The sequence below is a fragment of the Equus caballus genome, chromosome 10 (assembly GCF_041296265.1).
Source record: "Equus caballus isolate H_3958 breed thoroughbred chromosome 10, TB-T2T, whole genome shotgun sequence".
NCBI classification, from domain to species: Eukaryota; Metazoa; Chordata; class Mammalia; order Perissodactyla; family Equidae; genus Equus; species Equus caballus.
The window spans coordinates 8104314-8238772 of NC_091693.1; the positions used below are offsets into that span (position 1 = coordinate 8104314).

Consider the following 134459-nt stretch of genomic DNA (forward strand, 5'->3'; position numbering starts at 1 on the left):
GGAAAAGTGAAGAGCAAACAGAAGCACAGAAAACAGAAAGATCAAGATGGGCACGTGTGGATCTGGGATTCCGCAAGGAAAGACGGAGAGAGACTGAGTGTTTCTGAGGCAGTATTTGGAGGTTCCAAGACTGACAATGACCCGAAGCCATTCTTTGGACCGCAAAAGGGGTCACGATCAAAATATCCTATCCAGGACCACAAGAGGAAACGTGCTGAGCACCCACGCAAGGTCTGAGAAGGTTGCAGACAGGGTAAAAAGAAAGAAAAAACAGCGCCTTCCAAGGAGTACCCCTTGCCCCAGAGACCCTCCACCATCACCCCCACCCCAGGGGGCGGGGACCTACTTCCCAGTCACAAGAGTATAAGCCAGAAGATGAAGGGCTGGAAGAGCAAAGAAGACAGCTAACGGGATTGGGTCAGGGATGACTTTCCCATACAGTCTGCAGTTGAGCCTGATCCGAATGTCCCAAAGTGACTTTCCTCTGACTGATCACGTCACTATGGTGAGGGTAGATTTTAGCACTGGTGGAGGAGGGATGGGGAGCCATTAGAGCCACGAGAACCTTCTTGGACATCTTCTGGCACCTTTCCTTCAAGTCTCAAACGAGTTCCTGATCAGGATTTTTGCCGAAAAAAGAAGCACAGTCACACAGCCGAACAGAGTTACAGAGCCACAAAGTCAGCGGGAGGAATGGGGACTGGAGGGAGGCGCAGACCCAGCGGGAAAACCCCATCCCTGCGCCCGCACAGGCGGCTCCTCGGGCTCGGGCTGTAGCTCCAGGCCCTGAGGCACGGAAGTCCCTGAGAGAGCTAAGCTGACAAGAAGCACACGGGCAGCGCCATCTCGGGGTCACAGGGCAGCCCCCTTCCGGGACAGTCCTAGGCACAGTCCCTCAAAGCCGACCTGAGGAACGGATACCACCGCTAGGCTCCTGGTCCTGCCCGCTCAAGCCTGGTCCTGCCAGCCTTCCCCCACTCACAGAAGCTCCAGCCAGCCATCTCCCCATCCTTATTTCCTTGCTTCCTTGTTTCCTTCAGTCCTGCTTTCCTTCCCTTTGTATATGCATCCATCGGTCCTTCCGGCCGGCCGGCCGTCCACCCGCGCATCCATCCATTCATCCGCCACACCCACTGGAGCACCTGTCCCAGCTTGCCACTGCACCTGCGCCAGCCCACCGCCAGGGGGCGCGCCCGCTCCTTCAGAGACCCGCGGACGCGTCGCCTAGCAACCGTGGAGGTCATTGTGAGGTCAGAGGCGCCAGCTCCCCGCACACGCGCCGTGGGAGAGCCAGCTTAGACCAAAGGAAGCTGGGCTCCTGGAGGTGGGGGGCAGAGGAGGCGGGGTGGGAGAGGGAAGGAAGGGGGAAAGGCACGCCTACCTTCCTCTCCTCAAGTTCCCCAGGGCCCAGAGGTCCGGTCACTTCTCTCGCCGCTATCCCCGCCACCCCTAACACCGGTGTGGCGGCCCTAGTTGCCGGTGAGACGTGGGCACGCCAGGCACCTCTGTGGTCCCCCATTTGGACCCGGGTGGCTGGGAACGAGATCAGATGCGGGGGAGGGAAGACATCGGTGAGGCAGGGGCGAGGAGGAGCCCCGAGTCCTGCTCGGAGCCATGGCTGTGGCAACTGAAACCTGTGGACCCTGAGATTGCTGCCTCCCCTAGTCATGGGCAGAGGAGGCCTGTTCCCTGGAGCCACACACACCCGGGAGGCCCCTGCCTCTCCCAGGGCCCTCCAGAAATCTGCTGAAAGCCCCACTCCCGGCCGGTTCCCCTCCACACCCCCACCGCCAAAGTCCAGCCCACCCCCCCCACCCCCCCCACCCCCCGCCTTAGGGTACCTGGGTATGGCCGGCGGGGACCTGGCCGTGGAGGGTACTCCCTGGCCGGCTGAGGCACACCAGTTTCGGGCTCCTTCCTTTTCTGACAGGGCGATGGCACTTCCCACAGCCTTTCAGGAGCCAGGGCCCTTTCCTCAGGAGTTGTCCGGCTGACAGAGTCTTGGCCCCCGGGGCAAGCTCGGCCAGCCTCGCTTTGGGAAATTGGGCGACCCCTGTGTCGCTCCTGGCCCTTCTGCCCGCATCGGGTGCACTAGGGGAGTGGGCCAAGGGAGGGCCTTTCTCGTCCCTCGTGGTGGATCTCTCCAGAGAGGAGGGCCCTAAGAAGCAGGAAGCGGCCAGACCAGGGCGGGGACCCTCTGGAGCAAGAGCCTGCCGGGTGGGGTACCCGTTGCCTCGCTGGCCCGCCGAGCATGGCCACGTTCTGTCCGCAAGTCTTTTTCGGCCTTCCGTCTTGACTCGGTTTTTCCTCCTCCTGGACGGAAAGGTTCAAGTCGTGATGGGAGGCCGTGTTTTGTCTTGTGAGGGAGGAAGCGAGACCCGGGTGGATCCAGCTGGCAGAAGGACAGCCTTGATCTCCTTCCCTAGACCGGAGGTAGCAAACAGGGCCAGAGCGCCACTTACAAGGTGCAGAAGCAAGGACGTGAGCAGAAGAGTTTAAGAGCCGGGGAGACACGGCTGAAGGGAGAGGGAGCCCACGGCCATACAACACGGGCACCCTAGACTAGGAGGAGAGTCGTGGGAAACACGGAAGAGCAAACACAGGCACAGACAACAGAAAGATCAAGTCGGAACGTGGGGATCTGGGATCTGGCAAGGAAGGATGCAGAGAGAGTGTGTTCCTGAGGCAGTCTTTGGAGATTCCAAGGCTGACAATGTCCCGGAGCCATGCTTTGGGCTGCAAGAAGATCCCATCTGGGCCCACAAGAGGAAGCGTGCTCTGTGCCAACCTGGGGTCTGAGAAGCCAGCAGGCAGAGCGAAGGGAAAGAAGAGAACGGAGAGATGGAGACACAGACCGAGAAAGTGAGAGGGCGCTTTCCAAGGAGCGACCCTGGCCCCACCCCAAGCCCCCCGGGACAACTCCCAGTCCAAAGGGTGGAAGACGGAAGAGGAAGTGCCGGCAGGCCAAACCGGACAGCTCCACTGGAAGGGGAGAAGCCATGAACTGGCCATACCGTGTGCAGTTGAGTCCATGCTATCGTGGTCCCAGAGTGACTTTGCTCTTCCTGACCATGGCACCTGACTCTGGTGAGGTCCGATTTGAGCGCTGGGGGAAGAGGGCTAGGGGAGTGCAGGAGAGCCACGAGTCCCTGCTTCGGCCTCTTTGGGGACCTTTCCTCCAACTCGAAGACAAGTTTCTGATCTAGGACATTTTAGGTTCTGGGGTTTGGCAAGCTGTCTCTCGGGACAGAGAGGGGCTGCTTCCAAGTGCCTGTCCCAAGCCATGGCTGGGTCAGGCGTACCTTCAGAAATGCCAGGAAAGCCGATAAGGAACAACAGAGTATCACACTCTGTCATACAGCCGAACACAGGCACACGGCCACAAAATCAGCTGGAGGAATGGGGACTGCACGGAGGCCCGGGCCCAGCGGGAAAACCCCTTCCCTCCACCCACACGGGCTCAGACTGTAGCTCCAGGCCCTGAGGCATGGAAGTCCCTGAGACAGCTAAGCTGACAAGAAGCACACGGGCAGCGCCATCTCGGGGTCACAAGGCAGGCCCCTTCCGGGACAGTCCCAGGCACAGTCCCTCAAAGCCGACCTGATGAACAGATACCACCGCTAGGCTCCTGGTCCTGCCCGCTCAGCCTGGCCCGCTCAGCCTGGCCCTCTCAGCCTCCCCCCACTCACGGAAGCCCCAACCAGCCAGCCATCTCCCCATCCTTATTTCCTTGCTTCCTTCTTTCCTTCAGTCCTGCTTTCCTTCCCTTTGTATATGCATCCATCGGTCCTTCCGGCCGGCCGGCCGTCCACCCGCGCATCCATCCATTCATCCGCCACACCCACTGGAGCACCTGTCCCAGCTTGCCACTGCACCTGCGCCAGCCCACCGCCAGGGGGCGCGCCCGCTCCCTCAGAGACCCGCGGACGCGTCGCCTAGCAACCGTGGAGGTCATTGTGAGGTCAGAGGCGCCAGCTGCCCGCAGACGCGCCGTGGGAGAGCCAGCTTAGACCAAAGGAAGCTGGGCTCTTGCAGGTGGGGGGCAGAGGAGGCGGGGTGGGAGAGGGAAGGAAGGGGTGAAAGGCACGCCTACCTTCCTCTCCTCAGGTACCCGAGACCCCAGATGTCTGAGTCTCTGCTGCCGCCACCGCCGCTACCCCCGCCACCCCTAACACCGGTGTGGCGGCCCTAGTTGCCGGTGAGACGTGGGCACGCCAGGCACCTCTGTGGTCCCCCATTTGGACCCGGGTGGCTGGGAACGAGATCAGATGCGGGGGAGGGAAGACATCGGTGAGGCAGGGGCGAGGAGGAGCCCCGAGTCCTGCTCGGAGCCATGGCTGTGGCAACTGAAACCTGTGGACCCTGAGATTGCTGCCTCCCCTAGTCATGGGCAGAGGAGGCCTGTTCCCTGGCGACGCACCCCAGGGGCCCCTGCCTCTCTCTATTCCTTCCAGCAGTCTGTTGAATGCCCCCACCCCCACTAGTCCCCCTCCACCTATTGCCTCCAAACAACCAACCTCTTTAAGGTACCTGGGCAATGCCCTCGCGGACAAGGCTGTGGTTGGAGAGCGCTTCTTTCTCAGCCTACCTGTTGCCTGGCACCTTCCTCCTCAGACAGGGGGTTGACACTTCTCAGAAGACTTCCAGGACCAGAGGCTCTTTCCTTACTAGTCGTCTCGCTTACAATGTCTCGGTCCAGGTGGCGGGGACAGCTAGCCTCCCTTTGACAAAGCACACAAGCCATATGGTATTCCTTTCCTCCGCCCAGACATCTGTGTCCTCATAGTCAGGGCCATGGAATACCTTCCTTTGATGTGGGTAGAGCAGGCTCTTTCTAGCTGCACATTTTAGGGGATTCTGTCCCTTTCTGGAAACATTGATACTTTCTCCTCTTGTCCACGGGCCTGTCCAAGTTGAGCCTGGACACGGAGGGCCTACCTGAATTGTGGGCACCAGTTTGGCAGGCACTTTCCTTTTTTTTCCAGGGTGTATTCTATGTCCAAGGAGCTCGTGTAGCCAGGGCTCTTTTTCTATTACTGGCCATTTTTAGAGTCTATCTCCAGGTAACTGTAACCCTGAGTGCCTTTTTAGAAAAGACCCGGAAAAGAGAAAGGACAGATGTTGCTAATATTCCTGTTATTTGCATGTGTTTACATCATGAGTTGCCTATGTTCTGACTTTCTCTTAAATGGTTCTTAGCAACCTCGGTAGTCTCCTAAGGCTTTTCTGTCTCAGCTTTTCAGAATTTCTCCATGAGAAATGTCCTTGGCATCAGGAAGAATGGCTGCCACCTACATAAAGGGCACATTCCAGGGTGCTGGAATTTAAGGAAGGCAGTTCCGCATGCTGTTTTGTTTTCTCTGGCTTTCTTGTTTTTCTCCCTGACCTGTGCTTTCCTTCTCCATGCACATGCTGCCTGATAGAGTTGATATGTCTTACATTTCACTGGTTTGTGGGGTGGATGGCAGTGAAGAAGGATTGGTGAAGCCAGACCCTTCCCACTGCCTCTTTCCCTCCTACCTACTGTTTACCTGTTCATTCAGCAAGTCTTGACATGTCTGTGTTTAGTGGAGTTTCTTTGCAGGAAATATTAAAATCTTTATTTTTATATATGATCTTTTACAGAAGAATTAGGTTCAGAAGTAGATTCCATATATATACTTGATCTTGAAAGATGTATTTTCAAAACAGGCAAAGTAGAAGCTATTTATTCTAGTCATTTAGTGGGGAGAACTTACATGAAGAGAATATCAGAGTTGAGGGGCCAGTCTGGTGGCAGAGCAGTTAAGTGCGCACGTTCTGCTTCGGCGGCCTGGGGTTCACCGCTTGGGATCCCGGGTGCGGACATGGCACTGCTTGGTAAGCCATGCTGTGGTAGGCGTCCCACAGATAAAATAGAGGAAGATGGGCATGGATTTATTGAACCTAAGGGTGATGTTAGGACTCCCAAACTTGCAATTGTTGGTAGAACTTAAAGTGGTCTTGTGGTCCATTCCCTAAATTCACAGTTGGCTAACATCGCAGTTGGCATCAGAAATGGGATTCGTTAGAAGCCCCCTGACTTACTAAAACATGTGGTTTGAGAAGAGGAAAGAGAAGGAGGTTGACTTATGATGACGTATTTTAAGGTATTTTTAATTTTTTAATTGTGGCAAAATACACATAGAATTACCATTTTAGCCATGTTTAGTGTACAATTCAGTGGCAATAAGTCCTTCACAATGTTGTGCAACCATCACCACTATCCATTTCCAGAACTTTTTCATCATCCCACGAGAAATTCTGCATCCATCGAACATGAACTTTCCTTTGTCCCCTCCCCACAGTCCCCAGTAATCTCTATTCTACTTTCTATCTCAACAGAATTTCTCTAGAACACTCATCTAAGTGGAAGCATACAATATTTGTCCTTTTGCATCTGGCTTATTTCACTTAGCATAATATTTTTAAGGTTCATTCATGTTGTAGCATGTGTCAGAATTTCATTCCCTTTTAAGGCCAAATAAATGCCATTATATGTATATACTACATTTACTTTATCCATTCATCTGTTGTTGGACACTTGGGTTGTTTTCACCTTGTGGCTATTGTGAATGATGCTGTTATGAACATTGGTGTATACGTATCTCTTTGAGTCCTTGCTTTCAATTCTTTTGGGTATACACCTAGGAGTGCAATTACTCTATCATATATAATAATTCTATGTTTAACTTTTTGGGGAACCACTCAACTGTTTTCCACAGCAGTTGCACCATTTTCCACTCCCATTAATGCATGGAGGCTCTGATTTCTCCACATCCTCCTCAACATTTATTTTATTGGGGTTTTTTAAATGATAGCAATCCTAATGGATATGAAGTGAAGTGGTATCTCATTGTTATTTTTGTTACTAACAAAAAGCTGAGGAATTAATACTTCTGTTATTCTCTTAAGAGGTGAATATGGATGGCTTTAAATGTCTAACACTGAGGGCAGCTGGTTTTGCACATCTTTCGGATACTCCTGGGAAACACAAATGCTAAAGAATGTGGCTACAAGCCAAAAACTATTCGGGATTATCCACCTTTCCCTTGGAAAAAACCTACATAGGGCTTTAAAGAGAAGAGCTCAGAGGGAGAAAAAAAATGCAGGCTCACTGGGGAGGTGTGAACCACCCCAGGCCCAGTTAGCAAGTGTGGCCTGACAGCTGAGTGGCAGCTGACCAGACTCTCTGCTGCCCCAGAGCTCCCTGCAAATGTCTCTTGATGCTGGCAATTGTTCTCCCTCGTATCTTCAGCTCTTAGCGTAGTGCATGGCACACAGTAGGAATTCTATAAGAATCTGTTAATTGAACAAATACGTTCCACCAATGGGTCTGTCATATTCTCTGTGGGCTTCGCCTAGAGACTATAGCATGTAGTGGGAGCTCAATAAATAGCAACTGCTATGGACAGGGGACAGTGTAGTGGTTAAGTCTCTGGCATTCGGAATAAAAAATCCTGAGTCAATTGCAGTGAGTCCACTTATGTGTGAGTCTCAGCAGGTCACATCATCTCTCTGAGACTCAGTTTCCTCATATGTAGGATGAGAACTTACATCACAGGGGCCTGTGGGGATCAAAGAAGCTAATCCATGAAAAGAGTCTGGCACATGCTGACTGCTCAACAAGTTATAGCTATTGAAATTAATACTATTAACATGTTAAGTAACCCTGGTAAACGCTCCTGTTTCCATTCCACCATTTGCAAAATGAGAACGATTGACCACATCATCTCTGCATCTCTTCCACACTACAATTCCAGGAATTAGAAATGGGGCGGGGGGTGGGGGGGGCTTCTTCCTCTTCTTTTTTTTGGTGGATGTAGAATAACCCTTAGCAGAGGAAAAGGTAAATTGACAAACTGTCATAGATAAGTTTGGAAAAGAGAGTTTTAAAAAGCTGTAGAAAGTTGGGAGGCCCAGAAGATGGCCCACATGTGCTGGGTCTTCCCAGCAGGTGAGGTTAGATGAAGCCCCCTTAACAAGAACCCAGACACCCAAGAGCCCACATCCCTATCAGCTAATGGAGGACGACCCCCTCCGTCTCCCCAGGCCTCCCTAGGTGCTTAGTGATCTTTGGGTCCTGTGGACTCGGAGGCACATCTCCCGTGTTCTGCTCCTTCTGTCTCTGTGTCCAGCTAAGAGCACGTCCTCCCATTGCCCTCAAGCCACCCGTGCTCAGGATGCCAGAGTAGTAGAGGGCTCGGTGCCAGGTACAGACAAGGCGCTCTCCCCAGCTCTGAGCCGCACAGCAGAGGCTTGGCCCACATGTCTCTGTGACATCAAGTCCTTGCACTTCTAGGTCTGACCCTCTGCTCTGAGGCTAGTTCCCGAGCATGTGGCTCAGCAGGGACACACAGCATGCCCTCCCTCTGCTCTTCTCCACACTCCTCTGCCTTTCCTCACGCCCCTGAGCAAAAGCACTCTTCTGCCAAAATAATTCAGAATAAACCCGTCTTCTCCCATGTCCTTGTCTGCAGTGGAGATTCCAGGAGGATCCACGTCACGGAGTTGTGAGGGGTGACTGAGAGAAGTCGTGGAGAGCGTGAAGCACAGGAACGGGCACACAGTAAGTGCCCAAGAAATGGAAGCATTATACCGTCGTTGTCAACGAGAAAAGCAAAAAGCCCACTTTTCCTGCAAAAAGAAATCGTATATTTATACAAATCCTATTGTTATACTTATTGTTTATGGTCACTTTTAAAGACATAAAACATTACAGTATTGGTGTCAAACGTGAATTTTATTTCTATGTCTTTATTAAAATACAAACAAAAATAAATGCATTTGTCAGCTGAGAAAGGGGGATGTTTGATAGTCAGTGGGCTGCACAAGGCCCTTGTTTTATTTTATATTACCATGGTCTCAGAGTAACCTCAGCTGATGTGATATTTTGTGAGATTGTTTATGTCCAACAGGAGAGCATGGCCCAGCAGTGAACACGAGACCTGTTTCCAAATATTAGGGGATTTTCTTTCTCAGGCCTCATCATTCACACACATTCACTCAACAAACACTTAATGAGCACCTACTGGGTGCCAGGCCCTGCTGCAGTTGCTGGGAATTCTCCATCTGTACATGTGCACTTTCTAATGTGACGAACAAGACAGATGTGCTCCCTGCCCCTCGGATCCCCTAGCCTGCAGGGGAAGCAGAGACAGAAGGAGAGTTAGAAAAGGGGAGGTGCAGTTACAGCTGTCTGGAGGGCCAGAGTGGCCCTGAAGAAGAGACAGTCATATGGAGCAGGACAGGCATCAGCCAGTGAGGAGGTGGGGGCCGCTCGCGTAGAAAGGCTCCTAACACAAAGGGGTGGTTTTGAGAAATGACGCTGCAGAGCTGGGGAATGGCTGAAACTCTAGTCTGGTAGGCTCTGTCAACGCTTCCCAAGGTGTGTGGTTTACAAGAGCAAACAAATAAAAAAAAAAAAGAAAAGAAAAAGGCAAGTGTTCAATAATTTTTAGTACAAACAATGCTATACTATGCAGGTCTTAAAAAGGATGCTGCAGGTGGGCATATATATTGATGTGGCAATATGTCTGCAGTATATACATTTTTTTAAAAGTAGGTTTCTGAAGGTTATGTACAAGATATTACAATTTAAAGGTATGAATATGTACATCACAAATGCCCAAATACAAGGTGACTCTAAATCTAAGGCAATTCTTCCTTGCTGCAATAAAAAATATTTCACAGTCAGCCAATAAAGTTTTGTGGGGTTGTCTTGATTATATGAACTTTTATGGAAATGAAATGTATATTTATAAGAGTTATTAGTTTAGATGTAATTATATATTTAAATTATATGAGTAATATATTTTGATCTTTTCCAATTTCATGTTTTGAAAAACTTTTTTACACAAATTCTGTACAAGTATCTCTAACAGCAGTGTTTTTCTCATCCCCAAAGCGATTTTTGAGGCTTCTAAGCCAGTTTCCCAGGGCCCGTCATCTTCTAAGTAGAATGAGAAGTGGAATCTGGATGTTACTGACAAACTAAAATCATACATTCACGTGACATTAGCACATTTTCCAATTCATCCTGTAGGTATATTTTTTCACCACCACAATCCAATATAGCTTCCCTTTTAAATAAATATTAAAATATTTGTTTGCAACACCATCCAATCCACGCAAATGTACAGTCCTCTTCCCAGGAATAAGTGCTAAATCTGAGTTAAGCTTTTCTGCCATTTATTTGACTGATTCATAGGGTGATCTCTTTAGGCCTCCAAAGCTCAATAAAGATCCTTTAGCGGCCGGCCCCGTGGCCGAGTAGTTAAGTTCGCGCACTCTGCTGCAGGCGGCCCAGGGTTTCGCTGGGTTGGATCCTGGGGGCGGACATGGCACGGCTCATTAAGCCATGCTGAGGCGGCATCCCACATGCCACAACTAGAAGGACCCACGACTAAAAATATACAACTACGTACCATGGGGCTTTGGGGAGAAAAAGGAAAAACTTTTTAAAAAATCTTTAAAAACAATTAAACAATAAAGATCCTTTAAGGCCAATGAATCTTCTCCAAACGTCCTTTGTTCTTCAAAATGAACTCCTTCGGATAACTGCACCTCCCTCCCCCCATGAGAGACCCGTTAAGGATCACATGTAAGGCTCCCCGCTCTTTACTGTGGGATAATGCTGGGGGGTGGGGGGGCGGGGAGGGGAAGGACTCACCTAGAAATAAGAATGGAAGAACACGCCCAAATGAAAATGGTCAGGGTCCTTGGTGAAGGCATTATACAGATGGTTCTTATTTTCTCCATTCTGTACATGTGCACTTTCTAATTTTTCTACCATGAACATGGATTACTCATAATAAGGAACAAAACAAGCAATAATAGTTGTAGGTGACTTGTTTTCAAATATAAGGAAATCATTCAGTCTGAGGCCCCAGGCCCTCAGGCTCAGGCTGAGCCTCAGAATCCCTCACTCCAGGCGGCAAGCGCTTCCCACCCCAGGAGCAGATGCTCTCCAGCTGCAGTAGGGGTCAAGGTCTCCTCCTCACGCAGTAGGAAAAGGGGAGAGGGGAGAGGCCAGCTCCAGGACCTCCAGTGTCCAGGACTCCAGGACACTTGAAAATCCCCGGGCTGAGAGCCTGTGGGGAAGCCCGCGGGAGGCCTCCACCTCCCGGGCTTTTTTCTTGGCAGCCTTAAATAGAGAGAGAAAATTCCAACTCTACAAATTCAATTTCAGTTTCCAAATGTCAAGAGAGCAGGGAGGACCCGTAAGGAGGCTGGCTACTGAGCGCAGGCAGCCCAGGCAAGGGAGCAACGTGCTGCAGGGAAGACGCCCCAGCCCTCTCCCCCTCTCCACTCTCCTTCCCCCTCTCTAGACTGTTAGTTTTCTGGAGAAAGGTTAAAAGGTGCCCTCTTCAAAAAAAGAAGGTTTATTCTAAGGGCAGCCTGGTCCTGCAGAGATGGAGCTTCCCAGGACCTGGATGAGACCCCCGCAGACTGGCTGGGCTCCCTCCTGGAGCTGTGGATCAGTGTTTCCATGATGAGTAGGTTTTGGGACCAAGTCAGCGTGCTGAAGGTGGTGGAAGCGAGCATTTGGGGACCTAGGGGATTTGAAGCCAGCTCTGGCCCTTTGGGGATGCGAGACCTTAGCGGGGGTGGTATGCTTCATCTCTTTAAGCCTCAGACTCCTCCTTAAAACTTGTTTGTTATTGGGGGGTAAATAAATTGCCATCATCATCGTTTTTATATTGGGCATCCAGCTCTCTGAGTCCTAAGGAGTCTGGTGAAATATGAATAGCAGGTCTTTATAATAATTGTACTTTTTGTGTCTGGTTTAAATACTTCTTTACCTCCAAAGTGATAAGGATATTCTCTTACATTTTTCTTCTAAAATGTCACTTGCTAGTTATGTTGGAAACTACCTAGCAATTATGTAAAATCAGAGGGACATATAAGGGCTGACGTTGGCATTCAACACCTATTTTATACCATGGTTTCTCCTGGGAAAATAACAACTTGTAATTCAACTTTCAAGATGTCATGCTAAATCAAAACTGTCTTAAGGACAAGTCTAGATTTTTTTCATTCTGCCAGAATGAAAATAATATTAACTTAAGTAAATCAGGCTTTACCTGGAGGTAAAAATGGCTGCCACATGTGAAGCTGAAAAGGAAGGTCGCACAGCTTTAAAAGATCTTTAAAAGCAGAAACCAAAGATTAGGGAGGTGCTATTAGCAAAGAATGAGCTTAGAAGCACAAGTTTGAGAAAGTCAAGCCCCTGCAGGTGTCTAGAGAGATAGGACTTTGTCCTCTAGGCCCTGACACGCCCACGTGTCTGAACTTCACAGTGTTTCCTTTACAGCACCAGCAACTTGTCTCCTTCTGCCGAGGGTACATCAGCACCTTCGCTTTCTGAATCCAAAAGCAACAACGGAAATTCCTACGACAGACGGGGCACATATTCGCTCAAGGATGGGTTTGCAGGTGCTCAAAATTTTAACATATATTCCAAATACAGTGCTCTTATCGATCCAATGTGCTGTGTTTCAACAGAAAATATTCCATTTATGGTCATGTGAGTACCCATATCTTGAAGCCCCCACGCCCACCTTTATGGGTATATCTTATATTTGAGACTATTTGTCAAAATAAGAAAAAAATTATTTTATCTTTCTTTTTGCTTTCTCAATGATCTCTATTTCTAAAAGTTGAAACACCCTTAGAATAACTATCTCCAAATATTTTGAGAAGAATTGAAAATGTCTAAACCAAAGGATGTGTGAAGTTAAAGACCTTATTTTGATAAATATTGGTAAACAAGAACTAGCCATGAGGACACATCTTCATTATATTTCTTTGCCTGTTAAGAGTAGGAGGTGCATTGTACATATTGCACATAATTCAACATTTATTTCTGCCTTTCTCAACCCTGTTATGCACTATTTTTTCTTAAGTTTTTTTTTTCCTTGAGGAAGATTAGCCCTGAGCTAACTACTGCCAATCCTCCTCTTTTTACTGAGAAAGACTGGCCCTAGCTAACATCCACGCCCATCTTCCTCTACTTTATATGTGGGATGCCTACCACAGCATGGGTTTTGCCAAGCAGTGCCACGTCTGCACCTGGGATCTGAACTGGTGAACCCTGGGCCGCCGAGAAGCAGAATGTGCAAACTTAACTGCTGTGCCACTGGGCCAGCCTCTATTTTTTCTGAAGTATATCTAGTTATCCTGGTTTCATCTATCCATACTGGGGTGAGATTGCTGTATTTTTCTAGAGTTGAATGTGCTGATTCCCTTTGATTTCCTGCCATGAGTGCCCTGGAGAGTCTTCTAGGACTGATAACTTTTGCAAGGACATCTCTTGCTGTACTTAATCCCTGCCACCATCTGACATCCACATTCTCCCTTTTTCTACTATTCTGTCTGCTCAAGTCAAAAAACCTAGCACCTAAATTAAGGTTACTTAGTATAGGGGAGGAAGACATTTTCTCTACTCGCTCTGGGTCCTTCTGGCCGGAGAACGAATTAAATTCACACAAGACAGAATAGCAGGAGAAAATTAAACAAAGCTTTATAACACGTATACATGGGAGAGGCTAAGGCAAACTGAGCAACTCACCAAAATGGCTGAAGCCCCCACCTTAAATATCATCTTCAGCTAAAGACAAAGGAGGATGTTGGGGGAGGTTACCAGACAAATACAGTAAACAAGAGTAAGATTATTATGCAGATTTAAGTCCTTGCCTTCCACATTGATTAAGAGTTTCTAGAGATAAACCCCATTGATTATGAGTTTCTAGAGATAAGGTCATCTCCCCTTCTTCCTGGTACAGAGAGGGAGACACTTTTACAGATGGAGATTTCCTTTACAAATGTAAATGTCTCTTAACAAAGGGTAAGTAAATTCTACTTTTTAGAGTTTCTTTCTTGTCTGCAGTTTTTAAAAGTAACCAGCCCAAAATAATCCTTATGCCAAAGAGGCATATCTTGGGGTGGCCAATTCCAGTCCCCCACATTAGGAATTAGTAGGAGATCTGAAGTCAAAATTGCTTTAAGTTTTTTTTAATGAGACAAGTAAAACAATTATAGTCACAGAAATATGGGAAAATACAGAAAATTACAAAATGAATGGCATTACTTATAGGTAAGCACTATTAACATTTTGGTCTATAATGGTAGCATTTAAAATATTTATAAATAACTGTAAAACATTTCTTACATATGTATCCATAAAAAATTTATTTCTGAAGTGATTATAAACTTCTGTTTCCAGCCAAAATAGAGCAAGATCCTTACAAATGATCTCTCTTGCAGGCAGATTACAAATAAAACACTCTAGAGAAGTGAAAAAGCAAACAATGCCATACAAATGGGGACAGAAGTAAAAATGTGAATAACCACCTGTAAGGGGCGATTACAGTGGCTGCTTTTCTGCCTTCATCTCCTTGCTGTCACCCGAGGGTGAGTGGAATCCTGCGACTGCACAGCAGGCTCTGGAAGCAAACCACTGGGAGAAGCCCCCCATTTCTAGCCAGACGGCAGGGAGGGGATGCCTCTGTGTGTCAGGGAGTGGGGCCTACCCCTGTTTCATTTCATTTTGTTTTACTCTCTTGGCCCACCCCAAAGACCATACCGGTTATGATGGGTACTGCAGTTTCAGCAGGGGCACAGGCACCTGAGCGATTACGTGGCTCTCTGGCCAAGGAAGAGGTGAAGGGCCTCCCATTGTCTGAAGAGTGTGGGGGAAATCCCCAGTGATTTTGCCTCTTTTCTCTGGCTAACTCTGTCACCTCAAAGGCCGACCTGGTCACAACCGCATGACAGCACAAAGGGTTAAACCCTTAGAGAAACATGTAAAAGAGGCCCTTGCAAGTTTGAGAATGGAGATAAATCCTGAAGAGGCGAGAACTGGAAAATGGCATCACTTATACCTGTGTATAAACTAACCGGAGTCCCAGGCTCACGGGGAGCAGCACATGCACAGAAGAGGTCCACACAAGCAGAGCCAAGTCTCTGAGAAGTGAACCACAACATAAACCTCCACTCGAGCCCCAGATTAACCCCTGAGTGATGTGTGTGAGATGTGGACACAAACAGCAGAGCCAAGTCTTGAAAACTGCACCGAGACTGGAACAACCGCCAACAGAAGGCAAGCAAAACACACAGACTAAGCATAACGGCGTCGACTGCTTCCAAAAACAATCAAATAAAATATCATTCTGCACAGTTTTACAACATTACATGCAAAATGTCTAGGATACCACCCCAAACTACTCAAAATAACATACCAGGAACTAGGGAAGTCTAATCAATTCTCAAAGGACAAGACAATCAATAGATCCAACTTCAAAATCACCCAGATATGAAATTATCAAGCAAAGCAGCTATTATAACCATGCTCAATGAGGTAAAGGTAAATATTCTTGAAATGAATGAAAAGATAGAGGTTCTCAGCAGAGAAATAGAAATTATGAAAAAGAAGCAAATGGAGACTATAAAAAATAAAATATTAAAAGTGAAATCTTCACTGATGAGCTCAATGACTGAATGGAGAAGGGAGAAGAGTCAGTGAACTTGAAGACAGATCAATAGAAATAATACAAGTTGAAGAACAGATAGAAAAATATATTCAACAAAAATTAACAGCCACATAAGTATGAACTCCCATTTATCTTAATGTAGATACAGATTGTTAGATAGAAAAATATTTATAGATATGTGGGGGCCGGTCCGGTGGTGCAGCGGTTAAGTTCTCACTTTCTGCTCCGGCAGCCCGGGATTTGCTGGTTTGGATCATCGGTGCAGGCATGGCACCGCTTGGCAAGCCATGCTGTGGCAGGTGTCCCACATAGAAAGTACAGGAAGAGGGGCATGGATGTTAGCTCAGGGTCAGTCTTCCTCAGCAAAAAGACAAGGATTGGCAGCAGATGTTAGCTCAGGGCTAATCTTCCTCAAAAAAAAAATTTATAGATATGTGTATACACATGTGTTAATATACACACATATATCTCCTTGCTCTGTCCACTGAGAGAACCTAGAAGCAACATTCCCCCAGTAACAGTGAGCACCCCAGCAACCAGACCTTGGTTCCTAAGAGTGTTTTTCAAGGAAAGCTCCTTAGATAAATGACTGATTCTAGGAATGGGGCAGGGCATACACAAGATGAGGCTGGAGCCACTTCTAAGGCCAAAAAGGGCTCAAAACCACCCCCGCCCCCAAACTTGAGAGGATGGGGATATGTCAAAGAGATACAGAGCAAACTTAGAAGGGCTCCTAGTTGCCAAAGGTGCAACAACTTTAGTAACAAAATAAAGTATCATTGGATTATAACCCATAGTATAAAATAAATATTCATGAGTCCATACTGACATAAATGACTGAATAAATAAATAAATAAACAGGAAAAAAGAAATCTACCATGCAGATGGATTCCAAATAATTTATATAAATACTATGCCCTTAGAGAGTGGAACATAATTCCCCACTCTTTAAGTGCGAGCTGTGCATAATGACATTCTTCCAAAGAGTACAGTATGGAAATAGTGAAAAAAGGTGTAACTTTCCACTGGAGAAAATTTATAAACACTACCTCAAGCCAAATGATCAAGGTCAATGTCAACAGTGATGTCATGTTAATAGCATACTCTTGACACAGTATGATGATAATGGCACTTTACCTCTGCGGTCTTCCTCCCAAAAGCATATTATCTAAGTCTTCTGCGAAAAACCTCAGATAAATTCCAATAGAGACACTCTACAAAATGTCTGACAGTAATATTCCAAAGTTTCTAGGTCACCAAAAACAAGACAAGTGTCACACCAAGAGGAGCCTAAGGACACACGATTCCTAAACATAATGTGGTGTCATGGGTGCAAGTCTGGAGCACAAAAAGGATATTAGGGGAAAAATGATGAAATCTGAATAAAGTCTGGGCTTTAGTTAATAACAATATGTCAATATTGATTCCTTAATTGTGACAAATGTACCACACCAATGTAAGACATTTATAACATGTGAAACTAGGCGTGGGGTATATGGGAACTCTCTGTACAATCTTTACGATAGATGTTTAAATCTAAAACTTTTCCAAAATAAAATGTTTATACACAACACACATACTCTTAACAAAGTGTCCGAGACCTGTGGGATAATATCAGAAGCTTTAAGATTCATTTCATTGGAGTTCCAGAAAGAGGGGAGACAATTTGATGCAGAAAAAAATAATTGAGGAAAAATGGCTGAAAACTTCCCAATTTGGTGAAAGAAAGATTCAGGAAGCTCAGAAAATGTCATAACACATCATATTCAAATTGCTGAAAAACAAAGATGAAGAAAAATTCTTGAAGGCAATTAGAAAAAAATATATAGATACACAGACAGACAGCCAAAGAGAGAGAACAATTTGAAGAATTTAGGATTACTCGTCAGAATCCATAGAGGCCAGGAGTGGAGCAACATCATTAAAATCCTGAAACAAAAGAATTATCAACCTTAGAGTTCTATATTCAGCAAAAATATCCTTAATGAATGAAAGAAAAATAAAGGTAGATGCAGATAAAGGAACACTAAGAGAATTCACTACCAGCCATCCTCGAAAAAGATGAGAAAGGAGCTTTTTCCGGCTGAAGGCAAATGATGCAAGAAGGAAAGCTTGAAACTTCAGGAATAAAGGAAGAGTAATAGTAACAGTAAATATTTGCATAAATACAATAGCCTACTTCTCTCCTCTTAAATTCTTTAAATGTTAATATGACTTTGAAAGCAAAAATTATACCACTGTGTGTGGGGGAGGGTTCAATGCATATAGATGTAATACATAAGACAACTATCATATAAAAAATGAAGGGTAAAGAATCTATATGGTTTTACAGATTCTACATTTCACCTGAAATGGTAAAATACTAACTCTAATTAGACTTTGAAAAGTTTGATATACAAATTGTTATCCTTGGAGTACCACAAATAAACACACTCACACGCACATATACTCACTCAAGAAAATACGTATACCCTGCATAGCCTTTTATCTAAGAAATATGAATAAAGCAGCTAAAATCTTTCACATGGAGATTCTGCAATGACCACAAATTTTCATTTCTCCTGAGTAAATACCCAGTAGGACTGCTGGGTCACAGTGTGAGTACATCTCTTACAGCCTAGCACCACGAACCCCACTCACAAACAGGATCGGGATGGCGCCTCTACTCCTGTTCTGAGCAGCTCCCTCCTCCAGTATCCCCAGGGGAAAGGACAGATGGACACACAATTGCTGATCTCAAAGCTGCCACCTCTGGCCAGCACCAAAGATCCTGAGCCCGACTCCCCAGTGGTCCCCGCTCTGCAGCCTCAAGAACCCCTGTCCTGCACAATCCCCCTGGGGCACTGGGACCGAGTGGAGGAGGAGCCCCTGCCCCTCCCAATAAGCCCGTCTCCCTTCAGCAGCAGGAGGCACAGAAGAGTCAGAGGGCACAGGGAAGCTGAGTCTCGCCTTGGGGGGTATTTCCCTGAGCATTCTGCGCATGTGCACCCTTCCCCCGTGCACTTCGATCACCCTTCTTGTCTTTGCTCGCACGTTCCAAATATGCACCTTCAGCAACACGCCAAGCAGAGCAAGCTTTGCCTCTGGCCCAGTGGGAAGCTCAGGAAGAACTCTCCTGCCCTGTGATATTACAGAACTGCTAGTCATGAGACCTTACCTGGGCAAGCTTCTGTCCTTGCCACCGCTCCACCCCCTGGGACACACAGGTCCCACACAGGGGCCTCAGCTCTGCCCTGGTCCACTGAGTTCATCTGTCTGCCTCTGCCCCAGAACACTGTCAGACGGTGCTGCCAGCATCCAGTAACTACATCCCGTTAGATGCTGCAGACCCCGTGTTCCTTTCTGGGGTCTTTGCTTCAGTGTCCTGACACAGAAATCAGAGGAAGTGGGTGCTGTCTGCTCAAAACTCCACGACGCCCTGCAGCTCAGTTGCCTGGGGGCAAACTGACTCTCTGTTTGGAATAGGAGGAGGTAGTCCCCTGATGCCCCCTGGAACATCCAGTCATGCCCTAGACCCTTGCGCAGAGGAGATGATATTGAGGGACCTCAGAGAGAGTGGGAAAGGAATAGTGAAACAGGAGGAATACCCCGCAGACAGGGAGAAGCGGGACAATCCGAGAAGGGGCCCCCCCACAGCGCTGGGAGTCTACAGTCTGTATTTAGGCCCCCCATGGTCAGTGCAGGCCTCTCTGGCTTTGAGCCCAGGCCTAGGCCATTGAAGAGAAACCTCTATTCTAGGAGCTCAGCAGACACTTCCATTAAGAAATCCCATATTTTTCTTAGGACCTCATGCACCAAATGAAAGGCTACTACGAACTCATACAGCTCCACTCGAGGTTTCCCACCACTGCAGAGGAGAAGGGTCCAGCCACCTCGCACCCCTTGCTGCCTGAGAGGTCCACACAGGAAGGAGGGCCATGGGTCCAGGTCCTCAGATTCAGTGGGATCACAGAGGAGATCCAGAGTGTAAAGGTTTCAGATGCCACCTCAGGGCAGAAACGAACACCAGGAACTGTAGACCAGACAGTTCTATATCCAATAAATGCAAAATTCCTCTGCTGCCACTTAGGTGACACCCCCTCCCCCCACTTGCCCCAGCTAGGTGGACCAGGACTTGGAGAAGGAAGCAGCCTGCCAGCGCATCAGCAATGGCCTGGGGAGGAGACTGAGGCCGTCTGCACTGCAGTGCCTTGCAGCCTTCCCTTTCCCCGTCCGTTGTCTGATGGAGGACCGCTCCTCCGTCAGCTTCCCCTCTTTTGCACCCCAACACCTCGGACACAGCTGCAGCCGATTCCAGTTCCACCTTCCCCCTGTCCCCGGCACCTCAATCCTCCTGTGAATCTTGTTACACAGAGCAAAGTCCTCTATAAGCACGTGTGTGGATTCTCCTGTCTCCTTCTCACAGACCCCTCCCTCTCCAGCTACTGATCCTAGTGCTCCTCTCCCCAGTGGCCTGCTAGCTGCTGTTTCTGAAGTCAGTTCCAGCCCCTCAGCTAGCAAATCTGCAGGCTCGGCTCCCAGCCTGCTTGTGACCTTCAGGCCACACCTAGGGCCATCCCTCCACCTTCCCACACTCTCCTCTTGGGGCTTCCCGCTGGCTCCAGTGTGAGCTTCTTTCCATCTGACCAGGCCCGACAGACACCCTCTAGTGGCCATGCTGCCTCAGCCACAGAAACCACCACCCTGCATGGAGCGTCTCAGGCCCCATCCCAACATTTCAGCTTTCCCTGGGCTCTGGAGCCGCACCCCACTCAGCCCACAGTTGGAGCCCCTGATGGGCAGTAGCACCAATCTACCACCTTGGACAGCTCCTCCCAGTTTGGAGACCTCACAGCTCCAGCTCTAGTCCCAGCCTCCACCTCTACTCCAGGCCAGCCAGTTTGGCCAGCACCACACAGTCAGCTTTTGAGGGTTCATCAGCCGCAACTTCCACCTAGGGCACCCATGCCAGCAGACAGCTAGCCTTTAGTGGCCCCCAAACTGTTTTCCCCTCTGACATGATGGACAGTGCCGCTGGCTTTACAGCTGCCACCTACACACCTGGTGGTGTGAGCAATGTTAGGCCCAACATTTGGCAGCACTGCTCATCATCTGGCAGCACAGCTCCACCCCTCAGGCTGGGAGATTCAGCAGCACCGATGGGCTTGGGGAGCAGAGAGGCTGCCCCACGTCTGAGCTCCACCACTGGAGCACTCAGCTTTGGAGCAGAAACGATAGAGGCCTCCAGTGCCACAGTCAAGGGGGAAGTCTGGGCCTGAACACCTGGGGCGCCCAAGCCAGAGTCCCTCTATGTTGATCAGGAAGCCCAGCCCCCCTAAGGATAATCCTGTGTCTGAAAGCACTAACGTCCCTACCTTCAGTCAGAGCCCAGGGCCCATCCAGCGGAGGTTCTTGCTGCCAGTGGAAGGCCCTGCACCACGGAGAGCGAGGCTGTGCTTAGATGCGCATCCATGGCAGCCTTTATGCCCAGAACCCTGGCTCTGGCGCAGGCAAAGCAAGCAGCCGCCTTGCCTCTGGGGTTCCCTCATCACCTCATCAGGGCTTTGTTGGGGCAGAACTGTTGGGCCATCAACCAGTTCACTCTCCTCTGGATCAGGATCCAAGTTCCCAGGCTCTAGGAAATGAACGCTGGTCTGAGAGAACAGCTGCCTCTAGAAACAGCCACGTCCACTTGTCCACCAGGCCCACCTGATTGGTCATGCGAATCTGTCCCGGATCTCTGCATTCCCCTAGCAAGCTGGAGCTCCAAGACCTCTAAGCATTGGGGCAAAAAGGCAGAATGAGACCAGATGAAAGTCCGCTCGCGGCCGTGAAAGAGTTCCACTGTGGGGCCTGGAGAGAGGCGTGCACACACCACCAACCTGCCTACCCTGCACTGATCTGTTTCCAGTGCAAGCCCAGGTAGAGCTTGCCTCGTGGCTTTCCCTGGAGGTGACCTGCTGGAGGGCAGGTAAGACATCATTCTCCTCCTGGCATCTTTGCAAGGGGCTGGGGGATCAGCCTCCCTAATCCTTTGTCTTGCCCAGTCTGGTTGTAAGAGGAGGTTGCATTCCTGGGGCCCTCAGGTTTTGGCGCGTGTTCCTCACTGGTACCTTTGAGGAGGACTGTGGGAGATCGCGCAACCAGCCTTCCCTGGGGAACTGCCCCTGAGGGAGGATACACTCAGGGACCCACTCCCCCCACCAAGTCAGTCAGCTCTCTCTCCAGAGGGACAACATTCTATTCCCATCCCCTTCCCAGAAGACCTGCCCCCACGCTTGGGTGGCTGGAGGCTGTTAGCCCGGCAGACTCGCAGTCAGAGAGGCCTCAGCCCAGGAGGAGGAGGCCCTCGGCCCATTTCCCACCAGTCACAGCAGCTGCGATGCCCACTGCTGCCTACATTTGCCTCCTCCCCTTCCCCATTTTCCTCCTGAAACCCTTGTCTGTCTTCTATGTGTCTCATAAGTAAAGCCTTGTCATTGTTTCTTTACATAAGTCTCATGTGTCTTTGTTCTGTAAATCACATGTGGAAAAAACAGTGACTTGTATGAACGGTAACATGCGAAGAGAGATTTAACCGTTTAAAGGTCCTGTGTGTCAGCTAATGGGGTCTGGAAAGTAGCTCAACTTGATGGCCACAAGTGACCATTCAAACTGCGTCCTGAGTGTAGGGAACGGTGGCCCAGGATGCAGTTGGCCAGTGGGGGGAGGGAGGGCAGGTGACGCGGCCCTGCCTGGTGGAGCTGCCGCTTCTCACCCGCCTCTCTGACCTCGGAGTTGCTGGGTCATCCCTGGTGCACACTAGGAATCCAGACTCTACACAATGAGTCTTTTTTAATGTGGCAAGTTCTTTTTTGACTTTTCTCTTTTAATTTAGACCTAGGCAAATTACTTACTCACACTCACTCACTGGAGAGTATGGAGTCAGCAGCATCCAGGTTCCTGAGCCGGGGCAAGTGAGGGAAGACGGCACACATCTACACATATACCAATGACAATTATAGACCTAGGATGTGACATATTACTGAGCAATTCTTGTCATTCTGTTTTAAAAAAGCACAAGGACCCCTCAGTACATGTCTTCCTTTTACAGGAATAGGGATGGAGAGTTACTATTTGGGGAAAAAGTGCTAAAATTAGTTAACTATAAAGAAAACTAAAAATTTGATGGGCCGGCCTGGTGGCACAGTGGTTAAATGCGCACGTTCCGCTTTGGCGGCCTGAGGTTTGCCGGGTTGGATCCTGGGTGCAGACAGGGCACTTGCTTGGCAAGCCATGCTGTGGTAGGCATCCCACATATAAAAACACAGAGGAAGACGGGCACGGATTTAGCTCAGGGCCAGTCTTCCTCAGCAAAAAGAGGAAGATTGGCAGATGTTAGCTCAGGGCTAATCTTCCTCAAAATAAATAAATAATAAAGAAAACAAAAAATTTGACAACTGCCCAATGATGTATGTATATTTATTATCCTCACTTTGGCAGATGAAGAATAGGCACAACGTTCTCAACTAATTTGCCTGAAGTCACCAAATTAGTGACCAATGCCAGATCCTAGATATGTGTAAGTCTGGTTCTAGTCTCAACCACTGCAAATACCAAACCACAAGAGTTCCAATTCTCCCCAAGCTGAGCTGACCCCAGAGTTCATGCTGTGTCTCTGCCACCTCCAAGTCGCTGAAAATGTAATCCTCTTAAAGCATTTCAGCAGCCAGGAGAGTCATCTTACAGATGGAGGAAAGAGGCCGGCAGTAGGCACTGACCTCTGCTCTTCACATAATATTTTACTAAAACATTTAGTGAATGATGACTGCACGCTAGACCCCGCACTAGGCCGTGGGCATGTGGAGGTGAAAGACAATTCTTTCTGGAGGAGTTTACAATACACTAGGAAAGACAGATGAAGACGGAACAATTACATCCTAAGGAGTAAGTGTTAAGGTTGCAGAGAAGGTAAGAGGGGCATCTAGCTACAGCTGGGGACACGAGACTGCAGCTGAGACCTGAAGAAGGAGGAGAAGCACCAGGTGGCAAAGGACTATTTTAGGCCAAAGAAATAGCACGTGACAGGCAGGCAAGGGAGAGGGTGTGAGTCAGTGGAACAGTGACATCCAAGGTGTGGATGGAGTGTAAACAAGGAATGTCAACCTACACACCACGCGGCATTTAGACATTAGCTTGAAAATAACGGAGAGCCATGAGAAGATTCGAAGCAAAAAAGTGACAGTGATATGTAGCTATAGAGATATTTCTAATCTCTGTGGCTGTTGTGTAAAGAAAGAATTGAATGGGGTCCAGCCAGAGACAGAGGAGCCTTGGCAGGATCATGCAAACACTGCCCATTGAGCTCTGCTCTAGTAGAGTTAAACGTGGGGTGGCGAGGACGTAACTGCAGCACGATGAGGCCCATCCTAACTTTCTGACTTAGATGTATGAATTCTTAAAAATCTTGGAAAAACATTAAGTTCAACTCCGAATACTATGAGATGCCTGTGTCACAGGCAGTTGATTCAGTCAGTTATTCACTGACCGTATTTACTGAGGCCTTGTTAAGGCACTGTTCTATGTGCCAGAACCAAGAGAAAACATCAGGCAAAATTCAAACCCATACAGAACCTATGTTCTTTTGTGGGGGAAGAAAATAAGCAACAAACATAATAAGTAAATTTTCTAGTATGTTAGAAGGTAACAATGCTATGGAGACAAAAGCAGGATATGGGGGTTGAAAGCAGCATGAGTTCGATTTACCTGGGTGGGAAGGGTGGGCCTCATCTGAAGGTGGCGTATGAGCAAAAGCCTGAAAGAGGTGATGGAGAGAGCGATGCAGATAGCCGAGGGAAGAGCATCTGGACAGAAGGAACGGCTACATGCGATGCAGGATGTCCAGAGTCTTCAGAGAACAGCTCTTAAGCTAATGCCCCTGGAATGGAGTCAGCAAGGGGAGCACCGGAGACGAGGAGAGAGTGGAGAGGAGGGCACAGGTTGTGGAAGGCCTCGTAGGCCGTGGTAAGAGCTTCGAATTTTGCTGTGAGTAAGCTAAACATGGATTGGGGGAGTCTGAGCAAAGAGTAAAGTGAGACCTAATCTGACTTGGGTTTTAACAGGACCATCCTGGCTGCGGGACGGGAAGAGAACACAAGAGTGAGCAGGGCAGCAGGTCCAGGTGGGAGTCCACAGCGGCTTGGAAAGGGTGGTGGGCGTGAAAGATGGTTTGGTTTTGTATATATTTGTGTACGTGTACATATGTGTGTGTGGCTGTGTCTTTGACAGTTTATGCTGGATTGAACGTCGGGTGTGAGAGAGGAAGAGGAGTCAACGGAGTTGTCAGACCGGGCTACAGGGATTTTGTTATCATCTAAATATATTTGATTTTTGAAACCATGGAAACATATCAATGATAGTGCATAGAATGAGATTCCTAACAGAAAAACATCAATAAATTGGACTCCATCAAAATTAAAAACTTTTTCTCTTTGAAAGACCATTAAAAGCATGGGAAGAAAAGTGAAAGACTTGGAGAACATATTTGCAAACCACAGATATAACAAATAACTCTTACCTACTATATACATAAAGACATCTCAAAACTCAACAGTAATAAGGGGCCGGCCCTGTGGCCAAGTGGTTAAGTTCACGCACTCCGCTTTGGTGGCCCAGGGTTTCACTGGTTTGGATCATGGGCGTGGACATGGCACCACTCATCAAGCCATGCCGAGGCGGCGTCCCACATAGCACAACCAGAAGGATTTGCAACTAAAAATATACAACTATGTACCGGGGGGACTTTGGGGAGAAGAGGAAGAAGGAAAAAAAGAGGAAAAAAAGAAGACTGGCAACAGATATTAGCTCAGGTACCAATCTTTAAAAAAAAAACAAAACACAACAGTAATAAAACAAACAATCTAATTAGAAAACAGGCTAATGATATAAACAGATATTTCACTGAAAATAATATGGATAGAAAATAAACATGAGATGTTCCACATAATTAGCCATCAGAGAAATGTAAATTAATACAATAAGATACTACTACAAACCTATTAGAACTAAAAGATAATGACAATAACAAATACAAGATTAATATACAAAAGTCAATTGTTTTCCTCTACACCAGCAAAGAACTATTGGAATTTGGAATTAAAAATACAATATCATTTATAATAGCATCCAAAAAAAGGAAATACTTAGAGATAAATCTAACAAAATATGTACACAACATATATGAAGAAAACTACAAACCTCTGAAGAAATCAAAGAATATTTAAATAAATATTTTATGTTAATAGATTGAAAGCCACAAGACTGTTAAAATGTTAATTCTTCCCAACTTGATCTATAGATTCCGCCCAATCCCAAAATCTCAGTAAGCTATTTTGTAGACATTGACATACTGATTCTAAAGTTTATATGGAAAGGCAAAGGACCTAGACCAGCCAACACAAAACTGAAGAACAAAGTTGGAGGACTCACACTTCCCAATTTCAAGACTTACGACAAAGCTTTGTATTACAAAGCTGTAAAGTGACCAAGACAGCTAGGTATTGGTGAAAATACAGGCACATAGATCAATGGAACTCAATAGAGAGCCCAGAAACAGATCCACACAAATAGAGTCAACTGAGCTTTGACAAAGGAGCAAAAACAATTAAATATAGAAAGAATAAGCATTTCAACAAATGGTGGTGGAAGAATCTGACATCCATATGCAAAACAATGAATCCAGACACAGACTTTATACTTTTCACAAAAATTAATTCAAAATGAATCATAGACCTAAAGGCAAAACACAAAACTATAAAACTCCTAGAAGAAAACGCAGGAGAAAATCTAGGCGGTCTTAGGTTTGGTGATGTTTTTTTAGATACACCACCAAAAGTATGACCATGAAAGAAAAAATTAACGAGTCGTATTTTACATTAAAATGTAAAACTTCTGCTCGAAAGAAGACACAGTTAAGAGAATAAAAAGCCACAGAATGGGAGAAAATACTTGCAAAACACCCATCTGTTAATGAACTCCTGTGCAAAATATAAAAAGGATACTTAAAACTCAACAGTAGGAAGACTATCCAATTTAAAAAGAGGAAGAAGCTGTGAACAGACAGCTCAGCAAAGAAGATACACAGACGGCCAATAAACATCTGCAGACACGCTCGCCATCATTTACCATCAGGAAACTGCAAATGAAAACAACAGTGAGCTGCTACTACACACCTATTAATATGGTAAAACATCCCCAAACTGAAAATTCCAATTACTGGTGGGGATAAAGGGCAACAGGAATTGTCATTCATTGCTGGTGAGGATATAAAATGGTACAGACATTTTGGAAGATAGTTTGGCAGTTTCTTACAAATCTTAGCATAGTCTTACTACATGATCTAGCAAACACACTCCTAAGTTTATATTCAAAAGATTTGAAAATTTATGTCCACAAACTTAACACAAATGTTTATATCAGCTTTGTTTATAATTGCTAAAAACTAGAAGCAATCATGCCCTTCAATAGGTAAATGGATAAACAAACCATAGTGTGTCCTATAATGGAATATTACTCACCAATTAAAAGAAATGAGCTATTAAGCCACGAAAAGACATGGATGAACCTTAAATGCATATTACTAAGTAAAAGAAACCAGTCTGAAAAGGCTACATACTGTATAACTCCAATCATATGACATTTTGGAAAAGGCAAAATTGAAAAAAAAAGTAAAAACACTAGTGGTTGCCAAGGGTTTGGGGAGGGAGAAAGGGTCGAATAGAGGAAGCACAGCCGATACTTTAGAGCGGTGAAATCATTCTGTATGATGCTGCAATTACGGATACATGATACTGTGCATTTGTCAAACCCAAGGAACTTTACAGCACAAACTGTAAACCTTAATGCATGCTAATTAACAAAAAATCACTTAGGAGATCAGCGGAATCCCAGGATGGAATGCAGAATGTGACAAAGCGATAATATATAGTAATTGTATTACAAATGTATGAAACATCTCAATGAAACAGTTGGGGGGAAAGTTGTTGATCAACGTAACTTCAGAAATGAGTTGAGTCTGTAAAACTAAAGGCAACAGAAACTGTCCATAAGCACTGTACTCTAGTTGATAAAGCTGCTTCACAGTGGGGACAGGGTGACAATACTGATACTACTAGAAATGTACACTGGAATTAGGCAATTAACTGAATGAATGGCAAATGAGATGAACGAGATTTCTCACTGTTGGGGTAGGAGTTTACAGATAAGCCAGGGAGGAAGATAGAAGGATCTATGTGATAATGTGTTAGATGTGGGATCAGAATGAACTCATGTTCACTTTTCAAAGTACCCTGGAGGGCGATACATGAAGTGGTCAGCTGCCAGAAGAGGGAGGCTTTGGAGACAACACACAGCCATGGGGGGCCACCCAGATCCCTCAGCAGCCCCTCCCTCCCTTCCCGTGAGCAAAGAACATCCAGGTGGGGGTGAGACAGACCAGGGAAGAAGCCTAGACAATCAGCAAATGCCTGCAGTCCCATCTGGAAGATGAAATGGAGATCAAGGGGACAGGAGGCCTCAGTGGACAGCAGTGTTTCTCCCTTCAAGAGCCAGGTGGAACAGCGAATGGTCAGCAGCCAGCACACACGGGTGGATTATTGGATCTTCTCTATGGTGGCATCTGAGTGCGTGGAATCTTACTTCCCTGAAGGAATGGAGCAACAAGACCAATCTTGATATCATCAAACCTGATGGCTCCATCTGGACCTTGTAAGAGAAGACTGATGCAGCTGGAGGGCCTTGAGTGGTGGGTCATTCACTAAAGTTCCAGGGTCAGAACCGGTGGAATTGATGCAGACTCAGAGACCTGCAGAGCAAGGACTGTGATACCATCATGCTCATTAAAAGGGACTGACAAGGGCCCGTAAGTCCTCAGGGGTAGCCAGGCCCAGGCTAACCATGATCTAGACTCCTGATGGTCCTGCTTCTCCCTCCCACCCCTGTCTATCCAGACTATTGTGATCTTTCTGAAACTTACATATGAAAATACCCTCGCCCTGCTTAAATTCCTGTAATGGCTCCTCACTACCTACAGAATAAAGTTCAAGTTCCTGTGCTTGGCATTCAAGGTCCTTGACAATCTAGCCCTTGCTTACACCTCTAGTTCCCTTCACCACTCTCAAAACACATCCTACACTTTAGTCATACCCAAACACTTTCAGTTCCCCAAATGCTGAATGCTAGGTCACAGCTCCGTGACATTGAGTCAACAACTATGTCCCCTTATGTTTTTATCTTTCAACACCCAAAACTCTTAAGTCATTGGTTCCCAAGTATGAACCCCAGATCAGGAGAATCAGCATCACCTGGAAACATTTAGAGCTGGCCTGGTGGTGCAGCGGTTAAGTGCGCACGTTCGTTTCGGCGGCCTGGGGTTCACCAGTTCGGATCCGGGGTGCGGACAGGTCACTGCTTGGCAAGCTACGCTGTGGTAGGCGTCCCACATAGAAATTAGAGGAAGATGGGCATGGATGTTAGCTCAGGGCCAGTCTTCCTCAGCAAAAAGAGGAGGATTGGCAGCAGATGTTAGCTCAGGGCTAATCTTCCTCAAAAAAAAGAAAAGAAAAGAAAAGAAAAGAAATGAAATGAAAAATTGCTAGCTCCTAAAGTAGACCTACTGAATCAGATTGTTGGCAGGGCCTGGAAATCTAATGTTTAACAAACTTTCCAAATGGTTCTGATGCATGCTCAAGGCTGACAACCACTGCTGCAGGAAATCTTTTGGACCTGACTCCCATAAGCCTTATATGGCTGACTAAGTAATTCTCTGAGCCCAGATCCCAGAACCAGTTCAGACTTCTATGAGGGCACCCGGGACTCTCCTTATGTTCCTTCGTTGGATCATGTTTTCCTGGTTTAATTAGACTTGGCAGGAATGGTGGCTTATTTATTGTGTCCCCATGGCCTGGCATCATGCCTGCCCAGAGCAAATGCTTGGCACATGGATGTGGAATAAATAAACAAACCAAAGAATGGTTTTGAATCTTTAATTATTATCTTCTTAAGAGTCTCAGCCCAATGCTGATTTGAGTAGACATTGTTTGGGGTGCTCCCCTCCCTCAGCCTATGTCTCATTCTTTTAATTACCCACACTAACCTGCCATACTGAAGTAGAAGGCCTGGTTGGCCATGCTTATATTTGACCTCAGCTTATTGGAACAAAAGTGATCATCCAACCCAGGATAGAATCCATTTTTTGGCAGGACTTAGACAATCGGATTTGAGTCTCGGGGAGGGCAAACTACAACAGTGAGCTCCTTGTAAATTTGAATTGTTTCAGTTCCTGATATATTTTGGATATTGATCTCATCAGATGTATGGTTTGCAAATATTTTCTCCCATTCTACAGGTTTTCTCTTCCTTCTATATATTGTTTCCTTTGCTATGCAGAAGCTGTTTAGTTTTATGCAATCTCATTTGTCTATTTTTGGTTTTGTTGCCTGTGTTTTGGGGTCATAGCCAAAAATTCATTGCCTATACCAATGTCAAGGACCTTTTTCTTTATGTTTTCTTCTAATAGTTTTACAGTTTCAGGTCTTATGTTTGTGTTTAATCCATTTGAGTTAATTCCTGTATATGGTGTGAGATAAGAGTCCAATTTCATCCTTCTACATGTGGATATGCAGTTTTCCTAAAATCATTTATCGAAGAGACTATCCTTTCTCCACTGTTTGTTCTTAGCATCTTTGTCAAAGAGGAGTTGACCGTAAGTCCGTGGATTTATTTCTGGGCTCTCTATTCTCTTCTACTGGTCTATGTGTCTGTTTTTATGCCAGCACGATACTGTTTTGTTTGCTATAGCTTTGTAATATAGTTTGAAATCAGGAAGTATGATGCCTCTAGCTTTGTTCTTTCTCAGGATTGTTTTGGGTATTCAGGGTCTTTTGTGGTTCCATATGAATTTTAGGATTGTTTTTTCTACGCTTGTGAAAAATGCCATTGGAATTTTTATAAGGATTGTATTGAAACTGTAGATAGCTTTGGGTAGTATTGACATTTTAACAATATTAATTCTTCTAATCCATGAACACGAATATCTTTCCATTTACGTCTTCTTCAATTTTGTTCATCAATATCTTACAGTTTTCAGTGTATAGATCTTTCACTTCATTGGTTAAATTTCTTCCTATGTATTTCCCTCTTTTCAATGCTGTTGTAAATGGGATTGTTTTCTTAATTTCTTTTGTGGATAGTTCATCGTTAGTACAGAAATACAACTGATTTTTATACGTTGATTTTGTGTCCTGCAACTTTACTGAATTTGTTCATTAGTTCTAACAGTTTTTTGGTGGAGTCTTTAGGGTTTTCAATATATAATATTGTGTGCTCTGCAAAGAAAGATAATTTTACTTCTTCCTTTCAGATTTGGGTGACTTTTATTTCCCTTTTTGTCTAACTCTTCTGGCTAGGACTTTCAGTACTATGTTGAACAGAAGTAGCAAGAGTGGGCATCCTTGTCTTGTTCCTCATCTTAAAAGAAAAGCTTTCAGCTTTTCACCACTGCATATGATATTAGCTGTGGGCCTGTCATATATGGCCTTTATTATGTTGAGGTACATACCTTTAAACCTAATTTGTTGAGAGTTTTTATGATGAAAGGGTGTTTAATTTTGTCAAATGCCTTTTCTACATCTAGTGAGACGACATATGATTTTTATCCCTCATTTTGTTAATGCGTGTATCACACTTATTGTATTGCATATGTTGAACCATCTTTGCATCCCAGGGACAATTCTTACTTGATCATAGTGTATGATTGTTTTTATGTGCTGCTGAATTTGGTTTGCTAGTATTTTTTTAAATTGAGTTCATAATAGTTTACATCATTGTGAAATTTCAGTTGTACATTATTTCTTGTCCGTCACCATATAAGTGACCCCCTTCACCCCCTGTGCCCACCCCCCAGCTCCCTTCCCCTGGTAACCACTGAACTGTTCTCTTTGTCCGTATGTTTGTTTATCTTCCACATATGAGTGAAATCATATGGTGTTTGTCTTTCTCGGTCTGGCTAATTTTACTTAACACAATACCCTCCAGGTCCATCCACGTTGTTGCAAATGAGATGATTGTGTCTTTTTTATGGCTGAGTAGTATTCCATTGTATATATATATACCACATCTTCTTTATGCAATCATCGGTCGATGGGCACTTGGATTGCTTCCATGTCTTGGCTATTGTGAATAGTGATGCAATGACATAGGGGTACATAGGTCACTTTGGATTGCAGGTTTCAAATTGTTTGGGTAGATACCCAGTAATGGGATAGCTGGGTCATATGGTAGTTCTATTTTTAGTTTTTTGAGGAATCTCCATACTGTTTTCCATAGTGGCTGCACCAGTTTGCATTCCCACCAGCAGCGTATGAGGGTTCCCTTCTTTCCACACCATCTCCAACATTTGTTATTTTTAGTCTTAGTGATTATAGCCATTTTAAAAGGTGTAAGGTGGTATCTTAGTGTAGTTTTGATTTGTATTTCCCTGATGATTAGTGATGTTGAACATCTTTTCATATGCTTACTGGCCATATGTATATCTTCTTTGGAAAAATGTCTGTTCACATCCTCTGCCCATTTTTCGATCGGGCTGTTTGTCTTTTTGTTGTTCAGTTGTGTGAGTTCTTTATATATTACGGAGATTAACCCCTTGTCGGATATATGACTTGCAAATATTTTCTCCCAATTGGTGGGTTGTCTTTTTGTTTTGATCCTAGCTTCCTTTGCCTTGCAGACGGCCTTTAGTCTGATGAAGTCCCACTTGTTTATTTTTTCCTTTGTTTCCCTTGTCTGAGAAGACATGGTATTCGAAAAGATCCTTTTAAGTTCAATGTCAAAGACAGTTACTACTGTAGGGGCATTATCCAGCATGCCCCTCCCTTTTTTTTTTTTGAGGAAGATTAGCCCTGAGCTAACATCTGCTGCCAATCCTCCTCTTTTTGCTGAGGAAGACTGGCCCTGAGCTAATAGCCGTGCCTATCTTCTTCTGCTTTTTATGTGGGAAGCCTACCACAGCATGGCTTGCCAAGCGGTGCCATGTCCGCACCCGTGATCTGAACTGGTGAACCCCCGGCCGCTGAAGCAGAACGTGCACACTTAACTGCTGTGCCACCAGGCCAGTCCCCCAGAGTGCCCCTTTAAAAACCATGTGTCCTTGAGTCTCCTGTCTGAGCTGTGCACCAGCATTCACGATGATAACAGTCCTGGGCTTGGCCAACAACTCAGGTGCTTTCTCATGGGAGAGTTAGCACCAAGACCCTCGCAGTCTGAGGGAACATGGAGGCCCTCTGGGGGGCTTTGGTCCTTGCAATGCAGGTCATACAGGGATGATACTTCTTGGCAAGCTCACAGCCTTTGTTCCTCTGCCTACTTAAGCAAGCTTCTCTTAGAGGGTTGTAGTGGGTGGATGTTGCTGTCCAGTTGGCTGCCACTGGACCTTCCCTGTAAGTAACTCCCAGTAAACCCATATGTCTCGTTTGCTGTTTCTGGGTCTTTTCTTTGGTCTCTCGGCAACCTATCCCACACTGCTCACCCAGATAGGCATGTGGGGGAACAACTGCCTATATATTCTTCCAGAAATTTTATGGTTTCAGGTCTTACCTTCAAGTCTTTGATCCATTTTAGTTTTTTGTGTATGGCATGAGATAATTGTCTACTTTGATTCTTTTGCAAGTGTTTGTCCAGATTTCCCAGCACCATTTATTGAAGAGACTATCTTTCCTCCATTGTATGTTCTTGGCCCCTTACTCAAAGATTAGCTGTCCAGAGATGTGCAGTTTTATTTCTGGGCTTTCAGTTCTGTTCCATTGATCTGTGTGCCTGTTTTTGTACCAGTACCATGCTGTTTGATCACTATGGCTTTGTAGTACATTTTGAAGTCAGGGATTGTGATGCCTCCAGCTTTTTTTTTTTTTTTAATTAGGTTTGCTTTAGCTATTCAGGGTCTTTGGTTGCCGCATATGAATTTTAGGATTCTTTGTTCTATTTCTGTGAAGAATGTCATTGGGATTCTGATTGGGACTGCACTGAGTCTGTAGATTGCATTGGGTAATATGGACATTTTCACTATGTTTATTCTTCTGATCCGTGTGCATGCAATATCCTTCCATTTCTTTAGGTCGTCATCTATTTCTTTCAATGGTGTCTTATAGTTTTCATTGTATAAGCCCTTCACCTTCTTGGTTAAATTTATTCCTAGATATTTTATTCTTTTTGTTGCGATTGTAAATGGGATGGTATTCTTGAGTTCTCTTTCTGTAAGTTCATTATTGGAGTATAGAAAGATAAACTGATTTTGTAAGTTGATTTTGTGCCCTGCAACTTTACTGTAGTTGTTGATTATTTCTAATAGTTTTCTGATGGATTCTTTAGGGTTTTCTATATATAAGATCATGTCATCTGCAAATAGCAAGAATTTCACTTCTTCATGTCCTATTTTGATTCCTTTTATTCCTTCTCTTGGCTAATTGCTCTGGCCAAAACCTCCAGTACTATGTTGAATAAGAGAGGTGATAGTGGGCATACTTGTCCCTGTTCTCAGAGGGATGGCGATCAGTTTTTTCCCATTGAGTATGATGTTGGCTGTGGGTTTGTCATATATGGCCTTTATTCTGTTGAGGTAATTTCCTTCTACCCCCATTTCATTAAGAGTTTTTCTCGTAAATGGCTGTTGGATCTTGTCAAATGCTTTCTCTGCATCTATTGAGATGATCATGTGGTTTTTATTCCACATTTTGTTAATGTGGTGCATCACACCGCTTGATTTGTGGATCTTGAACCATCCCTGTGTCCCTTGTATAAATCCCACTTGATCATGATGTATGATCTTTTTGATGTATTGTTGTATTTAGGTTGCCAAAATCTTGTTGAGGATTTTTGCATCTATGTTCATCAGGGATATTGGCCTGTAGTTTTCCTTTTTCACGTTGTCCTTGTCAGGCTTTGGTATCAGAGTGATGCTGACATTGTACAATGTGTTACAAAGTGTTCTGTCTTCCCTAATTTTTTGGAATAGCTTGAGGATAGGTATTAAGTCCTCCCTGAAAGTTTGGCAGAATTCTCCAGGGAAGCTGTCTGGTCCTGGACTTTTATTTTTTGGGAGGTTTTTGATTACTGTTTCAATCTCTTTACTTGTGATTGCTCTATTCAGATTATCTATTCCTTCTTTATTCAGTTTTGGAAGGTTGTAAGAGTCTAAGAATTTATCCATTTCTTCTAGTTGTCCATTTTGTTGGCATATAGCTTTTCATAGTATTTTCTTATAATCTGTTGTATTTCTGTGGTGTCTGTTGTAATTTCTCCTCTTCCATTTCTAATTTTATTTATCTGAGCTTTCTCTCTTTTTTTCTTTGTAAGTCTGGCTAGGGGTTTGTCAATTTTATTTCTCTTCTCAAAGAACCAGCTCGTGGTTTCATTGATCCTTTCTACTCCCATTTTTGTTTCAATAGCATTTATTTCTGCTCTGATTTTTATTATTTCTCTTCTGCTGACTTTGGGCTTTGTTTGTTCTTCTTTTTCTAATTCAGTTAGGTGTAATTTGAGATTGCTTATTTGGGATTTTTCTTGTTTGTTAAGGTGAGACTGTGTTGCAATGAATTTCCCTCTTAGAACCACTTTTGCTGCGTCCCATATGAGTTGATATGTATGTTTTCATTTTCACTTGTCTTTAGATATTTTTTGATTTCTCCTTTAATTTCGTCAGTGATCCATTGGTTGTTCAATAGCCTGTTGTTTAGTCTCCACATCTTTGTCCCTTTCTCAGCATTTTTCTTGAAATTAATTTCTACCTTCATAGCATTGTGATTGGAAAAGATGCTTATTATTTCAACCTTCTTAAATTTATAGAGGCTTGCCTTGTTTCCCGACATATGGTCTATCCTGGAGAATGTTCCATGTGTACTTGAGAAGATTGCATATTCTGCTGTTTTTGGATGAGTGTTCTACATATGCCTATTACATCCAACTGGTCTAGCTTTTCATTTAATTCTACTGTTTCCTTGTTGGCTTTCTGTCTGGATGATCTATCCACTGATGTGAGTGTTATTATTGATGTTATTGTGTTATTATTAATATCTCCTTTTAGGTTTGTTAATAGTTGCTTTATGAAATTTGGTTCTTCTGTGTTGGGTACACAGATTTTTCAGGTTTTTTTTGAGGAAGACTGGCCCTGAGCTCACATCCATGCCCATCTTCCTCTACTTTATATGTGGGACGCCTACCACACCATGGTTTGCTAAGCAGTGCATGTCCACACCCAGGATCCAAACCAGTGAATCCCAGACCACTGAAGCGGAATATGTGCACTTAACTGCTGTGCCACCGGGCCGGCCCTGGGTACATAGATATTTTTAAGTGTTACGTCATCTTGGTGGAGTGTCCCTGTGATCATTATATACTGCCCCTCTTTGTCTCTCTTTACATATCTTATCTTGAAGTCTGCTTTGTTTGATATAAGTATTGTGACACCTGCTGTCTTGTGTTTGCCATTAGCTTGGAGTATCGTCTTCCATCCCTTCACTCCGACCCTGTGTCTGTTGTTGGAGCTGAGATGTGTTTCCTGGAGGCAGAATATTGTTGGCTCTTGTTCTTTAATCCATCTTGCTACTCTGTGTCTTTTGATTGGAGAATTCGATCCATTTACATTTAGGGTGATTATTTACATATGAGGGCTTAATGCTGACATTTTATCACTCTTTTTCTGGTTATCCTGCATTTCCTTTGTTTCGTGCCCCGTGTATTTTGGCCTACCAATTGGTTATGTAGCTTTTTATGCTGGGTTTCTTAGGTTTCTCCTCATTTATTATTTGTGTCTTTGTTCTGCTTTTCTGTTGAGTGGTTACCATGAGGTTTGTATGCAAAATCTCATAGAAAATCGAGGCCATTTTCTGATGGCCTCTTATTTCCTTAGACTAAACTGATTAATTCCCTTTCCTTCTTCCCTCCTATGTTGTTTTTGTCACATCTTATGCCATCTTGCGTTGTGTGTTTGTGGTTGAAATGACAAGATTATCTTTGGTTTTGGTATTTTCCTTCCCTTTATCTTTTTAATTTTTTTCAGTAGATTAACTTTTTTTTTTTAAAGATTGGTACCTGAGCTAACATCTGTTGCCAGTCTGATTTTTTTCTTCTTCCTCCTCCCAAAGCCCCCCAGTACATAGTTGTATATTCTAGTTGTGGGTCCTTCTAGTTGTGGCATGTGGGACACTGCCTCAGCATGGCTTGATGAGTGGTGCCATGTCTGCGCCCAGGATCCAAACTGGTGAAACCCTGGGCTGCCAAAGTGGAGCATGCAAACTTAAACACTCAGCCATGGGGCTGGCCCATCCTTCCCTTTATCTTTAATGTTATACTTGAGTATTTGCTAGCTTGTTCTGATGTATAGCTACAATTTTCTTATTTTGTCTGCCTATTTATCTCCTTACTCTAGGCTTTGTATCCCCTTTTTACCTTTTTTTTTTTTTGGTAAGATGTGACAGCCTTCTTTAGGAATTCTTATTGTATGGGTCTTGTGGCTACAAACTCTCTTAGCTTTTGTTTATCCGGGAAAGGTTGTATTTCTCCATCTTACCTGAATTATATTTTCACTGGATAGAGTATTCTTGGCTGAAACGTTTTGTCTTTCAAAGATTTGAATATACCATTCCAGTCTCTCCTAGCCTGTAAGGTTTCTGCTGAGAAATCTGCTGACAGCCTGACAGGGGTTCCTTTGTAAGTCATTTTTTTCTGCCTTGCTGCCCTTAGTATTTTTTCTTTGTCATTTACTTTTGCCAGTTTCACTCCTATATGCCTTGCAGCAGGTCTTTTTACATTGACATATTTATGAGGTGTGATAGGCTCTTTTACTTGGATTTCCATCTCCTTCCCCAGGTTTGGGAAGTTCTCCACTATTATTTCTCTGAACAAGTTTTCTGCTCCATCTTCCTTCTCTTCTTCCTCTGGAATACCTATAATCCTTGTGTTGCATTTCCTAGTTGAGTCGGGTATTTCTTGGAGACTTTCTTCATTTCTTTTTAGTCTTAGTTATCTCTCCTCCTATCTGCAGCATTTCAGTATGTCTGTCCTCAATATGCTGATTTGTTCCTTGATGATATCAGTGCTAACGTTCAAGGAATCCATATTTTGTTTTATCTCATCCATTGTGTCTTTCATCTCCAATATTTCTGATTGGTTCCTTATAGTTTCAACCCCTCCTCCTTTCTTTCCCTCTCAATGGCCGCGCACAATCCCCAGATTTCAGTCTTTTGAGGAGGGAGTAAATCTTTCTCTTACCCCATTCCACCTCCTCTGAAGGGGACTCCAGCACCTCCACCTTCTGATGTATGGTTGCATAGGTCTCTCAAACATATTTTGTGTTGTGTGGATGTCCTCTGTTGGAATATGAATGTCCTTTTCATTGTATAATGGACGGGACCTTTCACCAGGAGAGCTCCCTCCCCCATGATACTGACATCCCACATTGGTTTGCTAGTATTTTGTTGAGGATTTTTGTATCTATGTTCACCAGGGATATTAGTTTGTTGTTTTCTTTCTTGTAGTGTCTTTGTCAGGCTTTGGTATTATGGTAATGCTGGCCTCATACAATGAGTTTGGAATTTTTCACTCCTCTTTAATTTTTTGGAATAATTTGAGAGGGACTGGCATTAATTCTTTCAATGTTTGATAGAATTCACCAGTGAAGCCATCTGGTCCTGAGCTTGTCTTTGCTGGGAGGGTTTTGTTCACTAATTCAATCTGTTTACTCATTATTTATCTGTTCAGATATTCCATTTCTTTACGATTCAGTATTGGTAGGTTGTATGTTTCTAGGAATTTGTCCATTTTGTAGGTTATTCAATTTATTGACATATAATTGTTCATAGTAGCCCCTTATGGTCCTTTATATTTCTGTGGTATCAGTTGTAATGTCTCCTCTTTCTTTTATAATTTTGAGACTTCTCTCTTTTTTTCTTAGTCTAGCTAGAGGTTTGTCAATTTTATTTTTCTTTAAATCAAATTTTAGTTTTTTTCATCTTTTCTATTGTTTTTCTAGTCTCTATTTTTCCACTCTAAGCTTTCTTATTTCCTTCTGTCTGCTAACTTTTGGTTTAGTTTGTTCTTTTTCTCAAATAAGACCCCTGTAGAGCTTACCAAAATCCCACTCTTTTTCATTTGAATTGACCGACTCAGCCTTAGCCTGGGAACACCAAAGCATTCCACACATGGACCCTAATAAAGGGATGTCCCTTAGGTCCTATCTCTTTCTCTGCCTTCATCCTGCCTTGACTTCCCCATATGGTCCCTTCAGACTTACTGTGTACTTCCTCCAGGACCTGTGATTAATAAACTCTCTCTTTCATTTTCTCTTATGGTCTTTTGTTCAACTACGGCTCACAATCTGGCATGCTGTGCTTCACTTAACAAACAGTAATTTAAAAAAAGCCTAACAGTGATGTATTACATGGATGGTCAAACCATCCTTGAATTCCAAGAATAAATCTTACTTGGTCATGGTGTGCAATTCTTTAAACAGGCTGTTGAAGCCTGTTTGCTAGGTTTCTGTTTATTGAAATATTAATGATCATACCAAAATTATAAGTTATATATCAAAGAGGCAGTCAGCCCCATGAAACAGACATGTAAGTTTTCTGACAACATGGAAGGTATCCTATTTTCTAGCAGCTACTGATGCCCAGCCTATGTAGTAACTAGATAAGAAACAGTACCTTAGGAAGGAAAGAAAGGAGAGAATCACCTGATGCTCCAGGGCTTACCTGCTGGATCCTGCTGACAGAGCTGGTCCTCCTGATAACTCCCCAAGCACAGAACTGTCTAGAAGGGCTAGAAGGCCACTCATCTCTGTTGGTCTCTGTAAAGATCTTTTATTTCTACTACTTGTTGACTGTTTAAATGCTCTGCTGAAACTTACTATTGTCCAGAGTTGAAATTTATATTGCTTTAGAAAATTTCTTGAGCTCTTCTACCATTTACCTTTCAAAAAACAAATAAAGACCAGTCCTTACAACTCTGTAAAAAAAGAACATTATCTTACAAATTTCTGTTGATTTTAAAACATGATTGTTTTAAAAAATGCACTCCAGAAGAAAGAGTTTTATGAAAAGTAGATGATTATTAACCAAATCATAAAATTCATGTAATGTCCAACACTCCCAGCATCAGTATAATAATCTTTTCAATCCATGCAGGGCATACCCAGAACAGAGTTCATCATTCTGTTCAATGATTCTATATTGGAGGAAAACTGACGTGGTTAGCAAGACACATGGAACGCAACCTCAGTTCCATCAGAGTCCAATGCTCCCAGCAATCATACAATTCCTAGTGACACATCCATCTGCAAAGTTAATATATTATGCAAAAATATGGAGATTCCTGCAGGATGTTTAACAGAATGGAAGGTTAATTACTTACCTTGTGCAAAAGGAGCACAAGGAGTGCTTCTCTCCCACTGTTTTCAGTGATTATGGCATCAAATTTGGGATTGACAGAGGAAGAGGAATATTCTCAGGTCACAAGAGAAATATAGATCTCATCATAACACAGGTCATTATTCACTGCTTGCCCAAATCCTTGCTAAAACTTGCTCTGGAGTGCCATCCACTTCATCATGTCTGCAGAAGAAGAGCAAGAGTTACAGAAGAACAACCAGAAGGATCTACAACTAGAATATACAACTATTGTATATTTGGGTTTGAGGGTGGAGGGAGAGGAGGAGGAGGGTGGAGGAGGAGGAGGAGAAAAAGAAGATTGGCAAGAGATGTTAGCTCAGGTGCCAATCTTTAAAGAAAAAAGAGTTATGCTAGAACAATACTGAAGTGAAAGCTTTACTTTCACAAATGAAAAGCTGAAATCAGGAATAACAGATGGCATGGATTTCTGTCTACTGTCCTAAAAAGCAGCCAAACTGCAAATCCAAATTTACTTTAGCAGCATGTATGCAGAGAAAAACTGAAAAAAGTGACAGGGAGAGAATTCAAAGAAATGAAAATTTCCAGGTTGGCCAAGTAGTGCAGTGGTTAAGTTCACACATTCTACTTAAGTGGCCCAGGGTTTGCCAGTTCAGATCCCAGGTGTGGACCTATGCACTGCTTGTCAGGCCATGCTGTGGCAGGCGTCCCACATACAAAGTAGAAGAAGATAGGCATGGATGTTAGCTCAGGGTCAGTCTTCCTCAGCAAAGAAAAGGATTGGTGGTGGGTGTTAGCTCAGGGCTAATCCTCATAAGAAAAACAAAGAAAGAAAAATTTCCTAATTCCAGATCTGGAAACAATTTATCAGTTTTAATTTCAAGACAAAGATCAAGGGAAAGAATTAAGAAAAATTAGTCTTTTAGGGCTAAGAACTTAAAGATAATCTACAGCAACCCTCTCCTTTTATAGCTAAGAAAACCCAAAGTTAAACGATCTAGTAGCTTTGAAGCTGAAGAAAGCCTGAACACAACTTATAGCTTTGTGCCTTTTTTATCAGCCCACCAAGGTAATTTTTCACTTTTTAAACATTTTTTACACATCAGCACTTTGTTGTCTTGGAAGTGCCTGCTCACCAGAGAGTTTTCACAAGATGAACTACAAGTAGTGGTGAATTCAAAAGAAATACAAGTAACCATCTTTGTTTTCAAGAACCACAACTTTCCTTCTAAGACACATGTAATAATTGGAGCAACTCAGTACCAAACTGTCAGGTACTGAGTGCTACAAGGTCAGAAACAGGAAAAATCTGTCTCAGCTAATATGAGTCAACAGCCAGATGGTAGAAAACAGCAGCAAGTATTTAAGCAGGAAGCAATGTGATGACAGTGGTGTTTAGGATGATAATAAGTCTGGCAGTGGCAAATCAGATGGATTAGAAAGGAAGAAACTAAATCCAGGTGCTGGGCTAAGAAACTGTGACAGTAAACCAGGCCTGAGAAAGGTCTGGACTTGTTATGGAGGTAGCAGTTGGACAGAGGAAAGGACAAATTCAGGGGCTATTCTGAAGGGGAAAAAATAAAACCAGGATGACTTTTGATGTTAGAGCTCAACATTCACTAGAACCACTTCCCTAGTAAACATGGGATCTGGGCGAGGGGGAGTGACACGGAGATGGTGTTCCTGGGTTTCCTCCTGGATCTTTTCAAACTTCAAATTCTAGTAGGTTGTCCAATAGATAGGTGCAGTGAAAGCCTTGTGTTTTAGGATCACTAGTCCCCATTCTGATAAAGTTTTCTAGAATCCAGCTGAAGTGACATCAGCATCATGGTGGAGTGAACTTTCTCGATGATCTCACCCCTCTAACATACAATGATAAAACAAACATACTCCAACAGAGGACATCCAAGCACAACACAAATAATGATGGACAGACACATGCAGCCATATGATGGAGGGCAGAGAAGCTAGAGCCCCCCTCAGAGGAAGAGGAATAGAGTAAGAGAAAACTTCACTCCCTCCCCTAAAGACTGCAATCAGGACAGCAGGAGGCCTCCGAGAGGGAAGGGGTGGGGGATGGGACATTCACACATGGGAACAGCAAGGATCCCGGAGGGCCCATGAAGCCTAGAGGGAAGACCTTTACTGGGGGGAGAGCTTTCACAAGGGGTGACCTCATTAAACCAACATGCCAGGAGAGTAGACAGTGAGAGCAGAGTGAGAAAACCCTGAGAGCACGCAGGAGAAAGCACCCTTCCCCCAACCCACTGAGCGCAGCTCCACCACCTAGGATCTTGGCTGAAGGCAGAGGGCTCAGAAAATATGACTTCTGATCCCCACCCACTGGTGATAGGAAGTAAATGCAACCAAATAATAACAGGATGCATAAAAACAGAGCCATCCCCTCTAGCAATATCAACATTATATCAAATCTCCAGACCAAAGAGAAAATGACAAGTATTCAGAATTCAGCCCTGAGGACACAGAAATATGTAATCTAAATGACAATGAATTCAAAATAGCTATCATCAAACTCAAAGAGGTAAAAGAGCATGTAAAGAAACAATTCAACAAGTTCAGGAGCTACTTCACAAAAGAGATTGAAACTATAAAGAAGAATCAATCAGAAATATTAGACATGAAAGATACAATGGAAGAAATAAAACAAAACACACATTCCTTGAATGCTCAAGCGGACAGCATAGAGGAGATATCAGCATAACCGAAGATAGACATGTTGAAATGCCAGACAGAGGAGGAGAGAGAACTAAGACTAAAAAGAAATGAAGAAAGTCTCCGAGAAATATCCAATTCAATTAGGAAATGCAACATAAGGATTATAGGTATTCCAAAAGGAGAAGAGAAGGAGAATGTAGCAGAATGCTTGCTCAAAGAAATAACAGGAGAGGGGCTGGCACCATGCCCGAGTGGTAGGTGCACGCTCTGCTTCACCAGCCCAGGGTTTTGCAGGTTCAGATCCTGGGTGCAGACATGGTGCCGTTCGTCAGGCCGTGCTGAGGCAGCATCCACATAGCAAAACCAGAAGGACCACAACTACATATACAACTATGTACTGAGGAGCTTAGAGGAAAAGAAGAAGAAGAAAAGAAAAGAAAAATAAATAAAAAATAAAAGATTGGCAACAGATGTTGAACTAACATCTCTTGCCAATCTTTAAAAAAGAAAAAAAAGTGAAGAAGAAATAATAGGAGAGAACTTCCCCAACCTAGGGAAACAGATGGAAATCCATGTGGAAGAGGCTCCAGATTTCCTAGATTTGTCAATGTAAAAAGACCTACTGCAAGGCATATAGTAGTAAAACTGGCAGAAATTAATGACAAAGAAAGAATACTCAGGGCAGCAAGGCAGAAGAAAATAACTTACAAAGGAATCCCTATCTGGCTTTCAGCAGATTTCTCTGCAGAAACATTAAAGGCTAGGAGAGAATGGAATGGCATATTCAAATCTTTGAAAGACAAAAATTTTCAGCCAAGAATACTCTATCTAGCAAAAATATCCTTCAGATATGATGGAGACATAAAAACTCCCAGACAAACAAAAGCTCAGGGAGTTTGTAGCCATGAGACGATCCCCCTACAAGAAATCCTCACGGCCCTCATATTTGGAAAAAAAAAAAAAACAACAGGGAGAAAAGGGTTACAAAGCACAGAGTAAGGAGATAAATAGGTAGACAGAATCAGAATAAGATAGCAAATAATTCAAGCATGGCATTAAAGATAAAGGTAAAGATAAAGAAAACACGAAAAACAAAGATAATCTTGTCATTTTAATCATAAACTCACAACACAAGATGGAATAATATGTGAGAAAAACAACTTAGGAGGAGAAGAGGAAAGGGACTGAATCAGTTTAGACTAAGGAAACCAGAGGCCATCAGAAAATGGACTATCTTATACATGAGATTCTCAATACAAACCTCATGGTAACCAGTAAACAAAAAAGTGGAACAGAGACACAATAAACAAGGAGAAAACAAAGAAATGCATCATAAAAAACTACATAATTCATGGGTAGACCAAAACACTCAGGACAAGAAACAAAGGAAATGTAGGAGAACCAGACAACAAGTGAAAAATGGCAGCTTTAAGCCCTCATATTTCGATAATCACCCTAAACCTAAATGGATTGAATTCTCCAATAAAAAGACACAGAGTGGCAAGATGGATTAAAGAACAAGACCCAACAATATGCTGCCTCCAGGAAACACACCTTAGCTCCAATGACAAATACAGGCTCAGAGTGAAGGGGTGGAAGAGGATACTCCAAGCTAATGGCAAAGAAAAAAAAAGCAGTTGTCTCAATACTTATATCAGACAAAGTGGACTTCAACATAAGACAAAGACAGACAAAGAAGGGCAGTATATAATGATGAAAGGGACACTCCATCCAGAAGAAATAACACTTATAAATGTCTATGCACCAACAGGAGCATCAAAGTTCATAAAGCAACTATTAACAAACCTAACATAAGATATCAGTAATAACACAATAATAGTAGGGGACCTCAACACTCCATTTACATCAATGAACAGATCATCCAGACAGAAAATCATCAAGGAAACAGTGGAATTAAATGAAAAGTTAGACCAGTTGGACTTAATAGACATATATAGAAAACTCCATCCACAAACAGGAGAATATACGTTCTTCTCAAGCACGCATGGAACATTCTCCAGATAGACCATATGTTGGGAAACAAGGCAAGCCTGAATAAATTTAAGAAAATTGAAATAATAACAAGTATCTTTTCTGATCACAATGCTAATAATAAAAAGACAAATAATCCAATTAAAAAATGGGTAAAGGAGCTGACTAGATATTTCCTCAAAATGATGTAACTGGCCAACCAGCATATGAATGTCAGCCATCAGGAAAATGCAACCAGGGGCCGGCCCCATGGCCCAGTGGTTGAGTTTGTGCGCTCCGCTTTGGTGGCCCAGGGTTTCGAAGACAGGGCACCGCTCATCAAGCCATGCTGAGGTGGCATCCCACATGCCACAACTAGAAGGACCCACAACTAAAAATATACAACTATGTACCAAGGGGCTTTGGGGAGAAAAAGGAAAAATAAAATCTTAAAAAAAAACAAAGAAAATGCAACCAAAACCACAATGAGATATCACTTCACACACAATAGGAAAGCTACACTCAAAAAGACAAGTATTAGTAACAATATGGAGAAATTGGAACCCTCATACAGTATGGTGGAATGAGGTGTAGCTGCTTTGGAAAACAGTTTGGCAGTTCCCCAAAAGGTCAAACAGAGTTACCACATGACCCAGCAATTCAACTCTAGGTAGATACTCAAATGAAATAAAAACATAAGTCCATGCAAAAACTTGTACATGAATGTTCATAGCAGCATTACTCATAATAGCCAAAAGTAGAAACAGCTCGAACGCTAGTCAACTGGATGAATGGATAAAATGTGGTATATCCGTACAATGGAATGTTATTTGGTAATAAAAAGGAATGAAGTTGGGGGCCAGCTCCGTGGCCGAGTGGTTAAGTTCGCGTGCTCTGCTGCAGCGGCCCAGGGTTCAGATCTCGGGCGCGGACATGGCACTGCTCGTCAGGCCACGTTGAGGCGGTGACCCACATCCCACAACTAGAAGGATCTGCAACTAAAATATACGACTATGCACCCGGGGCGGGGTTTGGGAAATAAAGCAGAAAAAAAAAAAAAAGATTGGGAACAGTTGTTAGCCCAGGTGCCAAGCCTTAAAAAAAAAAAGGAAGATTGGAAACAATTGTTAGCCCAGGTGCCAATCTTTAAGAAAAAAAAAAAGGATTGAAGTAGAAATACATGCTACCACATGGATGAACCCTGAAAACATTATGCTAAGTCAAAAAGCCAGTCACAAAAGACCACCTATTGCATGATTCAGCTTACGTGAAATTGCCAAAACTGGTAACTCCATAGAGGTAGAAAGTAAACTGGTGGTTGCCTAGGGAAGAAGGATTTGGAGGGAAAAGGTGAGAATTCATGGGCTTGAGGTTTCTTTTGGGGAGATGATTAAAGTATTCTGAAACTGATTATGGTAATGGCCATACAACTCTGTGAATATACTAAAAACCACTAACCTGTACACTTTGAGTGAGTTTTACAACATGTGAATTACATCTCAAAGAGCTGTTATATTAATTTTAAAAACCCTGTATTATGCATCACAGAAATCCAAACTAAGCTCTCAGAAAGGACAGCATATTATTCACTGACTTTAAGGTTCCGAACAGGGACATGAAAACCAAAAGAGATGTTATTATGTAACACTGTAGGCACTAGGTTATACTGAAAGTTTCTTAAGGGTTTTCATATTTTAATACAGAAAAGGTCTCTCTTCAGTTTAAAAAATATATGTTCACAACTGTCAGAAGGAATTTTCATAAGTCAGGGAGAGAGTAACACATGATGGTCACCAAATGAAAAATTCAAGTGTAAAAGTTTTGATCACATTGTTTTATATCCTGAATATTATAGAGAGTAACACATGATGGTCACCAAATGAAAAATTCAAGTGTAAAAGTTTTGATCACATTGTTTTATATCCTGAATATCCAAATTTATTATTGCCCCACTCCCCCAAAAAAGGAGTCAAAGGTTCAGCAGCCCAATTAACAATATGTATTTCTAAAGCACCAGTTGTGACAAATGAAAACATTAAGAAATATTTGCAGGGGCCAGCCCCATGGCCGAGTGGCTAAGTTCGCTCGCTCCAGTTCGGCAGCCCAGGGTCTCGCCAGTTCAGATCCTGGGCGCAGACATAGCACTGCTCATCAGGCCATGCTGAGGCAGAATCTCACACGCCACAACTAGAAGGACCCACAACTAAAAAAAACCCACACAACTACGTACCGGGAGGCTTTGGGGAGAAAAAGAAAATCTTAAAACAAAAAAAGAAATATTTGCAATCATTATGAAATGAAGTTTCCACATTCCCAGTTATATAACTAAGAACTGATCATTCATCTTTCTGAACATTCTATTCCATAGGCGTTAGAACAACTCTTCTGATGGTTAGCGTGGATCACATGAAGGATGCATGAAGCATAACATTTAAATTTTCAAAATCCAACAATGTTTTAAAAAAAGGCTATTTGCCTACCCTGAACCTTCTAAACTCCATATAAAGTAATAGACATAAATGCTGATTACAGTAATCTGCAGGCAAAGTAACAAAAGATCAATACTGGGTCTGCAGTGATATGTGAGCGGCACCTATCAGTGAAGAAAATTTTATCTAAATTCATCAGGCTCTACTGTTCCTTCCACAAGTAATTAAAAACAAGTACAAAATACATTCTGGATTTGTCAAAAAGGCGACCTTTATACCACTCTTGGTCAATCCTCAGTATAAATGCCTCACCCACTACAAAATGCTGCACTTTGGGGCCCAACATACAACATAACTCTCCTTGTTAATTCATTTCTTTCTATTTATTTATGCAGTCTCTCAGATCTAACGTTACTATAAGGTTTCATATCCAAACGTTATGACCATGACAAGACAAAACAAAAAATACTCAGTTTCTTTAAATGCCTCTTAAATATACAAAATCAAGTTCAAAATAGAGTTTTCCCATTTCTTTGGTTTCACAGGAAATGTAGAAAGTGATTAATATTAAACAGATATCTATTAGCCTTCAAAATCGAACAGACGGTACAAAACAACTGTTTATATTTAATCATGTCTCTGCTATTCTAGCAGGCCCTGGTGTCAAGAGTTCTGCCAGATAAGAACAAGATGCAATATTGTATAGAGTGACTAACAGACAGCAGAGCGGCGGTACCTGATTTACTACCACCTCCTCCAAGTCTCCTCCGCCCCAGGACAGCGCCAACCGCCGAGACTGAGCACCGCGCGGGGGAGGGGCGTTGGCAGTCGCTGGCCCCGCCCCTGCGCCCCGGCCCCGCCTCTGTGCCTCGCCGCGTCCAATCAGGGCCGCCAAGCTGGGGCTGCTTACCACGTAATCCTGTCTGCGGCTTCTCAGAGCCCCACCAACTGCCCATCTAAACGCTTCAACCTTCAAGCCCCGCCCCGAGTTCTCAAATCCCCCTCCTCTGGTTTCTGAAGCTCCGCCCCCGCACCCTTCACCTCTCACCCCTGCCTCTGGGGACTTGCAATGGTCTAGCCCTCCCTCCACTTCCCATGCTGGGCCACGTGCACGTAACCTCCGCAGGTACACAAGGAGGGTCTGTGTTTGACCCCCTTTCACAGATGAGGATACAGAAGTTCCAGGACCCCTCCCTTCCTTTCCCAGCCTAAAAGGCTCATCTTTGGTTAAGAAACTCGGCTGACCAGGCCTGAAAGTCAGGGCACCCGGGTGTGGGTTCCGGTTCCAGTCAGATGGTGTGACTGAGCAATTCTGTGCCCAAATTTCCTAATCTTTAGCATGAGCTTTAGCATCCGGAACTTGGCCTATCAATAGTCAGAGTCCCTTTCAGCTCCAAAATAACCTAGATTTGGGGATGCCGACTTCTCAACAGCAACAGTGGAAGCCAGAAGGTAGCAGTATATCTTTTTTGTTTTGAGGAAGATTAGCTCTGAGCTAACATCTGCTGCCAATCCTCCTCTTTTTGCTGAAGAAGACTGGCCCTGAGCTAACATCGGTGCCCATCTTCCTCTACTTTATACGTGGGACACCTACCACAGCATGGTGTGCCAAGCGGTGCCATGTCCGCACCCGGGATCCTAATGAGTGAACCCCGGGCCACTGAAGCGGAACCTGGGAACTTAACTGCTGTGCCACTGGGCTGGCCCCAACAGCAGAATATCTTTAAAGGGATGAAGTAATAACCCAGAATTTGGCCTCTAGGAAATATATCTTTCAAGAATGATGATAAAATTAAAATATTACAAATAATACAGAGTTAACCACCAATAGACCTCACTAAATGAACCTCAAAAGGATGCACTTCAGCAAGAATGAAAATGATCCCAGAAGACAACTTAATGTGCAACAAAGAATGGTGAGCAAACAATGGGACACATGTATGTGAATGCAAATGAACACCTACAAATATTTATTATCACAATACTATCTAATTTGTAATATTAAGAAAAAATGGGAGTGGACTTGCACTCCAACCATGGAGTGACAGGGACCAGGTTTACCTTTGCTGCCTTCAAAGAATAAAAAGCTGGAAAAAATAAATAAAATCACCTTTGAAAACAGGCAAAGCAGCAGAAGAAGCCCTGAGCGAAGACAGAGGTGAGTCCTGTGATTGCCCTAGTGTCCTGCCTGCAGAGACTTTTCAGCCCACAGCACAGGAAAGGGAAACCATACAGCCTCTTGAATTAAAAAGACAGAGTTGAGAACTCAGGAAAGCCAAAGTGGCTAAAATTCCAAGAAATTATTCAGCTGATAGAATTCATAGAAAAGGTTGTTAAATAAGCTATTACAAACAGGACTTCTATTTTCAAGCAAATAGAAGATGCTGCAAAACGTGCAAGGAAGCCTCCTGAAAGGAGAGGACTGGTGGGAGGGTGCTAGTGAAACTCTCTGGAAGGTTAGTCCATTGGCTGCCCCAGCTGCCTGTGAGTGCTGTAAAATCTACTGCTGTCACAGGAAATTATGTGACACTGGGTGTTGTCCGCAGCCACAAAGGGCAAGGAATGACAGGTACCACCAAGGCTACTTGGTTGTTTAAGCAATCAGAGTTTACTGATAAAGGCGAACAGAACAAGGAGCGGGGAAGCAAACAACAAACCGGTACTTACAACATCCACACCACAATCAGCCGGGGAAGTCCCAATAGTCTGTATGGCGGGTGGGAGTGCTGATTGTCTGGGTCTGAGGCAAAGCATCCTTTCCTCAGTGAGACTCCCAATTGTTCTATGCCTGCGACTCCCTTTTATCCTAAGGTTTCTCTAGCCTCTGACTCAGGATTTTAGACATTTGGATACTTTGAGTTATTTCTTCTTATTCCCATGGACGGGGTGCTTCTATCTTTTTTGTTCCCACAGATGGGATATTTCTAAAGTCTAGTCAGGTGCCTGTTGGGGTGGCCAGCCCAGACAAGGAATATGACACAGGACATATTCTTTGTAACTTGTGCCTTAGAGTCAGGGCCAAAGTGGCCATCTTTGGCCCCAAGCCCAGAAACATTCCTTCAGGCCCAGTGTCCTTGGAAGGTGCGGAGGTCAATGAACTCTTTGCACCTGGTACCCTGCAAGCCACTGGCTGTAGCTCACCATCAGAGTAAGAATGGAAAAGTGAGAGACATAATGGAATACTACTCAGCCATATGAAATGATGAAATCCAGCCATTTGTGAAAACGTGGATGGACCTTGAGGGTATTACGCTAAGTGAAATAAGTCAGAGGGAGAAAGACAAATACCGTATGATCTCACTCATAAGTAGAAGATAAAAATAACAACAAACACATAGAAACAGCATTTGGATTGGTGGTTACCAGAGGGGTAGGGGAGGTGAAAGGGGTGATTAGGCACATGTGTATAGTGATGTATGGTAATTAATCTTTGAGTGGTGAACATGATGTAATCTACACAGAAATCAAAATATATAACAACGTACACCTGAAATTTATATAAGCTTATAAACCAATGTTACCACAATTTTAAAAAGTGATTATCTTATACCACTTTTAGGAAGATGACTTAAGTTTCTTTTACGATTATCAGAGGCATTTACAAGAAATAACCTAAGGGGGCTGGCCCCGTGGCCGAGTGGTTAAGTTCACACGCTCCGCTGCAGGCAGCCCAGTGTTTCGTTGGTTTGAATCCTGGGCGCGGACATGGCACTGCTCATCAAACCACACTGAGGCAGCGTCCCACATGCCACAACTAGGACCCACAAGAAATAATATACAACTATGTACTGGGAGGCTTTGGGGAGAAAAAGGAAAAAAATAAAATCTTTAAAAAAAAAAAGAAAGAACCTAAGTTTTGCTTATGTTCATGAAATAAACTAGTTTTGCTTTAAAAAAAAAAAAGAATGGAAAAGTGTTTCAGAACCAGGAAGAAAAGCCCCTTCTTCATGCAGCCTCTCTCTGATCCCACCTACTGAAAAGCTTAATATTGACCCAGCAGTCAACAGAGAAATGTTTACAGGGCTCAGCTCCAATATCACAAAGCAGGTCAAAGGATTTGGAGTTGTGGGCAAATAAATTGATAACTGGTACAAGGAGTGTTCAAAACATCTAAATCTTATGATTTCCACCTCTGACAGAGAAATTCAACTTGAGAGTTCACCAATGAAAACAGAGATCTCTATTAGCATCAATAAAAGGACAATGCAAATATAGCTGACCAATAAGAGCCCAACCCCCTTCAGATTTTACCAGTAAAATGTCACATTTCCATTCTTCTGTTTTTCCAAACTTAATTTCTAGACTTATAAATATCATAACTGTGAAATTTTAGTAAAATATATATTGTCTAGTCCAAACTACCCAGGCATTCTTTCATTATATGCACAAAATTGCTTATTTATAAGTATGTATACACATACTTAACTTTATCAGTTACCGAAGAAATACAAATTGAAGCAACAATTAAGAAAGCATTTTCACCCATCAAGTTGACAAAAATAATTAGCATCCAATACAAGAGAGAGTTCAGGAAAAGAGGGTGAAATTCAAGCCTGATGGCGAAAGCAAGAAATGTAGGTCATTTTTTTTTCGTTTTACATCTTGGTACAGTTTTCAAGATTAGAATAAATAAATGTTACCTTTGTGATTTTGGAAGAATTTTATAAAAGTAAAATTTTAAATTATGCAAGAAAAGAACTCTCAAAGTTCAAAAACAAACAATCCAATTAGAAAACATGCATAAGACACAAAGAGACATTTAACCAAGGATATACACATGGTAAATAAACACACAAAAAGAAGTTCAGTATCATCAGCCATGAGAAAAATGCAAAGTAAAACCACAATATCACTACATGCTTATTAGAATGGCTAAAATAAAAAACAGTGACAACACCAAATGCTGGCAAGAATGACGAGAAACTGGATCACTCACAGGTTGCTAGTGGCAATGTCAAATAGTACAGCCTTTAGTATTACCATAAGTTTGGCAGTTTCTGAAAAATTAACCATGCAACTACTGTGTGACCCAGCAATTAAACTCTTTGGGTGTTTCCTCCAGAGAAATGCAAACTTATGTTCACATAAAAATCTGTCCATGAATATTTACAACAGCTTTATTTGTAATAGCCAAATTCCAGAAACAACTCAGATTCCTTCAAAGAGTAAACTAACTGTGGCCCATCCATATCATGGAATGCTACTCAGCTATACATTCAAAAAAACTATTTGATACACACAACCACCTGATAAGTATCCTGAGAATCATGCTGAGTGAAAAAAAAAGAGGCAATCCCGAAAGATTGCATTCTGTAGAATTCCATTTATGTAACGTTCTTGAAATGACAAAAGTATAGAAATGGTGAACAGATTAGTGGTTGCCAATATTAAAGAGGAAGTGGGGGCAGAAGGGAAGTGGGTGTGGCTATAAAAGGGCAAAATATGTGATCCTTGTATGATGGAAGTGTTCAGTATCTTGACTGGATCAGTGTCAATACCTGGGTTGTGATATTTTATTATGGGGTTTGCAAGATGTTACCATTGGGGGAAATCAGATAAATGGTACATGGGATTTCTCTATATGAATTCTAACAACTGTATAATTTCTTGGAATTCTAGCCACTTTGGCTTTCCTGAGTTCTCAACTCTATCTTTTTCAATACAAGGAGACTGGTTTTCCCTTTCCTGTGCTCTGGCCTGAAAAGTCTCTGCAGGCAGGACACTAGGGCAATCACAGGACTCACCTCTTTTCTCCTTCTCTCAGGGCTTCTTCTGCTGCTTTGCCTGTTTTTGAATGTTGTTGTATTTACTTTTTCCAGTTTTTAATTCTAGGAAGGCAGCAAAGGTAAACCTGGTCCCTGTTATTCCATCATGGTTGGAGGGGAAGTCCATTTCTATTTTTTTAAAAACTACCAGTTAGGTAGTATTTTTTTTTTTTTGTAGTTTTTTTGTTTGTTTTTGTTTTTGCTTTTTTTTTTTTTTTGAGGAAGATTAGCCCTGAGCTAACATCTGCTGCCAATCCTCCTCTTTTTTGCTGAGGAAGACTGGCCCTGAGCTAACATCCACGCTCATCATCCTCTACTTTATATGTGGGATGCCTACCACAGCATGGCTTTGCCAAGAGGTGCCATGTCCGCACCCAGGATCTGAACCGGCGAACCCTGGGCTGCCGAAGCAGAATGTGTGAACTTAACTGCTGCACCACCAGGCCAGCGCCCCAATTAAGTAGTATTATGATAATTAATATTTTTAAGAAGTGTTTGTTTGCCTTCACATACATTTTTCCCATTGTTTGCTCACCATTCTTTGTTGCACATTAGGTTGTCCTTCTGGGATGATTTTCATTCTCCCTGAAATGCATTCTTTTGAGATTTACTTAATGAGGTCACTTAGTGTGAACTCTTGTTTTTATTTGCAAATATTTTCATTTTATCATGATTCTTAAAAGATACATTTCCTGCATGCCAAATTCTGGATTTTTAACCTCAACCCTTTATAAGTATTATTCTGCTGCCTCTGGCTTCCATTGTTGCTGTTGAGAAGTCTGCTGTTTTTCAAATTGCCATAATTTTGTAGGTGTTCTCTTGTCTCTGTAGGTGCTTTTTATTTTGTCTTTTGCATTCTTAGGTTGTTGTGGGTTTTTAAAAATACTATGTTTAAGCGTGGACTTTTTAAATTTAATTTATTCCACCCAGGATATATTGTGCTTCCTGGATTTGTGGGTTCATATTTTTCTTCAATTCTGGAAATTTTGCATCCATTATCTCTTTAGATACTACCTTTTCGCCATTCTTTATATTTTTGCCTTTTGACCCTCCAGTGAGAGCCATGTTAGACCTTTTCATTCTATTCTCTCTTTTTTTTTTTTTTTTGCTGGTCCCCCCCAGTTTTATTGAGGTATAATTGACAATTAAAATTGTATATATTTAAGGTATACAACTTGGTGGTTTGATGTACACGTACATAGTGAAATAGTTACCACAATCAAGCTAATTCATGTGTCCATTCTATATACTAGCCCTCTGTTGAATATGTGCTTTACAAATAGTTTCTCCTAGTCTATACCTCATCTTTTCATCCTCTTAATGGGGACTTTCACAGAGCAAAGGTCTTTACTTTTAATGGATTCCAATATTTCTGTTTTTCCTTTTATTGATCATGCTTTTGATATCAGGTCTAAGATTTCTGCCAGCCCCAGAGTCTAAAGACTTTCTCCTATGTCTCCTCCTAAAAGTTTTATAGTTTAACTCCATGATCTATTTTGAGTTAATCTTTACATAAGGTGTGAAACTTTGGTCAAGGTTCATTTTTTTTTTATCTTTGCTCCTTAATATTTTATTCCTTCTGATTGCTTTGTGTTTATATTGCTCTTCTTTCCCTAGGTTCCTGAAGTGAGAGTTTACTAGATTATTGATTTGAGACTTTTCTTCTTTTCTAATGTATTCATTTAGTGTTATAAAGTTCCCCCTCAGCACGCCTTTAGCTGTGTCCCACAAAATTTGGTATGTTGTGTTTTCATTCAGTTTAATGTAGTTTTTTTATTTCCCTTGGGCCTTCCTCTTTGACCCATGACTTATTTAGAAGAGTATTGTTTGGTTTCTAAGTGTTTGGAGATTTTCCTGGTATCTTTCTGTTATTGATTTTTAGTTTGATTCCATTGTGGCCAGGAAACATACTCTGTATAATTCCAAGTCTTTTAAATGTGTTGAAGTTCATTTTATGACCATGAACATGGTCTATCTTGCTATATGCTCCATGAACATTTGAAATGTGTTTTCTGCTGCTGTTGGGTCAAATGTTCTATAAATGTCAATTAGATCCTCTTGGTTGATGGTACTGATAAGTTCTATATTCTTGCTGACTTTCTGTCTAGTTACTCTATAATTGTGAATTCTTCTGTTTCTTCTTTAACTTCTATCAGTTTTTGTTTCACATATTTTGCAGCTTTTTTGTTTGGTGCATACTCATTTAGGATTGCTATGTCTTCCTGGTGGATTGACTTTTTTTTATCATTATATAATAGCACTCTCTGATAATTTTCTGAGCTCTTAAGTATACTTTATCTGATATTAACATAGCCTCTCCTTTTTTTAAAAAAAATGCTTCTGTGATATATCTTTTTTCATCCTTTTTACTTTCAACCTACCTATATTGTTATATTTTAAGTTTCCTATAGACAGTATATAGTAGTATGTTTTCTAATGCACTATTCCAAGCTGTCTTTTAATTGGTATTTAGACCTATTACATTTAATGTAATTAGTTGTGTTAGAGCTTAAGTCTTCCATTTTATCTTTGTGTTTTCTGCTTGTTCTGTTTTTAATTTCTCTGTTATTTCCCCCCAGATTTCTGGTGGGTTACTTGAACAGATTTGAGAATTCCATTTTGATTTATTTATAGTGGTTTTGAGTGTATCTCCTTGTGTAGCTTCTTTTTTAGTGGATGACCTAGGCGTGACCTTATGTAAACATCACTTATCACAGCCTATTGGTGTCATCATGCTACCTTTCAAGTGAAGTGAAATGTAGAAGCCTTACCTCCTTTTACACTCCTTTACCCTCTCCATGAACAATATAACTATATTGAATATTTCCTCTATACACATGTGGAACCATATCAGTGTTGTTAAGTTTTGCTTCAACCATAAAACAGAATTTAGAAAATTCAAGAGCAAAAGGAAAGTCTATTGTATTTACCCATATTTTTGTTTATCATGTTCTTTCTTCCTTCCTGATATTCCAGGACTCCTTCTTTTGTCATTTTCCTTTTGTGTAGAGAATTTTGTTTTGCTGTCTTTTTAGGGCAGATGTGCTGGTGAAAAATTGTCTTAGTTGTCCTTAAAGTGTCTTGATTTCTCCTTCATTCCTTAAGGATATTTTCTTTGGATATAGGATTCTGGTTGACAGTTATTTCAGGACTAAAAAGTGTTGTGACTTTTTTTTACTGGTCTCTATGGTTCTGATAAGAAATCTACTGTCATTCAAATTGTTTTTCCACTATAGGTAAGGTGTTGTTTTTATTGCTACTTTCAAGATTTTTTGTGTGTTTTTTATTTTCAGAAGTTTGATTATGGTGTGTCTTGGTGTGGATTTATTTATCCTATTTGGGGTTTTCTCACCTTCTTGAGTTTGCAGGTTTATGTCCTTTTTATCAAGTTTAGGACATTTTCAGCTATTATTACTGTGAGTACATTTTCAGCCCCTCCCTTTTCTCTTCCCTTCCAAGACACTGCAGATAAGAATGTCAGATCTTTTATTATAGTCTCACAGTTCCAGAATTTCTGTTATTTTTCTTCAGTTTGTTTTCTCTCTGTTGTCCAGATTGAGTATTCTCTATTGTTCTGTATTCAAGTTCATTGATTTTCCCCCTTCCCTATCTCCTCCATTCTGCTGTTGAGCCCATCCATTGAGTTTCTAAATTTGGTGATTGCATTTTTCAGTTCTAAAATTTCCATTGGGTTCTTCTTTATAGCTTCTTCTTCTTTTTTTTTTTTTTTGAGGAAGATTAGCCCTGAGGTAACATCTGCTGCCAATCCTCCTCTTTTTATTGAGGAAGACTGGCCCTGAGCTAACATCCAGGCCCACCTTTCTCTACTTTCTATGTGGGACACCTGCCACAGCATGGCTTGTGACGCGGTGCCATGCCTGCACCCGGGATCCAAACCAGTGAACCCTGGGCTGCCAAAGTGGAAGTGTGAAGTTAACCACTGCACCACCAGGCTGGCCCCTATATCTTCTATTTCTTTACTGAGACTTTCTGTTTTTTTTCTTTGTTTCAAGTTTGTTTCTCTGTGCTCACTAAAGCATTTTTATGATGGCTGCTTTAAAATCCTTGTGAGATAATTCTAACATCTTTATTATTTCAGTTTGGGCATTTGGGCATCTATTGACTGTCTTTTTTTCATTTAACAGTTTTTAGTATACCCATAAAGTTGAGTAAGCATCACCACAATCTTTTTTTTTTTTTTTTTAGGAATATTAGCCCTGAGCTAACTCCTGCCAATCCTCCTCTTTTTGCTGAGGAAGACTGGCCCTGAGCTAACATCCATGCCCATCTTCCTCTACTTTATATATGGGATGCCTACCACAGCATGGCTTTTGCCAAGCAGTGCCATGTCCACACCCGGGATCCGAACCAGTGAACCCTGGGCCGCCGAGAAGTGGAATGTGCGAACTTAACGGCTGCACCACGGGGCTGGCCCACCACAATCTAATTTTAGAACTTTTTCAACACCCAATGAAGAAACGCCATACACATTATAATCATTCTCTTTTCCTGCTCCTCCTATCTAACTCTAGCCCCAGACAACCACTAATTTTCTTTCTGACTCTATGGATTTGCCTGTTCTGTACATTTCACATAAATGGAATCACAGATCATGAAATCTTTCATGATTGGCTTCTTTCACTTAGGACATTTCCAGGGCTTATCCATGTTGTAGCACATATCAGTACTTCATTCTTCTTTTTTTTTTTTTTTGAGGAAGATTATCCCTGAGCTAATATCTGCTGCCAATCCTCCTCTTTTTGCTGAGGAAGCCTGGCCCCGAGCTAACATCCATGCCCATCTTTCTCTCCTTTATATGTGGGACGCCTGCCACAGCATGGCTTGCCAAGCAGTGCCATGTCTGCACCCGGGATCCGAACTGGCGAACCCCGGGCCGCTGCAGTGGAACGTGTGCACTTAACCGCTATCCACTGGGACGGCCCCCAAAAGAAAAAATAATAATGATAACCTTACTGTTGGTGCACCAGGTTCGTTTTTGCCTGCCGCCTGGAAAGCCAAACACCAAGAGGACGAGATGGCAGCAAAGAGAGGGTTTTAATCACAATGCATCCATGTGAGGAAGTGAGAGAATGAGTCTTAAAGCTGCTTCCCCAAAAATGGGAACTCAGGGATATTTATGGGGTAGGAGGCAAGGTGGTCTAATATGTGGAGAGGTGACTGGAGGTGCGGAGAGGTGAGGGAATTGATGATCTGTGCAAGCGTAGTCAGGCTTCACGCCTCTTCACAGGACGCATGTTCACAAAATGGCAGTGTTAGCATGATCTGAGGGTGGAGTTTTTAGCCTCTTGGTGCCAAAAGGTCACTTATCAGACATCTGCCTGGGCCCAGTTGATGGGCTGGTGGTCTCAACCAGCCTGAAGGAGACAAAGGGTTCTAATTCCTGAAAAATAGTTCAAATATCCATTACCATGGTGACCCAGGCTCCAGGGACATGTTATCTATAGGAACCTAGTGGGAGTCAGACAGCATATTGCCTAAACAGCACAGTTAACAATGTTAAATGTTAAAGTTAACAAGTAAAAGCTAAAATCAGTGTTTGCAAAAAGGAAAAAAAACTTTAATTACTAGCTACTTAATCATCAATAGCTAACTGTTCGCTGGTTTCAATCTTTCCTATTCTTAGGTCATTCCTCATTCCTGAGGGATTCAGGGCGACTACCGATCTAGCTACTCCCTGTTGAATTGGGGCATAGATCTGGGTTAGAGGAACGAACCTGTTTAGTTCTCATTTGGAAATATTCTTTTGTTCCTGGTTTCAGGTTGACATTTTGTATTATTAGAATATTTGTACTTTGCTCAACAGTTTTGGAACAACATTGAAAGGCACATTTCATAATCAAGTATCCGACCAGAAGGATAAGAAGTATAGACAACCCAAATTTTAAGTCCCTGAAAAATAAATCTAATCCCAGTGGGGCCTCCATCTCATCTCCAGGTGGGGCAGACATCTGGTCCCAGTTCCTGATAGTCTTTTGTTTTACTGGATACGCATCAGAGACTAGAGCAACGCCCTACACCCTGATCTTTCAGTTGTCATTGATGATGTCTGTCAGCACAGACTCTCTGCCCGGGGGTCATCACATTCCTAAGGAACTCAAGAGAACAAAGTTATCAAGTTATGGCAGCTGGGAGGGGCCATAAAATCTACAGAGCATGTCTGGGTTAGTTAATCAGAGGTCATTAAAAGTTACAATATGGTTTCTTTGCTACAACATGGCTTCCCTTATGTCAACCTTGTATTGAGCCTGTATCATCAGCACCACCTCCTTTCTAACGTTTTTTTGTGCCCGAAGTATTTTACTCACCTGCCGTAGCACCACATTCCCGAGAGCGCACTGAATGGCCAAGGTGCGGAAAATCAAAATCCCAACACCCAGTAACACAGTGCCCATGCAAAGCAAGAACCAGAAGTGCCGGCCTATCAAAACCATCCCAGAAATAACACACAACAAGGCTGCAGGGGAGGAAAAACTTTACCTGTATCCATCTTAAAAGTTCTCAGCTGGGGCTCCTGAGTAAAAAAACAGATTAACAGGAGAAATACAATTTATTAACCTATGTTTGCATGTCATATGGGAGAAACGCTAAGAAGAGTAACTCAAAACGATGGCTTACAACTCCAGGTTATATTGCAACTTCAACAAAGGAACAATAAATTTGTAGAGAAATGATACAGTAAAGAAAAGCAGTTTTAGGTTTCCAAAGGTGACAAACCGTGGGAGGAAGCTAATGGACTAACATTTATTTGCAGATTCCTTAGGTGCCACCCACAAGCTAAAGAATCTAGAGTTGTCTCTGATGCGGGCTCGGCGAGCTGAGGAGTGGAAAGAAAGATTTCTTGGACTCTCAAGGTCTAGCAGTAGTGCTCTTTTATTCAGAGAATAGCCTGGAGTAGCATGGGGACAGGACCCATGGGTACTGAAGAGCTGTAGGCATGGGGACAGAACCCATGGGCAGTGAAGAGCTGCAGACTTGGGTTGAGGGTAGGGCTAAATTTAAGGCATAGGCATGCGAGTTATCTCTTTAAAAGACAATGGAAAGATTATGTAAAAAAGTCATTAAAATGATATCAGTGCCCGTGGGGTCTTGTTATTGGGTGGTCCTATAACTTTAGATAAGGATCAGGTCAGGACATCTTATGCTTCCCAGAGGATGATATAGATCGGTATGTAGGGCAGGTCACCTTGGGCTTCTCTTCCTGGGGCAGCCTTGATCCTCATCGGTCTCCAGTAAAGGAGAATTTATATCCTGCCTTTAGTCAAAAGTGGAGGAGGGTACAGAGAGCTTTTCCTGCCTTTGACACTTCTGTGGGGGATCAGACTTGGCCACCCCAAAATGTCTCTTTGACTGGATTATTTTCAAGAACAAAAGACTGAAAGAAACTTTGACCTCCCCCACAACTGCCTAAAAGAATTTAAAATAGAATGGCCTGCTCCAGGAAGGAGTTAATACCGTAACTGTAATGTCATGTACAACGTGTCTCTCATGTCACATTGTCTGAAGTTGGCTTATTTACATTTCCATCTCCGTGTGAATTGCCTTCCTCCCCTTTGAAGCTCCAAACCACTCAGCCCAACACCCTCCCCTCTCTTCAGCTGAAGACAGTATTTAAGGGAACAGCCTCTGCCATTCTGGCAAGTTACTCAGCTTTCCTGGGTTTCTCCCACATAGACATGTTATAAAGCTTTGATTTTTTCCTGTTATTTTGTCTCATGTCAATTTAAACCGTAGCCCAGCCAGAAGGACTTAGTTTGTGTAGAGGAATTGTCTTTCTCCTCTACACTTCTAAATTGCCTTCAGCTCAGAATTTTTGTCAGAGGCATATTTCGCGGTGACATATCTGGTTTCCTTCAAGGCACAGCCACCTTCACAGATACAATCTCAGCCACTTTACAAAGGAAGCCACAAACCAGAGACCCCTGATCCTGGCGTCAGAGTCGGACATAATCCCCCTCAACCTTCTCCCTGGCGCCACCCCAGTCCCGCACCCAGAGAATGGCACACAGGCAGCAAACAGCTCAACGCACGGAAACACGAGCCCGGACGCCATCACACACTGGCACACGGGGCATCACGCCAGGTCCTCAGCAAACGCCACACAGACCACGCTCGCGGCACTGGGGTATCACGGGGCCACGGTCACAAGCTTAAAGATCCGGACACCAGGGCCAACCCGGGCTCCCGGCTCCAACCTCTTCCTACAGGCCCTGCTTTCCCCTCCCCACCGCCCAGCCTTCCGCGGACACGGCCCCCAGCGCCCCCTCCGCCCGCTGAAGAGCCGGGGGCTCGCCTCCGATCCGCGCGCCTGCGCACTCCGGGCAGAAAGAGCAACTCCCAGGAGCCTCAGTGCTCGGCTTCTGGGGGCGGGGCTCGCTGCCTAAACGCAGAGCCAAGAACCCAATGAGAAAGTCGCATACACAGCTGTTGTGATTTTGGACTATAGTTCCAACAGAGGAGCAGGCCCGGATTGTCCTCGATAGCACCGGTCACTCACGGGGTCGCCTTCGCAGGCCTCAGGAACTGGACACCTCCCGGCCCTTCCGGAACCCTGCGTCTCTGCTCGGTGGGCCGGCCGGAATCAGGCCCCACCGCCCCTCAGAACCCTTCCAGAGGAGCCGAGGCACTTGCCCCCGCCCCCTGCACGCCTGCGTACTCGGGACCGCGGCGGGCGCTCTCCGGAACCCCGGCGCCGCGGACCTTAGGAGTGGGGGGCGGTTTTCGGAGCAAGGCGCGGTCTGAGTGCGGTGAGCCTGGTTCGGTTGTGGTTGCTGCTTTTCCGAAGGAAACGAGCGCAGGGCGAGCCAGGTTCTGCAGACCGGCCCGGGGGTGGGTCTTGGGACCTCAGGCCGCTATGCGCTGCTCCCGGAGGGAGGGTTTGCAGTCCGTGGGCGCAGACCGCGCGGTCTTCGGCTTGGGCGCGGCCTGTTCTGCGGGACGAGAGCCTGAGGTCCGGCGGCCCTCCGCCCTCACCTCCACCTCCGAGGCCCGGCTTTAGAGAGAGGCCTGAGGGGGGAAGTCGGAGGTGGAGGCCCAGCATGAAGGTCCCCTGCAGAGCCCTGGGCCTCCATTCGGGGACACCCGCTGGACAGAAGACGACGCGGTGGGCCGCCCCGGGGGTGGGCAGTTGCGGACCCAAAACAGCGAACGCGGACTTGGGTGACCGCTCCCGTCTCTCTCTCGGTTTTATTTGTGCAGGCCTGTGGTGGGTAGCGAGGGGCAAGGGGGCGTGGAGGATGGGTTCTGACAGAGTCGAGAGAAGCCTGGGGTGTACTGAACCCTGTTTCCTTCCCCAGCGCCGCCGGTCTGCGGAGAAGGCCGTTGAAGGGAAGCGAGTCGCCGCTGCGCCTCTGAAGGCCGCGTCCTCTGTGAGTTTGTGCTGCTGCTTTGTTTCTGTGAAATGCGTTTGATTTTCACGACGCCAGACTTTTTTTCTTTTCTTCCCTTCGAATGCCCTGCTTAAGAATGGTCTACTCACTGACTTGGGCTTTAGGATTTCCCTACCTAGTAAATGGCGGGGGACCTAGTTAATAGATTCCCGTTCTAGCGCCGACTGAATGCAGTTCTGCAGTTCATCGTGTGCTACTGCGTGTGCAGTTGCTCTGTGAGCGCTGGTTTTCCTGAGGATTCTGATGACGGAAGTAGTCCTGCTGGAAGTTCATGTTCATGCCTTGTTTTCCACCGCGATTTGTTAAGGAGTAGTTTAGGCTTTAGATATCTTTACTGGTTCCAGAGTAGGAGTGGGGATTTTTTTCCAACGGAACCCATGAGTAGAGATTTTGGGTGCCAGCCAGATGTGGTTAGAGGTTTGGTAGCCTGAGTTTTTGTTTTTGACAAAGAAAAAGTTGTTTATGTTTAAGGTCTACAACATGATGTTTTGATATATGTATACAGTGAGGAATGGAGTGATTACCACAATCAGACTAATTAACATATCCATCACCTCCCATAGTTACCCTTTTTTTTGTGGTGAGAATACTTAAATCTACTTTCTTAGCAAATTTCAAATATATAATACATTGTTATTATCTATAGTAACCATGTTGTACGTTAGGTCTTCAGAACTATATTCATTCTTATAACTGCAAGTTTGTAGGATGAGTTTGTTTGAGGTATGTCTTTGGATAGACCGAGAGAGGTGTATGTAGTGGTTAAGAATTTTGAATCTAGATTAGGGTTGGAATACTGACTGCCACTTAAGTCTGAGTGAGTTTGGGCAATCTTTCTGTCACAGTTTCTTTGTCTGTAAAATCAGAGTTATAATAGTATATTCCGCACAGGTTGTTTTAATTAATATCTGTAAGCTGTTAGAAGAGTACCTGGCACATTAAAGAAGTGCTTAATTAACATTAGCCATTGCTGTTAAATGATGGCTCTGATTCCCTGTCAGCTTTCCATATTCCCAAGGGTAATGAAAATGTGAAGGTAATTATGATGCGTGCTTGCAGGCAGGAAAATGAATCAGACGCTCAAGTGGACCAGAAGAGGGATTCTTAGCATGAAGTCTTTGGACTCTGTTTATGGATTTTCAGGAAAACAAATCTTTTAAGATTATATACAGAATTGTTGTATATATTTGTCAATGGGTAATTTGAGGGGGAGGAACTCTATCATTTCATGATATTATCAGTTAGGTAAGACCCAACAAGATTGATTCTGACTGGTCTAGAATGAAAGTCTGGAATAACTGCAAATGACTTTTGGGACAATCTTTTACAAAATTAGTATCCAGCAATATGGAAATGGTTAAGTAACTCACACTCCATCCATGTGATGGAATGTTATACGATAATAAAAATTACGTTTATAAAGAATTAGTCATAACAAAAAAGTAGTATATAATGTAAAATTGAGAAGTGTTGTGAATAAAGATTTTTAAGAAATTGTTACATATTTATCTTGAACACTAAGATAAGGATTTATTAGATATTTTGCAAGGATTTAATAGTTGGCTGTTCATTGGAGCTTAGAAGGGGTAAGCTCAAAGTTTTGAGCAGCTGCTGTGAAATAAGGATTTCTTTTCTGTCTGCTGTTCATGCTGTCTCTTAAGCACTTTGCAAATGCTGTGAACCAGCCTTGTGATCCTTCACAGAAGGATCTTGGGGGCTGATGAGATATGGTATTCAAGAAGTGATAGGAATTATGTTTTCAGTCACATTGATTTCCCTGTTGTTACCACATATGCAGGTCTATTTAATCATAATTTTCTTGATGACTGTAAGGTACCCCATTCTCCCAACTCATTAAAAAAATCTTTTTAATGGCAATAGCTTTTTGTAAAAATATTTTTCATGATGGAGTTAATTCAGGCTTGTGAAATATTTAGAAACCCAAGAAAGAAGAAAATTAAAATTATGCATGGTCCCAACATTCAGAAATAATCACTATTAGTATTTAGAGCATATTTTCCCAAAATATTGCTACAAGGATATGTGGGAATTTTTTTTGAGTTTTTTTAAGATTTTAGGGGCTGGCCCAGTGGCACAGCGGTTAAGTGCGCACGTTCTGCTTCTCGGTGGCCCTGGGTTCGCTGGTTCGGATCCCGGGTGCGGACATGGCACCGTTTGGCAAGCCATGCTGTGGTAGGCGTCCTACATATAAAGTATAGGAAGATGGGCACGGATGTTGGCTCAGGGCTGCTCTTCCTCAAAAAAAAAAAAAAGATTTTATTTTTTCCTTTTTCTCCCCAAAGTCCCCCAGTACATAGTTGTGTATTTTTAGTTGTGGCATGTGGGATGCCTGCTCAGCATGGCTTGATGAGCGGTGCCCTGTCCGCGCCCGGGATCCGAACCCGGGAAACCCTGGGCCACTGAAGTGGAGCATGCAAACTTAACCTCTCAGCCACTGGGCCGGCCCCAAGGATATGTGTTTTTGTATATGGTTTTATTTCTGAATAATAGGATAACACTAATTGAGAATTTAAAAGAAATCAAGACCTCTGCTTCTTAGATTAAAAGAGGAATTCGTGCTATCATCGATTTTATCATATCTGCATGAATGTATGGAGAAAAATGAAGTCTCAGCGGTCCCCTTCTGGTTTGAGAAATCTTCGAGTATTTATAATTCTTAAGACAGAGATGGCAATTAAATTGAGAGACTTAATTATAATTTAAAATTAATTTTAAAAATCTCAATTGAAATATTAAGAGATTTTTTCATCTATTCATGTCTGTTTCGCTTTGTGATTTTAAAAATCTAATCGTATTACATATTTTGTAAACTTTTTTTTCTTTCAGTATATCTTGAATATTTTCCATTTTAACTGTTTTCTGAAACTTAGCATTTAATGATTACTTTAGTATTCCATTTTATAGATGTTTTATAAATTATTTAAGAAATAGTTACTGGGCAGTGATGTTCAAAACTGCCTAAGCAATTCCTTCGACAGGCTTTCTAGGTCCTGTTATTTAACCAGCTTTTCACTTCAGGGTCTTGTGGGATTTCAGAGATAGGAATTTTTAGGAATACAGCATTGACTTTTGTCAGCTGGGGTACAGGTGACACTGAAGTATTTGGCTGAATTTCTGAAGGATGCCTAGAGAATGAAATAGATAGCTCTGCTCTTTTATGCCAGAAGCTTCATCCTCCTGATCTTTCATTTGAGTGGGAGTTTGAGAAATGAATTAGTGATAATTTCCTAGAAAACTAAGCTTACAAAAAGCAAAATTATTTTAACCTCAGAGAAGAAGACAGCTTGTGCAAGGAAGGCAAAATAATCTGAGGATACTACATAGCTCAGTTGGTAATGGTATTTACATGGTCATAATAACAGAAACTGAATATTCATGTCCCCTGAAATAGAAGAAATCCATATTGGAAGGATAGAGAGACTGCAACTATGCGTATGTGGGGTGGGAGGCGGGTGGGTAAAAGATAGCTAAAACTATGCCTTCTGTTGTAGGAAGTCAATAGATAATGAAACTAAAAATTCAGAAGCAGCAATGTTAGCATGTTTTTTAAATGTATGGAGTTTAAATACCAAAAGAAGTAGCTAAAAGAGGTAAAATTTGTTGCATCTAGATTTGGAAAATGGGGGAAAAGGTAACAGGGATGGAACTGTTGGGGCTTTTAGTGATAATCCTTGCAGATCAGTTTTTAATTTATGTCCAAGTATAAGTGATACAAATTTAAAATTTTTTATTTTATTTTATTGAGGTGATAATAGTTTATAACATAGCTGGGTCATATGGTATTTCTCTTTTTAATAGTTTTGAGAAATCATCATCCTGTTTTCCATAGAGGCTTTACCAGCTTGCATTCCCACCAGCAGTGGATGAGGGTTCCCTTTTCTCCACATCTTCTCCAACATTTGTTGTTTTTTTGTCTTGGTGATTATAGCCATTCTAACAGATGTGAGGTGATATCTTAGGGTAGTTTTGATTTGCATTTCCTTGATGATTAGTGATGTTGAACGTCTTTTCATGTGCCTCTTGCTCATCTGTGTATCCTCTTTGGAAAAATGCCTGTTGAGATCCTCTGCCCATTTTTTGATTGGGTTGTTTGTTTTTTTGTTGTTGAGTTGTGTGAGTTCTTTATATGTTTTGGAGATCAACCCCTTGTTGGATATATGATTTGCAAATATTTTCTCCCAGTTGGTGGGTTGTCTTTGTTTTCTTCCTGGTTTCCTTTGCCTTGCAGAAGCTTTTTAGTCTGATGAAGTCCCACTTGTTTATTTTTTCTTTTGTTTCCCTTGTCTGAGTAGACATGGTATTTGAAGATCTTCCTAAAACTGATGTCAAAGAGTGTACTGCCTATATTTTCTTCTAGGAGTTTTATGGTTTCACATCTTACCTTCAAGTCTTTAATCCATTTTGAGTTAATTTTTATGTATGGCTAAAGATAATGGTCTATTTTCATTCTTTTGCATGTGGCTGTTCAGTTTTCCCATCACCATTTATCGAAGAGACTTTCCTTTCTCCATTGTATATTCTTGGCTCCTTTGTTGAAGATCAGCTATCCATAGATGTGTGGTTTTATTTCTGGGCTTTCAGTTCTCTTCCATTGATCTGTGTGGCTGTTTTTGTACCCCTACCATGCTGTTTTATTTCCTATAGTTTTGTAGTCTATTTTGAAGTCAGGGATTGTGATGCCTCCAGCTTTGTTCTTTGTTCTCAGGATTGCTTTAGCTATTCAGGGTGTCTTGTTGCCCCATATGAATTTTAGGATTCTTTGTTGTATTTCCGTGAAGAATGTCATTGGGATTCTGATTGGGATTGCATTGAATCTGTAGATTGCTTTAGGTAGTATGGAAATTTTAACTATTATTTACTCTTCCTATCCATGTGCATGGAATATCTTTCCATGTTTTTATGTCATCATCTATTTCTTTCAATAATGTCTTACAGTTTTCATTGTACAGGTCTTTCACCTCCTTGGTAAAATTTATTCTAGATATTTTATTCTTTGTTGCAGTTGTAAATAGGATCATATTCTTGAATTCTCTTTCTGTTAGTTCATTATTAGAGTATAGAAATGCAACTGATTTTTGTAAGTAAGTTGATTTTGTACCCTGCAACTTTACTGTAGTTGTTGATTATTTCTATTAGTTTTCCAATGGATCCTTTAGGGTTTTTTATGTATAAAATCACATCATCTGCAAACAGTGAGAGTTTCACTTCTTCATTGCATGTTTGGATTTCTTTTTTTTCTTTTTCTTGCCTTATTGCAAAACCTCCAGTACTAGTTGCATAAGAGTGGTGATAGTGGGCACACTAGTTTTGTTCCTGTTCTCAGAGGGATGGCTTTCAGTTTTCCCCATTGAGTATGATGTTGGCTGTGGGTTTGTCATATATGTCATATTTATTCTGTTGAGGTACTTCCCTCTATACCCATTTTATTGAGTTTTTTATCATAAATGGATGTTCGTTTGTCAAATGCTTTCTCTGCATCTATTGAGATGATCATGTGGTTTTTATTCCTCATTTTGTTAGTGTAGTGTATCACATTGATTGATACAAACTTTTAAATTTCTAATTAAAGAAGAAAGAGACTCCAGAGAAGAACAAAATAAAGATCACCAGGGATACCATCAAGTAGAGATAACAACAAAACTTTATTCCAAGCCCATTCACAGCCTATTTTATGCAAATACATATACATGTATGCACATGTATGTAGTTTTCCTGCCAAAAATACAATCATACTACAATACTATTTTCTAACCTGTCTTCTCCCAACAATATATAGTGACCATCTCTCCATGACATCAGATAAGAATTTCACCTTCTTTTTTAGTGGAGCTTTAGTTTTCCATTGTATGAATGCACAATAATGTATTTAACTTTGTTGTAGGCTATTTAGTTTTGTTTTTAAAGCACACCTTTTTTGTGTGTGTTGAAGATTGGCCCTGAGCTAACATCTGTTGCCAGTCTTCCTCTTATTTTTCTTTTTCCTCTCCACAGTTTCAGTACATAGTTGTATATCCTAGTTGTAAGTCATTCTAGTTCTTCTGTGTGGGATGCCGCCACAGTTCCAACCTGGCGAACCCTGGGCCACCAAAGTAGAGTGTGCGAACTTAACCACTGAGCCACAGGGCTGGCCCCAGATATTTAGTGTTTTTCTGGCTTTTTTGTTCCATTCTAAACACATTTCACACATCTTTTCATTTTTTTCTGCATCATACCATGAGTGTCCAGTTCCCCACAATCTTAGTAATACGAGGTTTGTCAATTTTTCAAATCTGCTAATCCAGTTCCTTTAATATGCAACTCCTTGGTTACTACATAGTTTTAACTAGGGAGTTATTTTTTACTTTCTAGAGAATTATCCATGCTCAAGTTTCCCAAATTCTCTTTTCCTCTGCCTGGGTACCAAGAGTGATGTGTTGGTAAATGAGACCATGCAGGTAATATTGATGATTCTAAACAGGAAAATGGTGAATGGTGAGCTCTGACAATTCTGGGAATGGTAGTTCAGCCTACAGGAAGGGATCCCAGTGTGCAAGAATGGTTTTGCCATGATAAAGACCACTGGGCATGGTCTATGCAAGTGGTCTGACTTTGTGGCATTTGGACCAGCAGCATGAGTATCTTGGGAATAGAAATGCAACTTCTCAAGCCCAACCCCAAACCTACTAAGTGCCAAACTCTAGGACTGGGACCCTGCAAACTGTGTTTTAATAAGCCCTCCAGGTGATTCTGGTGCATATAGTTTGATTACCAAACTTGGTTCCCTGTTATGATCACCTGGGGTAGGTTTTCTAAAATCTGAGGTTTTAAAAAATTCCTATTCTGAGGTCACATGCTATACTAATTAAATCAGAATATTTAGGGCATGGGAGCCAGGCATCAGTTATATTTTAAAGATCTGCAGGTGATCCTAATGTGCAGCAAGGTTTGGGAATTTCTTGCCTATACTGTTTTCTGTCTTCAGGTTGAGGGAGGCCGGCCAGGTTCCTGAGTTTTAGAAGGAAGTTCTAGTTTAGATGATGTAGCCACTTTCTCAGCTGTGAAGGTGGGAATGGAGGGAGATGGATCTGCTCAGGACGGGTCTGGACAGCCCATTCAGCCCATTCTCAGATTCAGATCAGCCTCCCTGGGCTGGGGGACTGACTGGAAGCCCTCCTGCTAAAGTGTCTGGACATGTGCTTCCATGCAGGAGAGTCTCTGCTCTGTGTCCATCCTTATACAACTGATTTCCCTGTGGTTTGGGGGAAGACATGTATTTGTCTGAACTACCTCTTATCTCTCATAACTAGTCTTTGTGTTGGGGGATGGAGGGGTGTTGCGTGTAGGAATGGAGAAGTAGTGTGAGTTTTTAAAATTTGGGAGCTCTGAGGCCATTTTATTCTCATGGCTTCACTTTCTTCCCCCAGCTCTGGCTTCTGTGGACTCTGTTTCTCCAGTAAATGACTCGAGGAAAACTGACCAATTCTTATAACTCTAAAATCATGGCTCACGTAAGTTGGTGTTTCTCTCTATTTGAAATGCTGTAATGTTTTTCGGGTGATGTGAACGTTCTCATTCGTTATCCTGAAACTTCCTAACAGCCCCATCTGACAGCGTCTTGCCAGTCTCTCCCATGCTAGTAAGGGATGGAGCCAGGCATCCTGGGCCCATCCTGTGTGCCCCTCTCTTCTCCATCTGTGTCCATATGTGAATTGACCAAATTATTCAGTGTCTCCTCTGTGTTCAGTCTTTGTCTAGAGTAGAAATAAAGCAGAAATGAAGTCTTTAAAGGGAGATAGTAGATTTGAGACTCTCAGGACTGGAGAACACGTTTTGAGCAGCACTGTCCAAAAGAATTATAATGCGAGCTCCATATGTAGTTCTACGTTTTCTGGTAGTCACATAAAAAGTATTGAATTATTGCCTTCTTAGTAGGCAGCATGTCAGTCTCATAAAAAGTATAGAATTATATGCAAGGCAATTGTAATCTTAAACTTTTTAGTAGTCACATTAAAAAAATGCAATTAATTTTAATGTTTTGTTTAACCCAGTATAGCCAAAATATTATCATTTCCGTGTAATCAATAAAAAATTATTGAGATATTTTATATTCTTTTTTTCTTTCTAAAGTCTTCAATATGTGCTGCATATTTTATACTTACAGCACATCTAAATTTAGATTAGCCACGATTCAAATGGTCAATAACTACATGTGTCTAAGCTAGCATATTGGACGTTGTAGCTTTAGAGATTTTGTGTAACCTAAATTCTAAATATAATTAAAAATATTTTTAAAAATGTATTTAAAATAAGTTTATTAATAAGTTAATATTAAATTTAATATATTTAAAATGTATATTAAGTGTATTTTAATATAATTAAAATATATTTTAAATGTCTAAGTATAATCACTATTAAGTCTAACAAATCTATAAAATGGACTATTGTATAGTGAATTAAAAATATTCACTGAAAGGATTTGGTTATTATAAGGAAAAATGCTAATGATACAACATAATGTTGAAGTTGGGTCTGGAAGAAACTAATTTTGTGCAAACTCTACTTTTTTTTTTTGAGGAAGATTAACCCTGAGCTAACTGCTGCCAATTCTCCTCTTTTTGCTGAGGAAGACTGGTCCTCAGCTAACATCCATGCCCATCTTCCTCTACTTTATATGTGGGACGCCTACCACAGCATGGCTTTTTGCCAAGCGGTGCCATGTCCACACCTGGGATCCGAACCAACAAACCCCGGGCCGCCAAAGTGGAACATGCGCACTTAACCACTGCGCCGCTGGGTGGCCCCAAACTCTGCTTTTTAAAAATAGAAGTTTTATGGTTCATTTGGGGGAAAAATTCCATCAATTATTTTTTTTCAAATCCTTAAAGGAAAAGAAGGTAGAGTAAATCACATTTATTAAGAGTTTTTTTTACCCTTATTGCAAGCAGTGTTCTTATGAACACTATTCAGTTAATTGAGAAATTCTGATTAATTACTTGAATGTATCTGGAAATAAAATTAGGTATCCCACAGTACATAGGAAGTTTTGTCTGTAGCAGTGGTGGGCAAACTACAGATTGTGAGCCAGATTTGACCCATTGCCTGTTTTTGTATAGTCTATGAACTAATTATGTTTTGAAAGAATTGTTTAAAAAAGGAAGGGAAAGGGGAAGGATATGCAACAGAGACCATATGTGGCATGCAAAGCCCTAAAATATTGACCCTGTATGGAAATAAATAATTTTACAAATAATAGATGGATTTGTCCTTTCAGGGTTTGGTGATGTTCAGAGATGTAGCTGTAGACTTTTCTCAGGAAGAGTGGGAATGCCTGAAACCGTATCAGAGGAATTTGTACAGAGATGTGATATTAGAAAACTATAACAACTTGGTGTCACTGGGTAAGCTTGTTTGTGTCAAATAATTTAGAAATTCACAGGACTGAATTTCAGGACTGTCTTTCTACAGACTAGCTGAATATCTATCTGCGTTGTAGTTTGGGAATAGGCACCTTCATCTTTTAAGGTGTTGAATTGTCCCTTCAGCTTCCCCCATAATTCAGTGACTTTTACATCTTCCTTTGCCTTTTCTGTAATCATTTCTCTTAAACGACAGCTGGATATAAATTCTTAGACAATCATAGGAAAACTGTTGTCAGAGAAATCTGGTTTCATACTGCTGTAGATGGTCTCCTATCTGTTAACTCACCTGCATTGTGAGTAGGAAGACCAAGGTGTCTAGCTCTACATACAAACTTATACAATGTATGTGATACTGGGTTGAATCAACAGTTCATTAAAACTCAGGAGGGCACATTCAATTTACTACAACAGACATATTAATCTTTTAATTGATTTATGATTAAATGTTGAAAATACATGAACTTTGCATTTAGCATTGGATGAACATCCTGGCAAGAAACTATTTTCCTCTTAGAAAAATATTTTTAAAATACTACCTAATTAACATGTATAGTTCTTACTAGGTACTAGGCATTCATTTGAGCACTTAGATTTGTTACATCAAACCTCACTGCAATCCTGTGGGTAGATATTTTTATTATCCCCTTTTCACAACTGAGAAAACTGAGGCCTTAGTAACCCGAGGGACAGAGGCAGGGTTTGAAACCAGTGCTCTCAATCATTTCTTCCTCTCAAGAGACAGAGCCTGTATGAGTTTAAGTGAAAATAAAATGATGTTTCTACCTCTCTGTTCTTGTTATTACTTGTGATCCTAAAGTAATTCTAATATGAATGTTTGTCAATCCCATTACTTTTCTTTGTTCTGAAGGCTTAATCAAGTAGGTTCTTTCTTTATTATGTTCCATTATGTTTTTTCAAGCAGGATGGTCCAGTTCTAAGCCAGATGTGATTACCCTCTTAGAGCAAGGGAAAGAACCCTGGATGGTTCTGAGGGATGAGGAGAAAAGATGGAGTCTAGGTGAGTAAGTGCCAGTCAGGCAGAGGTAAGCTGTTATGGCATGGTGCCGCTCTGCTGGTTGGGAAGGAAACACACCCATTGGAAGAAAAGACCTAAAAGCTGGGAAGAAAACTTGGATTTCAGCCTGAGCCACCCAAGAAATTTCCTCTATACTTCCACCAATCGCTTGTTTCTTCACTCTCATATTTCCCTCTCATTTCAGTGAAGGAAAGCTTTCTTCCCTAATGACAACCATTTTCTTTGTATGTTGGATCTAATTCTTTTCTAGTTCATCTTTCATATTTTGCCTATTATGTATATATTTCTTCATTGCCATTTTTTCATGGATTTCACTTGGTAGTAGAGAAGTCATACAGTAACAAACAAAACAAATGGACTACCAAATGTCATGAAGTAGATGAGTATTATGAAGAAAAGTGAGTAGAGTAAGAATATGGAGAATTATGATAGGTGAATGGGGTAAGTTTAGATAGGGTGGTCAGGAAAGAGGAACCATTTGGAAAAGGCTCCAGCTGGTCAAAGATGGAACCATTTGAGCATCTATACACATAACTGCAATGTGTTGCAACACATAAAATATGCTTAATTTCATAAATTCTTAATGAAACTGCTAGCAAATTGTTCACCATTGGAAACTACTAGAGAACTTATTGTGAAAACATAAATTTAAAAGAAAAAGAGGCGTTGATCCTGCCTTCCTTATAAGAACTGTACCAATAGGTAGTAGATGGAGGAGTGATTTTTCTTAATAAAATAAAAAATAAAAATTTATTCAGTGAATAAATGAAGAATGATAGAATTAGAATATTACCATTTTGGAACCCATAATGGACCATTGGATCTAGACATTGAACATTAATGCTGATTGCATCAAAGAAATGGAGACAGTCAGACAATCTCTTTCTTCTAATGAAAGGGCACAATATCACCTATGAAGTAACTTTGCCAACAAAATTGGTCCTGAGTCCTAAAATCAAGCTTCTAAAGCCAATTACCAGTTTATGGGAAGAAGATAGAGGAACATGTTCTTCTACACCTTGGGAATCTAGTCAGGAAAATTCAGAATATGGGAAGTGCTACAGGGTCAAAAATAGTTTCTTCAACAAATAAATTGCAAGGGAAATTAAAAGCAAGAGAACCTATATATTAAAAGAGATGTAAGAGACATGTCAACTGGTTGTACTCCATGGACTTTGGATCAATTGCTATTTTTAAATTGTTTAAGATTTTACATATGAGACAAGTGCGAACACTGATTTTTGATGATCTTAAATAATTTTCATTTTTTAGGTTTGGCTAACGGTATTATGATTGTTTTCTAAAAATACTTCTAGAGATAAATCCTGAAATAACTACAAAAAATAATATATGGGATTTGTTTCAAATAATGTGAGGAGAGTGAATTAGAATGTGCATAGGCCAGGATTGGGCATAGGTTGATAGTTGTTGAGGCCAGGTCATAGAAATATGGACATTTATTATACTGTTTTGTTTTTGTGTATGTTAGAAATGCTCTGTAATAAAGTTTTGTTTCACTTTAAAGTTATTGGGAGATAAAAAGAAAATAACAGTTGAAGCAGTGGTGAAAATAAGTATACACAACTCTTTGGAGGGATTTTTTCATAAAAACACACAGGTACAAAGAATGTATTTTAAGTGTGAGGTATTAGAACATGTTTATAGGCTGAAGGGAATGATTTCAACGAGAGGAAAATTGATGGAGTAGAGAGAGGATAATTTTGTAAACAATGATTTTCAGTAGATGGGAAGGAGTAGGAGCCAATTTATGAAGGAAAGTCATGCGTATGATAAGGATTCGGCTACAGGTTGGTGGGATAATAGGGTGAAGGGGAGAATACATATTTCTCTTTCAACTGGTTCTGATTTCTTGGGGAAATAAGCAGTAAGACTATCAGCAGAATATGAGGATTATTCAGTATTTCATTGGAATTCAGTATGGATTATTCTGTATTTGATTAGTATTGATTCTTGGAAGTACAATTCTGTGGTCATAGGGTTTTAACATTTGTAGATCTCTTGATATGTTAACCCTGATGTTAATGTGAGTAAAACTGCCTGTCATATTCTGTATCCCATATCACCTTATATTGGCAAAAAAAAGGTGATGAAAGACATCATACCTCAGGAAATAAATTAATTTTATGACAAGTAATTTGCTCGTTTCCTTTTTAAAGCTGATACCCTGTAAATAGAAATAACGTTTCTCCTTTTATATTGATCTAAAATCGGCTAATGTTTTGCTTTCATATTAGCATTGTTTACTAGAGTAAAGCCCTTTGATTCAGTAGAATCCAAACTAGTATTTGGTTTATTAATTTTAAATAGTTAAATATTTTACATATATATTAAAAGTTGAAACATTAAAATTTCCTACCATACGCCAGTCTTTTGATGTTTAGTTTTGGCCTTTTGTTTCAGTGTAGGTCCAGCAAATTCTTTCTTGATTAAATTGCCCATATAATTGCATTGGCTATTATTTCCAGTTTTAATTTATTTAAAATAGAAAAGAACCTAAAGATACCTAAAGTAAACTGATTGAAATATAAATATATACAAAAGCAATCTGAGTACAGAAGCCTTGAATTTTTATGTTTCCCATCAGTCTTTACTATTTTCTCACCCATACCTACTTCGACAACAGTTCACTGTGCATCTATAACCAGTACTTGCAAAACAATCAACTTAGTTTTCATAGAATGGTTGTCTTTCAGTTGTTTGCAGGGATAAGAACTGGTATAAACAAATTTGGGAACATGTGGTTAGCTTTTTGTTTACAGAAATTGTAAGGTTACAGCTCGACTGTTTATGCTACAGAGTAGTCTAGATGAGAATGTTCAACACGCCATGGTCTGTCTTAATCTGGCGTGTCGCTTAAGTGGGGGGGCCATATATAAGAGTCTCAAGTTCACTGTGTCTACCCTGGGAATGTTTTGTTTGTTTTTTAATGGAAACCTTCAAAATTTATTGAATAAGTTTCAGAACTTGTTCTACTTAGCTTTTTGTGTGTGAATAATGGACATTTTGTCCTAAGTTTGTTTACACTTATAGTTTGTGCATTGTCTGCTCATTTCCTGTATTCCATTACTTTTTCCATGGTTTAATGTTTCTTATGCCAAGTTATGTGGGCTTTTATGCTTTGAACACTTGTTCTCATTTTTCTTACAAATGTTTTGGCCTTTTATTTTGATATTTGAGTTTCCTTTTAGATTACTGGTTTTTAATTTTTAATTTGCAAGTAACTCCTTTGAAATTACCATCTTATAACATTTGTCATACCTTTATAGCTGGCTACTTATTTACTACTGTTATGACTATGTAGCTAATAACCAGTCATTTTATATATCATTGATATTTTTGTTTTTCTTAATGAGGCCTTAAATTGACTTTTTCCCAAAAATTCTTATGAAATTGCCATAGTTTTGTATTGCTTTCTTGAGTGAGGAGATAGAGACAGACAGACAGACAGACAGGGAGAGAGGGAGGGAGGAAGACACACACAGATTTCTTAGCACTATTTTCGGTGCCATTCATTTACCTGTCTGTGCTTACATTTTACCCACACTGTTTAAATCATTGTTGCCTTTTTGTCTCCTCCTGAAAGTCCCAGTACATAGTTGTATATTCATTCTAGTTGTAAGTCCTTCTAGTTCTTCTGTGTGAGCTACCACCACAGCATGGCTACCGACAGACGAGTTATGTGGTTCTGAGCCCAGGTACTGAACTCTGTCCGCTGAAGTGGAACCCGCCAAACATTTTTTTTTTTAAAGATTTTATTTTTCCTTTTTCTCCCAAAGCCCCCCAGTCCATAGTTGTGTATTTTTAGTTGTGGGTCCTTTTAGTTGTGGCATGTGGGATGCCACCTCAGCATGGCTTGATGACTGGTGCCATGTCCATGCCCAGGATTCAAACTGGTGAAACCCTGGGCCACCGAAACAGAGTGTGCAAACTCAACCACTTGGCCACGGGTCCGGGTTGAACCCGTCAAACCTGCCAATAGGCCATCAGGGCTGGCCCTCATTGTAGTCTTTCAATGTCTTTTTAGTGTCTTGTTTTTAAAGTAAACTTATTGAAATATAAATGTATACAAAAGATATAGAAATCACAAATATGCAGCTCTCAGAATTTTCAAAAACTGATCACACACATCTAATCACACAGATTCAGAAATAGAGCTTTACTGGGCTATCAGAATCTCCCTCCTAACTCCTTCCTGTCATTCCTCACCACCAAAGTTAACCACTGTCCTGATTTTTAACAACTGGATAGATTGGTTTTACTGTTTTCAAGCTTTATAAAGAGGGAATCATACAGTATATGTTGTTTTATGTCTGGCTTTGTTTACCCACTGTTATGTTGGTAAAATTGATCCATGTTGTTGCATGTACTTGTAGATTATTAATTTTCATTGCTATGCAGTATTGTGTTGTATCAATATATCATAATTTACTTAGCCATTTTTCTGTTGATGAACACTTGGATTCTTTCCAGTTTGGGCATATTAAAAATAATGTTGCTGTATTACAGGTTTTTAAAAATACCTTTTTTTGGGAAAAGTATTGAACTATTGCAAAAATGTTGATAAAATATGCATTGAGAAAAACATCTCTTCTCAGAATTTTATTAGAATGTTACTATGGTATAAACCTGTTGTTATGCCTGAAAAATTACTATAAGTACTCTCTAGGAAGTACCCAAATGGCATCAGCTCTGAGGACTTTCGAGAGAATATAGGAAAGAGTATGAAGGAATAAAACAGGTTGAGTATTTGTAACGTAGATGTGTATAGTGCTATAAACTCAAATGAAAATAAATAAGTAGAATCTCTCATTACCTTAGTTGTGAAAACAAAGTTTACTCATGACTGTGCAAAGTAGAAAATGAGCTGTAGTGGAGATATCTGCAAGTGAAAATAGGCAATTGGAAAGGTGATCAGATGTAAAGAAATCACCATTTTTTCATTTACACATTTGACTGAGATAGCTTAGATGTGCTTTTGTTTCCCATCTCTACAGGAAGCGATGAAAAAGTGACACAAAATCAATGTAGTAAGGTATAAGACTGGAGGCAAGGCAACGTGCAATACCTGTTAACTAATTATGGGAATTTAATAACTAACAGTTACTATATGCTATGGGTTTGTTATTCAATAATCAGTGAAAGATTGTTTCTTCTCTTGGGGTGATTTAAGGTAAGAAAATAAAGAGAATAAAACCTGGGAAAAATTAATGAATATGTAACAACAAAATTGAAAACAGTGTTAAACAAGAAACAAGTTACTGGGATAGAAAATAAAGGATATAAATTAGATGAAGTCAGCATGGATAGTTTTTCTGATACTTAACGTACCTAAAGGGTGAAAGAATCCAACAGTGTGGAAAACCCGAGTCAGCATTCCTGGGAGATTTAATAGCCAGTGAAGAGCTCTAAGAAATGGAAAGATTGTGACATATGCCAGGAGCTGAAAGAGGAAACTCAGGGATATAGGGAGCAAAGGGGATAGTGGCTTGAGATGATAACTTATGGTAAATAAAGGCCACATTATTCATGGTAAGGTGTTTGTGCTTTATTCTAATTGAAAAGAGAAACCATTAAAAAAATTTAAGTAGAGATTCTCAAACTTTGATCTGCAGCCGAATATCTGGTTTTAACTCATCGTTTTCTTTTCCCCCTTAGCTTTTTCAAATTACTTGATTATTTTAGAGTTTTTTAGTCCATTTTCTTCAACTGGGCTTTATAGTCTATTGTGTTTTTTTCTTATTATAAAGTAATTTGATTGTTTACTTTTTGAACAATAAGAAAATAGCATGTGTTTACTTTATTTTTCAGATTTGGACTCCAGATATGACACTAAAAAGTGTGAAATGAATTTATCTCAGTGGGACATAATGGAAAGAATTCGAAGTTGCGGCCTTAAAGACTCCTTTTTCAGAAAGGATTGTGAATATAGAAAGTTTGAGGGACAAGAGAGTCCTCAAAAGGGATATTTCAGGCAAGTGAAAAAAACCAACTCTGAAAAAATGCCCACTTACAGAAAACTCACATCACTTACTTTATATCAGAGAATTCATAATAAAGAGAAACCCCATGAATGTGGGGACTGTGGGAAGGCTTTTAGAGTACGCCAACAACTTACTTTCCATCAGAGAATTCATACTGGTGAGAAACCGTATGAATGTAAAGATTGTGGAAAAGCCTTTAGACAGTGTGCCCACCTTAGTCGACATCAGAGAATTCATACTTCTGACAAACTCCTTGAATGTAAAAAATGTGGAAAGGTCTTTACATGTGGCGCAGATCTTCGTGTACATCAGAGAATTCATGTAGGTGAGAAGCCCTATGGATGTAAGGAATGTGGGAAGGCCTTTAGAGTGCGAGGACAACTTAATCTCCATCAAAGGATTCATACTGGTGAGAAACCCTACGAATGTAAGGAATGTGGGAAGACCTTTAGACAGTATGCACACCTTACTCGACATCAGAGACTTAATATTGCCGAGAAGTGCTATGAATGTAAGGAATGTGGGCAGGCTTTTCTGTGTAGTACAGGCCTTAGAGTACATCACAAACTTCATACTGGTGAAAAACCCTATGAATGTAAGGAATGTGGGAAGGCCTTTAGAGTGCGGCAACAACTTACTCTCCATCAGAGAATTCATACTGGTGAGAAACCCTATGATTGTAAGGAATGTGGGAAGACCTTTAGTCGTGGCTATCATCTAACTCTCCATCAGAGAATTCATACTGGTGAGAAACCTTATGAATGTAAGGAATGTCAGAAGTTCTTTCGGCGTTACTCAGAACTTATTTCACATAAGGGTATTCATATTGGAGAGAAACCCTATGATTGTAAGGAATGTGGGAAGGCCTTTAGATTGTTCTCACAACTTACTCAACATCAGAGTATTCATTTTGGTGAGAAACCTTATAAATGTAAGGAATGTGAGAAGACTTTTAGGCTATTCTCACAACTTACTCAACATCAGAGTATTCATACTGGTGAGAAACCCTATGACTGTAAGGAATGTGGAAAGGCCTTTAGACTTCATTCATCACTTATTCAGCATCAGAGAATTCATTCTGGTGAAAAACCATACACATGTAAGGAATGTCAGAAGGCCTTTAGACAACATTCACACCTTACTTACCATCAACGAGTTCATAATGTAACTAAATAAGAAAGCCTTCCACTGTGAATTTTGTATTAATGAGCATTAGAAAATAAATTCTAGTGGAAAAGTTTTTGAATGTAGGAATCTCTCTTGCTTCATGCTCACAACTAATTTAACATAAGATATTTTATTTAAAAGAAAGAATATGTTAATTTAATGAGTATGTAGAAGCCTTTCATCACCATTCAAGTCGTGTTAAACTTGAGGAAATTCATCTAGGAAGAAACTTACAGGGGTGAGTGTGGAAAAGCTTGTGATCTTACCTGTTACCATCTCTACTGTCTGTTTGGTATACCTATGAAGGTTGCCAGGGCCCTAACTCTGAAAATTGATACATAAAAGAAAAGAAAAGATATTTAGCCTGCATTTCCTGTATAAACTGTATTTCAGGGCAACTAGAAGTCAATGGAGTAAAATTCTCTATTAGAGAATTTTGCAGTGCATAATGAAATAGTGGATCTAGGCATGATTCTCAGTAGATTTTAAGACCATTAACTGAAAGGCTGATAAGACCATAGTGAATAGTCAGGTCAACAGCATCTGAACTCTGGTCAGTTTTAACCTCATCAAAAATAGGACAAACATTTTGTGCCTCCTTAACGAAATACAATGATATACACATCTTGCAAAAAATATTGAACCTGGATCAAATCAAGCATCAAGATCTAACTTCCAGTTTAGAGAAAATTCAGGGGACAGAAGAACAAATTACATGACACAAGAAGAAGCAATTAAATCTAAAATATGAGTAATTATACTAGGAATAACCCTTCTTCTCAACCAATAAAATGGCCTTGAAAAAAGGGAGGTGGAACTCTTAGAGACGTAGCAAGCAAATGCAATGAATGAGTGGTTCACAAGTTGAACAAATGTAAAAAAGACATTTTCGTGACAATACTGACAGTATTAGATAATATTAAGAAGCTATGTTTTTGACTAATTTGAAAAGATACTGGCACCCCTATGTTCGTTGCAGCATTATGTATAATAGCCAAGACTTGGAAGCAACCTAAGTGCTCATCAGTGGATGACGGGATAAAGAAGATATGGTGTGTGTGTGTGTATCACACACACACACACACATAATGGAATACTACTCAGCCATTAAGAAAGACGATGTCTTGCCATTTGCAACAACATGGATGGACTTTGAGGGTATCATGCTAAGCAAAATAGGTCAGATGGAGAAAGACACTGATTTCACTCGTGGAATATAAACACATAAATGTGGAGAACAGATTGATGGTTACCAGAGGGGAAGAGGGTGGGGGGAGGGTAAAAGGGGTAAAGGGGCACATGTGTATGGTGACGGATGGCAACTAGACTCTTGGTGGTGAACACAATGTAGTCTATATAGAAGTTGAAAATGTGTACAACTGAAATTTATATAATGTTATAAACCAAAGTTACCTCAATAAAAAATTTTTTTCACTTGTTTTTCTTAGGTGTGATAATAGCATTGTAGTTACGTAAAAATGTCTGTTAAAGATAAATTATGTTTATACACATAAGATGATATGATATCTGGAATTTCCTTTAAAATGCTCATGTAAAAGAAAAGTGAAGATGAATAACTTAAGTTTGTCAAAATGATAGTAAGGTCAGTCTTGGGTAGATAGTTTTTGTTTATTTTGTTTTTGCTTTTTCCTCTACTTTTATGTGTTTGACATTTTCCCTAATGTTCTTTTAAAGGTGAAATTAACTGGAGTTATATTATAACCAGTTTGAACCAAATGATTTTTAAAAATGGCTAGATATCAAAACTTGTGGATGTTGCCAAAGCTTACACACTGGGATATTAAATATGCTATAATGTACTTGGGAAATTAAGATTGAGGGTCTAGATTTTATCTAGTTCACCGATTCCAAGATCTATTATAGTATCTGGCTCATTGTACTTAATATTTTTAAAGAATGAGTAAAAACAATTGTTAAACTAAATGTGGAAGTTAATAGAATAGGCCTGCATTGTCTAAGATCATTGCTGACCACCTGTTGAGTACTCAGTATTGAGCTATTGAGAATTGAAATATGGCTAGTTCAAATTAAAATGGTGTAAATTGTGAGGTTTTCGAAGACAGTTCTAACAAAAGAAGAGTGTATCTCAATTTCTCACAGCGTTTCTGTGCTGTGTTTGGGAAGCTGTGATGTTCAGTGGATTACATCATTACAAAGTGCAGAACCCAATGTGAGTGTTTCTACTGAAGACTTCTTATTTCTACCCTGAGTTATGCTGTTTCTTTTTCCTTCGTAAAAAGTACCCTGTGTTTTCAGCTGAGTAATTTTCTCAGACTGTTTTTAGCCTGTAGATGTTTTGGGATCCAAAGGCGCTTTTTTACTTTATACTGTTTGTGTCTCATTAAGTTCAAACCTGCAGTCCTTCAGGGGGTATAATTCTCTTAAAAACAGTATTTTCTGTGAATTTTATTAGGGTTCACTCAAGTAGACCAAAGATCAACAGACTCTTCTCTATGTTGAGTTCCCTATGAGGCTGCTGTGGAAATATGACTTTAATATTCTTAGCAGCCATGCTGTTTCACAGGATAAAAGTTGGCTTCATCTTTACCCTAAGGCCACATTTTCATAACAGCACCACATTTTTATTTTTTTTCTTCTCAGGACTTTTATAACTTTGAGAACCCTTTGCTACCTGGAAACACTGTCATGGAACCCTTTATATGTCCTTGAAATGCTACTTAAAAATATGCACCAGTTGATATAAATGTGATTTTTCTTTTTTACTCTGTTAATGTGGATTACCTTCATGGATTTTCAAATATTAATCAAGCCTTACATCACCAGAAGAAACTCCCATTTGTTTGTAGTGTATACTTTAAACAAAATATTGCTATATTTGCTATGATTTGCTAATATTTTGTTGAGGGTTTTTGTTTCTGTTCAGAAGGGATACCAGTCTATAGTTTCTTTTGTTCTATTGCCTTTGTCTTATTTTGGTGTCAGTGATGCTGGCCTCATAAAATGAGTTTGGGGGGCTAGCCCCATGGCCGACTGGGTAAGTTTGCACGCTCCACTTCGGGGCCCCAGGGTTTTGCCAGTTGGGATCCTGGGTGTGGACGTGGCACCACTTATCAGGTCATGTTGAGGTGGCATCCCATATAGCACAACCAGAGGCTCACAACTAGAATATACAGGTATGTAGCAGAGGGCCTTGGGAAGAAGAAGAAAAAGATTGGCAACAGATGTTAGCACAGGTGCCAATCTTTCAAAAAAATATTTTTAAAAATGAGTTTGGGAGTGTTGTCTCCTTTTAATTTCCAGAAGAGGTAGTATAGAGTTGCTCTTAATTATTTTTCAAGTGTTTGGTAGAACTCTCCAGTGAAACCATTTGGGCCTTGAAGTGGACTGCATGTTGCTTTTTGAAATTCATGTATTGACATCCGAAGCACCAATGCGATGGTATTAGGAAGTGGGGCCTCTCAGAGGTAATTAGATCATGAGGATGGAGCCCTCCTGAATGGAATTAGTGCCCCTATAAAAAGGGACCCCAGAGAGCTCTCACCCTCTTCTGCCATGTGAGGAAACGAGACGACGACAGTCTTCAGAAGAGGAGTCTCATCAGAAACTGATCATCCTGGCACACTGATGTCAGACTTCAGCCTCCAGAATTGTGAGAAATAACGTTTCTGTTGTTTATAAACCAGCCAGTCTATGGTTATAGCAGCCTGAACTGAGTAAGACAAAAATTAGTGCCAGAAGTGGGTGCTAATGTAACAAATGTATAAAAATATGGAAACAGCTTTGGAATTAAATAATGAGTATGGGCTTGAGATGCATCCAGAAAATATGGATGTTAAGGGTGATTCCGGTGAGGTCTCAGAAAAGAGGAGAACCAAAGAGAGAACCTGAATCTTAGATAATAATCACAAACAGAATGTTAGTAGTACTATGCATGGTAAAGGCCATTCTGATGAGCACTCGTACCAAAATGAGGAACATGTTATTGGAAACAGAAGGAAACGTTCTTAGAAAGTGGCAAAGAACTTGGCTAAATTGTGATCTAATGTTTCATGGAAAGTAGAACTTGTGAGCAATGAAATTGAAGGTGTGGCTTGCCTCCTGGCTGATTCTAGTAAAGTGCAAGAAGAGAGAAACGACCAAAAGAGAATTTTTGAAGCAAAAGTTAAACATTTGGGAATTTTTCAGCTGAATACTTAAACAATGTTAGAATACTGTTGAAGTGAGGGCATCAATGGGCAAAGAAGGGATCTCATAAGTCGGTGTGGGGTCATGTGGGAAAACCCTGGGGGGAGCTGAGGACATGGAGCTCCTAAATTCTGAGCCTTTACCAGTGGAAGCCACCTCCCCACCCTCAACAGAAGTAGCCTTTACACCCCTGGTTGCTGTGGCATCCCCGCCCACAGTGGCATCAGCCTCTCCTCCCTCTGAGAGAATTAAGCCTGCATTGCCTGAAGAAACTGAAATGACTTGTGAGGCAGTGGCCATGCAAGTCAGTGCTGATTCTCTTCAGAAGCTACTCCCACCACCTCTCTGTTTCTAGACCTGTCACTAGACTCATGTTCCAGCCCCTCTTAAAAGTGTAGTACGCAGTTTGACCATGAGGAGGTGTGCTACAGCCCAAAAGAACTACTTGAATTTTCTACTTTATACAGACAGAAATCCAGGGAACGACTGGGAATGGATACTAAGGGTGTGGGATAATGGTGGAAGGAATGTGATTGGAAATTTGGTGACGGTAAAATCTGGGGAAGAGATGTGCATAGATCTGAATGGGTAAAAAATTTGAAGATATTTGTGTCCCATGTGAATTACTAAAGGGTGATCTCAGCAAAAGGAGGAGTTTAATAAGTGGATAGGATGGCCTGTTCTGTGGATAACAGCTTCTTTCCCCAGCCACCCTATTGTTGTTCAATGGTCTCAAAAGCAAAGTGGCCATGGTTGCAGGGATGGAGGTTATGCATGGGCTCAGCTATGTGGACTTCCACTCACCAGGGCTGACCTGACTACTGCTGTTGCTGGGTGCTCAGTCTGCCAGCAGCGGAGACAAACACTAAACCTCTGATATGGCACCATTCCCTGAGGTGTTCAGCCAGCTGTCTTGTGGCAGGTTGATTACCTTGGACCACTTCCATCATGAAAGGGGCAGCGTTTTGTCCTTCCTAGAATAGAAGCTTACTCTGGATATGGATTTTCCTTCCTTGCACAAAATGTTTCTGCCAAAACTACCATCAGTGGACCTACAGAATGCCTTACTCACTGTCATGGTATTCCACACAGCATTGCTTCTGATCAAGGAACTTCACAGCAAAATAAGTGCAGCAGGGGCTGGCCCCGTGGCCGAGTGGTTAAGTTCGTGCGCTCCGCTGCAGGCGGCCCAGTGTTTCATTGGTTCGAATCCTGGGCGCGGACATGACACTGCTCATCAGACCACGCTGAGGCAGCGTCCCACATGCCACAACTAGAAGGACCCACGACGAAGAATATACAACTATGTACCGGGGGGCTTTGGGGAGAAAAAGGAAAAATAAAATCTTTAAAAAAAAAAAAAAAAGTGCAGCAATGGGTCCATGCTTGTGGAATTCACTGGTCTTGCTATGTTCCCCGCTATCCTGAAGCAGCTGGCTTGATAGAATGGTGGAATGACCTTTTGAAGATTCAGTTACAGCACCAGCTCAGTGGCAGTTACCTTGCAGGCTAAGGTAAGGTTCTCCAGAAGGCTGTATATGCTCTCAGAGTCCAATATATGGTTGTTTCTCCAATAGTCAGGATTCATAGATAAAGTAGTCAAGGGGTAGTGTGAGATAATAGTGATAAGACAATACGAGCATCTCTTGTTCTAATATTTGGTCTTTGACCTGATTCCTGACACAGGGCTCTTGCAACCCTTGTAATTTCCTGGGTGATAAAGGTATCGTTTCTTCTAATGGGGCAACTCTGAGTGGGTTCCTGGATGGCTCCTGGATGAGGGCTGGTGACTGGAAAGATGAAGTAGTGATCAGAAGCTTGGAATTTTCAGCCCTGCCCCAGCTTCTCTTGAGAAGGGAGAGGGGCTGAAAATGGAGTTAATGATCCATCATGCCTGTATGATGAAGCCTCCATAAACATCCCAAAAGTACAGGGTTTGGAGAGCTTACAGGTTGGCTAACACATCCACACCAGGAGGGTGACATCCCAACTCCACAGGGACAGAAGCTCCTGTACCCTGGACCCTCCCACACCTCACCTTATATATCTCTTCATCTGGCTATTTATCTGTATCCTTTATCATATCTAATAAACTGGTTAAACGTGTTTCCCTGTTTTCTATGAGCCACTCTAGCAAATGAATCAGACCTGAGGAGGGGGTTATGGGAACCTCCGATTTGTAGCTAAGTTGTTAAGAAGTTGCGAGTAACCTGGGGACCTCCTACTTGGAATTGGCATCTGAAGTGTGGAGCAGTCATGTGGGACTGAGCCCTTAGCCTGGGTATCTGACACTATCTTCAGGCAGATAGTGTTAAAATTGAGTTAAATTGGACAGCCAGCTGGTGTCGCAGAGAGTTACTTCTTGTGGGTAAGCCCCCACACACATTTGGTGACCAGAAGTGTTGGAAGTTTTGTTCTGTGTGAGTAGTAATGAAGACACACAGGGAGCAAGCACACAGAAGGAAAGAACTGTAGGTTTGCCTTAACAGGTGGAAATGGGAGTGGTACTATTCATTATTACCCCTAGTGACCCACTAGCAAAATTTTTGCTCCCTGTTCCCATGACTCTGTGCCCTGATGACCTGGAGGTCTTAGATCTAGAGAGTGAACTGCTTCCACTAGGAGGCACAACACTGACTCCAGTGAACTGGAAGTTTAAGACTGCCACCCAGCCACTTTGGCCTCCTTGAACCTCTCAATCAGCAGGCAAAGAAAAGAGTTACACTGTTCGCTGAGGTGATTGAGTCTGACTACTAAAGGGGAAATTGAGCTACTACTCCACAATGGAGGAAAGGAAGAGTATTTCTGAAATACTGGCGATTCCTTAGGGCATCTTCTAGTGTTATTGTGGCCCTGTGATTATGCTCACTGGAAAACAACAACCCAATCCAGGCAGGACTACTAATAACCCAGACTCTTCAGGAATGAAGTTGTGTCACTCCAATGAGATGAGATAACTGTGATCACGTGACCAGTTACAGAAATGAGGACTGTTATCGTTATGAGTGTTCCTCCTTATTTTGTTATGAACGTGTGTGTACTTATCCTTGTATCCTTCCCTTTCTTCTTCCCTTGTCATGTAAACTTACAGCATAGTATTCAGGAATTGAGTTTATATCATAGTATTCAAGTATTGTTACTTTTCTTTTCTATCAGCATTTAAGTTACAGGGTATCCAGAAGAAAAGTAAAGATTACCCAAGTACTTTGCATCCTCTTCTGGGGAAAGGGTTAGTGAGTTTTTGGTTGTATGCAGGCCAGCGTCATGTTAGGTGAAATTAGGACCTTGTTATTGTTTTTTTTGGAGATTAAGTATGGTTTAAGGAGATTGGTATGAGTGCCAAGTTGACAAGGGGTAGATTTGTGACAGTTAAATTTATGTTTCAACTTGAGTGGATCAGGGGATGCCCAGATATTTGGTTAAACGTTATTTCTGGGTGTGTCTCTGAGGGTATTTCAGGATGAGCTCAGCATTTGAATCAGTGGACTCAGTAAAGTAGTTTGCCCTCCCCAGTGTGGGTGGGCATCTTTCAGCCCACTGAGAGCCTGAATAGAAGGATAAGGTGGAGAAAGGAAGAATTCTCCCCTCCCCTGTTTTCTACCTCATTGCTTGAGATGGGACATCTCACATTCTGCCCTCAAACTGGCTTCTCTGATTCCCAGGCCTTTGGACTCAGACTGAATTACATCACTGGCTTTCCTGGGTCTCCAGCTTGCAGGTGGCAGATCATGGGATTTCTCAGCCTCTACAATCACATGAGCCAATTCCTCATAGTAAATCTCCTTTTATATCCTATTGATTCTGGTTCTGTGGAGAACCCTGAGTAATACAGGCATGGAGATTTCTTCTGAGGATTATGTTATGGATTTAATTACTTTAATAGTTATCAGACTATTCATCTTGGATGAGCTTTGGTAGTTTAAAATCCATGTCAGATAATTTCAATATCTGTCTGTAAGGCCGCAAGCCCAGCTAAGCTAGGGCGGCAGGGTATCGTGCCAAGAGACTGAAGAAACAACCCGGAGATTGCAAACAAGACTTATAGGTTTATTGGGACTGACTTACAGGGAGAGTGTCCAGTGGCGCCGGCTGGTCATAGATTTGCGCATTGCTACCGCCCCCTGGGAGAAGCTTGCTTAAGTAGGCAGAGGAACAAAGGCTGCATGCTTGCCACCGGGCATCATCCCAGTATGACCTGCATTCCAAGGACCAGAGTCCACACCCCCCGCCTCCCCCTCAAGACCTTGAGGGTCTTGGTGCCGATTATCTCATGAGAAAGCAGCTGGGTTGGCCAAGCCCAGGACTGCTATCATTGTGAGTGTTGGCGAGTAGCCTAGATAAGAAGCCTCAAGGACACATGGCCATTAAAGGGTTAAAGGGGCATACTGGCTAATGCCCCTACACTGTGTCATCTTCCTGTTGGGGTCTGTTGATTATGTTTTGTCATTCACTTTGAGATTTTCCCTGGTTTTGTTATGTTTTCTTTTATTCTAGATATTTTGGGTTTTATTTTCTGAGTCTCTGATTCCCATTTCAATCAAGTTCTGTGCTACTGTGAGATCAGGGTGGTAGACAGCCTCCATGCACACACAGCATCTGACGTTTCCCACCAGCTGGGGGGAAAATATAGGCAGGTTATTCCTGGAGCAGATTGGTAGTCAGGGTTCTGTTCAAAACACACAGCTTTAGTAGATTCCCACTGATTGGGGGGTGGAGTTGCCTCGTTATTGCTGGGGCAGGATGATGACAGTTTTAGCTCTCAGGCACAGCCTCCACAGATGCTAGCATCTGCTTATATCATAGAAAGTGCAAAGGTCTTTATCTTGTATATTGTGATTCTTTTGGCTAGGGATGGAGACTCAGAATTTCAATTTTATCAATATACTAAGATCTCTAAACTAGCGTAATCCAATGTTGTAGTGATGGGAACCAAAAATCATGATGACACTGAGACTATCTAGCCTGGCTTCCATCTACCCTTGGTTCCTGAACCTGCACATGTATATACATATATAAGGTTATTGGAGAAACAGTACCATGAACTGATCTCTGGTTCAGAATAAATACATATTTTGTAGGATAGTATCACGACGTCACAGGGTATTCTTAGCTGACAACATAACTGCTTATTCAATAGTCCTTTTCACCATTGTACAATGTCAGTTGTTTCTGGGAGATGTTTACCTAAACTTAGTGAATGCATGGATATTAGCCCATTGATTCACTTCTTTTGCTGTATAATGAGTTCAATGGTCAAAATCAAAGTTGAGTGGGATAATATGAGGGACAAGACATTCAGTATTGTGGAATTATAGTCAGACAAGGCAAACTCATTTCAAGAATAAGTGCCCACTCCACTTCTTTGAAGGCTGTTTTTACCTACTATAGAATTCTGGTTTGACATTTATTTTCTTTCAGCATGCTGAAGAGATCACTTAATTGTAATGGCTTTAGTTTTGTTGTTTCAGAGAAGTCACCTCTCAGTCTTATTGTTGCTTCTCATTTCTTTTCATAATTTCCTTTTTCTTTGATTTTCAGCACAGTTTTCTTTATATTTATTCTTCTTGGGTTTTTGAGAACTTCTTGGAACCATGGCCTGATGGCTTTAGTTTATGATTTTTTCGGCTAAAATTTTTTCAAATATTCTTCTGCCCCATTCTCTTTCTTTTCTCCCTCTGGGTCTTCAATAGCATATGTGTAAAACCTGTATATTGTATTTTTATGATACTTAACCCTAAATTATTATTTCCATTTTAAAGTAAGATGAGGAAACTGGCCCCAGAAAAGTAACTTGTCCAAGAACACATGGTTAGTTATTCTGATAGCTGAGATTCACATCTGGGAAGTTTAACAAAGCCCATTTAAAAAATTCTGATTGACTCTTACTTCCCAATGTTATGCATTTTTTTAAATGTCTTCTATCCCAGTAATTCATCAGGAATATTGTTCCTCAACAATTCTGTGGAATGTATCACTATTATTATTATTATTTCTTGGTGAGAAAGATTGTCCCTGAGCTAACATCTGTGCCAATCTTCCTCTATTTTATACGTGGGATGCTGCCACAGCTTGATGAATGGTATGTGGGTCTGTGCTGGGATCCGAACCTGTGAACCCCAGGCCACTGAAGCAGAGCATGTGAACTCAACCACTATGCAACTGGACCAGCCTCCATGTCATTATTATTTTTTTTTTTGAGATTGGCACCAGAGCCAACATCTGTTGCCAATGTTTTTTTTTTTCTTCTCCGCAAAGCCCCCCAGTACATAGTTGTATATTCTAGTTATAGGTCCTTCTGGTTGTGCTCTGTGGGATGCCACCTCAGCATGGCTTGATGAGTGGTGCCATGTCGGTGCCCAGGATCCGAACCAGTGAAACCCCAGGCCGCCAAAGTGGAGCACGCGAACCCAACACTTAGCCACGGGGCTGGTCGCTCCCCCCATGTCATTATTTTTGACGGCATAATATATCACCTTATTGGTGACCATAATTTATTTACTCTTTTATTAAGCATTAGGTTTCTAACTTTTGCTTATGATATATTATTCTTTTTACATCCTTATGTGTATACCATCATGTATTTATAGCTCTTTCCTAATGATAATCTCCTGGAAGTTCGATTTCTGAATAATTATCAGGCGTTTAGCAATTGCTCACAGTATGCCAGACTCTGTGCTACTGTATGAGAGATACTAGCATTAAAAATGTTGCTTGTTAGGGGCAGCCTGGTGGCATAGTGGTTAAGTTCATGCTCTCTGCTTCGGCAGCTCAAGGTTCACAGATTTGGATCCTGGGCACAGACCTACATATTGCTTATCAAGTCATGCTGCAGTGGTGTCCCACATATGAAAGCCAGAGGAAGACTGGCACAGATGTTAGCTCAGGGACCATCTTCCTCAAGCAAAAAGAGGAAGATGGGGAGCAGATGTTAGCTTAGGTCCAATTTTCCTCACCAAAAAAAGAAAGAAAGAAAATGGAAAAAAAAAATGTAGTTGCTATCCTTTGGAGTTTTATAATTGAGACAGAAAGATATAATCTTTACAGGGATAAATTTAAAGTAGGGTGTAATAAAGGCCTTTAGAAAAATTTAGATGATATACCCCTGAAGACACAGATGGAAGACATTTTGGCAAGCTGCAAATTATTTTAAACTCATGGGATCTCTGCAAGTGAAGGGATTCATTCTGTAAGCTACATGTCTTACACAAACCTAACCACTGTGCCACCTGGCTGGCCCCAATAAAGCTGTTTTTTAAAAAGGCATAAAACTTCTCCACTGAAAATTTAAAAGCATTGCTGAGAGAAATTAATGAAGACCTAAAGAAATGGAGAGATATACCATATTTGTGAACTGGAAGACAAGAATATCAATTCATCCTATATTTATAGAATCAAAGAAAATCCCGTTAAATCCCTCTAGATTTCTTTGTGTAAATCAGCCAGCTGGTTCTTGAAATATATATGGAATCACACAGGACCTAGAATAGCCAATACAATCAAAAACAATAAAGTTTAAAACTTATACTATGATATTTCAATACTTACTCTAAAGACAGTTTGGTATTAGTGCAAGAATAGCTAAATATACCAATGACCCAGAATAGAGTACAGAAGTAGACCCACACATATAAGATCACATGACTTATTACAAAGGCACCACTGCAATTCAATAAATAGTGCTGGATGGAGCAACTGGTTACCACATGGAAAAAATAAAGCTCTTGACCTTCACCTCAAAAGAAACAAACAAAAGAATTAATTTGAGGTGGATTCTAGCTCTAAATGTGGAGGATGAAGCAATAATGCCTCTAGAAGAAAAACAGAACATCTTCATGTCCTTATGGTAGGCAAAGCTTTTAAATATAATGACATCAACTATAAATAAAAGATTAATAAATTGGACTTCATTCAAATTAAGAGCATTTGTTCTTCAAAAGACTTCATTAGCAGATGAAAAGATAAACCATAGCCTGGGAAAGTTATCTACAATACATACATCCTACAAGGGCCTCATATCCCAGTATATACAAATATCTATAGATAAATAGAAAAAACCTGCAAACCGATTTCAATAAAATGGTCATGAGTTGAACAGACAATTCAACATACAGGTTATCCCAATGGCCATCATGTGAAAGGATGCTAAAGTCAGTATTCATCAGGGAAATGAAAATTAAAATCACACAGAGATACCACTACCCTCCTACTAGTATTGTAACAACTAAAATGACTGACAACACCAAGTGTTCAAGAAGAGATGGAGCAAGTGGAACCCTTGACACGACAACTTTGGAAAATGGTTTGGCAGTATCTCCACAGATAAATATAAACCTACTTTATGATCTAGCTATTCCACTCTTAGATTCCCAGTAGAAATTATTGCTATCTCTACCAAAAAAAATAATTTAAGATTGATCACAGCAGATTTGTGCATAATAAGAAAAAAATGGAAATCACACAAATGTCTATCAATATAGAATGAACAAATTGTACCATGAGTTGGAAAACTGCAGCATGCAGACAAAATACAACCTGTCACCTGTTTTTGTATAGCCAATGACCTAGGAAAGGTTTTACAGGTTAAATGGTTGAAAAAAATAAAAATAAGAATAGTATTTTGTGACATATAAAAATTACATGAAATTCAAATTTTAGTGTCCATAAATCAAGTTTTATTGGAATACAGCCACACTCATTTGTTTACATGTTGTCTATGGCTGCTTTCATGCTACAGTGGCAGAGTTGAGTAGCTGTGACAGAGAACGTTTGGCACACAAAACCTAAAATATTTACTAGATGGCTAAAGGAATTATTGCTACACTCAATAACACGGATTCATCTCAGAGTTGACATATGTTAATTGACAATAATGTTGACAAAAACATGCCAGACACATATCATTACATTAATTGCACTTCTAGATGGAGTTAGAGTTGACTAGGATGGGGCACAAGTGAACATTCTGGTATCTTGGAAACGTTCTTCATCTTGATCTGTGTTTGGTGGTTGCCTGTGTATGTAAAATATCACTGAGGTGTAAATGTGGTATTTGTGGACTTTATGTGAATTATTCCTCTAAAAAGAAAAAAACAAAGACTAAGGCTGAATTTGCCTTTTTTTTTTTTAGGAAGATTAGGCCTGAGCTAACTACTGCCAATCCTCCTCTTTTTGCTGAGGAAGACTGGCCCTGAGCTGACATCCATGCCCATCTTCCTCCACTTTATATGTGGGGCGCCTACCACAGGATGGCTTTTGCCAAGCAGAGCCATGTCTGCACCCGGGATCGGAACCAGTGAACCCCAGGCCACCAAGAAGCAGATGTGCGAACTTAACTATTGTGCCGCTGGGTGGGCCCTGAATTTGCATTGTTTTACCTCTGTTTCAATTTAAAACTCATCTTTCAAATTATTTGCTAGATGAAATTAAGTGTCTCTTCCTCCAAATTTTGCAGGCAAATTGATGCTCCAGGCTGTGCTGTCCAATTTAGCTAGCCACATATACCTGTTTAAATTTAAATTTATTAAAATTAAACAAAATTTAAAATTCAGTTCCTCAGTCAAACTAGCCATGTTTCAGGTGCTCAAGAGCCATATGTGGCCAGTGCTCTGGTATTGGACAGCACAGATATACAACACCGAATCCAATTTTGCAGAAATTTTTTTTGGACAGTGGTGCTTCAAAACGTTACACAAATGTTAACTTCCTTTCACAGATGAGGAAACTGCAGCTTAGAGATACTCTTACATACAATCATATCCATTCTCACATTACTGTGCCTACACACTTCTTTTCCCACATTCACCACTACAGGTGAACTCTCAACACAGCATCCGTTTAACACTTCTATAATTCCACAGGAATGTATTCTAAATTCATACCCATGGAAATAAAGAAAAAGCATTTTCTTACGAGTTATAAAATACTTAGTCGCAGACTGTCTGATTAATCCCAGACATCACCCTTAAAGCTATAATCACACTGTCCCTGAGACACTCCCACACAATCCCAAATGGATCAGATGCTTATCCACTAACATCCCTCTCAGTCTCCAGCACAATCTGACTCACATCACACTCCCCACAGTCCTCCCTTCCCCTGCAGAGGACACTTGGACACGGACACACGACCGTGAAGTAAGCGTCACACTCCTGAACTCTCTTGAGCATCAGCCAGGTTGTCACGGCCACTGCGTTCGGGCCAGAGCTCTGTCTAACAAATCTGGACCCCACCTCCTGGCCTTCAGAGCCTTTTCAACCCTGGACTACATTTCTCGGAAGGCATCACTGCAAGACTCAACCTCTGGTAACCTCTTTGGGATCTTCTGGAACCTCTGGGGACTCACTTGAGTAAACCGAAATAAGTCAGCTTACACGGTAGTAGCGTGAGACCCAAGGTTCAAGCAAGGGAGCCCCAGGGCTCGCCCAATTCCAGAGCGCAGGTCGTGGCCACTGTCTAGGGATTCTGTTCGATCAGTCCGGTTCATGCTTTTAAACTACATTTCCCAGAGGCCACCGCGTCCCTGCGCCATTTCGTACCCTTACTCCGTTACGCTCGCTGCAAGCATCCAGTCTGCAGCGGCCAGGTGAGTGGACGGCCTCACTGGGAGCCGCACCTGCATTTGGGTTGGAGAATCCAGCAAGAAGTTCCCATATGGTGCTGGGAATAGCGGTGTCCCGGCTGGGGCTCGGTGCTGACAGGGGTCCGGAGGATCCCGGCTCTGCACTGCATTTCTCCAGATTAATTCCTCACGGAAGTCGGCCTTGCCGCTGCGGAGTGGCTGTGCCCTTCGCCGCTGGCAAAATTGGCACCGTCACTTCGGTGTCGAGCGGCGGGGAGGTGGAGCTCTATGTGTGTTCCTCCGCACCGGAAGCGTGAGTGTGCACCTGCTGCGTCTCTCCGCCGGCGAAATCGGGGCCGTGACTTTGGTTCCGGGCTGACGGGAGCGGGGAGACATTACCGTTATCGTTCCGCCGCGCTGGCTGTGTGTGCGCGCGCGCGCTGCTGTGGCCGCGTGGCCGGCTCCCCTGCCGCCTTCTGACCGTCTTGGCTGCTGGGCCCTTCCTCGCTGTGTACTCTACCCCTGCGTAGCGGAGACAGGGTTGAGAATCGCGCGGTTCGGGCTGCCGCAGTTCCTTCACTTGACTGTACAGAGACCGAGGCTGTTTGGAAGCTGCCCCTGTGATCAGGCTTTACGCCTGCACGTGCCCCACGGAGGGAGAAGACCGCCAGACTAGGATGCCCCCTTCTAATGGGAGCCCTGTGGGGAACGCTAATCTCTGTCTCTCTGGCCTGAAGCTGTTGTGGGACATGGTCCTAAATTGTTTTGTCGGCTCTGAGAAAGGCTTGATATCCTATGATTATTTTTTCTCCGTTCTCCGTTTTCCAACAGAGGCACACAGAGCAAAGGAAAAGAATATTGCGCATCTAAAAGGCGTGCTTAAAATAAGTTGCCGTTTTCTTTCTTCCCTCAAGTTTCTTCCTTTTCAAGATATTGCTACCTCGTTCAATGACTGGTCCTTAGGCACTGCTGTCCCCGTAAATGCTGGCTCTCCAGGGATGGGCTCACTGGTCTCGCTCCACTCCCCAACTACGCTACGCCTGTCCTTTCCACCCAATGACACATCAGTCTTCTCTGGTCTAAGATTTTTGATGAAAGATAACCATACTTTCTGGAGAAAATTTGAAGACTTTTAATTTGATTTTATTATGGAAATTTTCAAGCAGGGTAGAAAATAATACAAATCCCAATGAGCCCAACACCTAGCTATGGTTTAAAACATTTGTAAATATCCTTATATCTGTCCTTTTTTTCTATAGTATTTCAAGATTATATTATTTTATCCATATGTATGCATATATAACCAAAAAGGACATCATTTTAATTTCTATTTTTTTTTTTTAGTTCATGATAGTTTACATCATTGTGAGACTTCAGTTGTACATTCTTTCTTTTTTTTTTGAGGAAGATTAGCCCTGAGCTAGCATCTGCTGCCAATCCTCCTCTTTTTGCTGAGGAAGACTGGCCCTGGGCTAACATCCGTGCCCATCTTCCTCTACTTTGTATGTGGGACGCCTTCCACAGCATGGCTTGCCAAGTGGTGCCATGTCCACACCGGGGACGCAAGCTTGTGAACCCTGGGCTGCCAAAGCGAAACATGTGAACTTAACTGCTGTGCCACCGGACTGGCCCTTGTACATTATTTTTTAACTGTCACCACATAAGTGCTGCCGTTCAGCCCCTGTGCCTACCCCCCCACCCCCTTACCCTGGTAACCACTGAACTGTTTGCTTTGTGCCAGTGTTTGTTCATATTCCACATATGAGTGAAATCATCTAGTGTTTGCCTTTCTCAGTCTGTCTTATTTCAATTAGCATAATTCCCTCCAGGTCCTTCCATGTTGTTGCAAATGGGATGATTTTGTCTTTTTTTATGGCTGAGTAGTATTCCATTGTCTATATACACCACATCCTCTTTGTCTAATCAGAAGTCACTGGGCACTTGCGTTGTTTCCATGTCTTGGCTGTTGTGAACAGTGCTGCAATGAACATAGGGGTGCATATCTTACTTTGGATTGTTGATTTCAAATTGCTTGGGTAGATACCCAGTAGTGGGATAGCTGGGTCCTATGGTAGTTCTATTTTTAGTTTTTTGAGGAATCTCCATACTGTTTTCCACAGTGGTTGTACCAGTTTGCATTCCCACCAGCTGTGTGTGAGGATTCTCTTCTCTCCACACCTTCTCCAACATTTGCTATTTTCAGTCTTAGTGATTATAGCCATTTTAACAGGTGTAAGGTGGTATCTTACTGTAGTTTTGATTTGTATTTCCCTGATGATTAGTGATGTTGAACATCTTTTCATGTGTTTATTGGCCATCTGTATGTTTTCTTTGGAAAAATGTCTGTTCATCTCCTCTGCCCATTTTTTGATTGGGTTGTTTGTTTTTTGATTATTCAGTTGTGTGAGTTCCTTGTATATTATGGAGATTAACCTCTTATCAGACATATGATTTGCAAATATTTTCTCCCAGTTGGTGGATTGTCTCTTTGTTTTGATCCTGGTTTCTTTTGCATTGCAGAAGCTCTTTAGTCTGATGAACTCCCACTTGTTTATTTTTTCTTTTGTTTCCGTTGTCTGAGAAGACACGGTATTTGAAAAGATCCTTTTAGTTCAGTGTCAAAGAGTGTACGATCTATATTATCTTCCAGGAGTTTTATGGTTTCAGGACTTATCTTCAAGTCTTTGATCCGTTTTGAGTTTATTTTTGTGTATGGTGTGAGATAATGGTCTACCTTCATTCTTTTGCATGTGGCTGTCCAGTTTTCACAACACTATTTATTGAAGAGACTATCTTTTCTCCCTTGTATGTTCTTGGCACCTTTCTCGAAGAATAGCTGTCCGTAAATGTGTGGTTTTATTTCTGGGCTTTCAGTTCTGTTCCATTGATCTGTGTGTCTGTTTTTGTACCAGTACCATGCCGTTTTGACCACTATGGCTTTGTAGTATATTTTGAAGTAAGAGATTATGATACCTCCAGCTTTGTTCTTTTTTCTCAGGATTGCCTTAGCAATTCAAGGTCTTTGGTTGCCCCATATGAATTTTAGGATTCTTTGATCTATTTCCCTAAATAATGTCATTGGGATTCTGATTGGGATTGCATTGAATCTGTAGATTGCTTTGGGTAGTATGGACATTTTAACTATATTTATTCTTCCAATCCATGTCTTTCCATCTCTTTATGTCATTGTCAGTTTCTTTCAGTAATGCCTTATAGTTTTCACTGTATAAGTCCTTCACATCCTTGGTTAAATTTATTCCTGGGGACTTTATTCTTTTAGTTGCAATTGTAAATGGAATTGTATTCTTGAGTTCTCTTTCTGTAAGTTCGTTATTAGAGTATAGAAAAGCAACTGATTTTTGTAAGGTGATTTTGTACCCTGCAACTTACTGTAGTTGTTAATTATTTCTATTAGTTTCCTGATGGATCCTTTGGGGTTTTCTATATATAAGATCATGCCATCTGCAAACAGTCAGAGTTTCACTTCTTCATTTCCTATTTGGATTCCTTTTATTCCTTCTCTTGGCTAATTGCTCTGGCCAAAACCACCAGTACTATGTTGAATAAGAGTGGTGGTAGTGGGCATCCTTGTCTTGTTGCTGTTCTCAGGGGGATGGCACTCATTTTTTGCCCATTGAGTATGATGTTGGCTGTGGGTTTGTCATATATGGCCTTTATTCTGTTGAGGTAGTTTCATTCTATCCCCATTTTGTTAAGAGTTTTTCTTATAAATGGCAGTTGGGTCTTGTCAAATGCTTTCTCTGCATCTGTTGAGATGATCATGTGGTTTTGATTCCTCAGTTTGTTGATGTGGTGTATCACGTTGATTGACTTGCAGATGTTGAACCATCCTTGTGTCCCTGGTATGAATCCCACTTGATCGTGATGTATGATCCTTTTGATGTATTGCTGAATTTGGTCTGCCAAAATTTTATGAGGATTTTTGCATCTATGTTCATCAGCGATATTGGCCTGTAGTGTTCCTTTTTTGTGTTGTCCTTGTCAGGCTTTGGTATCAGAGTGATGTTGGCCTCGTAGAATGTGTTAGGAAGTGTTCCATCTTCCCTAATTTTTTGGAATAGCTTGAGAAGGATAGGTATTAAGTGCTCTCTGAAAGTTTGGTAGAATTCACCCGGAAAGCCATCTGGTCCTGGGCTTTTATTCTTTGGGATGCTTTTGATTACTGTTTCAGTCTCTTTCCCTGTAATTGTAATAGATTCTCTATTTCTTCTTGATTCAGCTTTGGGAGGTTGTAAGAGTCTAAGAATTTATCCATTTCCTCTAGGTTATCCATTTTGTTGGCATATAGTTTTTCGTAGTATTCTCTTATGATCCATTGTATTTCTGTGGAGTCTTGTTATTTCTCCTCTTTCATTTCTGATTTTGTTTATTTGAGCTTTCTCTCTTTTTTTCCTTGTAAGTCTGGCTAGGGGTTTGTCAATTTTATTTATCTTCTCAAAGAACCAGCTCTTGGTTTCATTGATCCTTTCTACTGCCTTTTTTGGTTCAATAGCATTTATATCTGCTCTGAATTTTATTATTTCTCTCCTTCTGCTGACTTTGGGCTTTGTTCTTTTTTAAATTCAGTTAGGTGTAATTTGAAATTGCTTATTTGGGATTTTTCTTATTTGTTAAGGTGAGCCTGTTTTGTGATGAATTTCCCTCTTATACTGCTTTTGCTGCATCCCATATGAGTTGGTATGCTATGTTTTCATTTTCATTTGTCTCCAGATAGTTTTTTGATTTCTCCTTTTATTTCTTCAGTGATCCATTGCTTCTTCAATAGCCTGTTGTTTAGTCTCCACGTCTTTGTCCCTTTCTCACCTTTTTTCTTGTAATTAATTTCTAGCGTTATAAGATTATGATTGGAAAAGATGCATGTTATTATTTCAATCTTGTTAAATTTATTGAGGTTGCCTTGTTTCCAAACATTTGGTCTGTCCTTGAGAATGTTTCATGTGCACTTGAGAAGAATGTGTATTCGGCTGTTTTTGGGTGGAGCAGTCTATTAAGTCCAACTGGTTTAGGCTTTCATTTAATTCCACTCTTTCCTTGTTGATTTTCTGTCTGGATGATCTATCCATCGATGTTAGTGGGGTGTTGAGGTCCCCTGTTATTATAGTATTATTATTAATATCTTCTTTTATGTTTGTTACTAGTTACTTTATGAACTTTGGTGCTCCTGTGTTGGGTGCATCGATATTTATAAGTGTTATCTCTTCTTGATGGAGTGTCCCTTTGATCATTACATACAGCTCTTCTTTGTCTCTCTTTACCTGTCTTATCTGGAAGTCTGCTTTGTCTGATCTAAGTATGGCAACATCTGCTTTCTTTTGTTTGCCATTAGCTTAGAGTATTGTCTTCCATCCCTTCACTCTGAGCCTGTGTTTGTTGTTGGAGCTGAGGTGTGTTTCCTGGAGGCAGAAAATTGTTGGATCTTGTTCTTTAATCCATCTTGCCACTCTGTGTCTTTTTATTGGATAATTCAACCCATTTACATTTAGGGTGATTATTGATGTAGGAGGGCTTAATTCTCTCATTATATCACTTGTTTTTTGGTTTTCCTGCATTTCCTTTATTTCACGTCCTGTGTGTTTTGGTCTACCCATTGAATTGTATAGTTTTTAATTATGTATTTCTTTGTTTTTTCCTTATTTATTTTTTGTATCTCTGTTCTGCTTTTTAGTTTATTGGCTACCTTGAAGTTTGTATTCAGAATCTCATGTATAAGATAGTCCATTTTCTGAGGGCCTCTTATTTTCTTAGTCTAAATAGATTCAGTCCCTTTCTTCCTCCCCTCTAAGTTGTTTTTCTCATATCTTATTCCGTCTTGTGTTGTGAGTTTGTGGTTAAAATGACAAGATTATCTTTGTTTTTGGTGTTTTCCTTCCCTTTAGCTTAATGCTATACTTGAGTATTTGCTATCTTATTCCTTTTTGTTTTTTAAAGATTGGCACATGAGCTAACAACTGTTGCCCATCTTCTTTTTTTTTCTGCTTTTTCTCCCCAAATCCCACCAGTACATATTTGCATATTTTAGTTGTGGGTCTTCTAGTTGTGGCATGTGGGATGCCACCTCAGCATGGCCAGATGAGTGGTTCCACGTCCATGCCCAGGATCCGAATCAGTGCAGCCCTGGGCTACTGAAGCGGAGACTGTGAACACAACCACTCAGCCACGGGGCTGGCCCATGCTATTCTATTCTGATTCTGTTTACCAATTTATCTCCTTACTCTGTGTTTTGTGACCCCTTTCTCTCCTCTGTCTTTTTTTTATAGGTATGAGAGACTTTGAGGATTTCTTGGGGGCAGGGTCTTGTGGCTACGAAGTCCCTTAACTTTAGTTTGTCTGTGAAAGTTTTTATTTCTCCTTCATATCTGAAAGATATTTTTGCTGGATAGAGTATTCTTGGTTGAAGATTTTTGTCTTTTAAAGGTTTGGATATGTCATTCCATTCTCTCCTAGCTTGTAAGGTTTCTGCAGAGAAATCTGCTGAAAGCCTGATAGGGGTTCCTTTGTAGGTTATTTTCTTCTGCCTTGCTGCCCTGAGGATTCTTTCTTTGTCATCCATTTTTTCCAGTTTTACTGCTATATGCCTTGCAGTAGGTCTATTACATTGACAAATCTAGGAGATCTGAAAGCTTCCACCACACAGATTTCCCTCTTTTTCCTTGGGTTTGGGAAGTTCTCTGCTATTATTTCTTTGAACACACTTTCTGCTCCATTCTCCTTCTTGAATACCTATAATTCTTATTTTGAGTCGGATATTTCTTGGAGACTTTCTTCATTTCTTCTTAGTCTTACTTCTCTCTCCTCCTCTGTCTGGAGCATTTCAACATGTCTGTCTTTGATTATGCTAATATGCTCCTCTATGATGTCCACTCGAGCATTCAGGGAATCCATATTTTGTTCTCTCTCTTCCATTGTGTCTTTCATCTCTAATATTTCTGATTGATTCTTCTTTATAGTTTCAATCTTTTTTGTGAAGGAGCTTCTGTACTTGTTGAATTGTTTCTCTACATGCTCTTTTACCTCATAGAGTTTTTTGATGATAGCTGTTTTGAATTCATTGTCATTTAGATTACATATTTCTGTGTCCTCAGGACTGAATTCTGGGTACTTGTCGTTTTCCCTCTGTTCTGGAGATTTGATGTAGTGTCTGATATTGCTAGAGGAGGTGCGTCGGATCTTATGCATTCTGCATTCTGATATTATTTGGTTGCAGTTACCACCTATTGCCACTGGGTTTGGGGTCGAGAGCCACATATTCTGAGCCCTCTGCCTTCAGCCAAGATCCCAGGCCGTGGAGCGGGCGTTGGCCAAGTGGAGGGTGGGGCACCTTCTCCTGCATGCAGTCTAGGCTTTCTCACTCTGCTGTTGCTAACTGGTCTCCTGGGGTGTTGGCTTGATGAGGTCACCCCCTGTGAAAGCTTTTGCCCCAGGAGAGGGCTTCCCTCTGGGCTGAAAGGGCCCTAGGGAGTCCTTGATGTTCCCACGAACGAGTGTCTCCTCCCCCATTGCTTCCCTCAAGGAACCTCCCCTGGTCGCACATTGCAGTCTTTAGGGGAGGGAGCCAAGTTCTCTCTTACCCTGTTCTGGCTCCTCTGAGGGGGGCTCCAGCCTCTCTGCCCTCTGTCGTATGGCTGCATGTCTCTGTGACATTTTTGTGTTGTGTTAGGATGTCCTCTGTTACAGTATGGTTGCCCCTTTCTGTTGTATGTTGGAGGGGAGAGAGTCCCGGGCACATGCACTCCACCATGATGATCTACTGTGGTTTTCTCCATCATATTTTTAAATAACCACCACGATGTTATCTCAACTTTAAAAACTAACAATAATTCCATAATATGACATACCCAGTACATATTCTAATTTCCCCAGTTCTTTCAAAGAAAGATTTTTACAATTGGTTTGTTCTAATCGTGATCCAGATAAAATCCACACATTGCATTTAGTTGTTAAACCTCTTAAGTTTCTTTAACCCATAACAGTTTCCTGCCTCTTTTTTGCTTTTGTTTTATTTGAATTGGTGCCATTGATTTGTAAAAGAATTAGGTTATTTGTTTTTTGTACATTCTTTAGCTATTTGCTTCCTTGTGGTGTCATATAATTTGTTTCCCTATGCCCCATATTTCTGTAAATGGATAGTTAGATCTAGAGGCTTGATCAGATTCAAATTATATTTTGCCTAAATCACATTTTCAGGCAAAAATAGTTCATAGCTGGTGCTGTGTACTTCATATTACATCACATCCTGAGGCTCTTAAAGTCTGGTGTCCTACCTCTGGTGATGCCATATTGATCAGTGTTCAAGTGCTGTCCCCTTAATCCTTCCTTTATAAAGTTCTCCCTCTTTCACCTGAAGCATACATTCTCAATGGTGGAATGAGGGATATCGCCCCAGGGGGGTGAAACTTGGTTCTTGGCAGAGAGGGGGACAAAACTCTTAGATATTACAATGGCCCTCCAAGGGCCACAGTATGTAAACACATACAGTATATCCATGGTATTAGAATTTCATGGGTCCATGGTGGCAGTTATGAAAAATGGTGTCTAAAAAGGTTCTTTGGGAGCTAATAATGAAAAAAAAAAAGTTAAGAAACACTGACCAGAAGGGTGTAACATCCATTTATCACTGATGCTATTTCATTAAGGGTTACATATAGAGATGTTTTTTTTTTAAAGATTGGCACCTGAGGTAACAACTCCTGCCAATCTTTTTTTTCTGCTTTCTCACCCCAAATCCCCCCAGTACATAGTTGTGTGTTTTAGTTGTGGATCCTTCTAGTTGTGGCATGTGGGACGGTACCTCAACATGGTCAGATGAGTGGTGCTATGTGCACGCCCAGGATCAGAACTAGCGAAACCCCAGGCCGCCAAAGCAGAGACCGTGAACTCAACCACTCGGCCGCGGGGCTGGCCCCACATATAATGATTTTAAGAAATTCTCTCAATTCCTTCTACATTTCTTACCTAGAGTTCAGTAAGAACTTTTTTTCATCAACTGTTTGGTTATCCTAAAACTCAGTTCATATGGAAGGGCAAGATAATAAATTTGATTCTTTCCCTTTACACATTAGTTTTCAGAGAAATGAATTGGTGCCCTACAGCATCTTAAACAGTCCTGAAAGTGAGTGAACGAGTTTATTTGAGTAACACGTGACTCATGGGTTTTTAAAAATACATTTGATAGGTTTCAAACAATTGTAATCATTTTTCGTTTTTTTTTTAAGATCTTATTTTTCCTTCTTCTCCTCAAAGCCCCCAAGTACATAGTTGTATATAGTTTTTAGTTGTGGGTCCTTCTGGTTGTGCTATGTGGGACGCCACCTCAGCATGGCTTGATGAGCGGTGCCATGTCTGTGCCCAGGATCTGAACCAGCGAAACCCTGGGCTGCTGAAGCGGAGCGCATAATCCCAACCACTCAGCCATGGGGCCGGCCCTTCATTATTCTTTTTTAATTTAAAACTGCCCTCTCTCTAGTCATTGGGAGCCCTTTCCAGTTGGCTCCTGGGTCTTTCTGAGATGATTTTATTAGAATTGATAGTTATTTGCTTTCTAGAACAACAAGCTGTCCCAACTTCACCTTGTACATTTCCTGTGCAAGACTGGAAATGAGCCATTTCTCTAAGGAGTTCTGGTTCCTCTTATGGGGCATGGTGTATACAGACCACAGTCTGGATATTAGGGGTATTTATTGCCATAGGGCTCTCATTTCTTTTAGGCCTTTTCAGTGTACAAAGCTAATAAAAACTTGTTTTGAAAGTATAAACCATAAATCATGAATTCATAATCATATTTCCATTAAGACCAAAGATAACAGGGTTTTTAGTTGATTTTATACTTGTATCTCTCTCCTTTTTTTTTTTTAAAGATTTTATTTTTTTTCCTTTTTCTCCCCAAAGCCCCCCAGTACATAGTTGTACATTCTTTGTTGTGGGTCTTTCTAGTTGTGGCATGTGGGATGCTGCCTCAGTGTGGTTTGATGAGCAGTGCCATGTCCGCACCCAGGATTTGAACCAACGAAACACGGGGCTGCCTGCAGCGGAGTGCACGAACTTAACCACTCAGCCACGGGGCCAGCCCCATCTCTCTCCTTTTATACTAACAATCTCAGTTGCTAACAACATTCATATAATTCATTTGCTTTACCCTAAAATAGTTACAATGGTTTCAAAACAACAGTAACAACACTACTACTAACTATCAGGACAGGGAATGTATTTTACATTTCTTTGGTTATCATATTTTCTAGATTGAAGGTTCATATGTTGCATTTGGTCATGTCTCTGTAGTCTCTTAATCAAGAATACATGTTCTCATACAACTGATTTTTTTTAAATTTTGTTTTGGTATAATATCACACTTACAGAAAAGTTGCCCCCACAATAGTAGAAAGAGCTCTCATATGCTCTTATAGATTTACCAATTATTAACATTTTACTTTTTTGTTTGCTCTTTCTCTTTACATACGTACTTTTTTCTGAACTGTTTAGTAGTAATTTTCAGACATCATGTTCCTTTATCCATAAACACATGAGTGTAGTTTCTAAGTACAAGGGTTATCACTGGAGTTTATTTATTAAAATCAGGAAATGTCACATGGATATAATAATGACCTAATTCAGAGTTCTTAGAAGAATTTCACCAGCTGTCCCAGTACTGTCCTTTATAGCCTTCTTTCCCCTGATCTGGGATCCATTCCAGAATCAAGTGTAGGATAAAACATTTCATTTAGTTATCACATCTCTTTAGTCTCCTTTAACCTGAAACAATTCCTGGGCCTTTGATCCTTCGTGATCTCGACATTTTTGACGAGTACAGGCCAGTTATTTTGCAGACTGTCCCTCAATCTGTGTGTGTTTGATGTTGCCTCCTGATTTGATTCAAATTCTGCACTTTGGCAGGAGTATTGCTTCAGTTGCTTGCCCACTACCTTCAGTGAGCTGCTTTTTGTATTCTGTCCAGATTCAATAGCACTTCCTGTAGGGAGCTTAGTCCAGTAGGATCTTAAGCATCGTTGGAATTGGAAGTCTTCTCAGTTTAGTTTCAATTTGGATTTCTCTTATTTAAATGAGGTTGAACATCTTTCAAATGTTTAATGGCCCATTGGCTTTTCTCTTTTTATGGATTGTCTTTTTTTTGTCTTGTCCATTTTTAATAATGATTTTTTTTATCTTTCTCTTGATTTTTAAAATAAAGCCCTTTTGATCTTAGGAAGAGTTACCCTGTTTTATTTAAGTTGCAAATATTTTCTCCCAATTTGTTGTCTGTGTTTGTATTCTTTTCTCCATGCAATTTTTAAATGTATCCATTTGACTGTAAGACATAGTTAGAAAGGCCTTTCCCCTCTCAAGTTAAAAGGAACTCGGCCACTTTTTTTCTGTAATTGCTGTGGTCTGAATGTCTGTCCCCTCACAAAAAAATCATATATTGAAACCCTAATGCTCCAAGTGATGATATTAGGAGGTGGGGGCCTTTGGGAGGTAATTAGATCATGAGGGCAGATCTCTCATGAAGGAGATTAATGCACTTATTATAAAAGAAGCCCAAGAGAGTTCCCTTGCCCCTCCACTCTGTGAGGAGACAATGAGAAGTCTGTGACCCAGGAAAGGTCCCTCCTCACTCAGCCACGCTGGCACACTTATCTCAGACGTCCAGCCTCCAGAGCTGTGAGAAATAAATTTCTCTTGTTAACAAGCTGCCTCGTCTATGAGATTTTGTTCTAGGAGCCCGAACAAACTAAGACAAGCATTTTTACGATTGCATTTTATAATATTTAGATCTCTTATCCATTTGGAGTTAATCCTGGTATGTAGTATAAAACATAAATCCAATTTACCTTTTTCTAATACCTTTTATTAAACAACCCATCTTTCCCCAGGGATCAGAAATTCTATTGTTCCATTAATCTGTATGTCTCTTCATGTACCAGTGTCTACTATTTTAATGATAGGGACTTTATAGTATCTTTTAAATCTCTGCTTTCTTTTTTTTTCAGGAATTTTTCTGGCTGTTCTTTTTTTATTTTCTTGCTTGTTGAATTTAAATTTAATGTGTCTGCTTCCATACTTGCTAGCATTTTTATTGGTATCGTATTTAATTTATATATCAAATATCCTATCCACTCGCAGAGAATTAACCTCCTTATAATATATCATTTTAGCCCATGTATTCTCAATGAGGGTGATACTGCTTCCAAGGGGGTGAAATTGGTTTCAGGGAGGGTGCAAAATCTTAGATACTACAATGGTTTGTGGCTCTCCAAAGCTCAATTTTACCCAACACAATCTTATTCTTCATTATTTACTCTCTCATTGGCATTTCTTGGGTATCCACGAGCAGCATTGACACTGAGGGCGTGGAAGATATATGTTTGCAAGATTAGTGCTACCAGAAAAGATCAGTGCCATAAAACTATGGCAAATAGGTGGCTGTGAAGGGAGGACTTTCAGTCGATTGCTCAACTTGAGGTCCTATCACAAGAGGTAGCCTGCCATGTGCCCATTGGCTGCCTTATGGATGCTGTTTATATGTGATTGTGCTTTTGTGTCTGACTTGGACTTTGAGAATTAAATAAAAACTGTTTTATTATTCTGCAAAAGTTATTCAACGTGTTGATAAAAAACAAATTTGGACTTATGTAAGGAGAGACTTTATCCAAAGGATCACTGCAGTGAAGGAAGAGAGACTAGTTGGGAGAACACTGATGACCATGAGATCTGCAAGCATCTCAAAGGTCAGATAGCAAAGAATTTTCTTTTATAGGGAAGGTAAACAGAACAGAAAGAAGTGGATGTGGGAGTGGCATGAGTGGGTGAACTGTTGTGTAGATGTTCTCTGTGGTCAGCTGGGGAGGGGCTGGAGTCATTGTTAAGAATGTTCTACATTCCTCTGCTGGCCCAGGATCAAGGGTAGGCCAAAGTTCAAGGGCCTGGGAGAAGGAGGGAAGCCTGACTAAAGTATGGTCAAGTGAGGTTATCAGACATTTTCTCCAGATTGGTCAATGGGGTCAAACAGCTCAGCTAATCATTGATGAGACAAGGAATGGCAACTTGGAGGGTCTGTCTGTCCTTGTCATAGGTTAAAAAAAAGGGGGTCGTCCTCCAGTCTTAGAAAATAAGTTACATGGGGAAGGGAGGTTCTTTGCATTCAGCTGTTCTCCAGTACACAAAGGGCGAGGGGATCCCTCTCATCCTGGCTAGTTCTCAGGATTATAGGGCTTGGGTAAAGTTAACCATTGTCAAACCCATCAATTATGTCAGGTGCTGAAAAGTAAAGATGTCCGCAATATCTAAATGAAGATCAAGCAACTAGTTCAAAGTTTCTCCTATCTAGCAAAAGTTAAGTTCACTAAAAATAATTTTTAAGAAATTAATTTTTCAATCATTTTACTTTTTGCTGGAAAAGAACAGTTCTGAATGATATTTAAAAAATTTGATTACATTGTGTATATTATGTACTTATATAAAGTGCTAATTTCCGTATGTATTATAATGTTACAATTTATTTAAGTAAATTACATTAAAAGTTACTTAGCAAATAGTTATAAAGTTAGGGTAAATGTTAATAGCTTTTTAATTTTGTCAATGAAAATAATCCATAACCAATTTATAAATGAAAATTTGGCTGAGTTTATTCTGAGCTGAAATCTGAGGACCATGGCCCTGGGCCTTTCTTCCCGAAGGAAGAAAGGGCACCAAAGAAATGAGATGTACAGAGTGGTTATATACCCCCAAAGAGGGTGCTTTACATATGATTAAAATGTCCCTCCCACAATAGTCACAAGATTGCCCTGTCCGCACAGCACTTGATGGACACAGCAGGTAGTGGGTCTGCTATCTTGGTGGGCCTAGCAGGAGGCAAGTCTATTGTCTTGAGCTGGGCGGTCACAGGTGAGCGCAGCACTCAGTTTCTAGCCTAAGGAAAGATGCTTAATCCTTAAGGAGACGCCAAAGTTGGGAGGGGGAGGGAGGTTGCACCTTTATCTCAAGGGTCTTTGCTCTTGCCAGAGGGAATCTCTAAAGCAGATATACAATGCATGCTCAATGGCCTTGGTCAGGCCCTTTTGGAAAGACAAGGTCAGGCCGAATTAGGTTTATACCACATGGCTTCCTCATATTCTCCAATATATCCTATTGCTTGCCATTTTTACCTGTCAATTTAATTAATTTATTATTTTTTTGCTGAGGAAGATTTGCCTTGAGCTAACATCTGTGCGAGTCTTCCTGTGTTTTGTATGTGGGTCGCCATCAGAGCATGACCACTGACAAGAGGTGTAGGTCTGTGCCGGGGAACTGAACCCTGGCTGCCAAAGTGGACAGCACTGATCTTAACCACTAGGCCATGGGGTGGGCCTAATAGCTTTCTTATTTTAATTTAGCTTTTTACTTAAAATTTTTATTACTCATTCTTAACCTGTATTGAATAAAATGAGTGAGCACTATTCTTATTCTTTTTATTTATAAAGCTCTGATATACATACAGTACATAAAAAATGTATACAGTATATCTGTCCTATTGAAATTTCCTATTCGGGGGGGGTGATTAAGAAAAAAACAAGTTTAAAAAGGCGCCTCAGAGGGGCAATAATGAAAAAGCTGTTGATAAGCATTGTTCTAGCCATTTGTTCAAATCTATTTTTATGTCTTTCAGGAGTATTTCAAATGTTTCCTCTTACAGGTTTTATGCATTTCTTGTTAAGCTTATGCCTAGGTGTTTTATCTTTTTTGTGGCTTGTAGCTTTTCTTTTGTTTTATTTTCTATGTAGTTATTGTTTTATATATAAAGGTCATTTCTTTTAATGCTAATCTTCTATCCTGCTGCTTTACCAAGTTCTCTTATTTTTTGTTGTAGCTTTTTTCTTTCGTTGAATCTCATGGGTTTTCAGGCATGCTGTCATATCTCAGACAGAGGGCGTTCTGCCTGTTCTTTTCCTGTTCTTGTTGCTCTTGAGTTCTCTTGTCTTTCTCATTGGCTAATACATCTAATACGATGAGAAATGATAGTGAAAGTAGTGGGTATTCTTGTCTTTTTTCTATCATATCAAACCAGCTTTTTAATGCTGAGAAAATCCCACTTAATCATAGCTATTTTTTTAATGTGCTGTTGGATTTATATTTGCTGGTATTTTATTTCAGATTTTGCATTAATATTTCTGATAAAATACGAAATATATTTGGTTTTTGTCCCTGGTTCCTGGCACAGAGCTCCTAACACCCTTGGAATTTTCTGAGTGATAGGAGTGTCTTTTGTCACTCATAATGATCACGCCCGAATTTGTGTTAATGAGGTGCTTGGGTTGGGGCCCTTAGATTGCCTCACTTTCTGGGCTGGTCACCAGAAAGACCAAGTGATTAGAAGGTTGGAACTTTCCAACCCACCCACTGACCTCCAGGAAAGGGGTGGGTGGGACTGGAGGTTAAGCTCTATAAAAACTTTTGAACTAGGAGATACCATGAGCTTCTGGGTTGGTGAACACATTGAGGTGCTTTGCGGCAGCACATGCAGAGAAGGCATTGGAAGTTCCAGGCACCCTCCCTCCCCCATACCTTGCCCTATGCATCTTTTCCATTTGGCTGTTCCTGAGTTGTATCCTTTATAATAAATTGGTAAATGTGAGTAAAGTGTCTTCCTGAGTTCTGTGAGCCATCCTAGCAAACTATCGAACTCCTTAGGAGGGGATTGTTGGAGCCCCCACTTTCTAGCTGGTAGGTTAGGAGCACGCATGCCCTGGAATTTGCGATTGGCTTCTGAAGTCAGGCGTAGTCTTGTGGGACTGAGCCCTAAGCTGTGGGATCAAAGCATCTCGCTTAGTGTGTGGGGCCTGGGGGAGCTGTGTGCTCCCCAGGCTTCCCTGGGCAGGCCCCTATCCTAGAGATGAAATATGCCCTGGAAAACTAGCACCCTCTAGGATCCTGCTCAGCAGCATGGGGATTAAGGAAAAGGCTGGCCTGAATTTCTTCGGGCTGAATCCATTGCTGTAGCTGAATTCCATTGGATTTGTAGGAGGGCTGAAATTTTTCCAAAGCTCTTCACAGAGGGGAAGTAAAAGTGGTTTCAAGATGCTCTCATTTCGTGGGCCCTGAGGCAAGCCTGATCTCATGGCTTCTTTTTCCTTCTCCAGCCCTGCCGTCTCTGGACTCTGTACATCTCCAGGAGAGGAACCCAGAGAATTGATCAGTTCTGACAGTTCTAAAAACCATGCCCCACGTGAGTTGCTCTTTCTTCTTTCCTTCCTGAAGTGTAGTTGTTTTGTCGTGTGGTGTGACCACCAGATTTATTTATCCCCAAAGTTTCTGCCTTGCATAGTCCCCTAAGGGAACTGCTCCCAATTTTCCCACGTTCCAGTGAGTGATCATAGCAAAGAGCTCCATTCTTCTCTAAATGTTTTCCCTGACCAAACAGTGTTTAGATGTTTATTTAGATCATTCTACATTTTTTACATGCAAAGTCTTCTGCCAGGAGCCCTAAGGAAGCAGAATAGCTCCCCTTAGGAGCAATGTTAGTACAATGGTTTGATGAGGCGGTTAAATGGGACACATGGCAAACCTTGATCTCCTCTGCAAACCTAGGTTTTCCACTTGGAAGTGACAGCATTTCTGCTGGATGTTCTCAGTCTCAGTGTGGCAAGATTTTTCTGTGAAACTTTTAAGATTGGGCGGGGAACTGAGAGGGAAGAGATCTTGCCCGTTGTATCATTTCTTCTTGCTGCTGTACCAAAGTGCTACAAACTTAATGGCTTACAACAACACAAGTGTATTTTTTTATACTTCTGGAGATTAGAGTCTGAAATCAGTCTTACAGGGCTGAAGTCAAAGTGTTGACAGGTCTATGTTCCTTCTGGAGGTTCTAGAGGAGAATCTGTTTCCTTACCTTATCCAGCTGTGAGAGGCTGCCCACATTCCTCGGCTCATGGCTCCGTCCATCTGCAGAGCCAGCAATTGCATCACTCTGACGTCTGCTTTCATTATCACAGCTGCTTTGCTGACTCTTCTGCCACCCTCTATCACTTAAAACACCCTGGAATTACACTGGGCCCGACCAGATAATCCAGGATAATCTCTCCATCTCAAGATCCTTAACTTAGCACATCTGCAGAGTCCCATTTGCCACATAAGGTAACATGTTCACAGGTTCCAGGGATCAGGATCTGGACGTCTTTGGGGGCCGTTATTGTACCCACCACACTCCTCCTGCCCAGGAACCAATAAGAGGATGATCAGCAGTCAAGTTCACTCTGGAGCTGGCCGGAATGTGTCAGTCCTGAGCAATGCCCATGTGCATCTAGGCTGTCATACATCAGTTTGCTGTCGCCTAGGAACACGGAAAGTTGGAGCAAATAGAACCTGCCAGATGCATGCTCTCTTGAGAATTTTAGATTCTTAGAGCTCAGAGACATTATAGAATTTAATTTAAATCCTCCCAAATAAGCAGATCATTTTATCCATAAAATGGAACTGTCGTGTCCATTATATTCAGTGACATAATATTGTGACTTGATGAATTTGAATCTTCAAAAAATTCTTAAGTTATACCCAAATTCTATGTTCTAGCCTAGAGATTTGTTAAAAATTATTTGGAAATATTTTATCAGTTTTCTTTAGCTTTTTCTTTAAAGGGAGAAGAGAAGGAAAGGACTCATATTTATTGAGAATTTATTTATTTATTGAGAATGTGAAAGCTTAATGTGCTGTGTGATTGCATACAATAGTTAATTTAATTGGGAAACTGCGTTCATCTGGCCTTTTTCATTCCTGGACCTTTCTGGATAATGGAATTGTCTTATTATAAATAGGAAGTTTTGTCTGTGGCAGTAGGAGTGATCAAGGGCACGCTGACACCACAGTTCGGGCACCCACTTTCCTTCAGTGTTACAGGTGTTCAGCCATGGCCTGCTGTTTGTTGTGTCACCCCCTTCCTTCAACACCCTCCTCCTTTTCTCACTTCACCTCAAAATCATTGCCGTATTTTCACAAATAATAAATGGATTTGTTGTTTCAGTGGTTGGTGACTTTCAGGGATGTGGCCATCGACTTCTCTCAGGAGGAGTGGGAGTGCCTGGACCCCGCGCAGAGGGACTTGTACCGGGAGGTGATGCTGGAGAACTATAGCAACCTGGTCTCCCTGGGTAAGGTCATCTTACCCAATTTTTGGAATTCGTCTCCCATACTTTCTGCCTCCTTCATGGTGAATTTCTGATTTCTATTCCTAAGGAAAGGTTTGAGTTTTGTAGAGGTAGAAGTGGACAGCTCCACTGTGTACCTTCTGACTTCTCATTCTTCAGTCCTTCACATCTTCCTCTGTCAGTGTCTCTCTTTGGTGACCAATGGACTGGATGTGGATCTGGGACTCCCACACCATGACCATGTCCCATTTCTTTTCTTTTAAGCTGGATGTTCGGTCCCTAAGCCAGATGTGTTTTCCTTATTGGAGCAAGGGAAGGAGCCCTGGATGGTGGTGAGAGCCATGGCAAGAAGACGGAGCTCAGGTGAATAAGGGCTGGTCACAGAGGAGCAGCTAGTGCTCATAGTGCTACAGCTGGTCTGTGAGGTGGCAGCACTTGGAGATGCCTGTGCGAAGCTCTCTCCGAAGGCCTGCAGAAAGAAGACCTGAGACGCAGGGAGAGCAGGAAGGTGACATCAATATGAGTTCCCAAAGGAACTTTCCTTCCAATGCTCATTTACTACTCTTCCTCTCTCTTACGTTCCCGTTGTTTTAATGAGGAAGCTACCTTTGGTTTCTTCCAGAGACAATCCTTTTATCTATTTTTTGAATTGAGTTTTATCCCAATTTCTGTTTTTTATTTAAATGTGCATAGGTATCTCCAGCTGGCAAATGTTTATTGAGAGCTTTCTGTGAGCTTACATTAGGATGGTCTGGGATGATTTCTCAGAGGAGGTGACATTTGAACTGAGACCTGAATAACATTAGCTGAGCCAAATAGGGGAATTATGTGTTCAGACAGTGGGAACAGAAGTGTGAAGGCCCTGCAGGGAGGCTGCACTTCACTTATTTCAGGATCAGCAGCAGGGTCAGTGAGGCTAACAGAGTGAGTGAAAGTGGGAATTAGAGATGAGGTCAGAGAAACAGGCAGGGATCAGATCATGTAAGGCCTTGTACGCCATCGCAAGGAGTGAGATTTTATCCTAAGTATGCTAGCAAGCCCTTGGAGGGTTTTGTGCAGATAAGTAAGAGATCTTTGTTTAAAGATCACTCTGGCTGCTGTGTGTAGAGTCAGGGTAAGAATAGAAGCAAGAGGACCAGTTAGTGGACTAGTTCAGGAGTCCACACTGGAGAGAACAGCGGCTCAGAATGGGGTTTAATATGTGGAGGTGGAGAGAATGGGTTATATTTTAATGGTAGAATTAATAAGATCTGCCGAAAGATTGGAAATAGAAAGAGGCATCAGAGTTTGGAAGCCCACAGAAGGAAGTCAAGAGTTACGCATTTGAGATGCCCATTAGATATCCTGATAGAGAAGTCAAATAAGCTTTTGAAAGCCTGTAGGCGGGTAGTCAGGACTAAAGAGATAAATGTGGGACTAATCTCTGTATTATGGGAATAGATGAGATTATGGAGAGAATTGTTTAGATGGAGGCCAAGGTAAAGTCCACGCTAAACCATGGGGCATCCCAGCAGTTAGGTGGGAAGAGGAAGAGGATCCAGCAAAGGAAATCGACGAGAAGCCTGAGTACACCGGATCTAGGAAGTAATCGGGAAAGCAGTGTGTGAGAAGCCAAGGGACAGACACGAGGATGGTGTGGTTAACTGTGAAAGACACTGGTAAGAGGTCCAGTAAGATGAAGGCTGAGAACTGGCTATTGGATTTGACAAGACGAAAGCTATTGGTGACCCTGACAAGTAGGTTTGGAAATGAGAGGAACAAAAACCTGACTGTAGAGGATTAAAAAGAGAATGGGGAAGAAATAAGCCAACAATAAAAACTAGAGTGGGACATTGAGTTAACTCACCAGGCAGTGTTGAAGGCCCATTTGAGGAGCCCTCAGAGGTACAAATAGAGTTTGAATGTGTTTTAGAAGTTTTTAATAATAGTACTATAATAATTAGGACAAAGATGATTCAAGTTTGTATTTGCAGTATTATTTCAACTACATGAAAGTGCAAGGAAAAAAGCCTGGAAGGAAATACAGCAAAATGTTAATTATGAGGGTGAGAGAGAAAGAGAGAAAGAAAAAAGTACAGATACTTCTTTTGAGAAGTTTTGCCAGGAAGGAGTACAGTAAATAGGTAGGAGCTACAGGGTGAACCATCGAATCAAAGGAAAGGTTGTTTTGTTTTGATTTGAAAGGAGAGTCTTTGATATTGGACAAATGGTACAAGAGTAAATGAGCTAGAAATGTGGGTGGTAGTGGTCAGAAAGGATGGTTGCTTGAAATTGAGCTTTTAGAGGTGTTGTCATTATTGGTAATAACAAGGTCTATTATGTCTACTGTGGGAGAGGGTAGGTGGAGTGAGGTGAGGGAAGACAGTACTTCAGAGGAAGCAGTGTGCTCAAGGTTTCAATCAGAGCAGGAAGGCCAAGAGAGTAATCAGAAGGGAGGCTGAGGTTATGGAGTATTTGCAGAAAGTATACTGTGAGTTCCAGAAGGCCTACTGGTTACAGTGCAGTGGAACATTGGGTCACAATAGAGGAGGTCCACATCTGGAGTGAGGTGAGACTCCTAGTGATGACCAAGCACCCAGGAAGCCAGGGCTATCAGACATCACAGGATCGGTCCTGAGTGGTCTCTTTGGGGAAGGTGGGTACTTATTCCTATTATAACCTAAGGGTAGAGGGACTGTCACACTAAGAGTTTATAGAAGTTGAGACCCGCCAGGAGAAGCAAGCCTTAATAGCAGGTTGTGGAGGTCTTACCAGCACCCAAAGCTATGGGGGCCTCCCTTGTAGCCTGCAGTGGGTAGAGGGGCTGTCTTAATCGAAGAGAGAATTACAGGTGCGGCATTGCTAGGAATCTGGCCTTGGGGAAGGCTTCTCAGGAATCGCAAAGGTCCGTGAAGTTTCAGGTGAGTCCAAAAGGATGGAAAGCAGGTAGGGAGGATGAGGGTGCAGGGAAGAGCATTCATGGCAGAGGGAACAGTGCAGTGAAGGCCATTGGTGTATATGAGATATTTAAAGATGGCCCTCGTAGCTGGAGCCTAGAGAGGGAGAGGTGACGGGTGAATTTGGAGAGGCTGGCAGGGTCCAGGCCAGGCAGAACCTTCTAGGGCTTATGAAAACAACCTGGTAGGTTGTGACAGCATTTGTTTTAATTTTTTGGTTTTGTTTTGTTCCTTAAATAAAATAACACAGAAGAAGAAATAAAATGTCAGAATGCATCATATGTAGCAAAGATTATTTCATAACTTATTTGTTTTGTTTATGTCTGTGTGTGTATACTCGGTCATAATATAACATGTATCTCTTCTTATGAGGTTGCAGTCAAAACAATTTGAAAAATACAACTAACGAGTTTGAATTTTATCCCCAAAGCATTTGTGAGCTAATGAAGAATCTTAAGTAGGACAGCAACATCATATGTACATATTTAAAATATTGCTCTGACTGCCGGAGGCAGATTAGAAGAAAGGGGCTCATGACATTGCTGAGTGGGTGACACTGGTTCAAATGAGAAGGGCTTCCGGCTTCCTCAGAGTGTTGGCGTTGGGGATAAGGAAGCAGATTCAAGAGCTACTTAGGAGATAGACTCAGCAGACTTGAGGGGGGTAAGAATAAAAGGGGTCTCCCAAAATGACTTCTGCTTTTAAGACTTCATCTTATTGTCTTCAGTCATCACCCCATTAGCAATTTTCCCACTTACTCTTCCATTAATGTAATGACAGTAAAAAGTTCTACTATTTAACTGAGTACATTTTTGTACATATCCCTCACCCTCAGCACAGTTCTAAGACTTGGGCATTCTTATCCCACTGGGTTGCCATTTAGCACTTTACCTTGTGTAGTCCCACAGTGCCTCCTACCCCAGAATCATTAGATACATATTTCTTCCCTTTTTTATTATCATGTTACTATAACATGGAGAATAGTTTTGGGTCTAAATTGGATTTATTTGGTCCCTTAATCACTATATTCCAGTTGGTTTCTTTCCTAGTGTTTTGTAAACCATATTGTACTTCTCTGACAGAAAGAAAGTAAAAGCCAGATATTCTTGTCCCAGTACATTTTGCTGGTATGAGTTGGTGTTAAACTTTTGAGGTATATGGGGTTTTCTGCTTTTTTGTTTACAGTTTCTTTCTGCTTTTCAGCAAAAGCATGTTTTCTGACTCTTATTACCAAAAGATGTTTAAACTTGAATTTACTGATCTATGTTTATTTTCTCTCCCACCCTCGCCCCCTGTTACAGCCTATATGCAGTGTTGTTGGAGGGTGTCCTGGTGCTCCAGTCATATCAGATAGCATTCCTCTAGGTTTGAAAATTATACCTGTTTCCCAACTTTATTCAGAATAACATAAAATTTTCTTTATGGTGTCAACTTGTCACTATTTCTAGAACATTATAGAGATAGTTTTCTGGGAAATATGAGAACATTTGGCCTTGAATAGAAGGTACTGGAAAGGAAGACCTGAAAAAATGCATGAGGGGAAAAAGAAAACTCTGTGTATGCTTTTGTGTTCTGAGGAATACCCATAAAGTCATATTTTTTCTACACTTGTGAAGCTTGAGGAGTAGGAAGATCAACATAAATAAATGAAATATAATTCTAGAGTTACAAAAATTGAAACAAGAATGAGGAATATAGAGAATAAAGATAAAGATATGGCATGGACCCAATTAGAGTTTTCAGGCGTAGCCTATCTGAGCAGCTGCATTTAAGTTAGAACATTTTGGACAAAAAGGACCTGGCCATGCTGAGAGCATTCCTGGCAGATAGAAGATCATGTGAAAGAGTCTTAGTATTATTTCGGTCTTCTTAAATTTATTGAGACTTGTTTTGTGGTCTAATATGTGATCTATCCTGGAGAATGTTCCATGTGCATTTGAAAGGAATGTGTATTCTGTGGTTTTTGGATGGAATGTTCTGTAAAATCTAAGTTCATCTGGTCTAGTGTGCCATTTAAAGCCAATGTTTACTTATTGATCTTCTGTTTGGATGATCCATCCATTGGTCTAAGTCCCCCACTACTATTGTGTTGCTATGTATTCACCTTTCATGTCTATTAATAATTGCTTTATATATTTAGGTGCTTCTATGTCAGTGCATAGATATTTACAAGTATTATATCCTCCTGTTGGATTATTCCCTTTATCATTATGTAGTGTCCTTCTTTGTCTCTTGTTATAGTGTTTGTTTTAAAGTCTATTTTATCTGATAGAAATATTACTACCCCAGCTTTCTCTTCATTGCTGTTTGCATGGAGTATCTTCTTCCATCCTTTTGCTTTCAGTTTGTGAGTGTCTGTAGGTCTGAAGTGTGGCTCTTGTGAATGCAGCATACATATGGATCTTATTTTTTTATCCAATTTGCCATCCTCTGCCTTTTGATTGGACCGTTTAGTCCATTGACATTTAAAATAGCTATTGATAAGAATGTATTTATTGTCATTTTGTTACTTTTTTCCTGGGTGTTTTAGTAGTTCTTTATTCCATTCTTCTACTCTTGCTTTCTTCCCTTGTGATTTGATGGCTTTCTTTAGTATTATGTTTGGGTTCCTTTCTCTTAATTTTTTATATTTATTATAGGTTTCTGGTTTGTGATTACCATGAGGTTCATATATAATAACCTATGTATATAGCTCTATATTAAGTTCTTGGTCTCTTTTGTTTGATCTCTTGCTAATAGCTCTACTCTTTTACTCCCCTCCTCCTACATTATATGTTTTTGATACCATATCTAACCTCTTTTTGTGTGTGTGTGTATATCTGTTACCCTATTATTATGGAAATAGATAATTTTAGTACTTTTGTCTTTTGACCTTCATATTGGCTTCATAGGTGATTGATCTGCTACCTTTACTGTATATTTGCCTTTACTAGTGATTTTATTGTGGGGTTTCTTTTGATAATTTTCTTATTCCTATTTGTGATCTTCTCTTTCCCACTTAAGTAAGTCCCTTTAGCATTTCTGGTAAGGCTGGTTTCTTGGTGACAAACTCCCTTAAGTTTTCCTTGTCTAGGAAATTCTTTATCTCTCCTTCCATTCTGAATGATAACCTTGCCTAGTAGAGTATTCTTGGCTATAGGTTTCTTCCTTTCAGCACTTTAAATATATCATACCACTCCCTTCTAGCCTGTAAGGTTTCTGCTGAGAAGTCAGCTGATAGCCTTATAGGGTTTCCTTTGTATGTCACTTGTTGCCTTTCTCTTACAGCTTTTAGGATTCTCTCTTTATCTTTAATTCTTAATGTTTTAATTACAGTGTGTCTTTGGGTGGGCCTCTTTGGATTTATCTTGTTTGGTGCTCTCTGTGCTTCCTGTACCTGGATGTCTGTTTCCTTCCTTAGGTTAGGAAAGTTTTCAGCTATTGTTTCTTCAGATAGATTCTCTGCCCCTTTGTCTCTCTGTTCTCCTTCTGAGACACCTATAATATGGATATTAGTGTGCATGATGTTGTCCCAGAGTTCCCTTAGACTGTTCTCATTCTTTTTAATTCTTTTTCTTTTATCTGTTCAGCTTGGGTGATTTCCTTTAGTCTTTCGTCCAGCCCACTGATCCGTTCTTCTGTATCAACTAGTCTGCTATTTAGTCCCTCTAGTGAATTTTTCATTTCCAGTATTGTATTCTTCATTTCTGATTGGCTCTTCTTATATTTTCCAGTTCTTTGTTGAAGTTCTCGCTGACTTTGTCCATTCTTCTCCCAAGATCAGTGAGCATCCTTATGACTATTAGTTTGTACTCTTTCTTGGGTAGATTGTTTATCTCTGTTTCATTTGGTTCTTTTTCTGGGGTTTTGTCCTGTTCCCTTACTTGGAACGTATTACTTTGTCTCCTCATTTTGTCTCTTCCTTTGTGCTTACATCTATGTATTAGGTGGGTCAGCTAATCTCCCAATCTTGGAGAGGTGGCCTTATGTAAGAGATGCCTTATGAAGCCCAGCAGTGTGCTTCCCTCTTGTCACCAGTCCAAATGATCCAGGAGTATTCCCTGTGTGGGCTCCATGTGTCCTTCTGTTGTGCCAGGGTTGCTCTTGCTGCAGTTGCCCAGGGAGGCTAGGCTGTCTCCCTGGCTGGCTGGTTGTAATCATCAGGTGCATGTGGCTTCTGTGGTCCCTTCAGTCACTTTGGGGCATGGGGAACCCCAGCATGGTTGGCTGCAAGGTCTAATAGCAAATTCCTGTTGCAGTTTTTCTGTTGAGTAGGCCCCAGCGTGGCTGGTTGCTAGGCTCAGGGGCTTATAATTGCTATAGGCCTCCAGCCTGCAAAGCTGTTGTCAGCTCTCTCAGGAGTGCCGCTGAGTGGGGCAAGCCCCAGGTATGGAAATACCCAGTTGTTGCAGGCTTCGGAAGGTGGGGCTTGTCCCCTATGTGGCTGTTTGAGAAGCACAAGTCTGCTGTGGCTGACACACTCCACCACCTGCAGGGCCACACACCCCATCAACACAGTCCTGCCCTGTGCACACACCCCAACCCACTGAAGCAGATACAGTTGCCCCATTGCAGAGGCCCCACACACTCCACCAATGCAGGCCCACCGCTCATGCACACCCTGCCCCACAGAGGTGGACTCACTCACCCAGCTGCAGAGGTTCTATGCACCCCACCTATGCAGGCCCACAAGTTTCCCAAGGGCTTGCTCTTCAGTGGGGCCAGTTCCTAGAGTGGGCTGCCTTCCCTGGCTGAGCTGGATTAGATTGGTGCTCTAGTAGGTGGGGCAGACCCCTGCACTAACATGCCAGGGGAAGAACTCCAATAGCTTCTGACAGTGTCTTGTGTCAGTGCGCCTGTACTAGGTCACAATAATGGCTGCCACCAATGTCTCAGTCGCTGGGGAGATCTTACCTCTCACTGAGATGCACCCATAACCTATGAATTGAGTCTCTTTTCATCAAAGGACTATGCACCTTTCCTTCTGGTTATTTTAAGTTGCTTTCCAAAATGGGTGAATTTGTGCATGGACCCTTTAAGAGCAGGCTTTTTTTCCCCTTATGTCTGTTAGCTTTTCTGGGGGTATTCTCCATTTTAGTTAACAGCCAGCAAAGCCAGATATGACATTTGTCTTGGTTGTACTGAGTCCAAAAGCTGCTTATTGTGGTAATGCTCCCCCTCTCAGATCCCCCACTCCTCCGGGGAAGGCTTTGTACCTTAAGATTGCTCCCAGCCAGCCATGAAGTGCCTTGGCTAGAAGCTGTCTTTTTTCTCTCCAGGAAGGAATTTCTGCCTCTTCCATCTCAGTCAGCACTGTCCCTTGTTATGGGGGTTCTTTTTTCCCATTTTCAGTTCTCTCTCAGGGGTAGTTCTTCCAAGAGTAAGTTGTAAATTTGTTGTGTCCTTGGGAGGAGGTGAGTTCGGAGTCCTCCTACGCTGCCATCTTGACATCGTCTCCTGAAAGAGTCTTAAATGGGAAAGAATTTGATATGTTCCAGGAGCTTAAATAAAGCCACTAAGTTTAGAGCATTGTTCCTGAAGATAGTAATGGTTCAAAATGAGGTCAAAAAGGTAATCAAGGAATGGATCATGCCTGGGCTTGTAGGCCACAAATAGGAGTTTGGATTTTATTCTAAGTACAAAAGTAAACCATTGAAACGTTTTAAGTTTCATTCTCAAACTTGTTTTTATATCAGAAGCATCTGGGGAGATTGTTCTGATGAACAAAGGAGCATTTGCATTTTTTAAATTGTTGACAAATATTGAGTGTCAACAATGTGTGAGAAATGGTTTTAGGCACTAGAAATAAAGCAGAGGATGAAACAAACTCCTTGCTTTGATTAAGCATGGGGGAGGCAAACAAGGCACAAACTTAAAAAAAAAAAGGATATCCATTAGTGATAAATGCATTCTAGGTGCTATTATATATTGCATGTTTTTGATAATGTGACATTTCAGCAGACAACTGAAATGAGAGAGCGAGCCATGCAGATATCTGGGGGAATTTTCCAAAAAGTAAACATGGAGGCATGTGCTTGGCAATTTTGAACAGCAACAAGGCGATTGTGGTGAGAGCAAAATGAATAACTAGGAGAGTGGTAAGAGATGACATTAGAGAAGTTGCCAAGGCAAACTCATGTAGGGTCTTGTGGGCCATAGTAAGTAGGACTTTGGGTTTTATTCTGAGATGGTAAACTCTTAGATTTTTAGTAGGGGAGTAATACAATATGAATTCCATTTTAAAAGGATTCCTCTGGCTGCTGTGTGAAGAAAAATTGTAGGGGCAAGGTTGAGAGCAGAGAGACCAGTGAGAGACTGGTGGCTTGGCCTAGGGTGGTAGCAGTGGATGTGATCAGATACTTGATAAATTTGACAGGAGAGCTAATAGGATTTCTTCATAGATTGGATATCCACCCAGACGTTTGTTTGTTTATTTGTTTCAGCAGGGAGAGAGATGTTTTGTTATTTTATAAGCTTCCTTGGTGATTCTACTCCACTCCAAAGTTGGAGAACCACTGACTTAATCTGTTCTCCTAGTTACTTTCCTCCCTATAAACTCCTTTCATTCTGTGTTCTCTCCTTGTGTCCTTTTTTTAATTGCACAAAATATTAGAGCACTATGTAAGCCACTCTATTCTAATGTGAATTTTCATTTTAGCTACCATTTTTATCTTAGAAGTTTCATTTCTCCTTGTAAACAAAAACAGCAGGAATTTTCTTTCTTGTTATCTTACAGACTTGGAATCCAGTTGTGGGACCAAAAAGTCATCTCCAGAAAAAGGAACTTATGAAACGGAATCACTGCAGTGGAATTATATGAGGAAACCTGTCAGCCATAACCTTAAGCACCATGATCTTGGAGATAATATGGAGTGCAAAGACAAGTTTGAGGGTCAACAGAGAAGTCAGGAAGGACTTTACTTGCACATGAAAATCACCTGTGAAGAAAAGCCCACTCAAAGCCATTCCACATCCCTTACTCTTCATCAGATAAATCCTACCAAGGAAAAGTTGTACAAACGTAAGGAAGGTAAACAAGCTTTCAGCTACCTGCCATGCCTTATTCAACATGAGAAAAGTCATAATAAAGAGAAACACTCTGAAGTTAAGAAGCGTAGGAAGACCTTCAGCAAAAAACTAACCTATAGTCAACATGAGAGGATTCAGAATGATGAGAAACCTTATGAGTGTGTGGAATGTGGGAAAGCCTTTGGTCGGAGTTCTGATCTGATTCAACATCAGAAAGTTCACACTGATGAAAAACCTTATCAGTGCAAAGCATGTGGGAAGGCCTTTATTCGTGGTTCACAGCTCACTGAACATCAGAGAGTTCATACAGGAGAGAAACCATATGAATGTGAGAAATGTGGAAAAGCCTTTAGTTATTGTTCACAATACACTCTCCATCAGAGAATTCATAGTGGTGAAAAACCCTATGAATGCAAGGAATGTGGGAAGGCCTTTATTCTTGGCTCCCAACTTACTTACCATGAGAGAATTCATAGTGGCGAGAAACCTTATGAGTGTAAGGAATGTGGAAAGGCCTTTATTCTTGGTTCACACCTTACCTATCATCAAAGAGTTCACACTGGTGAAAAGCCTTACAGATGTAAAGAATGTGGGAAGGCCTTTTTATGTGCCTCCCAACTTAATGAACATCAGAGAATTCATACAGGTGAGAAACCCTATGAATGTAAAGAATGTGGGAAGGCCTTTTTCCGTGGCTCACAACTTACTTACCATCTGAGAGTTCATACAGGTGAGAGACCCTATAAATGCAAAGCATGTGGGAAAGCCTTTATTTCCAATTCTAATCTTACTCAACATCAGAGAATTCATACAGGTGAGAAACCCTACAAATGTAAAGAATGTGAGAAGGCCTTTGTCTGTGGCAAACAACTTAGTGAACATCAGAGAATTCATACAGGTGAGAAACCTTTTGAATGTAAGGAATGTGGAAAGACCTTTATTCGTGGTGCCTATCTTACTCAACACGAGAAAATTCATGGTGAAAAGCATTATGAATGTAAGGAATGTGGGAAGACCTTTTTTCGTGCCACACAACTTACATATCATCAGAGAATTCATACAGGTGAAAAACCCTACAAATGTAAGGAATGTGACAAGGCTTTTATTTATGGCTCACAACTTAGTGAACACCGGAGAATTCATAAAGGTGAAAAGCCCTATGAATGTAAACAATGTGGGAAGGCCTTTATTCGTGGCTCACACCTTACTGAACATCTAAGAACTCATACTGGTGAGAAACCCTATGAGTGTAAGGAGTGTGGGAAGGCCTTTAGTCGTGGCTCAGAACTTACTCTACATCAAAGGATCCATACTGGTGAGAAACCCTATGCATGTGTCCACTGTGGTAAAGACTTTAGACGTCATTCACAACTCACTCAACACATGAGGCTTCATAATTGAGAAAGCCTTGAATATGATTTAAGATAGGAAACTTTCACCCGTCTTCAACAGCTCTGGAATATTAGAGAACATGTTATATTGTGTTTGTAATGAATGTAGAACATCCTCTTGCTTGTGCTCAAAATCAACTCATTTTTAGAAAGCCTGTATTAATGAAGGTAGAAATGACCTCTGGAACCCGGTAAACATTTTTTTAAAAATCTTTATAATCCTGGAATGTAATGCTGAATTATATGCTTTATTGAGCACCATCTCTATTTCACCATTTCTTAACTGTGAAATTAGATAACTTACTTAAGCTCTCTGTGCCTCAGTTTCTTTATGTGTTAAATACTGTATTATATGTGTACTATATAATATGTATTAAATGTATATAATGATTAAATTATAAATGATTAAATACATGTAACTCCCTTTGGACAGTATCTGATACTCAGTGTGATTATCATTGCTATTGTTGACATTATTATATGCTATTCGAGAAGTCAAATGGTAGGACTATTTTATGAGTACAGGAATGTGACAAAAGCTTTAGAATATAAGGGTTTGAAGGCCTCCATCTCAGAGCTCATAAATTTTGCTGCACCAGAAAATTCATACTGGAAAGTAATTTTATGGGAGAAATTTCTTTAAGGTCATAGAGCTTTTTTGTAATATCAAGGAGAGGTGATTTTTCTACAACAAATTCCAAAAGCAGAAGTCATTCTTCCACATTTTCTAATTACTACTTTAAGGGAAAAAGAATTTATCAACAAAATGATAGCCAAGGTAGCTCCATTTTTTAAAAAAGATATAAATTATTATTGTCTTAAATGAGAAATCTAAACAAAATTTAGCCACTACAGTTTTCTTTCTTTTTTTTCTAAAGATTTTATTTTTCCTTTTTCTCCACAAAGCCCCCTAGTACGTAGTTGTGTGTTTTTTTTTCAGTTGTAGGTCCTTCTAGTTGTGCTATGTGGGATGCTGCCTCAGCATGGCTTGATGAGCGGTGCCATATCCTCACCCAGGATTCAAACTGGCGAAACCCTGGGCTGCCGAAGCAGAGCACGCAAACTTAACCACACGGCCACGGGGCCTGCCCCTACAGTTTTCTTCATTATCTGAATCTAATGTATTCCTGATAATATGTTGAATAGTAAATTTTCGGATGCCCAAATTTCAGAGCTTACATTCCATAATTTTATAAATAGGAAAAATGATAATGTTTCTAGCTCATTCAAATACCCTAACTTATTTTCCCAAGTACAACTTAAATTCAACTTAAACTACCTAATGACTTCTCTTGGGGATTTTTGAATAATATAAAACATTTAAAACTCCAGTTAGGTGCCGGCCCTGTGGCCAGGTGGTTAAGTTCATGGGGCTCCAGCTTCAGTGGCCCAGGGTTTCGCCAGTTTGAATCCTGGGCATGGACATGGCACCGCTCATCAAGCCATGCTGAGGTGGCATCCCACATGCCACAACTAGAAGGACCCACAACTAAAAATACACAGCTATGTACCAGGGGGCTTTGGGGAGAAAAAGGAAAAATAAAAACTCAGTTAACAAGTAATTAATAAGCAGATAATGTTTGTGCATGCAATGATTTTGAATATTATAAAGTATGAATTATGTTTTCCTTCCACTCGAACAAATACTATGATGATAAATAATGAAATGTATCAGTACATAATGGACACAAATAACAGTAAAATAAAAGAAAATGACAGTAAGTAATAATGAGAGTAAAATAAAAGCCATTGATAGAAGAGTTGAAACAAAAGTTCCCAAGACAACACTTGCCTTTTTTATATGTGATACACTCTGCTGTTTTCTATCACATTCTAGTAAACACTACACCCACTCAGTTGTCTTCATGACTTAATACTGTTCATTATCCCCACTCTGAAAGAGTGGTTTTACATATATATTCCAAATGTTAATTCACGATTTTTAAAACTGCAAAAAAAAAAAAAAAAAAAAAAAAGATAAGGACGATTGAAAACCATTAGAAGTCCCTGAATCATTCGTGTGACTCCTGTGATGCCAGTGGAGTCCTGCATTCTCTGCTCAGCTTGGACAAACTATGCATCATTGCTCAGTCGTTTAGAATTCAGGGATTACCATTATTGCCAAACTAAATTTAAAGAAAATGTAAGTAATAAAATGTTAAGGAGAATGTTATATGCTCTATCGATAATACCTCTGCCAAGTAACATATTTGCATGTCAACAGCCTTTTGCAGAAAATACCCTAAGACAGACTCCCAAAATACATTCAAGAAATAATAATCTCCAAAATGCCATTGGAGAAGAGGGTTCTGCCTCATTGCGTATAAGGCAGCGCATAACTAAATTCCCTTATTGCCACAACGAATTCCATGTTGAACAAGCCAAATTAAAGGGTTAGAAGACCTGCAATAAAGAAAAATATTACCTTTATTCAACTCATTGTTTCCCAGTCCTGACCATGAATCCCTTCTCTTCCATAAACACACTTTGAGAAATACATCCTTGACCAAAAGGAATAATACAAGAGGAAATTTAGGCATATGGCAGTTAATTAAACTTGGTGGGGAGTGTAGTGCTGTCTGTTCTACAGTCAGTCACCACACAATTCAGGGACAACCCTCTAGCTCAAGTTTTTACAACCTTTTCCCTGCTCCCTCATCAGCTAGTTGAATTTAATAAGGTTTTTATTCTTGATGCTGTTACAAGATTGTTTAACAGGAGAAACTTGAATGAGTATTAGTTATCAGAATTGTTATATTTATTTCATAAACCAAATTTTGAAAGAGTTTCCTTTTTCAGGTAGTTGGGAGGAGATAGGAATGTACCCTAAGGACGGGATTACTAAGGACAAACAGAAGTTGTGCCGGAAATGTTGCTTAGTTGCTACTTTAAGATATATTGATAACACCATAACTGGTCAAAATTAAGTTTTACTTTCCTTACATGCATATAATTCTTTTCAAAAGTCATTACATTCCTCCTGGGCCACCTCTGGTGACCTAGTGGTTAAGTTCAGTGCACTCTGCCTCAGCGGCCTGGGTTTGGTCCCCAGACGTGCACCTACACCACTTCACAGTGGCCATGCTGTGGTAGTGGCTGACATACAAAAAGGGAAAGATTGGCAACAGATGTTAACTCAAGGTGAATATCCCTCAGCAAAAAAACAAAAACAAAAACAAAAACCACTACATTCCTCTTAGAAAATTACATAATAAAGTTTACCCCATACCAAAGAAATAGTGCAAAAAAATTTTTTTTCTTGGATTCATAATAGTTTACATCAATGTGAGATTTCAGTTGTACATTATTTCTTGTCTGTCACCACATAAGTGCTCCCCTTCATCTCCTGTGCCCACTCCACCCTCCTTCCCCTGGGAACCACTGAACTGTTTTCTTTGTCCAAGTACTTGTTTATATTCCACAGAAGTGAAATCATCTGGTGTTTGTCTTTCTCAGACTGGCTTATTTCACTTAGCATAATTCCTTCTAGGTCCTTCCATGTTATGGCAAATGGGATGAATTTGTCTTTTTTTTCTGGCTGAGTACTATTCCATTGTATATATACACCACATCTTTATCCAGTCATCAGTCGATGGGCACTTGGGTTGCTTCCATGTCTTGGCTATTGTGACTAGTGCTGCAATGAACATAGGGGTGCATATGTTACTTTGGATTGTTGATTTCAAATTGCTTGGGTACATACCCAGTAGTGGGATAGCTGGGTCATATGGTAGTTCTTATTTTTAGTTTTTTGAGGAATCTCCATGCTGTTTTCCATAGTGGTTGCACCAGTTTGCATTCCCACCAGCAGTGTATGACAATTCCCTTCTCTCCACACCCTCTCCAACATTTGTTATTCTTAGTCTTATTGATTATAGCCATTTTAACAGGCGTAAGGTGGTATCTTAGTGTAGTTTTGATTTGCATTTCCCTGATGATTAGTGATGTTGGACATCTTTTCATGATGTTGGCCATCTGTATGTCTTCTTTGGAAAAATGTCTGTTCATCTCCTCTGTCCACTTTTTGATCGGGTTGTTTCCTTTCTTACTGTTCATTTGTGTGAGTTCGTTATGTATTATGGAGATTAAACCCTTGTCAGACATATGATTTGCAAATATTTTCTCCCAATTGGTGGGTTGTCTCTTTGTTTTGATCCTAGTTTCTTTTGCATTGCAGAAGCTCTTTAGTCTGATGAAGTCCCACTTGTTTATTTTTTCTTTTGTTTCCCTTATCTGAGAAGACATAGTATTTGAAAAGATTCTTTTAAGTTCGATGTCAAAAAGTGTACTACCAATATTATCTTCCAGGTGTTTTATAGTTTCAAGACGTATCTTCAAGTCTTTGATCCACTTTGAGTTTATTTTTGTGTGTGGTGTGAGATAGTGGTCTACCTTCATTCTTTTGCATGTGGCTGTCCAGTTTTCCCAACACCATTTATTGAAGAGACTATCTGTTCTCCATTGTATGTTCTTGGCACCTTTGTGGAAGATTAACTGTCTGTAGATGTGTGGTTTTATTTCTGGGCTTTCAGTTCTGTCCATTGATCTGGGTGGCTGTTTTTGTACCAGTACCATGCCATTTTGGTCACTATGGCTTTGTAGTACATTTTGAAGTCAGGGATTGTGATACTTCCAGCTTTGTTCTTTTTTCTCAGGATTGCCTTAGCAATTCAGGGTCTTTGATTGCCTTAAATGAATTTTAGGATTCTTTGCTCTATTTCTGTGAAGAATGTCATTGGGATTCTGATTGGGATTGCATTGAATCTGTAGATTTCTTTGGGTAGTATGAACATTTTAACTATGTTTATTCTTCCAATCCATGAGCAAGGAATCTCTTTCCATCTCTTTAAGTGATTATCAATTTCTCTCAGTAATGTCTTATAGTTTTCATTGTATAAGTCCTTCACCTCCTTGGTTAAATTTATTCCTAGGTACTTCATATTTTTAGTTGCAATTGCAAATGGAATTATATTCTTGAGTTCTCTTTCTGTAAGTTCATTATAAGAGTACAGAAATGAAACTGATTTTTGTAAGTCGGTTTTGTACCCTGCAACTTTACTGTAGTTGTTAATTATGTCTAATAGTTTTCCGATGGATTCTTTAGGGTTTTCTATATATAAGATCATGTCGTCTGCAAACAGTGAGAATTTTGCTTCTTCACTCCCTATTTGGGTTCCTTTTATTCCTTTCTCTTGCCTGATTGCTGTGGCCAAAATCTCCAGTACTATGTTGAGGAAGAGTGGTGAGAGTGGGCATCCTTGTCTTATTCCTGTTCTCAGAAAGATGGCGTTCAGTTTTTGCCAAGTGAGTATGATGTTGGCTGTGGGTTTGTCAGATATGGCCTTTATTCTGTTGAGGTAATTTCATTCTATCCCCATTTTGTTAAGAGTTTTTCTCATATATGGCTGTTAGATCTTGTCAAATGCTTTCTCTGCATCTATGGAGCTGATCATGTGGTTTTTATTCTTCATTTTGTTAATGTGGTGTATCACATTGATTGATTTGCTGATGTTGAACTATCCCTGTGTCCCTGGTATAAATCCCACTTGATCATGATGTATGATCCTTTTGATGTGTTGCTGTATTCTGCTTGCCAATGTTTTGTTGAGAATTTTTGCATCCATGTTCATCAGCGATATTGGCCTGTAGTGTTCCTTTTTTGTGGTGTCCTTGTCAGGCTTTGGTATCAGAGTGATCTTGGCCTTACAGAATATGTTATGATGCATTTCATCTTCCTCAATTTTTTGGAATAGCTTGAGAAAGATAGGTATTAAATCCTCTCTGAAATTTTGGTTGAATTCCCCAGCGAAGCCATCTGGTCCTGGACTTTTATTCTTTGGGATGCTTTTGATTACTGTTTCAATCTCTTTACTTGTGAATCGTCTATTCAGAATCTGTATTTCTTCTTGATTCAGCTTTGGGAGCTTGTAAGAGTCTAAGAATTTATCTATTTCCTCTAGAATGTCCATTTTGTTGGCATATAGTTTTTCATAGTGTTCTCTTATAATCCGTCATATTTCTGTGGTGTCTGTTGTTATTTCTCCTCTTTCATTTCTGATTTTGTTTATTTGAGCTTTCTCTCTTTTTTTCTTTGTAAGTCTGGCTAGGGGCTTTTCAATTTTTTTTATCTTCTCAAAGAACCAGCTCTTGGTTTCATTGATCCTTTCTACTGCCTTTTTTATTTCAATAGCATTTATTTCTGCTCTGATTTTTATTATTTCTCCCTAATGACTTTGGGCTTTCTTTGTTCTTCTTTTTCTAATTCTATTAGGTGTAGTTTGAGATTGCTTATTTGGGATTTTTCTTCTTTGTTACAGTGAGCCTGTATTGCGATGAATTTCCCTCTTAATATGTCTTTTTTGCATCTCATACGGGTTGGTATGGTATGTTTTCGTTTTCATTCGTCTCCAGATGTTTCTTGATTTGTCCTTTAATTTCTACAGTGATCCATTGGTTGTTCAATAGCCTGTTGTTTAGTCTCCACATCTTTGTCCCTTTCTCAGCTCTTCTCTTGTAATTAATTTCTAGCTTTATAGCATTGTGATCAGAAAAGATGCTTGTTATTATTTCAAACTTCTTAAATTTATTGAGACTTGCCTTATTTCCCAACTGATGGTCTATCCTTGAGAATGTTCCATGTGTGCTTGAGAAGAATGCATATTTTGTTGTTTTTGGATGGAGTGTTCTGTATATGTCTTTTAAGTCCAACTGGTCTAGCTTTTCATTTAATTTCACTGTTTCCTTATTGATTTTCTGTCTGGATGCTCTCCATTGACGTGAGTGGAGTTTTGAGGTCCCCTACTATTATTGTGCTATTAATGATATCTTCTCTTAGTTTTGTTACTAGTTGCTTTATGAACTTTGGTGCTCCTGTGTTGGGTGCATAGATATTTATAAGTGTTATTTATTCTTGATGGAATGTCCCTTTGATCATTATATACTGCCCTTCTTTGTCTCTCTTTACCTGTCTTATCTTGAAGTCTGCTTTGTCTGATGTAAGTATTGCAACACCTGCTTTCTTGTGTTTGCCATTAACTTGAATGATCGTCTTCCATCCCTTCACTCTGAGCCTGTGTTTTTCATTGAAGCTGAGATGTGTTTCCTGGAGGCAGCATATTGTTGGCCCTTGTTCTTTAATCCATGTCACTACTTTGTGTCTTTTTATTGGGGCATTCAATCCATTTACGTTTAGGGTGATTATCAATATATGAGGGCTTAATGCTGCCATTTTATCACTCGTTTTCCAGTTCTCCTGCATTTCCTTTGTTTCTCATCCTGTGTATTTTGGTCTACCAGTTGAGTTATGTAGTTTTTTATGTTGTATTTCTTTTTTTCTCCTTATTTGTTATTTGTGTCTGTTCTGCTTTTTTATTTAGTGATTATCCTGAGATTTGTATTCAAGGTCTCGTGGATAAGATAATCCCTTTTCTGATGGCCTCTAATTTCCTTAGACTAAACTGATTCAGTCCCGTTCCTCTTCCCCTCCTAAGTTGTTTTTCTCACATCTTATTCCATCTTGTGTTATGAGTTTGTGGTTAAAATGACAAGATTATCTTTGTTTTTGGTGTTTTCCTTCCCTTTGTCTTTAATGCTATACCTGAGTATTTGCTATCCTGCTCTGATTCTGTCTACATATTTAACTCCTTACTCCGTGCCTTGTAGCCCCTTTCGCTCTCTCTCTTTTTTTTTTCAGATGTGAGGGACTTCTTGAGGATTTCTTGTGGGGCGTGGGGTCTTGTGGCTACGAACTCCTTTAGCTTATGTTTGTCTGGGAAAGTTTTTATTTCTCCATCATATCTGAAGGATATTTTTGCTGGATAGGGTATTCTTGGCTCAGAAATTTTGTTGTTCAAAGATTTGAATGTCATTCCACTTTCTCCTAGCCTGTAAGGTTTCTGCATAGAAATCTGCTGAAATCCTGAGAGGGGTTCCTTTGTAGGCAATTTTCTTCTGCCTTGCTCCCCTTAATATTCTTTCTTTGTCATTCACTTTTTCCAGTTTCACTACTATATGTCTTGCAGTAAGTCTTTTTCCTTTGACGTATTTAGGAGATGTGATAGCTTCTTCCACATGGATTTCCATCATCTTCCCTAGGTTTGGGAAGGTCTCTGCTATTATTTCTTTGAACACGCTTTCTGCTCCATTCTCCTTCTCTTCTTCTGGAATACCTATAATTCTTATGTTGCATTTCCTAATTGAGTCGGATATTCCTCAGAGACATTCTTCATTTCTTTTTAGTCTTAGTTCTCTCTCTTCCTCTATCTGGAGCATTTCAACATGTCTATCTTCAGTTATGCTGATACATTCCTCTATGACGTCTACTCAACCATTCAGGGAATCCATATTTTGTTTTATTTCTCCCATTGTGTGTTTCATCTCTAATATTTCTAATTGATTCTTCTACATAGTTCCGATCTCTTTTGTGAAGTAGCTGCTAAACTTGTCGAATTTTTTCTCTACATTCTCTTTTACCTTGTTGAGTTTTTTTATGGTAGCTGTTTTGAATTCTTTGTTATTTAGATTACATATTTCTGTGTCCTCAGGACTGAATTCTGGGTACTTGTCATTTTCTCTCTGGTCTGGAGATCTAATATAATGTTTGATATTGCTAGAGGGCATGGCTCTGTTTTTTTGCATTCTGGTGTTATTTGGTCACAGCTGCTGACTATCACCACTGGGTGTGGGTCAAGAGCCATGTATTCTGAGCCCTCTGCCTTCAGCTGTGATCACAGGTGCTGGAGCCATGTGCTCAGCGGATTGGGGAGGGGTGCTTTCTCCTGTGTGCTCTCAGGGTTTTCTCGCTCTGCTCTTGCTATCTGCTCTTCTGGGGTGTTGGCTTGATATGGTCACCCCCTGTGAAAGCTTTTGCCCCAGTAGAGGACTTCCCTCTATGCTACAAGGACCCTCCAGGGATCCTTGATCTTCCCACAAATGTCCCCTCCCCCATTCCTTCCCTCTCAGAGGCCTTCTGCGGTCCTGGATCACAGTCTTTAGGGGAGGGAGCAAAGTTTTCTCTCACCTCATTCCACCTCCTCCAAGGGGGCCTCCAGCCTCTCTGCCCTCTGTCATTTGGCTGCGTTGGTCTCTCTGATGTTTTTTTGTGTTGTGTTTGGATGTCCTCTGTTGGAGTATGAATGTCCTTTTTGTTGTACATTGGAGGGGAGAGACTACTGGGGAAGCTCGCTCCATCATGATGCTGACATCACTCTGTATTATCTTTCGATATTTTCTTCTGTTCTCAAATATGGTCCACATTTGAGTCTAATAAGAGTATGTTTTAATGGGATAACCATCCATTTATCTGTCACTTGCTGTATTTTTTAAAACTTTTTATTGTATAAAATTTCAAAAATATACAAAAATAGAATAATGCACAGTGCTGTACCCATCACATATTTTTAATAATCAATCTTTTTTTTTTCACCTTTCTTGTTTCATCTTCCAATCGTTTTTGGGTGGGATGTTTTAAAGCCAAACCAGTATATTATATCTATGTATTTCAGTATGTATCTTGAACAGTTAAGAACTTATTTAATATCTGCAAATTTTTCCATTTTTAAAGATTATACTTGGTTTATCTGAGTCAGGATTTAAATGAGGTCTGCACATTGCCTTTGGTTGGTGTGTCTCTTGTGCACCTTGCTTTTATTATTGTAAAAATACTGCAGAATAAAATAGCAACATAGTAACAGCAATGCCATGAAATATCCTACTCACTCCCCCCAAGCTGAGTATTCAGGTTATTTATTTGTTGCTGTAAACCATTGCAAAAAATATCCTTATATGCTTATTATTGCATGTTGGTCTTTTTATTTCTATAGAATATATTCCTACAGATTAGATTGCTAAGTCAAATTATGTGTACATTTTTTCTTTTAATACATTATGCCAAATTTTGAAAAATTCAATTTATATTCTCCTTAATAAATGTGAGAGCTCATTCTCCATAACATCACCAGGGGCAAAAAATATGGACTTTGTTTGGAGCCAGGATGGAATAACAAGTTTAAATAAGGACAGTGATCGCTGACAGAAGATAATAAAATGAGGTGAGCACTACAGTCACACCAACTTTCTACCTGGAGACACATTCTGGATAATGAGAAAGGTGGTCTGAAAGAGAGCATGCTGGTTTTACTGTGTTGAGAAGATGGAGATCAAAGAGACTGACACGCCTGGAAGTTGTAGGACAGTTCCAGAGAGAAGGGAGCTATGCAGAGAAGAGTTTCAGGAGTGTGCAAAGTGTCATCTTTAGTCTTTCCTAATATTAAGTAGTGCATGTGTAGGGTGTGATCCTACAAGACTGGGCAAAACATAACAGGGAGCTGCAAATTGGGAAATGCCCAGAGCTGACAGAGGGCAAAGAGGTAGTCTACTGACCCTGGTGATCACCTGTACCATTAGGTAGATAGCCCAGAAAAGTCACACATTAGGAGAAGAGCTAAACCATCTCTAAAGCAAACACTTCAGACCTATC

General features: G+C 41.2%; 2 protein-coding genes and 3 long non-coding RNA genes across 24 annotated transcripts; 3 read left to right on the forward strand and 2 right to left on the reverse strand.

Annotated features, from left to right (window-relative positions):
* Nucleotides 1–1264: 1264 nt before the first annotated feature.
* On the forward strand, nucleotides 1265–8753 carry LOC138915900 (uncharacterized). The gene is made up of 2 exons (XR_011422342.1): nucleotides 1265–1324; nucleotides 8499–8753. It is a non-coding gene; the product is annotated as an uncharacterized lncRNA (long non-coding RNA).
* Nucleotides 8754–24831: 16078 nt separating this feature from the next.
* On the reverse strand, nucleotides 24832–61431 carry LOC106782154 (uncharacterized). Of its 4 annotated transcripts, none has more exons than XR_011422335.1 (5): nucleotides 61279–61431; nucleotides 39927–40126; nucleotides 39269–39485; nucleotides 28832–29067; nucleotides 24832–28332 (listed from the first exon to the last, which is right to left on the reverse strand). It is a non-coding gene; the product is annotated as an uncharacterized lncRNA (long non-coding RNA). The 4 variants fall into 4 exon arrangements; XR_011422338.1 differs by having other exon boundaries at nucleotides 28832–29071; nucleotides 61279–61423; XR_011422336.1 differs by having other exon boundaries at nucleotides 61202–61401.
* Nucleotides 57800–61095, reverse strand: LOC138915899 (uncharacterized). The gene is made up of 3 exons (XR_011422341.1): nucleotides 60812–61095; nucleotides 59262–59295; nucleotides 57800–58164 (listed from the first exon to the last, which is right to left on the reverse strand). It is a non-coding gene; the product is annotated as an uncharacterized lncRNA (long non-coding RNA).
* On the forward strand, nucleotides 60960–81234 carry LOC100061970 (zinc finger protein 30 homolog). 11 transcript variants are annotated; one of them, XM_070224267.1, is made up of 6 exons: nucleotides 60960–61528; nucleotides 62078–62149; nucleotides 69595–69678; nucleotides 71442–71568; nucleotides 72512–72607; nucleotides 78455–81234. In XM_070224267.1, the coding sequence occupies exons 3-6, from the start codon at nucleotides 69628–69630 to the stop codon at nucleotides 79801–79803; spliced, it is 1623 nt and encodes a 540-aa protein (XP_070080368.1). In that variant the 5' UTR covers nucleotides 60960–61528; nucleotides 62078–62149; nucleotides 69595–69627; the 3' UTR covers nucleotides 79804–81234. The 11 variants fall into 11 exon arrangements, with proteins under 11 accessions (XP_070080368.1, XP_014588736.3, XP_070080371.1 ...); XM_014733250.3 differs by having other exon boundaries at nucleotides 61130–61528; nucleotides 72509–72607; XM_070224263.1 differs by having other exon boundaries at nucleotides 61211–61610; nucleotides 72509–72607.
* An 8253-nt stretch (nucleotides 81235–89487) lies between these two features.
* LOC138915891 (zinc finger protein 571) lies at nucleotides 89488–124417 on the forward strand. 7 transcript variants are annotated; one of them, XM_070224177.1, is made up of 5 exons: nucleotides 94465–94543; nucleotides 110647–110732; nucleotides 112524–112650; nucleotides 112912–113010; nucleotides 122299–124417. In XM_070224177.1, exons 2-5 carry the CDS (start codon nucleotides 110724–110726, stop codon nucleotides 123990–123992), a joined length of 1929 nt encoding a protein of 642 aa, XP_070080278.1. In that variant the 5' UTR covers nucleotides 94465–94543; nucleotides 110647–110723; the 3' UTR covers nucleotides 123993–124417. The 7 variants fall into 7 exon arrangements, with proteins under 7 accessions (XP_070080276.1, XP_070080279.1, XP_070080278.1 ...); XM_070224180.1 differs by lacking the exon at nucleotides 112912–113010; XM_070224176.1 differs by lacking the exon at nucleotides 94465–94543 and having other exon boundaries at nucleotides 110596–110732.
* Nucleotides 124418–134459: the final 10042 nt, after the last annotated feature.

Excerpts from the sequence above, each read along its gene's own strand:
- LOC100061970 (XM_014733250.3), top strand. The coding sequence starts at position 69,628 with ATGACTCGAGGAAAACTGACCAATTCTTATAACTCTAAAATCATGGCT. Across the intron at positions 69,679-71,441 it reads ACTCTAAAATCATGGCTCAC|GGTTTGGTGATGTTCAGAGA; the intron begins GTAAGTTGGTGT and ends TTGTCCTTTCAG. Across the intron at positions 72,608-78,454 it reads GGAGAAAAGATGGAGTCTAG|ATTTGGACTCCAGATATGAC; the intron begins GTGAGTAAGTGC and ends TTTATTTTTCAG.
- LOC138915891 (XM_070224175.1), top strand. The coding sequence starts at position 94,612 with ATGGTGCTGGGAATAGCGGTGTCCCGGCTGGGGCTCGGTGCTGACAGG. Across the intron at positions 94,833-110,646 it reads TGTTCCTCCGCACCGGAAGC|CCCTGCCGTCTCTGGACTCT; the intron begins GTGAGTGTGCAC and ends TTCCTTCTCCAG. Across the intron at positions 110,733-122,298 it reads TTCTAAAAACCATGCCCCAC|ACTTGGAATCCAGTTGTGGG; the intron begins GTGAGTTGCTCT and ends GTTATCTTACAG.